This window comes from Macaca fascicularis, chromosome 10 (genome assembly GCF_037993035.2).
Source record: "Macaca fascicularis isolate 582-1 chromosome 10, T2T-MFA8v1.1".
Classification (NCBI taxonomy): Eukaryota; Metazoa; Chordata; class Mammalia; order Primates; family Cercopithecidae; genus Macaca; species Macaca fascicularis.
This window is the reverse complement of record NC_088384.1, coordinates 12,109,814-12,223,930: the sequence shown is the minus strand read 5'-3', so window position 1 is coordinate 12,223,930 and position 114,117 is coordinate 12,109,814. Positions and strand designations below refer to the sequence as shown.

At 54.4% G+C, this 114,117-nt stretch overlaps 5 protein-coding genes across 11 annotated transcripts; 4 read left to right on the top strand and 1 right to left on the bottom strand.

The window, feature by feature from the left end:
• Nucleotides 1-18,639: 18,639 nt before the first annotated feature.
• On the top strand, nucleotides 18,640-64,245 carry MGAT3 (beta-1,4-mannosyl-glycoprotein 4-beta-N-acetylglucosaminyltransferase). 6 transcript variants are annotated; one of them, XM_005567225.4, is made up of 2 exons: nucleotides 18,640-18,783; nucleotides 59,435-64,245. In XM_005567225.4, the coding sequence occupies exons 1-2, from the start codon at nucleotides 18,713-18,715 to the stop codon at nucleotides 61,035-61,037; spliced, it is 1,674 nt and encodes a 557-aa protein (XP_005567282.1). In that variant the 5' UTR covers nucleotides 18,640-18,712; the 3' UTR covers nucleotides 61,038-64,245. The 6 variants fall into 6 exon arrangements, with proteins under 6 accessions (XP_005567282.1, XP_045219530.1, XP_065378171.1 ...); XM_045363595.3 differs by lacking the exon at nucleotides 18,640-18,783 and adding an exon at nucleotides 27,873-28,169; XM_065522099.1 differs by lacking the exon at nucleotides 18,640-18,783 and adding an exon at nucleotides 40,584-40,646.
• A 14,137-nt stretch (nucleotides 64,246-78,382) lies between these two features.
• MIURF (mitochondrial elongation factor 1 upstream open reading frame) lies at nucleotides 78,383-84,575 on the top strand. Its single transcript, XM_045363594.2, has 3 exons — nucleotides 78,383-78,473; nucleotides 80,227-80,558; nucleotides 84,395-84,575. The coding sequence occupies exon 2, from the start codon at nucleotides 80,255-80,257 to the stop codon at nucleotides 80,465-80,467; it is 213 nt and encodes a 70-aa protein (XP_045219529.1). The 5' UTR covers nucleotides 78,383-78,473; nucleotides 80,227-80,254; the 3' UTR covers nucleotides 80,468-80,558; nucleotides 84,395-84,575.
• MIEF1 (mitochondrial elongation factor 1) lies at nucleotides 78,383-94,237 on the top strand. The gene is made up of 6 exons (XM_005567222.4): nucleotides 78,383-78,473; nucleotides 80,227-80,558; nucleotides 87,346-87,496; nucleotides 87,923-88,100; nucleotides 88,306-88,568; nucleotides 89,628-94,237. The coding sequence occupies exons 3-6, from the start codon at nucleotides 87,353-87,355 to the stop codon at nucleotides 90,432-90,434; spliced, it is 1,392 nt and encodes a 463-aa protein (XP_005567279.2). The 5' UTR covers nucleotides 78,383-78,473; nucleotides 80,227-80,558; nucleotides 87,346-87,352; the 3' UTR covers nucleotides 90,435-94,237.
• Nucleotides 94,238-96,656: 2,419 nt separating this feature from the next.
• On the top strand, nucleotides 96,657-98,787 carry ATF4 (activating transcription factor 4). The gene is made up of 3 exons (XM_005567221.4): nucleotides 96,657-96,849; nucleotides 97,454-97,771; nucleotides 97,873-98,787. Exons 2-3 carry the CDS (start codon nucleotides 97,546-97,548, stop codon nucleotides 98,700-98,702), a joined length of 1,056 nt encoding a protein of 351 aa, XP_005567278.1. The 5' UTR covers nucleotides 96,657-96,849; nucleotides 97,454-97,545; the 3' UTR covers nucleotides 98,703-98,787.
• Nucleotides 98,788-105,213: 6,426 nt separating this feature from the next.
• On the bottom strand, nucleotides 105,214-108,893 carry RPS19BP1 (ribosomal protein S19 binding protein 1). Of its 2 annotated transcripts, none has more exons than XR_012418714.1 (4): nucleotides 108,758-108,893; nucleotides 107,462-108,594; nucleotides 105,922-107,376; nucleotides 105,214-105,739 (listed from the first exon to the last, which is right to left on the bottom strand). XR_012418714.1 is itself a non-coding variant. In XM_045363593.3 (4 exons), the coding sequence occupies exons 1-4, from the start codon at nucleotides 108,807-108,809 to the stop codon at nucleotides 105,605-105,607; spliced, it is 414 nt and encodes a 137-aa protein (XP_045219528.2). In that variant the 5' UTR covers nucleotides 108,810-108,893; the 3' UTR covers nucleotides 105,214-105,604. The 2 variants fall into 2 exon arrangements, 1 of the variants encoding a protein (XP_045219528.2); XM_045363593.3 differs by having other exon boundaries at nucleotides 105,922-106,019; nucleotides 108,466-108,594.
• Nucleotides 108,894-114,117: the final 5,224 nt, after the last annotated feature.

Genomic DNA, 114,117 nt, shown 5'->3' with positions numbered 1-114,117 from the left:
CTCTGCAACAGAAACCGAAAGAGTGCATCTGCCTAGGAACAAAGCCACGCTCTGTCTGGTGTGGTCAGAGGGTCCCGGATGTCCCCCCCTCCGCTCTGCTGGGCAGGGACTGTGCCTGCAGAGCTTCCTTCCAGGATCTGTCCTTCTCAGCCTCCCCAGCCGAGCCGCCAGGGGTCCTGAGGACCTCTATGGCCCCTGAACACTCCTGGAGCTGTGGTATCAGCCCTGTCACCCGAGAGAGACATGGTGAATAACGGAGGCACAGACAGGTTCAGGCACAGTCCTGGCCACAAGTGGCCACCATGCAACTCTAGGCCCCAGGCCTCTCCCAGCACCTGCTCTGCCCTAAGTGTGTGGGGCCAGGTGCTGCACTGTTGGCTTTGTGTCCCCTGTCCCCAGCCTTGGTGTTACTTACTGCACTTGAACCTGTCTCCTGGAGGGAAATGAAGGTGAGAGGGACGCTGTTTCAGCCAAGAGGGGAAGCTCGGGAGTGGATTTGAGGACTTAAGGGACCAGGAGTCAAGGTAAGAAAAGTGAACAGCACAGCCAGGCGGAGCTGTGCAGTCCTGGGCGAGAGTCACTATCCGCATCCCCATGTGGCATCTGACACAAGGCGGGCCAACATGGCCCTCTCCAGCCTGTCTGCCTCCCATAGCCTCCATGGGGAAAGGCCTGAGGTAGGATCAGATGGAACCAGAGAAACCCATCCCCCACCCACTGCCCCTACCCACTCGTTCCTTAAAGACATCAGTCTCGGCCAGGTGCCATGGCTCATGCCTGTAATCCCAGCACTTTGGGAGGCTGAGGCAGGCGGATCATGAGGTCAGGAGATCGAGACTATCCTGGCTAACACGGTGAAACTCCGTCTCTACTAAAAATATAAAAAATTAGCCGGGCGTGGTGGCGGGCACCTGTAGTCCCAGCTACTCGGGAGGCTGAGGCAGGAGAATAGCGTAAACCCAGGAGGCGGAGCTCGCGGTGAGCCAAGATAGTGCCACTGCACTCCAGAGCCTGGGCAACAGAGCGAGATTCTGTCTCAAAAAACAAACATCAGTCTCTCCCAAAACCCAGCTAGGTCCCTGGCTCCACGGAGGTCCTAGCCCTCAGAAATCCCATTGTCCCGGGACAGGGGCAGGTGGGCTGGGGGCGCCACAGCACCTGTGAGCCATCTTCACTAGGAGTTATACCGTCCTGGTCTGGTCCTCTCATTCTCTCATGAGCCAGGAGCTGGCGGCAGAGCCAGGAGCAGAGCTTCAGAGCAGGCTCCCCATGATGCCCATGTCAGAGTGTTTCTGCCATTGGCAGTGGGGGCAGCAGGGCCCGTATGGAGTGACTCCAGGCTGCTCAGACATCAAAGAGAAAAGCACCCAATTGTGCTGTTTGTGGGGCTAGTTCCTTCTTGTCCTTCAGGTCTTAGCACAGATGCCCCCTCTGGAGAGAGCCATTCCCTGACCCCTTACCCCGCCACCCACTGCCCGTCTCCCTGTTGTTTCCTCGTAGGACACTCTCTGCCTTTATGCGTGTCTCCTCTCGCCTGCTCCATGGGAATAAGAGCTTTCTCTCTGTTATTCCACTAGGTCCCAGTCAGGCACGCAGCAGCCTCTCTCACAGGCATGGCATGAGTCAGGGAGGAAGGGACGGAGGGAATGGTCGTGTGACCTTGGGCAGTTACTTCGGCTGGTTTTTCATGTACAAAATGAGGCAATGACCCACTTAGACTGCTGAACACATCGAGTGGCCATAGCTGTGAGAAGTGAGACCTGCCCTTGCCCTACTGATGGAGAGTCAGGGACAGGTGACAAGAGCGTTAACTGAGATGTCCACCTGTCTGCTACATGCCTGTGGGCACTCTTGTGCCGTGAGGGCTCGGTCTGGACCCTGGTGGAAGCAGGTACTGAGTCGGCGCTACCTGCAGCCTCATCAGAGCTTAGCTGAGGGCGTGGTTCTGGCCTCTTCACAGTCAAAGCGAAGACAGAGGCTGTGGGCCAAGCTCCTGAAATTTCCGTCGACAAGGGCATCTTTCATGAGTCTCCTTCTGGGCCCCCTGTCTTGGAACCAGACAAGGATGCAGATCTCTGCCAATCCCGATGAGCTCGCCTGAGCACAGGCTGTTCCCACGCAGAGGTGATGTCAGCCCCGAGCAGAGACAGGCACTTGGCATTCCACGAGCCTGGGCGGCCGCGTCAGGGACAGACGCAGTGTCTGACAGCCGGCTTTGAGAAATATTGACACCCGTTCACAGACTCCATTCCTGCCTTCAGAGACCCCCAGAAAGGTGAAAGGACCCCAGGCTGTATGACCAGTCACCTGATCCAGCCCCTTCTTGTCCTGGTTCTCCCATCACAGAGGGGCCAGGGCAGGGCAGGAGTGGGCCTGAGAGCCCATGGCTGGTTTCCACATGCGCCACAATTAAGCTCCTGCACTCGGCATTTCAGCAGAGCCATCTTGTGCTGACACCAGAACCTTCTGTGGGTCCAGCCTCCTACCTCTGGGCACCTGCTGTGTGGGAGTCACTCCCTTCCCCCAGACCTGGATGCGCCTCCAGTCATCCCAGTAGCTCAGGGCCGGCCCCTGGGATGTGTCTAAGAACATGAGTGGACAAAGAGATGGACTGCCCAGAGCAGGGCTTCTGGGACTTCATTGCAGGATATGTCGTCACCCTACAGAAAACTACCCCCGCCCTAGGACGCCGCGAGTTTTGAGGTTTGTAAGAGATTACGTGTCCCATTTATTTTGAACAGGTGAATTTTGCAGTCAAATTCTTGTGTTCCATTTGAGTACAAAAATAGCATTATCTTTTCAAAAGTAACATTTTGAAATTATTCGTTAAGTAAATTGATGCTTCAGGAAGAGCCGTGTCAATCCTGTAGGTTTATAGACCCGTGCTTCACAGGAAACCCCAGCAGGTCCCCGGCTGCGGGACCCGGTGATCCTAACGAAACTCTCCACTGCTCAGGGCCAGGTGCCCTGCTGGGAGCTTGCAAGGCCTTCACTCCCGCAGCCCTCACCCAGCCGCTGAAGGGCAGGTATTTGTGTCTGAAGGTTCGCTGGGTCCTACTGCTGGCACCCATCTTACAGATGTGGAAAAGCAAGCACAGATCAGTTAAGGAGCTTGGGCAGAGTGACTGGGAGGCAGTTTAGCTCCGTATCAGAAAGGCCTTTCTAAGCGTGCGTGCTGTCACATGTGAGCGGCTCCCTGTGGGTGTTGAGGGCACATCACAGGTATGAGTAGCCACCGCACACACTGGGCATCACATGGGCTGGGGAGCCTGCCTCTACAGCCAGTCCTTTGGCCATGAAGAGGGGGTGGCAGTGAAGATACAGAGTCCTTGGCTTCACTGTAGAGTCACAAATCCGGGCTTCCAGAGGGAGGCCAGCCAATCTGGAACCTAAGGAAACCCACATGCTGCTGCAGGGGCTTAATGGTAGGTGGGGCTGACAGCCTCCTCCTGGCCTGCCCCCAAGACCACGTGACCGTCCCTGACCTGGTGCTTCTGTAAGTCCCACCTCCCGGGTGCCCCTGGGCGACCTTGGCCCATAAATCTCTCTTATCCCCATCTCATCCTCAAGTGAAGGTTTACAGCTCAGCTTTAAAAAAAAAAAAAAAACTTACGGGTTCTGGCTGGGCACGGTGGCTCACGCCTGTAATCCCAGCACTTTGGGAGGCCAAGGCAGGTGGACCACCGGAGGTCAGGAGTTCGAGACCAGCCTGGCCAACATGGTAAAATCCCATCTCTACTAAAAATACAAAAAAGTATCCAGGCGTGGTGGTGCATGCCTGTAGTCCCAGCTACTCAGGAGGCTGAGGCAGGAGAATCACTTGCACCCTGGAGGCGGAGTTTGCAGTGAGTGGAGATTGTGCCACTGTACTCCAGCCTGGGCAACAGAGCAAGACTACGAATCAAAAAAAAAAAGAGTTCTGACTATGTTCCAGGCATGTAGCTGACATGTAATCTCATTTAACCTGGCAAAGATTTGGTATCCGTGACCCTATTATAGAGATGAGGAAACCAGGCCTCAGAGAGGTTTAACAAGTTGCCCAAGATCACACAGGAGCAAAGATTTAAACTCTGGACTTTTCTCTTTGTGCCCGGAAGTTTCCTCTTGATTTTCAGAGACGCAGGCCTGAAAACAGATTTGACAGCCATCCCTCTGTGCCAATTAAACCTGCTGGGGAGCCTGACCCCAGGGTAGGAAGGAAACGCTCACACCACAGGACCCTCTGGAAGCTGAGATCATCCTGGGGTTTTGTCACCTGATCTGACTTGTGCACTGGGATCTGCTCATACCAGGCCAGGCCCCACTCCCCCCTGGGACTGGGCAGACCCCCTCCCTCATGCGTCTGTGTCCACCGAGGCTTCCCTCACCTAGAATGGCCCATCCTTCAGGACCCAGCTCACTCGCATCTTCTCTCCGGGAACTCACCCCACAAGGCTGTCCTCTGCTCTGGTGAGTTCAGGGCTCCTGGAACTTGGTCTGCAGTGACCCTGGGGTTCCTGGTTAGGACCCATGTTCTCTAGGTCCTAGCACCCTGCATGGGGCAGTGTTTGTGACATTGGGCCCAGCTATTCTGAGGGAAGGACTCCAACCTTCATCAGGCATGGCCCGAGATGTGGGTGGCCCTGGGCATGGGGCATGGATGCATTGCGACTTTGGTGGGCCTCTTCTGCAAAAAAATTTAAAATTATACTTTATGACTGTTGATAGATAAATATATTAAAATTTCTCTTTAAGTAAAAGTACATTTTCTTCTGTTTTAAAGGTAAAATATGGCTCAAGCCTGTAATCCTAGCACTTTGGGAGGCCGAGACGGGCGGATCACGAGGTCAGGAGATCGAGACCATCCTGGCTAACACGGTGAAACCCCGCCTTTTTTTTTTTTTTTTTTTTTTTTTTTTGAGACGGAGTCTTGCTCTGTGCCCCAGGCTGGAGTGCAGTGGCGCGATCTCAGCTCACTGCAAGCTCCGCCCCCCGGGTTCACGCCATTCTCCTGCCTCAGCCTCCCGAGTAGCTGGGACTACAGGCACCTGCCACCACGCCGGGCTAATTTTTTGTATTTTTTTTAGTAGAGACGGGGTTTCACGGTGTTAGCTGGGTGCGGTGGCTCATGCCTGTAATCCCAGCACTTTGGGAGGCCAAGGCGGGCAGATCACGAGGTCAGGAGATTGAGACCATCCTGGCTAAGATGGTGAAACCCCGTCTCTACTAAACAAAATACAAAAAATTAGCCGGGCGTGGTGGCGGGCGCCTGTGTTCCCAGCTACTCGGGAGGCTGAGGCGGGAGAATGGTGTGAAGCCAGGAGGCGGAGCTTGCAGTGAGCCGAGATCGCGCCACGTCACTCCAGCCTGGGCAACAGAGGGAGACTCCGTCTCAAAAAAAAATAAAATAAAATATTTCCACAGCCCCCTGAAAGGATGGTGGGCCCAAGGGTTCATGCCTGCTGCACCTCATCAGGAGGCTGGCCATGCCTCAGGGGGACCAGTGGGGCCTAAACCAGCCTCTTCAGTGCAGTGACCTGCAGCTAACATCCCCATTCCAGCCTTCCTGAATTTTCAGCCACCCTGGGGCCTCAGACCCAGGAAGAAGATGGGAGAACCGGCGGGGGGAGGTGCTGAGGTGGGAGAATCGCTTGAGCCTGGGAGGCAGAGCTGCAGTGAGCCGAGATCATGCCACTGCACTCCAGCCTGGGTGACAGAGTGAGACCCTGTCTCCAAAAATCCAAGAAGCTTTCAGTAACAGGTGGAAAGAAATCCGGAGATGACAGAGAGGGATGTCCCCTCGTACTCTGCTCCTTTCCTCCAAGCCTTTGCTGTGGCTGCATCGGCTTCCCGGTGCGCCCTCCCTTTACCCCAGCCAGCAACAAAGCCTGCCGGGCACTAGACACCGTGTGTGCAGCCAAGTAGGGGCTGAGGCTGGCAGGGTGGAGAGAGGGGAGGCAGTCAGAAAGTCTCGGTTAAGACTCTGGCCCTGCAGTGGCTGACTTTGGGGAAGATAAAACTATACCTGGAAGTCTGGCCAAAACAGCCAGAATGGGCCCTGAGACCCAGGCCAAGGGGAGACCCCTTCTGTCTGATGAGTTCTGGAACCTTCCCAGAGCAGGTGGGCTCTGCACCGGGCCCTGGAATGCTCCTGAGGGGTCTGCGCTTCCTGGGACTGACTGCCAGGCTCCTCCTGTGCTGGCGGCTTTGCTAAAGATGACGGACTAAACACATTCGTCCACTTTCTACCCCTCCTGAAACCCCCTTAAAACAACAGAGAGGGATTTCTCCCTCCCTCTGCTCCCCCCATCCATCCCTTCCTCCTTCCTTCCCTCCCTCCTCCCTCCTCCCTCTCTTCCCCGTTCCCTCCCTCCCCTCCCTCTTCTCTCCCTCCCTTCCTCCTTCTCTCCCTCCCTTCCTCCTTTCCTCCTTCCCTCCCTACCTCCCCCCAACCCACTCCCTCCTTCCCTCCCTTCTTCCTCCCTCTCTTCTTTCCTCCTTTCCCTCCCTCCTTCCCTTCCTCTCCCTTCCTCCCTCCCTCCCTTCCTTCCTTCCAGGTATAAACCCACAAGGTTGTAGCAATCAGGATAGAGACAACATCCACGCAGGTTTGAAGCTGAAAAGTCCATGTAGAGTGGCAACTGACTTAAGAGACACAGGAGTTACATCCCAGGTGTGTGATGGCAGCTGAGCACCAGTGTGGTTTACCCTGAAGAACCACCGAAAGCTCAGCCTGAGCCAGCAGTCCCAGGTGGGGGCAAAATGAGATGCAGTCAGGTCCCTGGACTCCCACCCAGAATGGGCAGGCAGTCCCCTCCACTCACCAGAGTCCACCCAGGTAGCGGCGCTGCCATGGAAGCAGAGCTGCAGGGTGCTTCTGGGCGCTGGGCCCCCATGTCCCCTGCCCGGCTCCCAGCACACAGCCCGGTCTTCACCCTCCAGGCAGGACACTGAGGCTCCTCGCTGCAGAATCTGACCCACAGCAAAGTCCTGAAAATACTGACATGGGGGGTGCCTAACAAGTACCCCCACCTCCCTTCAGTGAAATCAAGAGTCTCTGTATCTGGAACTTTCTTTTTCTTTTTCTTTTTTTTTTTTTTTGAGATGGGATCTTGCTCTGTCACCCAGGCTGGAGTGTAGTGATTCAATCTCGGCTCACTGCACCCTCCACCTTCCAGGTTCAAGCGATTCTCCTGCCTCAGCCTCCGGAGTAGCTGTGATTACAGCCACCAGCACGCCCAGCTCATTTTTGTATTTTTACTAGAGACAGGGTTTCACTGTGTTGGCCAGACTGGTCTTGAACTCCTGACCTCAATTGATCCACCTGCCTTGGCCTCCCAACCCACCTCAGCCTCCCAAAGTGCTGGGATTACAGGCGTGAGCCACTGTGCCCAGCCGTATCTAGAACTTTTGATAAGCAAAGCGAATGTTAAAAGAAGGAACCAGCCATTACCATATGAGCCAGCAATTCCACACCCAGGAAACAAAAACATACAGAAACAGTATGGAAGTGTTTACGGCAGCGTTACTCATCATAGCCGAACGTCACAAGCCACCTAGATACCCATCCGAAGTTGAGAAGCAGACTGTGCTGCCTCCACGCCACAGAATAGTATTCAGCCATGAAAAGGAATGACACTGACAGGCCACCACGTGGAAGAGCCTCAAAATCACTGTGCTAATGAGAGAAGCTGGTCATAACAGGTCACATGTATGATTCCTCCTGGAGATGCCGGTGACAGGCAAATCCATAGAGACAGAAAGCAGGGCTTGGGGAAAGGGGGAAACTGCAGAGACTGATAACAGAGCCAGCGTGTTTTTCTGGGGTGAGGTGATGGTCAAGGCATTCAGTGCCACTGACCTGCACGTTTTCAAATGGTTAATTGTATGCTCTGTGAATTTCACCCCAGTGAAATTGAGGAACCAGCCCAAGTCTTCCTCTGCTTGGAAGGAAGAACTCTAGGTGACTCCTCTGGACTCAGAAAGCACTTGAATTGGTCCTCTAGGATGAAGAGTCCAGAGAGAGAGTGTGAGCCTCACGTGCCATTGTATTATTTCATTTCATTCCACCTTATGTTATTTTTAAGACTGGGTCTCACTCTGTCACCCAGGCTGGAGTGCAGTGGCGTGATCACGACTCACTGCAGCCTCCACCTCCTGGACTAAAACAATCCTCCCACCACAGCCTCCCAAATAGCTGGGACCACAGGCATACGCCACCACACCCAGCTAAGTTTTTGTATTTTTTAGTACAGTCGGGGTTTTGCCATGTTCCACCTCTGCCTCCCGAAGTGCTGGGATTACAGGCGTGAGCCACCGCTCCTGGCCCATATGCCGTTTAATTAATTAATTTATTTATTTATTTAGAGACAGAATTTCGTTCTTGTTGCCCAGGCTGGAGTGCAATGGCGTGATCTCGGCTCACTGCAACCTCTGCCTCCCACGTTCAAGCGATTCTCCTGCCTCAGCCTCCCTAGTAGCTGGGATTACAGGCGCCTGCCACCACGCCCAGCTAATTTTTTGTATTTTAAGTAGAGACGGGGTTTCACTATGGTGGCCAGGTTGGTCTCCAACTCCTGACCTCAGGCAGTCCACCCACCTCAGCCTCCCAAAGTGCTGGGATTACAGGCATGAGCCACTGTTCCTGGCCCATATGCCATTTTAGATGTTCTAATAATCACATTTGAAAAAGTAAAAAGAGGGGCAGGTGGCTCGCTTGAGTCCAGGAGTTTGAGACCAGCCTGAGCAACATGGTGAAACCTCGTCTCTACTGAAAAATACAAAAAATTAGCCAGAGGTGGTGGCATGCACCTGTGGTCCCAGCTACTGAGGAGGCTGAGGTGGGAGGATCATCTGAGCCTGGGAAGTTGAGCCTGCAGTGGGCCATGATCATGCTGCTGCACTCCAGCCTGAGTGACGGGGGTAAAACCTGAGTGACGGGGGTAAATCCAGGTGTATTTTACCCGTACAGAATAATTCTGTGCAGGCCAGCACGATCGGGCTTCATGGCCACGGCTCGAGGTCACCCCAATGGATGGGTCCAGTTCTAGATTGTTTCAGACTGGAGGCTCTGTATAGTCTGAAGAGGATGAGAATTTTAAATTATAGTGCATTTTGAGTCTATGAATTAAAAACAAATAGGCAGCCGGGCGTGGTGACTGATGACTGATGGAGTGAAACCCCATCTCTACTTAAAATACAAAAAATTAGCTGGGTGTGGTGGCGGGTGCCTGTAATCCCAGCTACCTGGGAGGCTGAGGCAGGAGAATTTGCTTGAACCCGGGAGGCGGAGGTTGCAGTGAGCCGAGGTCATGCCATTGCACTCCAGCCTGAGCAACAAGAGCAAGACTCCATCTCAAAAAACAAACAAACCCAAATAGGCTATAATCATACTCTTAAGGATCATCTGAATAACCACCTTAAAAATTAGTCTTGAGCAGCCGGGCGCAGTGGCTCACGCCTGTAATCTGAGCACTTTGGGAGGCCGAGATGGGCGGATCACAAGGTCAGGAGATCGAGACGATCCTGGCTAACATGGTGAAACTCTGCCTCTACTAAAAATAAAAAAAAAAAATAGCCAGGCGTGGTGGCAGGCACCTATAGTCCCAGCTACTCGAGAGGTTGAGGCAGGAGAATGGTGTGAACCCGGAAGGCGGAGCTTGCAGTGAGCCGAGATTGCACCACTGCACTCCAGCCTGGGCAACATTGCGAGACTCCATCTCAAAAAAAAAAAAAAGTTAATCTTGAGCAACTATAAAAAAGAATGAGATCACGTCATTTGCAGGGACATGGATGGAACTGGAGGCTGTTCTCCTTAGCAAACTAACACAGGAACAGAAAACCAAATACCGCATGTTTTCACTTTTAAGTGGGAGCTAAATGATGAGGACACATGAACACATAGAGGGGAACAACACACACCGGGACCTTTCAGAGGGTGGAGGGTGGGAGGAAGGAGAGGATCAGGAAAAATAACTAATGGGTACTAGGCTTAATACCTGAGTGATGAACTAATATGCACAGTAAACCCCCATGACCCACATTGACCTATGTAACAAACCTGCACATGTACCCATGAACTTAAAAGTTTAAGCTGGGCTCAGTGGCTCACAACTATAATCCCAGCACTTTGGGAGGCTGAGGCGGTTAGATTGCTTGAATCCAGGAGTTTGAGACCAGCTTAGCCCAGATGGCAAAACCCCACCTCAGGCCGGGTACGTGGCTCACGCCTGTAATCCCAGCACTTTGGGAGGCCGAAGTGGGCACATCACAAGGTCAGGAGTTCGAGACCAACCTAGCCAACATAGTGAAACCCCATCTCTATTAAAAATACAGAAATTGGCCGGGCACGGTGGCTCAAGCCTGTAATCCCAGCACTTTGGGAGGCTGAGACGGGCGGATCACGAGGTCAGGAGATCGAGACCATCCTGGCTAACATGGTGAAATCCCGTCTCTACTAAAAAATACAAAAAACTAGCCAGGCGAGGTGGCGGGCGCCTGTAGTCCCAGCTACTCGGGAGGCTGAGGCAGGAGAATGGCGTGAACGCGGGAGGCGGAGCTTGCAGTGAGCCGAGATCCGGCCACTGCACTCCAGCCTGGGAGACAGAGCCGGACTCCGTCTCAAAAAAAAAAAAAAAAAACATAGTCGGGCATGGTGGTGGGTGCCTGTAGACCCAGCTCCTGAGACAGGAGACTCGCTTAAACCTGGGAGGTGGAGGTTGCAGTGAGCACTGCACTCCAGCCTGGGCAACAGAGGGAGACTCTATCTCGAAAGAAAGATTGGGTGTGGTGGCTCATGCCTGTAATCCCAGCACTTTGGGAGGCCGAGGCGGGCAGATCACCTGAGGTCAGGAGTTCGAAACCAGCCTGGTCAACATGGTGAAACACCATCTCTACTAAAGAAAAAAAAAAAAAATTAACCGGGCGTAGGCGTGCGCCTGTAATCCCGGCTACTCGGGAGGCTGAGGCAGAAGAATCGCTTGAATCCGGCAGGCGGAGGTTTCAGTGAGCTGAGATCGTGCCACTGCACTCTGGCCTGGGCGACAGAGCGAGACTGTCTAAAAAAACCCTCAAAAAACCGTCTCTACCAAAAATACAAAAAAATTAGCCGTGTGTGGTGGCACATGCCTATGGTCCTAGCTACTCTGGAGGCTGAGGTGGGAGGATCACTTGAGCCCAGGAGGTGGAGATTTTGGTGAGCCAAGATCATGCCACTGCACTCCAGCCTGCGGGACAGAGCAAGCCCCTGTCTCAAAAAAAAAAAAAAAAAAAAAAAAAAAAAAAAAAAAAAAGGAACATTAGTTCTGAATTAAACATAGAATTACCATAAGACCCAGTAGTTCCAATTCTGGATGTACACCTAAAAGAACTGAAAGCAATGTCTCAGATGCTTGTGTGGCAATGTTCATAGCAACATTATAAAAATCAGCCAAGGCCACCGTGGCTCACGCCTGTAATCCCAGCACTTTGGGAGGCTGAAGCCGGCAGATCGCGAGGTCAGGAGTTCAAGACCAGCCTGACCAACATGGTGAAACCCCGTCTTTCCTAAAAATACAAAAATTAGCCGGGCGTGGTGGCACGCGCCTGTAATCCCAGCTACTCAGGAGGCTGAGGCAGGAGAATCGCTTGAACCCGGGAGGCAGAGGTTGCAGTGAGCCGAGATCGCGCCACTGCGCTCCAGCCTGGGCGACAGAGCAAGACTCCGTCTCAAAATAAAATAAAATAAAATAAATAAACAAAAATAAAAATCAGCCCAAAGGTGGAGGCAACTCATCAATGGATGAGATGTCCATGGATAAACAAAATGCATTCTATCCATACAATGAAATATTATTCAGCCTTAAAAAAAAAAAAAAAGGAAATTCTGACACATGCTACGATGTGGCTGAATCTTAAGCACATTATGCTAAGTGAAATGAGGCAGTCACAAAAGGACAAATACTATATGGTTTCACTCAGATGAGGCACTTAGGGTAGTCAAATTCAGAGACAGAAAGTAGAATGGGATTGCCAGGGGCCGGGGGCAGGGGAATGGGGAGTTAATATTTAATGGGTACAGAGTTTCAGTTTTGCAAGATGAAAATTGTGCTGGGCCGGGCTTGATGGCTCACACCTGTAATCCCAGTGCTTTGGGAGGCTAAGGTGAGTGGATCACCTGAGGTCAGGAGTTCCAGACCAGCCTGGCCAACATGGCAAAACCGTGCCTCTACTAAAAATACAAAAATTAGCCAGGGCCGGGTGCAGTGGCTCACACCTGTAATCCCAGCACTTTGAGAGGCTGAGGTGGGTGGATCACGAGGTCAGGAGATTGAGACCATCCTGGCTAACACAGTGAAACCCCGTCTCTACTAAAAATACAAAAAATTAGCCGGGTGTGGTGGCGGGCGCCTGTAGTCCCAACTACTGGGGAGGCTGGGGCAGGAGAATGGCGTGAACCCAGGAGGTGGAGCTTGCAGTGAGCTCAGATCGTGCCACTGCACTCCAGCCTGGGCAACAGAGCGAGACTCCCTCTCAAAAAAAAAAAGCCGGGCTCGGTGGCTCAAGCCTGTAATCTCAGCACTTTGGGAGGCCGAGGCAGGCAGATCACGAGATCAGGAGATCGAGACCATCCTGGTTAACACGGTGAAACCCCATCTCTACTAAAAATACAAAAAAAAAGTCGGGCGTGGTGGTGGGCGCTTGTAGTCCCAGCTACTCAGGAGGCTGAGGCAGGAGAATGGCGTGAACCCGGGAGGCGGAGGTTGCAGTGAGCCGAGATTGCACCACTGCACTCCAGCCTGGGTGATAGAGCAAGACTCCATCTCAAAAAGAAAAAAAAAAAAATTAGCTGGGCATTGTGGCTTACACCTGTAATCTGAGCTACTTAGGTGGCTGAGGCACGAGAATCACTTGAACACCCGAGGCAGAGGTTGCAGTGAGCCAAGATCATGCCATTGCACTCCACCCTGGGCGACAGAGCAAGACTCTGTCCTAAAAAAAAGAAAGCATTCTGGAGATGGACTTTGGTGATGGTACCACACCAATGTGAATGTACCTAATGCCACCGCACTGTGCACTGAAAAGTGGTTAAAGTGGTAAATTTTGTGTATGTAGATTTTACCACATTTTTCTTTTTTTTTTTTTTTTTTTTTTTTTGAGACGGAGTCTCGCTCTGTCGCCCGGGCTGGAGTGCAGTGGCCGGATCTCAGCTCACTGCAAGTTCCGCCTCCCCAGGTTCCCACCATTCTCCTGCCTCAGCCTCCCGAGTAGCTGGGACTACAGGCGCCCACCACCTCGCCCAGCTAGTTTTTTTTGTATTTTTTAGTAGAGACGGGGTTTCACCGTGTTAGCTAGGATGGTCTCGATCTCCTGACCTCGTGATCCGCCCGTCTTGGCCTCCCAAAGTGCTGGGATTACAGGCTTGAGCCACCGCGCCCGGCCCACATTTTTCTTTTTTAAAGTTTGGCTACTCAGTGAGTGTGGATTTGTGCTGACCGGGGCGTTGAGACTTTATAGTCACTGGAGCTAATGAGAAAGGATGTGGGGAGACTTTGGCCAGGTGCCGTCCAGGCACTGCCTCAGCCAGGCCTCCCAGGCTGGGTAGGCGTGAACAGAGGAGTGTGCAGGGAGGAACAAGGCCTTGCTTGGCCTCCACAATGGTCAAAGACACCTGGCCCCAGAAAATCAGCCCCTCATTGGGCACCTCGACTGCTGACTGCCCTGTCTGTGGTGAGAGCCAGCAAGGTTTCGTCCTGTTATTAATTTGATTTTTTATTGGCTCTATGTTTTTTATATTCATTTTGCAAATCTGCTTTGGTTGTGTTTTGTTTTTGAAACAGAGTCTCACTCTGTTGCCGTGGAAGGAGTGCAGTGGCACGATTAAGGCTTACCGCAACCTCCGTCTCCTAGGTTTAAGCAATTCTTAGGCCCCAGCCTCCTGAGTACCTGCGATGACAGGCGCCCGCCACCAAACCAGGCTAATTTTTGTACTTTTTAGTAGAGACAAAGGTTTCACCATGTTAGCCAGGCTGGTCTGGAACTCCTGGCCTCAAGTTATCCTCCCGCCTTGGCCTCCCAAAGTGCTGGGATCACAGGCATGAGCCACCGTTCCCGGCATTGCTTTGTTTTAAATGTTGGAGGCAAACATAAGCACAAGTGCTTTACACCTAGCTCAGTGTCTGCGCATACTTAAGAAACACTGTAATAAAAATGACTGGCAACAACCCCAGAATCCATGAGAATTTTTTTCTTTCAAAGAGCGTTGGGATTTGAGCCATGCTATGGTTTGGCTTCTGAATCTGTCTCCCTTGAAGCAGGGTCATCTCTGTGTCCCCATGGGGACACAGGGCCAGTCTCAAAATTGTTTCGTGAGCGAGTCATGAAGTGAGTGAATGAATGAATGAAGAGCTAGCAGAAGGAGAAATCACTGGGGGGCAGGGTGCGGAAGCAGCAGGAAAATCAGGGAAGTCTTCCAGGATGAGGCCCAAGCATCCTGGGCCCAGAAGTGGGAGCAAGAGTTTGAGGAATAGCCGGGCGCGGTGGCTCAAGCCTGTAATCCCAGCACTTTGGGAGGCTGAGATGGGCGGATCACGAGGTCAGGAGATCGAGACCATCCTGGCTAACATGGTGAAATCCCGTCTCTACTAAAAAATACAAAAAACTAGCCGGGCGAGGTGGCGGGCGCCTGTAGTCCCAGCTACTCGGGAGGCTGAGGCAGGAGAATGGCGTGAACCCGGGAGGCAGAGCTTGCAGTGAGCTGAGATCCGGCCACTGCACTCCACTGCAACAGAGCGAGACTCCGTCTCAAAAAAAAAAAAGAGTTTGAGGAATAGGAGATGGGGTGGGGATGGACGTATCCCAGGGTGAGGCACCAGTCCCGGCCTGAAGGATGTTGAGGGCCTTTGCCCAGTGATGTCATGCCTGGAACCCAGCCTCTGAGCCCAGCTGTCAGGGTTGGGCAGTCTAGGGGCAGCCTTCCCCATCAGACCCCTGGGAGTCAGCCCCACAACTCCCTCCCCACGCCACATCCCAGACAACACCTGGTCCTGTAGGTCTCATCTCCTCTTTCCAGCCTGCCGTCTCCACCCCAGCCACCGTTACCTCGCCTGTTTCCCAGTGCCTCTGCCAGCTCTCCCCACTGCCAGTCTGGCCCCATCTGATCCATCTCAGACCAGCGACATCCACTCTTTACTCCAGAGAATATGCATCGAGCACTTACTGTGTGCTCAGCTCTGATTGGGAACCAAAGAAAGGCCCTGCCCAGTGGAGAGACAGACAATAAACAAGGAAACCTAAGTGCGTCCTCTGACAGCCAGTAGCAATGCGCGCTAGGGGGAAAACAGGAGGACTCTGGGAAGGGATCCATGGGGCGCTTTCTCTGTGCCTTCAGGGCCACAGCTCCAGCCCCTCTAGCCTTGTCATGCCTGCGGTGAGTTGTGAGTCTGGTCCTAGCCTGGCCAGCCCGGACCAGGCCGCCAGCTCCACGTGGCCATCACATTGCATGGTACCACAGTATGATCTTGGGTGAGTCACTTTCCAGTTCTGAGCCTCAGCCTGTCCACCTGTAGGATGGGCTTGGTGGCAAGAACACTGCAGGAATCAGCAGGGCCCTGAGTCCTCCTAGGAGCTGGAGGGCTGGCCCAGTGACGAAGGAGTGACTGTCATCCCCACCTGATTTAGAAACGGTCCCTCTCCTGCCCGCTGCAGTCAGTGGGGGCTACGTCATGCCCCTCATGAGATGGTGAAAGGCTCAAAAGTGATGTGGTTCATGGTCAGACGTGGCCACGGTAAGTGTCCCCACAGTAGCAGCCCTTGTTAGAATCTCACTGCCCCGTTCCCTGACCAGCCGGGGAGGGTCTGCCTGGATTCAGCCGTGTCTCCAAGCCTCTAATAGTAGTGAAAACGGCTCGTGTTTATCTGACACAGCCCCTGGGCCAGCCTGAGCGCCACTCACAAGGCCCGCTCACCCTGCACCGTCACTCCAGACCATGCTGGTGCTTTTACTGTCCCTCTTTGGGGGGAACCAAATCCAGGAGAGGCAATGTAACTCACCCCGACCTCCAGTGGGAGCAGGCCTGGTACCTGGTCCACCTGCCATGTCACTGTCTCTGCAGTATTGGCTGGGCGTCCCCTCTGGCCTCCCTCCCAGGTCCGGTGCCCGGCAGGGGTGGCTGGAACAGCCGGGGCAGGCGGCCCCTCTCCTCCCTGTGTAGTCCAGGGCCACTCTCCCCTCGGATTTCCCTCCATAGCTACTGACCTCCAAGCTGGAGGAAAAGGAGGTTGCAAGGCCACTTGAGGCCTAGCCTGGACATTTCCTGGTCCCTTCCACCTCATCCTAGTGGCCAAAGCAAGTCCCAGGCCCGCCCAGATTGCAGGGAGGGGAAAATGGTGGACATGCTGCCAGGGCCGGGGAGGGAGGGGACCCTGCAGTCCTCTTGGCAGACACCTCCCACCGAAGGACCCCGAGCCTCAGAGCCGCCCTTATCTGCTGGCAGCCTCTGGTGGGGCAGGGCAGCGGAGTGTATGGTGATCCCCATGCATGCGGAAGAGGCCCAGGAGGCTTGAGGCCCAGCTGGGGGCGACTAGAGGAGGATAAGCTGGCTCTGGACAGGCCCCAGGGGAACCAAAGGCCTTTTCCTCCAGAGGCCCCGGCTCTGTCCCCACCCCTGAGGGTGTTTTCCCAGGAATGAGCCGGGCCTGCTCCTCCTGCAGGTGATAACACTTGGCCCTGCCTGGGGTTTCCGGAAGGCGGAAGGCGGAAGGCGGAGGGTGCCACACAGCAGCTGCTCCCTGGCCCCTCCTGGGCCTCACAGATTCTCAGCAAATATCCCCAGACAACGATGTTCACAGGGGGTAGCAGGGAGGGCGCGGGGTGGAAACCAGGGTGGATCCTTCCCCTCCTCCAACCCCTAGAGGCCACTCCAACCTTTCAGTGGTCTCCCAGCACAGGTGCTGCCACTCATTAGCTGCCTGATCTCGGGAAAGTTAACTTCACTGCTTCGTGCCTCAGTTTCCTTATCTGAAAAATGGGGAGAAAAGAAGGGTAGACATGATTGCTCTGTGCCAGGCCCCGTTCTAAGCACTTTGCATCTAGCAACTCATCCAAGCCTCCCAACGGCCCTGTGAGTCGGGGTCTGTTATTACACTCCTCACTTTACACATGAGGAAATGAAGGCACAGAGAGGGCAAACAACTTGCCTGAGGTCACACAGTGAGTCAGTGAATCTCGGAGTTGGGTCCAGGTAGCCCAAGTCTGTCTTGTTAGCTGCTGGGCCCAACATCACTGGCTGGCGTGACAACGCAGGGTGCTTCCAGCCCGTGGTTAGTGATGTGGGTTTGCCTCTGTAGTTATCATCCCCGTCCTCTTTCCGGAGCCTGAACTGCACCTGCTCCCCCAGTGCCTGTGCTCCGCCTCCTATTCCTTCCCTTTTCTATATCACAGTGTGACTGAGGTTGTTTTAAACCCGGATTTGTTTGAGCCCCTGAGCTTTCTAGGTGCAGTTCATTGTACTTCACAAAGCAGCTGGCAGGAAGTGTGTGTGGTGGCCGGAGTTCTCGCCGCAGATGCAGGCCATGTTAACAGAGTGCAGGGCGGCCAAGGCAGGTGAGAGGCCCTCTGTGTGCATCTATGCAAGTCAGGGCATGTCGGGCGAGGGCAAATGGAGAGTAATATGGATGGAAAGGTCTGGAAACCATGTCATAGGAGGAGGCGCTAAAGAACCTGGGAGGAGGCCAGGCGCGGTGGCTCACACCTGTAATCCCAGCACTTTGGGAGGCCGAGGCTGGCAGATCACGAGGTCAGGAGTTCAAGACCAGCCTGACCAATATGATGAAACCCCATCTCTACTAAAAATACAAAAAAAAAAAATTTAGCCGAGCGTGGAGGCACATGCCTGTAGTCCCAGCTACGTGGGAGGCTGAGGCAGGAGAATTGCTTGAACCCAGGAGGTGGAGATTGCAGTGAGCCGAGATCAAGCCACTGCACTCCAACCTGGGTGACAGAGTGAGACTCCATCTCAAAAAAAAAAAACAAAACACCTGGGAGAAGTAGTGGAGGGACTCTTGCCAAATGCCTGGAAGACCGCCGTGCCAATGAAGAAACTGGCTTGCTCTGCCCAGTTCCAAGCAGTGGGTTCTAGGGTATCTAACAGCCCAAGCGGTCACACAGTAGAGTGAGTGAGAGAGTGAACGCCACGTCACAGGACGTGTGTAAGCAATGGCCTGGGACCGGGGCCACAGGAGATGACCTTGAAGCCCCTCTCCCCGCCCAGGTCACAGGTGTGAGGCCCAGTGGAACCACATTTGGCCAGTTCCCCAGCCTCAGAGCATGCTTGAGCTAAAGATCAGTGGCTAAGCCTCCTGCCGCCAGCTCAGGCCCCCAGGTGGAGACCCTGTGGCCGATCCCAGATTTCCTGAGTGAATTTCTGTCTTCTTCCAGTTCTACCCACTGGCCCAGGTCCAGCTGGACAGCCTGGACCTCTGAACAGGGCTTCCAGCAGCACCCTGGTTTATTTAAGTTTCAGGCCATCAAAAGGACCAGAGGAACTGTTAGCCTCTAGCCGGCCACCTGGGGCCTGTGGTTTTTTGGGTTCCGACAATCAAAAATAGACTGGGTGTTCCCAAGGTCGCCTCCCAGGCCCAGCCCCTGCCCACCTTCCTGTGACTGTGTGGCTGCCGAGTGATGACTCGGCCCAGTGGCCGTGAGGACAGAGGTTGAAATTCCCTGACAGGCCCGGGGACCTGAAGTTGCTGTAGGATGGACAGGCCAAGAGTCAGTGTGGCTGGGCCCATACCTCCACCTCCAAGTTTCAAGGCCTCTTCACCAAGGTAAGTGCTGGGTGTGGATGGGAGGAGGAGGGTGTGCTGGAGTCAGGAGAGGGGCTCTGTGTGGCCCGATACCACCCCTTTCTGGGCCTCGTGGTTCCCAGCCCTGCCCTCCCTTCGGTGACCCTGTGGAATGTTGTCCTGTGAGTTTGTGGGGAGTGCCTGGCAGGGCTTGTGGGTTCAGGGATGCACCCTATGTATGCATGTGGGGCGTGTCTGTGTGAGAGTGCATGCATGTATGTGACACTAGGGTGGGGAGCCTTCCAGTGGGTACACACACAGGCACATGAGGACTTGCTCTGTGTGCACGGAGGGCCTGGGTCTCCATGTGCCAGGCCTGTGCACACAGGTGTGGACATGTCTGCTTCCCTCAAGGGCCCCGAGCAAGGAGAAGCCAGCTGGTGACACTGGTGTGGCTCAGTGTGTTCCCCTGAGGTCTCCAGCCTCCAAACCTCACTCTGCCAGGCCACCCTCCTGGGCCGGCCACAGGGTACAGTGGGTTCATCTGCTCAGCTTCACCAGGTCACTCACTCTGACCCTCAGCATCTGTGGCATTCATGCAGCTTAGAGGCGTCCTTGGCTTGAAATCCTTCTTCACAGTCACCCCCAACACTTTCTGGCTATGCCTAGCCCCTCCCTCAAGTGCACCAGGCACTCCCTTCTGCACCCTCCCTGCCGCCCTCGTGTTCCCCCACCTCAGTCTGGATGCCATTCCATCTTTTTTGTTTTTTTTGAGATGAAGTCTCACTCTGTTGAGCAGACCGGAGTGTAATGATGCGATCTGGGCTCACTGCTACCTCCACCTCCCGGGTTCAAGCGATTCGCCTGCCTCAGCCTCCCAAGTAGCTGGGATTACAGGCGCCCACCACCATGCCCACCTAATTTTTGTATTTTTAGTGGAGATGGGGTTCCTCTCTCTCTGTGGGGTTAGCCACTGTGGGAGACAGGACCCACTGGGCAGGGAGTGGGGAGGGGCCTGGCCCCTCGTGGCTGGAGCACTGGCTCTGGAGTCCCAGACCTGGATCTGAGTCCTGGCTCTGGCACTCAGCCGTTGAGTGTGGTTCACTTCTTGTTGCTGTGCCTCAGTTTCCTCACCTGGGGGCTGCCGTCCCAGTGGAGGCTAGAGGTAGAGCAGCTTCCCGAGTTTTCTTGGACCCCTTGACTCCCTCAAGTAATGGATCCCTGTCTAATCCATTGCTCCTACTTGGCAAGTGTAGAAAGTAAGGCTTGAAGAGAGGAAGGGACTCATTCAAGGCCACACAGGCCTAGAGAGCTAAGCGTGAGGTTTATGGTACGAAAAGCGGTGCACACCGTGGGCCACACCCATCCACACCCCGAGGCAGCCCTGGCCCTCATGGGGCACTTCAGTGCTAATGTTCCCTCGCCTGGAAGGCTGTCACTTCTCTTCCTGGGCTCTCACCAGCCCTCATGCCCCCCCGCCAGTGGTAGACACAGATGGGGCAACCTCCAAAATGCACACGCAGAGGTCTGCAGTTTCCGTCCCTGCAGCAGTACCGGCTGGGCACCTACCGTGTGCCAGGCTGGGCCAGATGCTGGGGAGACAGCAGCAGGACACAGTGAGGAGACAGGCAAAATACACAAGAAATTTAATCAATGGGTCAGTTACCTAGTATGCTGGAAAGGGAAACGTGCTATGGAAGAAAGAAGGGCAAGCAAAGGGACGGGGGGCTGCCCTGAGTTGTGGTGGTCCCAAAGGCCCAGATCAGAGCCCAGTCTGGAAGGAGGAGGAGCTGTGGGTACCTGAGGCTGGAGCATTCAGGCAGAGGGCACCGCAAGCACCAACGAAGCCAGTGTGCCAGTGGACGAGAGTAGAGGGGAGGAGGCCAGGGAGGTACCTGACCGACAGGTCTCTGGCCTCCCTCTGAGTGGAGGCGGCAGCCACCACAGAATCTGCACAGAGCAAGGAGGTGAGCTGACTTTGCCCACCGGTGGGGAGGCGGCTGCAAGAACGCAGGTCAGGCAAGGGCAGTGGAAGGGGGAGGTGGAAGAGGTGCTCCTGGTGCCCACAGCCGTCTCTCCTGCGGGACAGGCCAGGTTTCCCACCCAGGGCCCGCTCCCTTTGAGAATCTGATAATAGCCATGGACGCTCCCCTGAAAACACGAATGTGCACGTGCACTCATACACACACACAGATGGGCAGGGGCACACACCCATGTACACATGCATGCACACACTTCTGCACTTGTATACACGCACCTGTGTTCACACACATGCACACACACTTCCACATGTGTACATGCACCTGTATTCACATGCACGTATGCACTTCCACACGTGTACATGCACGCGTGTTCACACGCATGCACACACTTCCACAGGTGTACACACACCCGTGTTCACATGCATGCACATACTCATACATGCTCACAGTCACACACACCATGCTACTGGGAATTTTAGGAGATTACTGGATCCCTCGACTCCCCCAGGTAATGGATCCCTATCTAATCCATTACCCCTACTTGGCAAGTGTAGAAAGTAAGGCTTGTAGAGAGGAAGAGACTTGTTCAAGGCCACACAAGCCTAGAGGGCTTGACCAGCAAGACTTGGCCCCAACACCCTACCTGGACCAGCAGGGGCCCCTGCCTTAGGGCCCTCTGTTCTCAGCATCAGCCAGGGGCCAGGGGAAACTTCTCTCATTCTAGTTGCCCAAGAGCTCACAGCAAGGCCAGGTGAGGAACCCAGGACAGCAGACAAGAAGTGCTCAGGTCCCAAGAAGGGGAGTGAGAGGAGACTCTGGAGACGTGGCATTTGAGCTGAGCTCTTTGGGCTGGGCTGGGAAGGGCACTCCAGGCAGAGCCCAGTAGCAGCAAAGGCCTTGAGGTGAGAATTCTCCAAATGGAGGCAAGAAGGCCCCCTTCAGGGGCCTTCAAGGGGAGGAGACCCTGGGCTGGGTCTTTTTTTTTTTTTTTTTTTTGAGACGGAGTCTCGCTCTGTCGCCCAGGCTGGAGTGCAGTGGCCGGATCTCAGCTCACTGCAAGCTCCGCCGCCCAAGTTTACGCCATTCTCCTGCCTCAGCCTCCCGAGTAGCTGGGACTACAGGCGCCCGCCACCTCACCCGGCTAGTTTTTTGTATTTTTTAGTAGAGACGGGGTTTCACCGTGTTAGCCAGGATGGTCTTGATCTCCTGACCTCATGATCCGCCCGTCTCGGCCTCCCAAAGTGCTGGGATTACAGGCTTGAGCCACTGCGCCCGGCCAGGCTGGGTCTTTAAGGATGAGTAGGAGTTTTTCCAGAAAGGCTTTTTGGGCAGAACACAGATATGCCAGGTACAGAGATTTTAAAAAGCCAGAGAACTGGTGGGGAAAATTGGCTCACGCCTGTAATCCCAGCACTTTGTGAGGCTGAGGCTGGCAGATCATGAAGTCAAGAGATCAAGACCATCCTGGCCAAGTTGGTGAAACTCTGTCTCTACTAAAAATACAAAAAATTAGCTGGGCGTTGTGGTGCACACCTGTCGTCCCACCTACTTGGGAGGCTGAGTCAGAAGAATCGCTTGAACCCGGGAGGCGGAGGTTGCAGTAAGCCAAGATCGCGACATTGCACCCCAGCCTGGTAACAGAGTGAGACTCTGTCTCAAAAAAAAAAAAAAAGGGCAGAGAAATTGCAAGCATTTCAGAGGACTGCCTGTGGATGGGACAAGCTCAGTAATGAATGAATTAAAGAATGAATGGAGTGCATGTGGGGGAGGGTAGAAAGGGGACAGGTCTGACTTCACCTGGCAAGTGATGGGGAAGGAAGTCATTAACACAAGAACAAGGAGGTTCACACATTAGGAAAGGATAGCTTTATTTCTCATGAAGGGTTGCAGGCTGCAGGGCAGCCACTCTGACAGGCTGGGAAGCATAGCTTCCAGCCAGAAGCCAGGAACACATGCCTCAGGGGAGGCGCAAAGGGAACAGGAATTTATACTGATCAGGGCGGCTGAATAGACATATTTAATAAGCTATAGGAGGAGTCATGAATATTCATGAAAGGAGAAACAGGGACCTGTGCAATTGAGCTTCATGGCCCTTCATGAGTCACATGTGCAAAAAAATGGTGGCGTTAGTGTGATCGCAGGGTGTGTTTCAGCCCTCTGATGTCAAAAGGTGAAGCACAGGACCCTACTGTGTGCCAGGCCTCTGTGAATGCGGGGGGGGAAAAGAGTGACAGGGGCTATGTGGGAGGAAGGAATTGGGGACCGTGTCCCCTTCTGGCCAGCTGTCTTGGAGGGAGGCTCCTGGTGCCACAGGGCCTGAGCTGGGAGGGTAGAGGGTGGAAGGTGGGGCCTGGTGTTCCTGGTTGTGCCCAGGGCTGGCTGTGTGTGACTGAGCAAGTCATTTATGTCTGACAAACAACTTCACTGGGCATCCACTGTAGACTCTGTGGACCGTCTCCGTGGTCGATGGTTTCTTATCAGGAAGGGATGATGGTCGGTTATTGTGTCAAAACTGCAAAAGAGGGATAGCATCGGACAGCTGGTTGGTATCAGCGAAGTCTTTCAAAAGGGCTGGTCTCTGTCTAGTCCTAACCATCAGCAGGCTTTCTTCTCTAAGGAAGGGGTTCACGGGTGGGGGGCTGTATCGAGGAGTGTCTGACCTCCCATTATGTTGTAGCGAAGAACTCAGCTTTCAAGGTTTCTCTGGGGTCCCTTTGGCCAAAGGGGGGCTGTGGGGGGCTTGGGATTTCATTTTAATTTCTCAAAAGACCATTTATCAAATACCTTCAGTGCTGCCCAGCGCCACCTTGTCACACATCCCACCTTCCTCACCCTCCCCACATGCTGTCAGTTGGCCGCCTTTATGCCTACTCTGCAGACCATTGGGCCTAGGCTTTGAGTGTGGAGCCCTGGCGCAGCTCGGAGGGCCCGGACCAGAGCCAGCTCACTCTGCCCACTGCACTGCCGTTCTCCCTGACCACCTGGAGCCTTGGCAGGGGCTTGATGGCTTGGTTCTCTCTTTTTTTCTTTCTTTTCTTTCTTTTTCTTTTTTGATAAAATCTCACTGTGTTGCTCAGGCTGGAGTGCAGTGGTGCGATCCCAGCTCACTGCAACCTCCACCTCCCGAGTTCAAGGGATTCTTGTGCCTTAGCCTTCCCAGTAGCTGGGACTACATGCATGCGCCACCACGCACAGCTAATTTTTGTATTTTAGTAGAGATGAGGTTTCACTATGTTGGCCAGGTTGGTCTCAAACTCCTGGCCTCAAGTGATCCGCCTACCTTGGCCTCTGAAAGTGCTGGGATTACAGGCGTGAGCCACTGCGCCTGGCCTAGGGCTTGGTTTTCATGGCGTGGGTGAGGAGCCGCCTCACCTGGAGACCCAGGGCCAGGAGTGAGATGTCCCAGCCAGGGTGGAATGCGGCTCCCACAGGCCAGGCAGCAGTTGCTGAAAGGGTAACAGAACTAGCAATTGTTCCCAGAGCCAAATAGGCCTGGGTGAAAGGGGACAGCAGGGCTGTAAGGAGACACCGCCTGAGATTGGCTAATCTTGTATCTGCGCTTTTCCCACCTCCAGCTCCCATAGCCTCCTTGTCAGGCAGCTCAAACCCAGAGGAGCGGTGGGGCAGGAGGGCCACCAACCACCCTTCCCCATATCACCATGGAGCTTGGAGCCCCAGCCTCGCCCACATCGACGTGGGGCTTGGAGGCGGCTGGGAGAGGATGGAGAGACCCAGATTCCACTGATGTCAATGCGATGTCAGGGCAGGGATTCGTCCCATTCTGCAGATGAAGAAATTGAGGCTTAGGGATTGAAATGACTGGAACACTTGGCGAGCTGGCATAGAACCCAGGTCTTAGGCACGCTGGGATTCAGCTTCTCCATCTGCTGAGCACCTCCGGGCCTACTGTGTGCCAGGCCTCTGTGAATGTGGGAGGGGAAAAGAGTGACAGGGGCCATGTGGGAGGAAGGAATTGGGGGATGTTTCCCCTTCTGGCCTGCTCTCTCAGAGGGAGGCTTCTGGTGCCACAGGGCCTGAGCTGGGAGGGTGGAGGGTGGGGCCTGGTGTGCCCGGCTGTGGCTGTGCGTGTGACCGAGCAAGTCACTTATCTCTGACGGGCTGGGCGTGGGGAGGATGTACTTGCCACACAGTGCCCAACATACTGAGAGCCGCATTGAGGACATGGAGGTGGACTTTGGTATGAACCCAACAAGGCTGACTCCACTTAGGCCTCCCAAGAAGCTTGGGAATCTGGAAAGGTCAGGAGAACAAAGACCCAAGTTGGGGGAAGATGAAGAGCGAGGGAGTCCCCTGACCCTGGCCAGCTCTGGGCAGGGTAGCTTCCCTGGGGAGTGGGGCATGTCCTTACTTCTCACTCGACCTCAAGGGCAGGGCCTGGGGCTTGGGCAGGTCCTCCTCCCCTTTGCCAGGAGCAATGGAAATGGAGGAATGTGGTATTTTGTGCCTGCATTGGTGCTTGGGGGCCAGTGTCCACAGAACAAGTCCAATGGAGAATCCAGACTTGGAATAGCACTTCTTTCATGGGCTGAGGGATGCCCAGAGTTGCTGCCGAAGGCTAAGGGAGGGAGAGAAAGTTCTGGGGAAGGATAGTGTCTATGAGGTGGTCCCTTCCAGAGGGGCACGAGTCCCAGGCAGGGAGAGCTGTGGCATGGGGAATTGGGAGAGGGGGACACATTTGAGCAGAAATCGAGGGTTCTTTGGGAACTGGAGAAGAAAGGGCAGAGAGTTGAACAGCCAGGCTGAGGAGAAGAGGAGGACATTTTTGCAAGGCAGAATAGACTGGATTTTGGGGGAGTGACAACTACCTTAGGCAGATGTCATGGAGATTATTTTTATTTTTTATTTTTTTTGAGACAGAGTCTCGCTCTGTTGGCCAGGCTGGAGTGCAGTGGCATGATCTCGGCTAACTGCAACCTCTACCTCCTGGGTTCAAGCGATCCTCTTGCCTCAGCCTCCCGAGTAGGTGGGATTACAGGCGTGCACCACCACACCCGGCTAATTTTTGTATTTTTTTTTTTTTTTTTTTTTGAGACGGAGTCTCGCTCTGCTACCCAGGCTGGAGTGGAGTGCAGTGGCCGCATCTCAGCTCACTGCAAGCTCCGCCGCCCAAGTTTACGCCATTCTCCTGCCTCAGCCTCCGGAGTAGGTGGGACTACAGGCACCCGCCACCTCACCTGGCTAGTTTTTTGTATTTTTTAGTAGAGACGGGGTTTCACCGTGTTAGCCAGGATGGTCTTGATCTCCTGACCTCGTGATCCGCCCGTCTCGGCCTCCCAAAGTGCTGGGATTACAGGCTTGAGCCACTGCGCCCGGCCATTTTTGTATTTTTAGTAGAGATGGAGTTTCATCATGTTGTCAGGCTGGTCTTGAACTCCTGACCTCATGATCTGCCAGCCTCGGCCTCCCAAAGTGCTAGGATTACAGGCATGAGCCACCGTGCCCAGCCCATGGAGATGTTATAATGGAATGTGCTTAAAGTGATGGGAACTAGGAATGGATCTTACACTTTCAAATGGTTGGGAAAACATCAAAAAATGTTTCTGGACACGTGAAAATGATATGAAATTCAAATTTTTGTGTCCATAAATAAAGTTTTATTGGAACACAGCCATGTTCATTCTTTTACATATTGTCTATGGTTGATTTTATGCTACTATGGCAGAGTTGAGTAGTTGGGACAGAGACCGTATGGCTGGCAAAGCCTAAAATATTTACAATCAGGCTCTTACAGCAAATGGTTTGCCCACCCTTGGTTAGAGGCAGCCTCCAGGAAGAAGAGAGCAGTGAGGGTGATGTTGAAGAAGGGGGCCAGACTAGGTCACCAGGGGCTCCTTGTGCCCCGCCCAGGCACTGAACTTAAGCTGAGGGCAAGTGGGAGCCATTGAGGGTGCAGGCAGGAGAATGACTTGCTTAGATGAATGTTGGAGTAGGATCACTCTGCTTCCTCAGCAAGGATGGATGAAGCCGTACACGGAGGCACCTGGAGCAGGAAGACCAGCCCTAGGCGGCCCGGATGGCTTAGCAAAGGCCTCTGGGACCACTCTGGGGCACATTCACTGGGATCTAGCATAGACGGCGCCTCCCTGCACCTTCGACGAGGGCGGCGCAGAGAAGTCTGCTGCGTACCCACAATGCCTCGGGCCTCGCACCGCAGGCGGAAGTGGCTGCTCTGCTGGCCCCAGAGCGGAACCACTTGAAAGGCGGGAAACACGTGGGGACGCCTTCGAGCCCTGAGAGGGATGACCCAAGCAAGGCCACGAGGAGCCAAGGCACGACACGGTGGGCCCTCGGAGAACCGCTGGTGGGCAAGTGGCAGGAGAGTAGGCTCAAGAGAGTGGGCAGGGCCGGCCGGGCCTGGGCTGGCCGGGTGAGGGGGGCGGGGGAGCGGAGGCCCTCCCCAGTTATCCCGCCAGTGCTCGGGCGGCTTCGGGCATGTGAGCGATTGAGGGGGTCGGAAGGACACAGGCCGATGTACAGCGGTCACCACACCCCAAGCAGACACACAGACTATGTAGACACCGTAACAGGCCCAGCACCGTGCACACATCACAAGCCCAGGCCTCTGCACACGGTCACAGATGCCTGCCCGAAATCCCTGCCCAGGTTCACACCGGCACAGCCGAACCCACGCACACACCGCAACACGGGTCTGCACGTCCATGCACACAGGCACAAACCCGAGCACACGGAGTCACACCGACCCGGGCACGCTGCGGAACGCACCCGTCCACGCATACACAGAACGGGACTCGCTGCCCCGCACGCACACCAGGCCCGCACCCCGAACTACCCGCGTCCCCCGCACACGCCTCTGCGCAGGCCGCCCCGGGCCGTGGGCCGGCGCACGCACGGTCACAGGAGGGGCGCGCGCACACTCGCACTCACACACACTCGCTCGCACACGCACACACTCGATCCAGCACGCGCGGGCGGCGCGGGGCGGCGGCGGCCGGAGTCTGCGGTGCGAGGCGCCCCCCGCCCGGAGCGGCGGCGGAGCCCGGCTGGCGGGGGAGGGGAGGGGGTTGCGGTGGGGGCGGGGTGGGGGCCGGAGCCGCTTGAGCCGGCGGGAGCGGGCACCCCTGCGCGCCGCGCTCGGTCTCGCCTCCGCGCCCCCCGCGCGCCCGCCGCGGTCCCTCCCCCGCGCCCGTCGGCTCGCCGGGCCCCCGCCGCCGCCCGGGGGTGCAGCCGAGCGGCCGCGCCGGGCCCGCGGGACGGGGTGGAAGTGGGGGTGGGGGGCGGGGATCGGGGCCGGGCCGGGGCCGCGCCGCCCGCGATGCCGGGCGCCCGCCGCAGCCGCCGCCGCCGGAGCCCGGGATGGGGCGAGAGGCTGCGGCGGACGCCAGCATCTCCCCGCCGGGGACCCCGGGGGCCGCGGAGCCGCCGCCGCCGCTGCTGCCGCCGCTGCTGAGACCCAGCGGGCGATGGGTGAGTTGACCCCGGCGTCCTGGGGGGCGCCGCGGCCCCTCTATCCCCGCGCTGCCCGCCCTCCCGCGCCGCGCTTAGCGCCCCCCGCCCGGCTCCGCGGCCCCCTCCCCGAGCGTGACCTTAGGGGGCGGGCGCGGGCGCGCTGGGGCTGGGGGCTCGGGGGCCGCGGTGGGGGCGGGATGCTGGGGAAGCCGCTCGGCGCGGGCCCCCTCCCCCTCCCCGCCGCTCCTCAGAGCTCGCTCTTCCCCGGAGGGCAGAGCCTCGGCGCCCGACCCCCTCCCACGGCCGGGCGGGGGACGTCCCCGAGGCGCGGGGCTCGAGCCCTGCTTTGTGCGCGGCGTCCCCCAGCCTCCGGCGCGGCGCCCCCCAACCTCCGGCGCGGCGCGGGGCTGGGGCGGGAGGCCTCCGCGCCAGCCTTCCCCACCCCCGACCCGGGACTGCGGCGGCGGCGGCCGAGGCCCAGGCGCAGTCGGGGTGCTGGGCGGGTGCGGGGGCTGCGGCCGTAGCTACCCCTGGGGACCAGGCAGAGGCAAGTGTGGAGAGGGCCCCCGGCCTTTTACCGGGGTGGGGGCCCCCGGCTACCTTGCACTGCTCTGCCCAGGGCGGGGGAGGGAACCTGGCTGAGGGAGGGCGCTATAAATATCTGCAAATAGTGAGTTCTGGAACCGGGGGTGGGGAGGGGAGTGCGCCTGGGTGTGTGTATGGGGGGGTGCCCGAGCTGGGGTGCAGCAGGAAGGGATGCCGCACAGCCAGACCTAGTGGTCTGAGGTCGGATGACCCCCAGCCCCGGAAGACGCCCCTGAAGGCTCCTGATGGGGTGTGGACAGACACACTACCCCGGTGGGATTCCTCCCTGGTCCTCCACTTCATTCCTGGGACATACCAGTCCAGATTCGCCTTGATGGGGGAGTTGTGAGCACTGGCATGTCACTTGGGAAGCGTGTCACTGGGATCCAGACATGGAGCCCAGCAGAAGGATGGAGGGGAGAGTCTCCACCCCTAGGAGCTGCAGCTCGGAGGGGATTTTCAGTCTAAGGAGTGCTAAGAGGAGCCGCTCTGGGTCCTAGGAAAGTTTGAAAGAGGGGTGCCAGCCCAAGAGGAAGAGAGAGCTTGCTGGAAGAGAAGATGACAGGAAGCTGCCAGAGTTCTCTGGGTAGAGAAAGGTGGGAAGGGCGTTGTGGGCCGAGGGAATGGCATGAGCAAAGGCTCAGAGGTATGAGTGCCTGGCGTGTGTTGAGAGGTGGCAGTGGGGACAGTCAGGCACTGTGGGTGCCCCCTGGAAGAAGTCAGGTGAAGACGGGGGAGAGGCTGGGCAGGGCGTCCAGGTGGAAGTGAGGTGGGAGGGCACAGCAGGGAGCTGGTACTTGGTCCTGAGGACAGCAGGGGGGATGCCGCTACTCAGACCCCTTCTAAGGGTCTGCCTGGTGCCCTTGGTGTGGTCACGGCTGCTTGAGGCGCACTGGTGATTCTTTTTTCTTTTCTTTCTTTCTTTTTTTTTTTTTTTTTAGGTGGAGTCTCACTCTGTTGCCCAGGCTGGGGTGCAGTGGCGCCATCTCGGCTCACTGCAACCTCCACCTCCTGGGTTCAAGCGATTCTCCTATCTCAGCCTCCTGAGTAGCTGGGACTACAGGTGCCCGACACCACACCCAGCTAATTTTTGTATTTTTAGTAGAGATGGGGTTTCACCAGGTTGGCCAGGCTGATCTCGAACTCCTGACCTCAGGTGATCCACCTATCTCGACCTCCTAAAGTGCTGGGATTACAGGCGTGAGCCACCTCACCCAACCCTGATGATTTCTTTTTCTGTAGTAACTGGACCACCTCAGGAAGTCAACTTTCTGAGCCTCAGTTTCCACATCTGTGAAATGGGGAAGTTTTGTTTTTGTTTTTGTTTTGAGACAGGATCTCACTCTGTCATCCAAGCTGGAGTGCAGTGGTGTGATCATAGCCCACAGTAGCCTCGACCTCCTGGGCTCAAGGGATCCTTCTGCCTCAACCTCCTGGGTAGCTAGAACTACAGGCGTGAGCCAACACACCCAGCTAATTTTTAAAACATTTCTTTTTTTTTTTTTTTTTTTTTTTTTTGAGACGGAGTCTCGCTCTGTCACCCAGGCTGGAGTGCAGTGGCCGGATCTCAGCTCACTGCAAGCTACACCTCCCAGGTTTACGCCATTCTCCTGCCTCAGCCTCCTGAGTAGCTGGGACTACAGGCACCCACCACTGTGCCCGGCTAGTTTTTTTGTATTTTTTTTAGTAGAGACGGGGTTTCACCGTGTTAGCCAGGATGGTCTCGATCTCCTGACCTCATGATCCGCCCGTCTCGGCCTCCCAAAGTGCTGGGATTACAGGCTTGAGCCACCGCGCCCGGCCTAAAACATTTCTTAATAGAGATGAGGTCTTGCTATGTTGGCCAGGCTAGTCTTGAACTCCTGGGCTCAAGTGATCCTCCTGTCTCTGTCTCCCAAAGTGCTCAGATTCCAGGTGTGATCAAATGGGGGAGGATTTGATTGTGGAATGAGTTGCAGAGAGGATTCAATGAGAGGATGCACACAGGGTGCCTGGCACCTGAGCAGCACTCAAGAGATTACTGGCTGCGCTATTATTACCTGGAAAACGAGGCTGCCAATGCCAGCTGGCGGGCCAGGCCAGCTTCACTGGGCAGCGGCCATGAGAATCACGAGAGGCCTGGGCTGGACGTGAACAGCAGAGAGCTGAGGGTGGGGGAACTGTGTGGTCCTCATACAATTCTGGGAAGAGACTAGATAAGCGGTGAGGAGTGGCCAGAGGCAGGGTGGTCTGCAAAGACAGGCCCTCTTTGCCTTGTGGGCACCCACCCGCCCAGCCAAGGCATTTGGCATATCCTGCTGTGCTCCCCAAGAGCCAGAGCCTCTTTGCTCCCCAGAGTGCAGTGATGCAGCCCCTCATCTCAGCCACCCCCAAGCCCTTCATGTCAGGGGGACCAGGTCTTGGAACACGATGTCCTCAGGTAGGGTAATAATTTACTGTGCTGGACAGAGAGGACATAGGCCTTGCCCTGAGGAAATTAGAATCCGTTGGGGAGCAGATACCCCTGGGCAAGATGCTCCGCCTAGCCCTATGCTGGTTGCTTGAGGGCAAGGAAAGAGTCACTGAAAGTAGGGATTCCAGATCTAGTGGCCCGGTTCAAATCCCGGCCCTCCCTATCTCACTGTGTGACTGTGGGCTGGTGACTCTGCATCTCCGTGCCTCAGTTTTCTTGTGTCTAAAATGGTGGTGAGGCCAGGTGGCGTGGCTCATGCCTGTAATCCCAACACTTTGGGAGGCTGAGGTGGATGGATCACCTGAGGTCAGGAGTTCAAGACCAGCCTCGCCAACATGGTGAAACCCCGTCTCTACTAAAAATACAAAAATTAACTGGGCGTGCTGGCGGGCACCTGTAATCCCAGCTACTTGGGAGGCTGAGGCAAGATAATCGCTTGAACCTGGAGGCAGAGGCTGCAGTGAGTTGAGATTGCGCCACTGCACTTCAGCTTGGGCGACAGAGTGAGACTCTATCTCAAAAAAATAAAATAAAATGGGGGTGAGATGCACTGTTACTATTTGAACAGCTTGGCATACTTTCCAGTGGCCATTTACTGCTCCCTTCGAGAATGAGTCTCCCGATTCACCCCTGCCTCCTCAGAGACTAAACTGCCTGCCCTCCAAGATGTGTTGTTTACGTCCCTGATGTCTTCCTTTTCTCACTGAGTCCCCCTGCCCAGGGGCCTGCCTTTCCGGATCCATTGCTCCAACCGGGGGCAATAGTAGGCTGGCAACTGGCTCTCTGGGAAACAAACCCCTGATGAGTTGGCCGATCGCCATGGTGTAAATCCTCCCCATCTGGCTGACTTTAAGCCACCCATGGCCTAACAGGAGTGTCATAATGGGAGCTGGTACGTGCTAGTTTTTGTCCCCAGGCTTTCAGTGGGTGCTTAATAAATGATGGTTGAATGAGGAGGAAAGGATGCAGAGAGTGTTGGTCAGCTAGATTTGGGAGCTGCGGGTGATACTGTAGGTGAGAAGGACTTGCAGGGGGAGGCATGGGAGGCCTGGAGGCTGGAGGTGAGGGGCCAGCCTACACCAGCCCTGGGGTGAGACCTGAGGGAACAGAAAGCTCCTGGTGTCCTCCCCATCCTGAGACCCTCTGCACCCCTGACCCTGATGCACACTTGCTTTAGCCCCTCCTTCCAGGGGCTCCTCTCCACCTTGGCCTGGCCTTGGGGTTCTGCACAAAATGGGCCCCGAGCTTAAGCCAATGAGAGCTCCAAGATGTGGCCCAAGCAGGTCCTAAACCTCATGTTCCATTCCCTTGCTGTGCTGTTCCCTCGACTTGAATTCCTGTTCCATTCACTGTCCCCTGTAACTCTGTCGTCCATCAAAAGCTTCCTCATGACCCCCTTCCTCTGTGACACCAGCCCCACAACCCAAGTCAAACAGACCCTTCTCCCCTTCCACTCTTCCCCCTGACGCTACAGCTCCTCCCATGTACACATTCCTGCCTATAAAAATATCAATAGCCAGGCCGGGCGCGGTGGCTCAAGCCTGTAATCCCAGCACTTTGGGAGGCCAAGACGGGCGGATCACGAGGTCAGGAGATCGAGACCATCCTGGCTAACACGGTGAAACCCCGTCTCTACTAAAAAATACAAAAAACTAGCCGGGCGAGGTAGCGGGCGCCTGTAGTCCCAGCTACTCGGGAGGCTGAGGCAGGAGAATGGCGTAAACCCGGGAGGCGGAGCTTGCAGTGAGCTGAGATTCGGCCACTGCACTCCAGCCTGGACCACAAAGCGAGACTCCGTCTCAAAAAAAGAAAAAAAAAAAAAAAAAAATATCAATAGCCAGCACGTATTGTGTTCCTATGGCAGCCAGTGACAGAGGTTCTGGGATAATCCCCTCTACAGATGGGGAAATTGGGGTGCAGTCTCTTGTTTGCAGTGACCCACTCTTTTTTTTTTTTTTTTTTGAGCAAAGTCTTGCTCTGTGACTAGGCTGGAGTGCAGTGGCGTGATCTCGGCTCACTGCAACCTCTGACTCCCTGATTCAAGCGATTCTCCTCCCTCAGCCTTCCGAGTAGCTGGGATTACAGGCACGCGCCACCATGCCCAGCTAATTTTTGTATTTTTAGTAGAGATGGGGTTTCACCATGTGGGCCAGGATGATCTCGATCTCCTGACCTTGTGATCTGCCTGCCTTGGCCTCCCAAACTGCTGGGATTGCAAGCCTGAGCCACCACGCCCGGCCTACACTGACCCACTCTTTACATCTTAGCTGCAGGGTCTCTGGCTCAGGGAAGTCCACACGCTTCCTGGTGTTCTTGCTGTCAGCTCCCGGAGCACCATGCCCATGTCTTTGGTGTGTTTGTTACGTGTTCCTGATAGACTTCCAGCAACACAGATACTGAGGAGGCCCTCAGTTAAATGTGCAGGTGGATGGATGAATGGATGGATGAATGAATGAATGAATGATTCTCAGCCCAGGTGAGCAGCCTTGCTGTCCTGCTCATTTCTCCTTCTGCATCCCTGATGGAAGGGACTGACCCTCCAGAGAGCAGCCTCACACTACAGAGGGAGGGTACAGGGACCTGCTTGGGAGGCACTATTGCCCCCACCACCAGGAAGGGGACACTGAGGCTTTGGGAAGGGGCGGAGCTGCCCACGGGCTGGAAGCAGGCTGGGAACCCCCTCTCACAGCATGGAGCTGACAAGGGGACCCATGGCTTTGCCCGTAAGTCAGGAAGTTAACCGAGTCTTCACGTTATTTCTCCTTGGGCTGCCTGAAGTGGAATTCCCCCTTTTGGCTCACTTATTTTCATCTTTTCTGTAAAAGTAAAATTGAAACAATGGAAATCATTCACATTCACTAATTACCCTATTGTTTTATGAAGCTTATTTGGCTCGAAACTTTGGTTCTTACCGAAGTGGGAATCCCTTGGGAGGGGTGGGTAAGGGCCAGGCCAGGGAGACAGACCTGTGCACGTACCAGGATCTCTTCAGAGCCTGCCCTCTGGCTGCCCTCTCTGGGCAGGCCAGGAACTTCCCAGAAGGAACAGCCCAGAGACAGGGTTCTAAGTGAGGGAGGCCGGCCCGAGTGGATTCTGGGACTCTGGCTGGCAGGCCTGGTGGTGGATGTCTCCCACGGTTGTCCTCCCCACCTTGGCCTCTGGGTTATCACAATTTGCTGCCCTTTATCAAGCACTTACTATGTGCTGGGCACAGGGCCAACCAACCACTTTCTATGCATTCTCCCAGAGATGTCTCATACCTTGCTGAGAGGCAAGCACTGTTATCATCCCTGTTTGGCACTTTGAGGGTACCCAGAGTCAGGGGCCCACAGCCGGGAAGTGGCAGGGCTGGGATTGTTTCCAGCCTGTAGGACCCTCAGAGAGCAGGCTCCCTGGGTCACCCAGACCTGCTCCTTCTCTCCCGTGGGCTCCCAGCAGGGCCTGCTCCCTGAGGCTTGGAGCCCTGAGACAGCCATCACTTAGTCTCTTGGCCTCCAGGCTTCCCCTTCAAGGCCCTCCTGCCACCGTCCTGAGCCCTGTCTCTGGAAGGCCCGCTCAATGTCACCTGGGCTGCCTGCATAAAGTACCTGTATGCCAGACCCTAGCCAGCCCTGCTGAGTCAGCATCTCACAACGGGAAGGCTGGAAACCCACAGTTTAAAAAATGCTGACTTGGACTCCCAAAGTAATCCCAGTACTTTGGGAGGCCGAGGCAGGAGGATTAATTGAGTCCAGGAGTTCGAGACCAGCCTGGGCAACATAGTGGTACCCTGTCTCTACCAAATAATTTTTAAAAATTTAAAAAAGTTAGCCAGGTGTGGTGGCACACGCCTATAGCCTAGCTACCTGGAAGGTTGAGGGGAAAGATCACTTGAGCCCAGGAGGTCAAGGCTGCAGTTAGCTGAGATCGCACCACTGCACTCCAGCCTAAGCAACAGAGCAAGACCCTATCTCAAAAAAAAAAAAAGAAAAAAAGTGGCCGGGCGCGGTGGCTCAAGCCTGTAATCCCAGCACTTTGGGAGGCCGAGACGGGCGGATCACGAGGTCAGGAGATCGAGACCATCCTGGCTAACACGGTGAAACCCCGTCTCTACTAAAAAATACAAAAAATTAGCCGGGCGCGGTGGTGGGCGCCTGTAGTCCCAGCTACTCAGGAGGCTGAGGCAGGAGAATGGCGTAAACCCGGGAGGCGGAGCTTGCAGTGAGCTGAGATCCGGCCACTGCACTCCAGCCTGGGCGACAGAGCAAGACTCCGTCTCAAAAAAAAATAAATAAATAAATAAAAGAAAAAAAGTAAAAAAGAAAAATTTAAAAATGCTGCCCTGAGGATACAGAGGCCTGTGCACTCCAAAAGCCAGTTCCCAGCTCCCTGGCATCTGTAGTGGCTGCTAGATTTCCCAATCCCCAACCCTTGTAACTCAGATCCTGTGACCCAGGCCCTGCCTGTGTTCGTAGCCTCTGCCCCACCAGCTCTTCATATAATACCACGCTCGCCCCTGCCCCACTGCCCCCGCTGTGCTTGCATCCTAGGACTTGCTGCCTCTGCCTCTTCCTGGAAGCAAGTCCCAGGCAGGCATGATGCCCAGAGCTTGCCTAATGCACTGGGCAAATCTCTCTTGGTGCATCCTCCGCTTGCTACCTGGGGCCTGGCACGTGGTTGTGGCAAATTGTGGTGGGTGAGTGATGGTAGCTGCCACTGGAGAGGGGCACAGGGAGAGCTGCAGGTGACTGGGGATGGGTTGGGCCCCTGGGCTGGCACCAGGCATGCACTAGGGCCTGGCTCTGTGCCTGGCACGTAGAAGGCATTTGATACATATTTTTTTCTTTTTTTTTTTTGAGACAGAGTCTCGCTATGTCGCCCAGGCTGGAGTGCAATGGTGTGATCTCAGCTCAGTGCAACCTCTGCCTCCTGGGTTCAAGCAATTCTCCTGCCTCAGCCTCCCAAGTAGCTGGGACTACAGGCACCGGCCACCACACCCAGCTAATTTTTTTCTTTTTCATATTTTTAGTAGAGATGGGGTTTCACCGTGTTAGCCAGGATGGTCTTGATCTCCTGACCTCATGATCCACGCACCTCGGCCTCCCAAAGTGCTGGGATTATAGGCATGAGCCACTGCACCCAGCCTCTATCAGGCTTTATCTTTCTCCACTCCTGGACCGGAGCTCAGCCCTGAGCCCGGAGCACTTTGCTCTCCCCAGCTCCTGCTCATCTATGCCCGCATCTGACCCGGTTCCTGCTGAGAAATGCTCTGTACTGGGGACAGGGGAAGAGGGTGGCGTGCAGTCCCACGCAAGCCTGTTGTCTCCTCCTTCACACCACACAGGGGACCCTCAGCTCTCAGAGGCACTCTGGGCAAGTTTCCCAGGGCCCCAGACCTTAAGGTTCCCTCTGCAAAAATGGGTGGGTTCAGCTGGCCACGTGGCCTCTCTGGGCTGATCCCTTGGGCTCAGCTGCACCCCTCGGAAGGTTTTCCTTTGGGATATGGGCATAAGTGAAAAGTAGAGCCATACTCTTCAACCCATTGTGGGCATTCAGTGAAACCACGTGTGTAAGATGCTTTGTTAATTGTAGAACGCTGCACAAGCTGATCAGGTCCCTCACCCGTCGGGCAGGCTCTGTACTGCAGACACTAGACACGAACAAACCACTTCCCCTGCTTAGCACTCAATTTCCATATTGTGAAATGAGGATTATTTTGGCACTGTGGCCCATGGTTCCTGAGATTTGAAAATGAAATCATGCAAAAAACTCCAGCACTGGCCGGGCGCGGTGGCTCAAGCCTGTAATCCCAGCACTTTGGGAGGCCGAGACGGGCAGATCACGAGGTCAGGAGATCGAGACCATCCTGGCTAACACGGTGAAACCCCGTCTCTATTAAGAAATACAAAAAACTAGCCGGGCGAGGTGGCGGGCGCCTGTAGTCCCAGCTACTTGGGAGGCTGAGGCAGGAGAATAGCGTGAACCCGGGAGGCGGAGCTTGCAGTGAGCCGAGATCCGGCCACTGCACTCCAGCCTGGGTGACAGAGCGAGACTCCATCTCAAAAAAAAAAAAAAAAAACAAACTCCAGCACTTTGGGAGGCCGAGGTGGGTGGATCACCTGAGGTCAGGAGTTCAAGAGCAGCCTGGTCAACATGGTGAAGCCCCGTCTCTACTAAAAATACAAAAATTAGCCGGGCGTGGTGGCAGGCGCCTGTAATCCCAGCTACTTGGCAGGCCAAGGCAGAAGAATCGCTTGAACCCGGGCAGCAGAAGTTACAGTGAGCCAAAATTATGCCACTGCACTCCAACCTGGGCGACAGAGCGAGGCTCCGTCTTAAAAGAAGAAAAAGAAAGAAAGCCTGATAGAGCAAAATGCGCACTGCCCGAAGGTGACAGGCAACCCATGTTGATGTTGGTTCCAGCAAAAGGTGCATGGGGAAGAGAAAGGCCTGCGAGGAAGGCCCGGCCAGAAGCCAGCCAGGCCCAGGGGTGGCAGGATGGTGGGAACACTGTCCTGCTTCTTCCTCTGTGCTTTCCTGATGTTCTAGAACGAATGAGAAACCTTTAAACCAGAAAAATGCGGTTGTATTCTAACAGTAAGTGGGAAGAAAAGGAGCCCCGGAGACAGCCGGCTCTTGCTTTGTCTGATTCTGAGGCCACCCCTTGCAGGCAGTGACTGGCTGTGGGGTCTCACCGTGGGGTTTGCCTAGCACCAGGCACATCCCCCAGAGCAAGTGAACCTGCAGCAGGAGGCCTGTGTTGTTCTTATTCCTGGAAATTGGGTCATGGGAGCCCAGGCCTGGAGCTCCTGGAATGTAGTGCTCTGAGAATTTTGTCCAAACACCTCTGACCTCCTTCCTCCGGAGCTGGTCCAGCCTCTTTCTTCCCCTGCGTCCCCCATGCTCCAGTCTCTTGGGCAGTTGTTGTGCTCCATATGTGAGCCTCACCTTCCTACTTCCTGGCCTTTGCTGATACTGGTCCCCTGCCCTCCTGAAGAGTCTGTCCCCTCCAGCCCAGCTGCTGCCAGAGCCCCTACTCCTTAGGAAGCCCCTCCTGCCCCTTCTAGACAGAGGTGCCCCCAGGGCAGGAGCCAGGGCTGCTTGTTTCACTTCCATGCTGAAGCCCAGTGGGCGTGGTCATCCCTGTTAGCTGTTGTCATTACAGTCCCAGGCCTCAAAGTGCCTTTCCCACTATCCTCCTACACACAGGTCAAGTTCTGCCTTGCGGTAGCGTTATTTGTCATCACGTCTGAGCCTTGATCCTGGGTGGGGTCAGTTTCTGTTTCTCTCCTGGCTTCTGACTCTGTACACAGTATGCTTTGTACCCAGTACAGAGCACTCATCCGTCCATCCGTTCTTTCAGCAATTACTCCCTAAGTGCCTATTGTGCGCCGGTGACTGAGCTAGGTGGCAGGGGCACAGCTCTGCTGACATCAGGGTGTGACAGCTTGCAGTTTGCGTGCATGTGTTTTGTGCATGCTGCATGTGTTTTGTGCACGCCACATGTATATGCACACAATATGAACATCTGCATCACATATAAACTAGCATCTCTTAGGCTGTGCAGTCCTATAGGTACCTTGGGCATTCCTGGTTAATTCATTCAGCGAGCGTTGACAGAGTGCCCACCAAGCAGGTGCCAGGCCCTGACCTGAAGTCTTTGTCCTTGGGAAGCACCTGTCTTGTGGAGCCATTGCAGTGAGAGCTGGTGCAGAGGGTGAAGGGCAGGGGGTTGGGGCAGCGTCCTGGAGAGATGGGAAAGGGGTGAGGAAGGGCATTTCTGCCAGCTGGGGTATGCTCTGGGATCCGCTCTGCGGCCCTGGGGGCATCCCAGGTCTAGGAAAGCTGGGCCGGACCTTCTCACTTTGGGAGTGCAGGTAGCCCCATCTCTTTGGTTCCACTGCTCTCAAGAGCCCCAAAGGGTGATGAGGCTAAGAAGGTAGGAGTGGGCAGGAGCCCTGCTGCTGGGCACCTCGAAGAGAATACGAAGTACAGTGTCCCAAAGAGGAGACTCATGGACACGGGACCTGTGATGGAGATCCTTCCTTCCCTCCTTCCTTCCTTCCTTCCTTCCTTCCTTCCTCCCTCCCTCCCTCCCTCCCTCCCTTCCTTTTTTTTTTTTTTTTTTTGACGGAGTCTGGACCTGTTGCCCAGGCTACAGTGCAGTGGCAATCTCAGCTCAGTCTCAGAAAGCAAAAAAAAAAAGAAGTAGAACCTCCAGATGCAGACAGAGAACCTGGAATCTGGAACTTAGAGGAAGAAACCTGGAGCAGCAAACCTAGAATGTGGGTCTTCCAGAACATGGAGCTCGGAGGCCACCACCCTCAGTGGTCAGTGGGGAAACTGAGGTCCAGGGCATGGGAGATCGTGAGCCTTGATGAGCAGCAGTGGGCACACCGGCGGCTCTGCTGAGCTGGACTGGGATGAGGACCCCCGCCACAGCCTGCTAGGTTCCTGACCTTGGGCACATCCCCTCTCCAAGCAGAGGTGGAGGGAGAGTAATTGGGAGAGGAAAAGAGACAGGGTGCCTTGTTCCAGCTGAGGGGAGGCTCCTTGGGTACCCAGAGCCCCAGCCAGCTGTGCGCTTGCTCTGTCAGGACCACCCCCAGCAGGAAGCTAACTGTGACGCTCAGGTTCCCAGATCCCAGGGCAACGCTGCCACCCTCCCGCCCAGGAGCTGCAGGCTGCGGGCAGGTGTGGCCTTGTCAGCTCACCAGGTCCCCACGGTGGCAGAGCCACGTTCAAGCCCATTCGCTTGCTCAGCAGCGCACCTGCAGCACCAGGCATGGGGCAGTGAACACACAGCCTTGAGCTGCGGTTCAGACGCTAACCGGGAGGATCCTAACTGCTGAGCTGCTCTTCCTTTCCCACCTTCTTCCCATAACTCCTCCTGGCCATGAAGGCTCTGGTCATTTCCTGTATCTCCCCTCCGCCACCACTACCCCATTGGAAGGGGCCCTCAGGATTCACGTAGCTAAGCTGCCTCATTGAGGTGTGACAAGCCCAAGTTGGCAAAACAGGCAGGACTAGGATCATTGGCCACTTGTGTGAGCCCCAGACAGGCCTGAGAGCCCTGCAGCATTGACTGGAAAGTGTGGGTGTGTGAATTTGGGGTGGTCATTTATTCATTCAACAAACTGAGGGTGAACACCTTTTTTGTGTGGGGCTCAGTGCTTGAGGCTGGGGACCCAGGGGTGTCAGACAGCACTGCCCTTGTGTGGGGCAAGGGGTTCTGGGAAGTAGGCCGGGGTCAGGGAGGCCTGGAGAAGTACAGCTCAGCCAAACCCTCCAGGAACAGGCATGGAGATTGAAGGGTGAGATTACATAGAAACTTGTGTGCCTCCTTGAGGGACTTGGACTTTCTCCTGAGGGCAGACTCCTGCCCACTCCAAGCTGGGGAGGGCAGCGTCACATGTGGCTTTCGCTTGGCTCATCAGGGCCGGGTCGGGGGGCCCGTTGAGGAAGCTGCTGCCATTCCCGTGAGTGGTGGGCTCGGGAATGGGAGATTTGGGAAGTGCAGGCAGTGGGACGGACAAGCCTTGGTGGTGGGTGGAGAGGGGCCCAGAGGGGGAGCATTGAGAACGCCGAAGTTGTCACAGTGTCAGTCCCTTGGTGCCAGGCTTGAGTCACAGGTTACCAGTGCAGGTTGTTGGGACAGCCGTTTGATTTTTACCTTGTTTGTCACAGAGGGTCTCAGGCCAGAAAACCAGGCCTGGTGTGACCCAAAGCCCACGCCCACTGCCCTCCTTGCTGCCCAGCCCAGATCGTTCCCAGCAGGTCTGCACCTCTCTGTCCCTCACTCCAGCTGGCACCGGGCCACCTGAGCATGCAAGCGTGCCCGCCACCTGCTGCCCTGTATACATGGATGGGTACCGGGGGAGCAGCATCCACTCCTGCTGCCTAGGACTCTTGGACGAGACCTTTACCTGCCACCTGGTGCGTGAGGGCCTCTGCCAGCCAACAACCCCTCCACTGGCACCCAGGGTACAACGCCTGGGACAAAGTCCCCAATGCTAGAGAAGGCCCCAGAGAATGCGCAAGGGTGGGGCGCGCCCTTCCCTTCATTTCCCCCCACCCCCCATTCGCTCAGCCCGCCAGCCTGGAGATGGAGCTGAGACTCTGTACTGAAGTGGCCCTTTGTACGCTGTCCCCAGAGGATGACGAGTCTGGGCGGGAGGGGCTGGCACTGCCGGGGCTGCAGGGCAGGGCAGCGCTGATCTCAGCAGGGCAGGGGCTTTCTCTGGGGCCATTGGGCAGGGGAGGAGCGCCTGTCAGGCGTGGGAACTCGCAGGCTGGGCCTGCACCCCCAAACCAGAGAATACTTGTCCCTCCAAGTCTGTTGCTGCTTCTCATCCGGGCTCCTGTGTCTTTGGACTGTTCCATCATCATCCAGCGTCTGTGCAGTGCCTGCTCCTGGGCAGGCTCTGTCCTGCGGGGTGGGGAACAGTGGTGACTGAGGCCTGTGGTGACCCTGCTCTCCTGTGGCCACGCCAGCAGGATGAGGGTGGGGGAGACATAAACAACAAAGCGGGATCACCTCCACAGCGATGAGTGCTGGGGGGCGGTCTGGAGAGAGGGCTTGCGGGCAGGGGCAGCACTTCAGCCGGCTGCTCGGGGCGCCTGTCTGACGCATGGCATCAGAGCATGCAGGGACCTGAGGAAGGGAGTTCCAGGTGGAGGGATCAGCCTGTGCGAGGGCCCTGGAATGGGGCCACACCTGAAGAGTATAGGAGACAGGAAGGTGGGGAGCGTGGCTGGGGCCTGGGGGACAAGGGAGGCAAGGTCAGCAGAGACGCAGGCATCAGATGGCCAGGGTCCATGGAGCACAGAGGAGTTGGGGTTTTAATTCTGAGCGTGACGGGGCCACGGGAGGGCTTGAGCAGGGAGATGTGGCCTGATGGAGAATTTGCGGTGAGGGGCTGCTGCAGAGACAGGAGGGAAGCTAGTGAGAACCTCGGGGCGGCAGGGAGGCAGAGAGAGGTCCATCCTGGGAGCATTTAGGAGAACAGGGCCTGCAGGCCTGGCTGCATCTCTGCCAGGTGAGGCCGCACCCAGCTCAAAGGACTGGCCTGTGTCAAGACTGTTCGGATGTTATCCGTTCTGATCTCCTCGGGGTTGGGATGGCCTCACATTGCTGATAGGGGCACTGAGGCCCAGGGTATTCAGTGACCTGCCCAAGATCATGGAGGAGGGTTTGGAAGGGGCAGGATTTGAATCCAGCCCCTTTTGAGGCTAAACTCCAGAGAGCTATGGCCCTAAAGCAGCCCCCGCCCCACGCTGACTCCTGAGAGATTGGCCGCAGAGGGGACTAGCTCAGGGTCCAGGAGAGCCCTCTCACAGAGGCAGAAACACTCAGCCCGGCCCCTCCTGCCCGGCTTTTCCTGGGCCTCCTTTGTTATCTGGCCATGGCCACCCCTGCTCAGACCAAAGGCTCTGGCTGCCCCTCTGCCTGGGAGGCACCACATCTCTGGGAGTCCTGGGGGTGGGAGTGGGGGCATTCTGACCTTGGAAGCCAGGGCAGGGCAGAGCTGGCCTCTCTCCCTTCTCTTGTCCAGATGGACTGGGGCAGTTGATTCGGGCCTGTAAGGAAGGCTGAGTGGGCTGGGAGGTGGGTAGGGAGCTGAAAGCCCGAAATACGGGGATCTCGAGGATTTATCTTACGGGCCTCAGTGGGTCCTGTAAGCATGGGAACTTTAAATCTTTGTGGAGGGGCTGGCAATACGGGCCTGTTGATGAATTAGAAGAAGCTGTGTTCCTTCCTTCCTCTAACCCAAAGCTTTGTTAATAATTATCTGCCCAATTAATAATTACAGGCTTGAGCAGCCCCTTCCCATGCCCTCGCCCCACTCCAACCTCGTCTCTGTTCTTCCTTCCTTTGCCTTCCCAGCCCCCACTCCTACCCCCGCCCTTCCGGCCATCAGTCCCTGCCAGCCTTCCTCTGCAGAGAGGCCCCTGTGCCCTTCGGAGTCCCCCTGTCCCTGACACTACGCAGGGCATCGGTTCTGTTCTTCCCATGAGGGCCTTTCGGCAGCCCTCCAGGGCAGGCGCCACACAATCTGACAAACGAGGCACGGGGCAGAGGGGCAGAGGGGCGAGGGGCAGAGTCACACAGTACTCATTCACTCATTCTTTCACTGGATGCTATTGCGCTGTTCTCTGCGCATCAGCCACCACTGTGAGCAAGACAAGCAAACAGGAAATTCCTCTCCAGGCTTAGGGGACAGCATGGGGGAACTCCTGAGCAGGCTGGGCTGAGGGCAGCCCCCCAGGGAAGGCAAGGGCTAGGAAGAGGGAGGAGTCCCCGGAGGGCGAGCTCTTGGAGGGTGGGGCTTTGTGTGTAAAGCTCCCCAGCAGCAGGAATGCTCAAAGCTCTGGGCTCAGCCTCCTTCCAGGGTAGGGTGTGATTTCTGTCTTCACCCTCAAGAGGGGTGTTCTCCACACTGGGGAATGAATGCCTTGCTAAGGGCAGACCCTTGGGCTTGGAGCCAGCAGTACAATAGCTGTCTGGCTGTCTCCTCTGGGCAGAATCGAGCCTCTGCCCCCACTCCCAGAGAGGCCCAACTCCCTCCAAAAGGCTGTGGACTCCTGGGCCCCCTTGCAGGGGAGGCAGCCTGGGTTCAGGCTCCCTGGCCCCTGCCCTGTCCCTGCCCGGTACTTTGTCAGAGACTCGGGGTCCTGCATGCCGAGAGTTTATTTCTGAGCTCTTCCAGGCATAGGGTGTTCCTTGGTTCCTATCCTTGTCCCACTGAGAATATCCAGCAGCCCCTCTGGGAGTCGGGGCGCAGTTCTCAGGGACCCTCCCACCCAGAGAGGGAGCAAGGCGAGGCTCACAAGAGATGGACCTACATTTTACTGAACACTTGGTCCTAACAGGCTCTACACCTGTAAAACCACAATGCCCCTACCTCCTCGAGCACCTGGCACCTAGGAGTGGCTCTGGGAGGGTGGGGCCGCCTCTCACTGCTGCCTGGTTACCTGTTTTACAACGGAGGAGACTGAGGCTGGAGAGGTGAGGTGACCTAGCTGGAAAGAGGTGGAGCCACAAAACCAGCCCAGATGGAGGGCGGGGCAGGCATCTGGCGGGACAAGGTCAGTTCCTCCTGCAGTCACCTAACTGACACCTGGGCTCAGCTTCTAGGGAGGAAACTGCTGCCGCAGAGCTAAGGGTGAGTTGGGAGGCAGGCAGAGTTGGGAGCAGGTGGCCGCAGAGGGGACTAGACACTGTGCCTCAAGGCAGGTGCCTGCCGGTAAGGGGAAGGAGGTGGCAATGCCTGGGAGGGCCCCAGGCAGGGGTCAGGCAGCTGCGATGTGGGCTGGAGTCTTGGGGAGTGTGGGCCACAAGGGAGGGTCTGATGCATGTCACTCATAGGGAGTGCCAGGGCTTGTCACTTTGACTCACTGAACTTCGGTTTTCTCCTCTGTGAAATAGCAGTGGGAGGCAGATGTCCACGTGAGGTTAGAGAACAGCTAAGGTACTGAGCACAGCCTGGTCAGAGGGCGGCTCTGGGGAAGGCCTCAGATGTGCTGTCCTTTCATTCCCCCTCTTAGTCCTGTGTGTGCTGCTATCACAGAATACTTGAGACTGGGTAGTTTGTAAACAGCAGAACTTTCTCACGAATCTGGAGGCTGGGAAGTCCAGGGTCGAGGAGCTGCCATATGGCGAGGGCCTTCATGCTGCGTCATCCCATGGCAGAAGGGCAAAAGTATCCACACATGGAGAGGGGCAGGGCTGACCCCATGCAGTTGTCAGGAAAATGATAAGTAACCCACTTCGAGCCCGTGCTGTTATCAGGAACGATAACTAACCCACTCCTACAGTAACAGCACAAGTCCCTCCATGAGGGTGGAGCCCTCATGGCCTAATCACCTCTTAAAGTCCACACCTGTCAACACCGCTGCACTGGGGATTAAATTTCATACACGTGAACGTTGGGGGACACATTTTTCAGACCATAGCACCCCCTACATGATTACAGGCTGGCAAGGGGAAGCTGTGGACACAGGGGCTTGGGGATCCCTGGGTCTGTGGTCAGTCCAGGCTAGCTGGAGGTCAGAATCAGGCAGACAGCAGCAAACAAACTCCCCAAGGAGGTGGTACAGGTGGCATGGGACCCCTCCCTTGCTTGTCTCCAAGTTCTGGGTGATCGGGGCTAGGGGAAAATAATGGGGGTGGGGGGATGGAAGTTAAGGGGAGGAGGGTGGATGGACGAGGAGGGCAGCCTGGATGGAGATGGGCTGGCATGGTGTGGGCAGGGGGCAGACGGATGCGGAGTGCCAGCTCCAGGGTAGATCGGGGCAGGGGTCTGCAGTGCGGGTCAGGAGCCAGGGCCTCCGGAGCCTCCTGGAGTCGGGGCCTTACCTTGGAGGTTTCCTGACTTTTTGGACCTTGAGCCTCCTTTAAGCTGCAGGTGACCCCGACATGGCGCACTGTCCAGGGTGACCCGTTCCTGTTGGAGTTGGGTAGTGGTGGGAAGGGCTGCCCTGGGTCCCTTTGGCCTTTCAAGGAGCTCTGGCCTCTGGGAAACGTAATTCCAGCCTGGCCTTGCAGTGTGCCACGGGGATGCTCACATGGTTTTAGGCTGGTGAGAGGGGCTCAGGAGGTTGGCAGGATGGGCAGATGCAGCTTTCCTGGGCAGCGGATCGGATCATCTGCCAGAGCTGGAGAGCCCTGTGACCTGAAAATGGCAGGCCCATGGGGTCCTGATGGCAGCTGGGGTGAGAGGGGCCCTTGCCTGGGGCAAGGCTGAAGGCAGCAGCCTGGACTTTGCCCCTGAAACTCTGAGAAGCCCTGAGGCCTCAGATGGGTGTGGACCTTGCTGCTGTCACTTGCCAGCTGTGAGTTTGAGGCCCTGTGTGCCTGTGGAGGTGGAATGAAGCGAGGCCAGTAGCGCTACAGTCTTCACATCGCCCCCAACCCTCTCAGCACCGAGCACCTTCCCTGCACACTGGCCCAGCCCCCACGGGCTCCCACTGCCTCCTGGCTCTGCACATAGCAGGTCCGTGGTCATGTGTGGCCCTGCAGAGGGGGCTCTCCTCATGAGGGTGGTCCTCTGCCTGAGAGATAAAGAGCCCTATCCCCGAAATGCTGCCAGCAGTACTCATTCCTTTGGCTAATCCCAAACATTCACTGAATGTTTGCTCTGGGCTCTTCGGGCAGGAGCTACTGCCCACTTCTGGCCTGGCCTGTTCCCCCAGGCCAAGTTTACGCCTCTCCATTCCAGGCTCTGTGTGTAAGAGGCAGTCAGAGCCCTCGGGCCCTCTGAAATGTGCACATGCACCACTAGCCCCGGGTGGGACATCTGCCCTCTGCTCCCTGATGTCCACAAGGTCCCTCTCTGCCTGGACTAGGGGCTGAAGATCCAAGACAGAAAAGCCCCAGCCCAGCGCCCCTGCCTCTCTGGAGTCAGAGAGACCTTGGTTCTGCTTGTGCTGCAGCCCCTACCAATCACCCCCTCCTCAGGGCCTCCGTCTCCTTGCCGGTGGAGTGAGGGATGAATTCACAGCAGGGCTTGCCAAGCTTTTTTTTTTTGAGACGGAGTCTCACGCTGTTGCCCAGGCTGGAGTGCAGTGGCGCGATCTCGGGTCCCTGCAAGCTCCGCCTCCCGGGTTCCTGCCATTCTCCTGCCTCAGCCTCCTGAGTAGCTGGGACTACAGGCGCCCGCCACCGCGCCCGGCTAATTTTTTGTATTTTTAGTAGAGACGGGGTTTCACTGTGGTCTCGATCTCCTGACCTTGTGATCCGCCCGCCTCGGCCTCCCAAAGTGCTGGGATTACAGGCTTGAGCCACCGCGCCCAGCCAGCTTTTTTTTTTTTTTAAACTATAGAAGTTTTCCTTCAAACAGAATCTTGCAAGGAACTCAGTGTCTGAAATTGAAAAGCTGGGAGCGTCTTCTTGATTGTGTTTTTTGGGGCGGGTCCCTGGGCTTTGTTTTTTTCTCCCCCTTCACTCCACGTCTCTCTCTGGTCCCAGGGAACCTGCAGGGGAGTTCCAGGGACCTGGCTGGGAAGCAACTGTCCTCAGTGCCCATAGGACCAGTTCATGGGATGTGTCTGTATATCTGTATATCGGGCCCTGAGGCCCGCCTTTAGCCCACCTCCCCTCCTGAGGTCTCCTTCTGCCAGTCACCTGCTTAGTGCCCCTGCACCCTGGTGTCAGGCAGCCCCCCAGAGCTGCATCCCTCCCTCCTGTAGTTACCCAATGCTCTATGAGCCCCTGTCAGCCGGGACCTCAGCATCGGCTCACCACTGCCCTGCCCCCAGCACTCCCCTTCATCACGGGCATCAGGTTGGGCGCCTCTGGGATGCTCCTTTGCTGCAGCTCTGTGGCCGTCCCCGTGAGGCTCCTCCCTCAGTGTAGCCCCATCGCTCCAGTGGTGCTGGCGCGGTGAACCCGATTGGCTCCCTGCCTCCTGCCTCCCTGTTCAGTCTAAACGGCACAGTCTAGTGTAGGAGCCACTAGAGCATGCAGCTATTCAAATTCAAATTAAATTAAATTAAGCCGGGTATGGTGGTACGAGACTAGTCCCAACTACTCGCGAGGCTGAGATGGGAGGATTGCTTGAGTCCAGGAGTTCACATCCAGCCTGAGTAGCATACGTCTCGTCTCTAAAAAACAAAAACAGAAACATTATGGAAGGAGCCTCTGGGGACGAGGAGCTGTTGTCCTGAGTGGACCAGTGACCAGTGCAGGAGGGGTGGAGTCCTAGCAGGGGTAGAGCCCAGCTTTGGGAACCAGCTTTCGCAGGCACTTGCCGGCTCCTCCGTGGGAAAGTCCTCAGGCAGCCTGTAGGGAGCTGGGATCAGCTGATGGGGATGGGTTTGGAGGGGAGAGAGTGGTGCACAGGGACTGGAGGTGGGGGAGGGGTGGGGTTGCCATGGAAAGGGCTCGTGGGATGGGTCTTGGGCTGAGCCTTTGGCAAGGCCTCCACCCTGGAGCTGAGCCAGCAGAGAGGGGCTGACTCCGTGAGGCCCAGACTTTTGTGGGTATTCTGGTGGCGTGGGCACCCTGTCTTCCCTGAACCCTGCCTGCCTAATCTAAGAACTGCTCCCTTTGTAGCTCTGTCTCTCCTCTCTTGGCCTAGTTTCTTCATCCGTGGGTGGGCACAGCAGAAGCTGTCTGACCTGGCCCATGGTGAACGGGATTTGCCAGGATTTGACTCTGGCCATCCAGGGAAGATGGAGTTTTTGACCAGGCCTGGCCCCTGAAGCAGACTTCTTCCCTCTGAGCGTGCTAGGGAAGCAGAATTTCCCGGGGCTAGGTGTCATGGTCCACTAGGCCCTCCCTCGTCCAGGCCACTTGTGTTGAGCCTGGAGCAGAACCCCCACATCTGTAGTCCTCCTGTCAGCTTGGGGAGTCTCAGTTTCCATCTGTTTCATTCCCATCAGCTGTGTGTGGCTGAGCAAGTCACCTAACCTCGAGGCCTCCATGTCCTCATCTGCAAAATGGAGACACACATAGCTGCATCCCCAGTGTCCACTGGTAGCTGGAATGATATGTTGACTACAGAGTGACCACTTTGTGTAGGCTTCCCTGTGGGTGGGTGTCAGTCAAAGGAGTGAGTCAGATGATGAGAGGGGAGGACAGCAGAGCAGCAGTTGTCTCTCCAGTCTTGCCGGGACTCCAGGATTGGCCATGTTCTGCAGCCACCGCCTCTGTCTGTCTCCCCATGTGGGATCCTGAAACCTCAAGCTGCATTTAGTCTCAGAGTCCAGGGGAGGTGCTCACTGTCTTCTGACCCCTCAGATGCCGACTCCCTCTGCCTTACCCCGGGGAAGGAACCAGTAGCAGAAGCTCCAGGGAAACTGATGAAGGTCAACAGAAGGAGGAATTTCTAGCAGCCCAAAGGGATTGGAATGGGTGGCCCGTGGGAGTGGACATGCAGAGGCACTGGCCTGGGGTGAAGGCTTGGACCAAATTCTTACTCACAGGCCCTCTGGAGCCAGGAGAGGAGTCTGCAGGCCTCGGCTGGGCCACATTCCCCAGATTCTGGCCTTAGGTCCTGAATGCCTGGTGAGTTACTGAGAAAGGCCCCGCAGGCTGAGGGTGCCAGTCAGGATTAAGCAGCCCCCTAATTGGCCCACCTCCCTTTGTACCTTAACAAAGGTGTCTTTGTTACCTTTCTTAAAGGTAATAAAGCCGGTCAGGAGCAAAGCCTGGCACGTTCAGGGGGTCGTCTGCATTTGGTCATCCAGCAGGAAACCCAAATGGAAGGAAAGAAAAAAAAAATGCATTTATAGAACCTCTGCCAATGGCCAGGTTCCATGCAGAATGCTTTGACACCATGGCTCAGCCAGGTCTCCCACAGGACTGCAAAACAGAGGGTGATATCTTCCTTTTACATTGGAGAAGACTGAGGACCAGAGAGGCTAAATAACTTGCCAAAGGGCACACAGCAAGTAAGTCATGGCACTGGGATTCAAACCAAATCCTCCAGACTTACAGTAACAGAGGAGCCGGTGTGTCCTGAGCATCTGTTGTGTGCTTAGGTGTGGTCCCTAGGTTTTTGTGGGGATTAACTCAACTCTCACAACAACCCTGTGAGATAGAAATGGTTATACCTGCATATCATGGAGGGGGAAACTGAGGCAGGGGGAGGCAGAGTGACTTGCCAAGGTCACAAGCAGTGTTTGGATCTGGCCACTGCGGTCACTGGCCTAACCTGTGCCCCAGGAGCTGCTGTATATGGCAGGGATTGCCGCAAAGATGTGCCTCCTACCTTCCTTTTGGAGGTGGCAGAGCCCTCAGGTCGCATGGGGCAGGACCAGGCCAGGTGGAAGCTGGGCACAGGGAGGCGGGCTTCCGCGCGAAGCCCTTTCATGCAGATGAACCAACTCCTGGAGAGGTAGTGTGGGTCCACCCTGAGGTGTACCAGGGCTGGGGGCCATAATGGGCCACTTCCTGCCCAGAATTGGAGACTGGAGGTTGTGCCTGGCAGCCTCCAAAATGCCCCTCATGGACATTCCAGGGATGCCCTGAGTGCCCACTGGGTGTTGGGCCTGCCCACTGCTGGACACGTGACAGCTGGCCCCTTCTCCCAGTTGGAGGAATTGAGTGCCCAGTGACTGTCCCCCAGCTGAAGACACCAGAGATCAGGTGTTGAGGGGAAGGCAGAGAAGGGGCCAGAGGGTGGTGGACAGGGGAAGTGGCTGTTAAGACATAAGCCGTCTGAACCACGGAGGAGGGTGGCAGGGGCAGGGTGAGGCCAGCCAAGGGCACCCTGGGGGCTGAGCTAGGACCCTGGCCAGCGCAGGCAAGCTCAGGACCACGGAGAGCTCCACAGGAGCTGCCCATCACCGAGTGACAGCTGTCAGTGTGAGTCTGCGCCTGGGAGGCTGCTACCTGCCTAACCAGCTCCCACCGTCACAGCCAGGGGCCTCCGGGGAGCACCTCCCTTCTCCCTGGCCAGAAGCCCCTGGCTGGGCTCCACCTGAGTCCTATGAAGTCATGGCTGGGTCATGGAGTTTGGGCTCATCAGCTTCCCTCCCTCACAGCCCGTCAGGCTTCCAAGCAGAGCCAGAGAAAAATGGCACAAGAAGTGGAAGAGGGAGGGAAGGAAGGAAATCTGTCCAGCTCAGACTCTCCGGGCTATGGTCACTGCCTGAGGCGTTCCTGCTGCCATCCTGGGTCAGCCTCGGCCTCCCTCTTCCAGGATCACCTGGCTGCCAGGAAGCACCTGGCCCATGCTCTACCACCTATCCCAACAGACCCAGGCCTGGCCAGAGGTGGTGGCCCACACCTGCAGTCCAACACTGGGGGGCCGAGGTAGGAGCATCACTTGAGCCCATGAGGTCAAGACCAGCCTGGTAATGTAGGGAGACCTCATCTCTACAAAAAAATGTTTAAAAAATCAGCCGAGTGGTGGCGCACACCTGTGGTCCCAGCTACTTAGGAGGCTGAGGTGGGAGGATCACTTGAACCCAGGAGTTTGAGGCTGCAGTGAGCCTTGACCATGCCACTGTACTCCAGCCTGCCTGGGTGACAGAATGAGACAAGACCCTGTCTTAAAAAAAAATTTAAAAGGCGCAGGCCCCTGGAGCTGGGTGCAACTCACAGGGTGTCTGGCAGTGGGATGGGGGTGGAGCCTCAAGCCCCCCTTTTCTTGGAGTCTCAGGAGGCGTGGCTTCCCAGCCCGTGGCCCCTCCTCACAGCAGGTTTAGGTTTTGCTCCCTGGTGCCCTGAGATAGGATACCACCTGCCAAGGCTGAGGCCCTGCCAGGGACTCACGTCCAAGCCTCTACTTCTGGTGTGCCCCCACCCAAAGGCTCACTCTCTCTTCTCTGCCAGGCTGGGGAATAATAATAGGGAGAAGAGTTATCACTTATCTTTGAGTGCTTACTATGTGCTAAGCATCTCATCGATGAGGAAACAGAGGTACAGAAAAGTGGTTAACCTGCACAAGGCCACACAGATAAGAGTGGCAGAGCTGGGATTTGAACTGGGGAGTCCAAGCACATAGAAGTGATGGTGAGGGCATTGTGGAGGCCCAGGGCAGTGCGGGGTGGTCTCATTGAGCACCTGCTGTGTACATTCCCTGCTGCAGGGAGCTTGTGTGCCAGCTGGGAAGACAGACATAGGGGGAAATGAGCCTCGTGTTGACGGGCTGGGGCTGTGGACAGGTCTCTCTGATTCTCACTTGAAATAAGCAGGGCTGAGATAATGATACCCATTTTATAGATGGAGGAGTTGAGGCTGAGAGAGGTCAGGTGATCTGCTCTGTTCATAGTGACTATAGGAACGTCGACGATGCTGAGGAGCAGGGGGGAGGTTGGGAGAGTTCGAGATGGGCTCTGGCTTGGGCAGAGGCAGGTGCTTTGCTTCCAGGGAGGCTGATCTTGGCACAGAGCAGGCATCTAAGAAATACTAGGTGAATTTTAACGAACTGAGTAAGGGCCAGAGTATGGCATCTGCGCTATCAGAGATTAGCCTTGGCAGTGGGAAGGAGCTGGAGAGGGGTTTTGTCCTCAGAGAGCTGCCTGCCTGGGTCACAGAGGGCAATGACCCGGCCCAGGGGAGGCCCCAAGCCCTCACTCGGCTAATCTTATTCTCCAGGCAGGTCCTGACCACAGTGAGCCTCCTGGCTTCCTGAGCTGCTGGAGAACCTCAAGCCATGTACATCCAGGGAAGTGGGCGGGAGCGGAACAGTGGGCTGGACGATGTCCCCCGCACTGCTTTGAGGCCACAGGGGGACCACAGACATAAAGCATCTCCCACCCTGCCCATCTCTCAGGTGAAGCTTCTAGACAGCATGCTGCAGAAAGGACCTGAGGTTTAGATCTAGAGATGAAGGTTAGCCCAGGACCTGCTGCTAGCCACTGTTTGACCTTGGCCATGTCCTTCACGCCCAACCTCACTGTTGGTGTCTGCAGGAGAAGTAGTGGTTAGGGCAAGGCCCTGCAGAGACAGATGCTGGCTGCAAGCCCCAGGTCTGCCGGATAGGGCCGGCCTCCTCCACCCCAGTCAAGGGCTGGTCTGTTTTTCCAGTGCCTGGGGCCACCCAGTGTGCTGCCTTGCTCACATCTAGCTCTTCAGCAGATCCAGCAGCCTCTGAGCACACTCTACACCCTCCACCCTGGTGGAAGCCACCCTGACTCGCCTGGGCAGTTCCCTGTGGCCTCCTGGCTTCCCCTGCCCTGCCCTTGAAGTGCCCATCCATTCTCAGCAGAGCAGCCAAAGTGAGCCATTCACACCAAGGTCAGGCCATGGCCTCCCTTCTCTGAATCCTCCAGTGAAAGCCACATTTCCAACCGTGGCTCCAGGCCCTGTGTGATCTGGGTTCGCTCCCTTCTCCCCATGTCCCCTTGCTTGCTCCGTCCCACCGCCTTGCTGTTCTTCACTCGTGCACACACACTCCTGCCAGGGCACCGGTTGTGTCTTCCACCTGGAACATTCTTCCGTGGCGCCCTCTCCCGCATGGAGTCTCTGCTCATGTCACCTCCTCGGTGAGCCTGCCCTGCCCGCCCCATTCATTGCTGGACATACGACGCACTCGCTCCTGCCCGTTACGCGCTTTGTCTTTCTCCAGAGCACAGCCTCTTTGGGCGCGCAGTTTTCCGACCTGACTCGTGTGTTTGCGGTTTAGGCAGCCTCCCTACACTGCTGGGTGCTGAACAGGCTCCCTGAGGGCAGGGATTTTGGTCCGTCCTGTCTCCCCATGTTCCCAGTGCTCACCGAGGTGCCTGGCACACGGGGCTCTTGCAAAATTGTTGCTGAGTGAATGAGTGACATGGGTTGGGTGAGCACCCTGTGGCATGTTGTATGGATCAGATGCCACAGGGGCTGCACCATCCACTGGGTTGTCTTCACTGGTCATAGGTGGACTCCTCAGGGGCCCTGTCACTCTACTTGGATTGAACTTGGCAGCTGGAAGGGGCTCAGGACAGCTTTAGCCCTGGACACAACCCCGTGATTGACCCTACAGGGTCCAGTATGATCCTTCTATTGTGCAATGCTGTGCAAGTGACATCATCTCCACGGCCTCGGTTTCCTTATAGAAGGGGACCTGTTTCATGTTGGGAGGATTCAGTGCAGTCACGCATAACATGCTTAGGACAGTGTCTGGCATGTGAGCCTCAGTGACAGTTTTATTGTTACACCTGATGGTGTGTCAATGCTTTGTTGTTTTTGCTTTTGAGATAAGAGTCTCACTACCGTGCCCAGGCTGGAGTACAGTATTGCGATCTCAGCTCACTGCAGCCTTGACCTGCAGGGCTCAAGCAGTCTTCCCACCTCAGCTTCCCAAGTAGCTAGAACTACAGGCACGTGCCACCACGCCCTGCTAATTTTTGTTTTGTTTTGTTTTGTATAGACGGGGTTTAGCCATGTTGCCCAGGCTGGTCTTAAACTCCTGGACTCAAGCAATCTGCCCACCTTGGCCTCCCAAAGTGCAGGGATTACAGGGGCATGAGCCACTGTGCCCAGCCTTGATGAAGCTTTGTAATGGAAGCTGAGATGCCACCAACTGGGGCCCAGTTTGGTTCCATGGCTTTAGCCCACAGCTGGGCCACCTGCACTACAGAGGGATCTGGTGGTCTCAGCTGTCATGAGGGAGAGAGGCGCTGGCTTGAGAACCAGAACTATGTTCAAGTCCTGACTCGGCCACCTCCTTAATTGTCCTTTTGGGAAAATCTTGCCATCTTTCTGAGTCTCGTTTTCTCCATCTGTTAAAACAGGGCAGTTTAAATGAAGTACCAGAGTGGTTGAGAGATTTAAATGAGACCCTGAGTGCCAGTGCTTATTTGTTCCATTTTATTTATATGCTGTCTCAATAAAAAAACGAAAAGACAAAAAGGAATTGAGCTGAAAAGGATTGAAACTGTGCGGGCAGCTGCAAGTGAAGGAGTCCAAGAAAATGCTGTCTGTGAGGCACTGTTGACATGCTCGGGGCTAACCACTGTGTGCTTCTGAGGCTGTGTGCTTCTGAGCCTCCTAGCAGCCTGAGTGATGAGGGAAACATGCTCAGATCCTTGATTCTCAGCAGCAAGCCAGACTAAGGCCTTATTAAGGGGCCCTGCCTTGAAGGCTCCAGTGACTCAGAGGGGAGCTCCTAAGCACTGGTGAGTCCGTGCTCAGAAGGGCACAGCTGGCTGCGAGTAACTAGATCCTGAAAGCCAGCCAAGGGGCAGCTGGGTCAATCTGACCTTAGCAGGTCCACGGAAGCCCTTTACGCCAAGCAAGCTGTTGCCTTGCCTCTCTGAGTTCCTCTTACCTTGCTTTGCTAAAGCCTTTGTTCGTGCTGCCAGGGGATTTAGAGTCTGAATGGCAGCCCCAGGCCATGCCCTCCCCATAGCTTACACCAGTTGTGTAACTTGGAATGTCCCCCACAGAGGCAGGTCCCAAGTAGAGAACAATGGCCCACTAAGGCCAGGCACAGTGGCTCACCTGTAATCCCAGCAGGCAGATCACCTGAGGTCAGGAGTTCAAAACCAGCCTAACCAACATGGTGAAACCCCACCTCTACTAAAAATACAAAGTTAGCCAGTGTGGTGGCGCATGTCTGTAATCCCAGCTACTCAGGAGGCTGAGGCAGGAGAATTGCTTGAGGCAGAGGTTGTGGTGAGCCGAGATTGCACCATTGCGCTCCAGCCTGGGCAACAAGAGCAAAACTCCGTCTCAAAAAAAAAAAAAAAAAAAGAAAAATAGCCCACCAGAAGGATCCAGGCTGCCTTTCCAAGTCCTGAAACCCCATGAGTAGTTTGCTCTGGAAGTTTCCGCCATGCTAACCCTGGCTGCAGTATTGCCTTGTGTCTGGTCCTGGTTGCAGCAGGAACTCCTAGCCCCTTTTGCTCACCCTGCTGGTCCAGCCCAACTGGTCTCACTTTGCCAGACAAGGGCTGGAATCCAAAATGGAGAATGAAGTGCAGAAGACCCATTTCAAAATGTTATCAAGGGGCAGCCCCTCCTTCCAAACGCCAGTGGAGAACAGCCCCAGCTCCGCCCTGGGACATCTACCATTTACCAGAGGTCAGGTCCCTATCCCAGATTGTTCTACCTGCCTGCAGTCAGCTGTGCCCACTCCGTGTGGGCAGCTCCAGGGGGCAGGTGTTTACTAGAGGAGGGATATCTGAGCTCGAATGGGGCAAGCACTGCCCTGTCAGGATCAACAGCTTGACTGCTTCTTACCAGCCTTCTCAGGACTTCTCGCCAAGCTGAGGCCATGAGGGGCACCTGGTGCAGAGCCCAGCTGCCTGGTTCACACTCCAGCTCTGTTGTGACTTTGGGCAGGTCCCTGAAGGCCCCTAAGTCCTGGTTTCCTCCTCTATAAAATAAAAGAGTTGGAGGAGATGGTCCTTAAAATTTCCAGATCAATCGTGTTATGATTCTGTGCCTTATGACCATGTGGCTTAGAGAAAATTACATTGGGGGCATCTAGCCTTGAGCATTGAAAGGAACAAGAGCTTATGGAGCACATGCTGCATGCCAGGAACTCTGTGCCCATTTCACAGATGGAGAAACTAAGGTTCAGAATGATGAGGAGTCTTTTTTTTTTTTTTTTTTTTTTGAGACGGAGTCTCGCTCTCTTGCTCTGTCACCCAGGCTGGAGTGCAATGGTGCGATCTCGGTTCACTGCAACCTCCACCTCCTGGGTTCAAGCGATTCTCCTGCCTCAGCTTCCCGAGTAGCTGGGATTACAGGTGCCCACCACCATGCCCGGCTAATTTTTGTATTTTTAGTAGTGACGGTTGGCCTCACCATATTGGCCAGGCTGGTCTCCAACTCCTGACCTCAGGTGATCCACCTGCCTCGGCTTCCCAAAGTGCTGGGATTACAGGTGTGAGCCACCGTGCCTAACCCAAGTGCCTATCTTTCCACCCTACCTTGCTGTCCTCAGAGTTAAAAAGTAGGGAGGCTGGCCACGGTGGTTCATGCCTGTAATCCCGGCACTTTCAAAAGCTGAGGCGGGCAGATCACTTGAGGTCAGGAGTTCAAGACCAGCCTGGCCAATGTGGTGAAACCACATCTCTACTAAAAATATAAAAATTAGCGGGGCATGGTGGTGCATGCCTGTGATTCCAGCTACTTGGGAGGCTGAGGCAAGAGAATTGCTTGAACCTGAGAGGTGGAAGTTGCAGTGAGCCAGGATCTCACCACTGCACTCCAGCCTGGGTGACAGAACGAGACACCATCTCAAAAAAAAAGTGAGGGGGAGAGCATGACCCAGAGAAAGAATCAAAAATAAAGAGAAGCCACAGGTGGGAACATTTTAAGAATATCTAGGTGGGACAGTGCCAGATGCCAAAGGCAAGGTTTCTGTCTCAGCCTTTTCTGTGACTCACTGGGTCCCCCCGGACAGGTCACTGGTCCCACTTGGCCCCACCCGGCATTTTCACTGGTCAAATGAATGTAAACTCCTGGCCTGCCTGCCCACCCGTCTAGACTCAAGGGTGAAATGAGCTGGATGGCTGCAGTCGGAGGTGCTCTGTGGCTGCACGGCTCATTCATAAAACGAGGCATCCAAATCCAGTGTGGGGTTTGGCTAATGGTGACATTCCAATGTCCGTTTCCTAGTTGTGACAAATGTCCCATGGTGGTGTCAGCTGGGAGCAATAGGGTGAAGTGCGTGAGGAAGCCTCTGTGCTGTCGTCTTTGCACCTTTTCTGATAATCTACAAATATTCTAAAATTAAAAGTCTATTTAGGCCAGGCACAGTGGCTCACACCTGTAATCTCAGCACTTTAGGAGGCCGAGATGGGCGGATCACCTGAGGTCAGGAGTTCGAGACCTGCCTAGCCAACATGGCGAAACCCCATCTCTACTAAAAATATAAAAATTAACTCGGTGTGTTGGTGTGTGTCTGTAATCCCAGCTACTTGGGAGGCTGAGGCGGGAGAATTCCTTGATCCTGGTAGGCAGAGGCTGCAGTGAGCAGAGATCGCACCACTGCATTTCAGCCTGGGCGACAGAGCAAGACTCTGTCTTAAAAAAAAAAAAAAAAAAAAAGGCCGGGTGCGGTGGCTCACGCCTGTAATCCCAGCACTTTGGGAGGCCAAGGCGGGTGGATCACGAGGTCAGGAGATCGAGACCACCCTGGCTAACACAGTGAAACCCCATCTCTACTAAAAATACAAAAAATTAGCCAGGCGTAGTGGCGGGCGCCTGTAGTCCCAGCTACTCGGGAGGCTGAGGCAGGAGAATGGCATGAACCCAGGAGGCGGAGCTTGCAGTAAGCCCAGATCACACCACTGCACTGCAGCCTGGGCGACAGCGAGACTCTGTCTCAAAAAAAAAAAAACTTATTTAAATTGGAGAATAAGAATATACAAGCATCTCCATCCCACAACCATAAACGAATTGATAAATCAAACTGTATAAATGTATAGCAAATGATTATATCATGAGTCATGATACAGAGTGATTTATTCACAATAGCCATGTAATATGTGGGATTTAAAAGGAACTGGTACATTTATTTCTACTGATACCAAAATCTTTTAAATCTATCATTGATTGAGGAAAACAGCTTCGTTAGACTTAGTGTCCTGTATGGTAATGTTTGTGAAAAATATTAAACCCAGAATAGAAAAATTGCATAGAAAGCCAGAGATAGACCTCAAAATTTTTTTATTTTTTTAATTTTTTTAGGTGGAGTCTTGCTCTCGTTGCCCAGGCTGGAGTGCAATGGTGCAATATTGGCTTACTGCAACTTCCACCTCCTGAGTTCATGTAATTCTCCTGCCTCAGCCTACCGAATAGCTGGGATTACAGACATGCACCACTACAGCCAACTAATTTTTGTATTTTTAGTAGAGACGGAGTTTCACCATGTTGGCCAGGCTGGTCTCAAACTCCTGACCTTGTGATCCACCGACCTCGGCCTCCCAAAGTGCTGGGATTATAGGCATTAACTACTGCACTGGCCGACCTCAAATTTTTATGCCTGGAGATTAGTAAAGGGCATGGGATAATGAAGGGGAACTTTTATTTTATTTTATTTTATTTTTGAGACGGTGGCTCAGTCTGTTGTCCAGGCTGGGGTGCAGTGGTGCAATCATGGCTCACTGCAGCCTCAACCTCGTCGAAGTCTTAAGTGATCTTCCCACCTCAGCCCCCTGAGTAGCTAGAACCACAGGCACATGGCACCACACCTGGCTAATTTTTAAATTTTCTGTAGAGATGGGGTCTCACTGTGTTGTCCAAGCTGGTCTCAAACTCCTGGGCTCAAGCGATCCTCCTGCCTCAGCCTCGGAAGGTGTTAGGATTACAGGCGTGAGCCACCATGCCTGGCCTAATTTTATTCCTTAAATATGTTAGAATAAGTGTTTTCCCTTGAGAGCTGTGAGTTTTTTCAGTGAAAAAGTATTCAAAAGGTTTGTCAGTATGTCCATAAAAACGAAGATAGGAGAGGAGGGACAGGACCCGGGAGGGCAACCTGCAGCCTGCTCTCGCTGTCCTTTCCTCCGGCAGTGTCTGCACTGCGGGTTGAGCTTTTCCCAGGGCGCATTTTGCTCCTGGAGCCAAGTCTAGCAGAGCAGCCATACAGTCAGGGTGGGGTGGGCCAGGCGGAGGAGCAGGCTGCAAAGGGGACACGGTGGTGGCCTGGGGGTCTCAGGGAAGGGCTGTGGGGGCACAGGGGTGTCCTCAGTGCTAGAGCTTTCAGGGGCCTTGGTACCGCGAGCTGTCTCTTGGGGGCAGAAGGTCACTCCATGCAGGGGCAGCAGGTGCTGGCCACCACATTCTCCAGCAAGGTGACAGCAGAGGCCTCCTAGGGTCCCCTTCCTAGGAAAGGAGCCTGGGCTGCCCTGATGGGTCTGCTGTCTCTCTCTCCCACAGGATGAAAATGAGACGCTACAAGCTCTTTCTCATGTTCTGTATGGCCGGCCTGTGCCTCATCTCCTTCCTGCACTTCTTCAAGACCCTGTCCTATGTCACCTTCCCCCGAGAACTGGCCTCCCTCAGCCCTAACCTGGTGTCCAGCTTCTTCTGGAACAATGCGCCGGTCACGCCCCAGGCCAGCCCCGAGCCAGGAGACCCCGACCTGCTGCGCACCCCGCTCTACTCGCACTCTCCCCTGCTGCAGCCGCTACCGCCCAGCAAGGCGGCGGAGGAGCTCCACCGGGTGGACTTCGTGCTGCCCGAGGACACCACCGAGTATTTCGTGCGCACCAAGGCTGGCGGCGTCTGCTTCAAACCCGGCACCAAGATGCTGGAGAGGCCGCCCCCAGGACGGCCGGAGGAGAAGCCCGAGGGGGCCAACGGCTCCTCGGCCCGGCGCCCACCCCGGTACCTGCTGAGCGCCCGGGAGCGCACGGGCGGCCGGGGCGCGCGGCGCAAGTGGGTGGAGTGCGTGTGCCTGCCCGGCTGGCATGGACCCAGCTGCGGTGTGCCCACCGTGGTGCAGTACTCCAACCTGCCCACCAAGGAGCGGCTGGTGCCCAGGGAGGTGCCGCGCCGCGTCATCAATGCCATCAACGTCAACCACGAGTTCGACCTGCTGGACGTGCGCTTCCACGAGCTGGGTGACGTGGTGGACGCCTTCGTGGTGTGTGAGTCCAACTTCACAGCTTACGGGGAGCCGCGGCCACTCAAGTTCCGGGAGATGCTGACGAACGGCACCTTCGAGTACATCCGCCACAAGGTGCTCTATGTCTTCCTGGACCACTTCCCGCCCGGCGGCCGGCAGGACGGCTGGATCGCCGACGACTACCTGCGCACCTTCCTCACCCAGGACGGCGTCTCGCGGCTGCGCAACCTGCGGCCCGACGACGTCTTCATCATTGACGACGCGGACGAGATCCCGGCCCGGGACGGCGTCCTCTTCCTCAAGCTCTACGACGGCTGGACCGAGCCCTTCGCCTTCCACATGCGCAAGTCACTCTACGGCTTTTTCTGGAAGCAGCCGGGCACCCTGGAGGTGGTGTCGGGCTGCACGGTGGACATGCTGCAGGCAGTGTACGGGCTGGACGGCATCCGCCTGCGCCGCCGCCAGTACTACACCATGCCCAACTTCAGGCAGTACGAGAACCGCACCGGCCACATCCTGGTGCAGTGGTCGCTGGGCAGCCCCCTGCACTTCGCCGGCTGGCACTGCTCCTGGTGCTTCACGCCCGAGGGCATCTACTTCAAGCTCGTGTCCGCCCAGAATGGTGACTTCCCGCGCTGGGGTGACTACGAGGACAAGCGGGACCTGAACTACATCCGCGGCCTGATCCGCACCGGGGGCTGGTTCGACGGCACGCAGCAGGAGTACCCGCCCGCGGACCCCAGCGAGCACATGTATGCGCCCAAGTACCTGCTGAAGAACTACGACCAGTTCCGCTACCTGCTGGACAACCCCTACCAGGAGCCCAGGAGCACGGCGGCGGGAGGGCGGCGCCACAGGGGTCCCGAGGGAAGGCTGCCCGCCCGGGGCAAACTGGATGAGGCTGAAGGCTAGGGCTGCATGATCTGATAGGGCTCGTGGCAGGGCGGGGGTGGCGACGGCCCCTAGCGCTATCTCCCTGCCTCCTGCCAGCTCCGTGGTTCTTGAGAGGACCGGGAGTGGGTGGGGAGTGGGAGTGGGGGTAGGGTTTCCCTACTTCACCCTTGTGAATCAAGGGTCAGGTCTTTGAGCTCAGAAAACATGCCTCCTGTTGGGAGAGGGCGCAGGCCGTGATGGCTGGGTGGCCCTTCTGACTGCCAAGACTGCTGTGGCTGTGGCCAGGAGGTGCCACTGGAGTGTGTGTGGTGGTCCCTGGGTAGCGGGGGACGGCAGGCAGGGCTGGGGAAGACAGCCTGCAGGGTCCCACCAGGCAGCCTCTGGGGCGTGGCCAGACCAGGAAAAAAGCCCACCATTTGGCATCCCTGGGTCTTGGGCTAGGTGTGGGAGACCAGCCTGCCAGGAGGACCCAGGGCTCTGTAAGTAGATGCATTTGGGTCCACGGGGAAGCATGGACGCCTGGGAGGGAAGAGATGAAAAACCACATCCTACCAAGAGGAGGTGCTGAGGGATGCTTTGCAGTGTTGTCAAGTGCTGGGCCAGAGGGAGACAGCACTCCACCGCCTGCCACAAAGGACAGGACCTGGCTGCCCTGAGTCTGTCTCTCTGCTCCCCTCAGGTTGTCGTAAGCCAACACAGGGGCCTGGAGAATCCTGAGGAGCTTTCCTTTGGGTTCCAAACCGGGCCTTGACGTTCCTTCTCCCGTTTTTACATTGCTGTCTTGTGGACTGTGCACTCAGTCCTTGCAAGGCCAGGAGTCCAGTTGTAAGTGGGGCCTTGAGGGGGAATTGGGAAGGAGAAGACCGACATGAGGCCTCTGCACGGATCCGTCTCTCCCTCCCCATCACCCCTTCCTTCTGACACCCAGTCCCACCTGCAGTCACTATTGTGCCCCTCCTTGGGGCAGGCTGGCTGGGGGCCAGGAAGGGGCCATGAGGCTGCCTTGGGCCCAAGAAGGGACAATAAGGCCAGTTGTATGCTTCCTGTTTCTCATAGCTTGCCTTGGTCGAGATGTCTTTGTTGGAATTGAGTCTAAGCTGCTGTGATTAAGAGACCCTGAAATACAGTGGTTTAAGCAAGACAGAAGCTTGTTTCTAATTAGTCTAGATTGAGATGGCCCAGAGCTGGTAGGGCAGCTCTGTGTTTCTTCATACGCACCTTCCAATTTTGGGTACACAGTGGCTGCTCCAGCGCCAACCCTCCTGTGAGCATCCAAGCCTGAGGGAAGCAGAAATAGGCAAGAGGGGCACACCCACTTTTTGCTAAGGGCATGAGCCAGAATTGGCAGGCTCACCTCTGCTGGCCTCTCATTGGCTGGGTCTCAGCCACATGGCCACAAGCAGCTGCAAGGGAACCTGGGAAGTGTAGTCTTCAGTGTGGCCGCCATGTGTCTGGCCTCACCTTGGGAGTTCTCTTATTGATAAAGAAGAAGAGAATGGATATGGGGGACCAGTAGCATCTCTGGGAGAGGGGGAGGGGGCAGCAATAATTCAGTCGTCAGATCCAGCTCTCATTCAGAGTTTCCGGAATAGCTTGTTCCTGTTCCCCTCACTGTGCAGCCCAGGGTGGGGGGCAGTGAGGAGCCTGCAGCTCTGTGGGAAGGGGAAACGCCCCCTCCCCTCGGCCCCTCAAAGGCTACCCAATGATGCTGGTTTGCAGAGCTGGCCTGTGGAATGGCTCATGTTTGTGCGTGTGTGTGTGTATATTTATGGGCATGGGTGCATGCTTGGTGTGTATTTGTACATGTCTGTATTGCTGTGTCCCTGTAAATACATGCTTGTGTGTGGATGGGGGAGGCCAGGCCCAGGTGTCCTTCGTCAGGCCTGTGGCCACACCTCCTGCAGCTCCCCAAAATGACTGAGGCGGAAAGCCCTTGGGGAGCCTAGAAAGCAAAGCTAAAGGGGATGCAGGGTCTGTCCGTCTGTCTGTCTTTCAGTCTGAGGAATGAGAATCCTCCTGACCTGAGGGCTGTGCAGCTGAGAGCCCACTACCTCCCCAGCCCCTCTCAGCCCCAGCCACATGATCCCACCCGTCCCCTCCCCAACCTCCAGTGGGGCCATCTCCGGTTGTCTTATTGTTGGGGGTTTCCTGATGGGCCAGAAGAGGAGGGCATCTCCTTGCCACAGCTCTGTCTGGGTTAAGTGCCCAGTGAGGGCATGGTGTGGGGGGCTGGCCTCAGAGCAGCCACTGGTGGGCAAGCGTGAAGTGGGCTGAGGGGCTCTGAGCCACTTCACTCCCATCTAGGGGACTGCCCCCATGGAACTCCTTTGAAGTCACAGCAGCCTTCCTTTCTGTTTCCTCTTGGGGCCGAGAGGTGGCTCAAGAAGTCAGGGTCCCTGTGCTCTGGGTCAATCCAGGCCAGGCTGCATCCCACAGACAGGGAGTCTCACGGCTCCTGATCATGCCCAGGCTCTAGCCTGGGGCCTCCCTCCTTGGCAGCTTCCTCACCCCACGCCCCTGGCACCCTCAGTTGCTGTGGGGATGCCCCTCCAGGGCACCAGCTCAGGGCTAAGGGAAGGAAGACAGGAGCAGCTCAGAGCTGCCAGGCCCTGCCTTCCTCACAGACCTGGTGGGGCAGGGCCTGTTCACAGCAGCAGGAGTGAAGGCCTGGCCATCGGTGGAGAGGACAGCTGTTAGAGGGGTGGAGGCCAGGGCGCGGGGTTGAAGAGTTTCACATATCATCACAGCATACACTGGGAATCTGGTGGAGGTAGAGGAACCCAGGGCCACTCCCTCAGTACAAAGGGAAACCAAGCTGAATGTGACCACTGCTGCCATGTCCCATGTCCACGCTTCTCCCCGGGAATAACTGGCCCTGAGACCCCTAGACCCAAGGAGGCCTGTCCATGCCAAGCATCCAGGAAGCATGGCCGGCCCTGTCCACCCATGGGTCACGTTGGTTCCCAGGGGCAGCATGGGAGAGCTTTGGGGGCAAGAGGGAGAGTCCGGGTGGGGAGACAGGACTTGCCCAAGCAGAAGGCAGGACCCTGGGAAATGTATAATTTAAGGACATCAATAATAGTATTATTTTTTTTTTTGTAAGGGAAAATCAATATGTACATTCTGAAATCATTTTCTCTGTAAATGGTTGGATTTCATTTCACCCTTAAAGGGATGCTTAAAGGAGAAGATAATATTAATAATAAAAACAGCTACAAAGTCTGAATTGTGTGCGTATGTGGCTGGTTTGTGGGTGCTCTGGGGCAGGGAGGGGTGGGAGGAGGTGTCTCTGGTCTTGCTAAAGACACCCTTGCTTCTGGATCCATGGCGTGCAAGACCTTCCTGAGGACTGGATGGCCAGTGGGGCCATCTTCACTTAGGGACGAAGTGTCCCCCAGCCGCAGGTGGAAGCAGCTGGGAAGTGGAAGATGCTGGGCCGAGGTCTGGCAAAAGGAAGCAGAAGTGGGCCAGGCTCCTAGGACTGGGTGCGCCCACCCTCCTGCAGTGGGCAGGGACCCCTTTGGGGATCTGGATGAAGGCTTTGGTGCCTCTGCAGCGAGGGAGTGGTTCTCCAATTCTGCTCTGGAGCATCAAAATAAGTGCTCCTGCCTCAGCAGTTTTTCCTGTTGAGTTCTAAATGCCTCATCCAAGGTCACAGCCGTGTCGATTCTGGGTCTGGACTCTCAGCACCAGGTCCTCTGGACTCCCAGGAGCAGGTATCTCTGTCCCATGGAGCCGACCTTGGACTTGTGCTTGGACAGCGCCTGGAGCCTTGGGATGTGGGCACTTCCAAGGAGCTTCCTCTGGGCCGGGTGGACACTGGAGTTGTCCTGGGAGTCCCCTGTGTGTGTCCTAAAGAGAATCTGAGGTGGTAGGAACAGACACTTTTTTTTTTTTTTTTTTGAGACGGAGTCTCACTCTGTCGCCCAGGCTGGAGCTCAGTGGCACGATCTCCACTCACTGCAAGCTCCGCCTCCGGGGTTCATGCCATTCTCCTGCCTCAGCCTCCTGTGTAGCTGGCACTACAGGCGCCCGCCACCACGCCCGGCTAATTTTTGTATTTTTAGTAGAGACAGGATTTCACCGTGTTAGCCAGGATGGTCTCGATCTCCTGACCTCGTGATCCGCCTGTCTCGGCCTCCCAAAGTGCTGGGATTACAGGCGTGAGCCACCGCGTCCGGCAACAGACACTTTTTGAGCTCTGCCATGGTCCCCTGTGGGGTGGCTGTGCAACCTCCATGTTAGACAGAGAGGATGGAGGCCCAGAGATGGGAGGAGGCGTGACTGCAGTCCTGGTGGCCAAAGCAAGGGCTCATGTTTTCTGAACACTCGCAAAGTGTCACACATGCGTCAGTCTGACACCTGGGGGCTGGGACTGCCTGGACTTCTGACCACACTCACAAAGCCCATAAAGGTACCTGCTGCAGGTACTTGGAGTGGGGATGGAGTGGGGGCTGAATTCCACAGGCTTGAAGAAGTGGAGAAGATGTAGACACCCTACCTATCCAGAAGAGGGCAGTAGTGACCCACATGCCGTTTAAGATCAAGTTAACAACCCTTAAATCACCTCCTATGGTGAATCATCATCATCATCACCATGATCATTAGTATTTAGAGACATTGATTAAGTGCCTATTTTGTGCCAGTCTGAGCTAAAAGATGTCGCTCCCCATTATACCCATTTTCCACGTCTGTAAAAGGACCCCACAGCACCTGTGAGGTCTGCTGCCAAAAATTAACCACCTGGACCTAATCCCAAGGAAACAGCACACAAACCGGAAGGGAGAGACGATCTGCAACAAACTAGCCTCTCTCATACGCATGCATTTCTTGTAATTCTGTTTCTCTGAGGTGTTTGCAGAAAAGCCCAACCCTGCATCAGTTTCACCAACCACTTTCCAAATTCCTATCCTAGATGGCGAAGAGCTTGTAGAGGCAAAACATCAACAGTGACTCAAATGTTTGCCATGGTGGCCTCTACACGTGGCCTGCTTTTCCCACTCATCCCAGCTGACCAGCGTGTGTGAGCCCGGCTGACAGCAGAAAAACTGCCTAGTCAAGTCCAGCCTAAACACTGATCCAGTCTCATGAGCTCAATTGCTGCAAAGTCTCTGTGGTTTCTTACAAAGCTTCATTGTGGCCATAGATAACTGGTATAGTTTGCTTTCATTTAACGACAACCTAAACCAGTGAGGCAAACTAGATAAACCAACCCAAACCAGTGAGGCAGGCAAGGAACGTATTGGTTCACTAATGGTAAAGTTCAGGGGTAATGTAGGCTTCAGGTACAGTCACATTGTCATCCAGCTCTCTTGTGGCTGAACACAGCTGCACTTCCCGACTTGTGCTATCCCGAGTCTCAGACAGGTTTACCCCTCGTGCCTGCAAGATGGCTGCAGCAGCTCCAGGCTTCACCATCTCAGCTTTAAGCTCAGCACAAAAGAAATAGAGCTCTTCTCTCTCAAAGTCTTGGGCGTGGATCTCACTGACTTGATTTAGGTCACGTGAACATCCCTGAATGCATCAGTGAGACTGGTGGGACTTGGGATGGAATCTGCCAATTCATGTAGATCAATCAAAGCCCTGTGTCTATTGACTGAGGAAAAGGGAAGGTGGTTCTCCAACAGAAATCCGGGGCCCAGATGGTACCTTTGGCACAGCCTCAGCTGCCTCCAACAGGCCTTTCACCAGCCACCAGCTGGTGTCCTCATCTGTAACACGGGACCATCATAGGACAGACCTCCAGGGGTGATTGTGAGGATGCTCAGAGCTTAGAGCAGAGCCTGGAGCATGGTGAGAGCTCCATAAGTGTGAGCAGTCAGCATCGTGGCCCCAACCACACCCTCCATCTCCTTGCATGTGACGCGTGGGTCATGCATCCCTTCCTGGGTCTGCTTCCCTTAGTCTCCGTGACTCATCTGTCTCGTGGCTCTCCTCTTCCTCCTCCATGACATTTCTTCCTGGTTGTCTTCCTGGTTCCTTTTTCCCTGTGCACCCCTTTAATAAGGGGGATCCCAGGGCTTGGTCCTGGATCCACCCTCTGCGTGCAGTTCTCCATGCTTACCAAGGTGGAACTGGCTCCATCTCTCCAGGGAGTCCTCTTTCCTACGGACCCAGCCCATGAAGCCCGCTGCCTGCTGGACGAGGCCCCCAGGTGTCAATGTCACCTCAAATACCATGTGGCCAAAATGGAACTCGGCTTCCCATAAAAATGTGAGCCCATAAATTCCTTTGTTTGGTTGGTTGTTTGTTTGAGATGGAGTCTCGCTCTGTCACCCAGGCTGGAGTGCAGTGGCATGATCTTGGCTCACTGCAACCTGCGCTTCCCAGGTTCAAATGATTCTCTTGCCTCAGTCTCCCAAGTAGCTGGGATTACAGGTGCCTGCTACCAAGCCTGGCTAATTTTTGTATTTTTAGTAAAGATGGTGTTTCGCCATGCTGGCCAGTCTGGTCTTGAACTCCTGACCTCAGATGATCCACCCATCGTGGCCTCCCAAAGTGCTGGGACTACAGATGTGGGCTCATCCCGCCCAGCCAAATTCCTTTTTAAAAAAGACACCACCAGAGGGCAGCAGGTATTCTCTGGCCCAAACTTCCTCCTCTGCAAGGCCTTGCCTACAGGGTAGGTTGCCCCCCAGTTATTGGCCCAACCTGGCCCAGACTTGGCACTGCTGTTGACTGTCACACGGGAGCCCCCACAGTGTAATTAGAACCTCCCACTTGTCCTGCCAGGCTGCCTTCTGAAGACCCAGCATGCCTCACAGCAGGCCCGTTAGAGCACTGGGCCTTCTAGAAGGCCACACGGGACAAGGCCAGGCCCTCATCCACGTGAGTGTCCCCAAAGTATTCAAAGGTAACAACTTAAACCGGGCTCAGTGGATCACGCCTGTAATCCCAGCACTTTGGGAGGTCGAGGTGGGCAGATCACCTAAGGCCAGGAGTTCGAGAATAGCCTGGCCAACGTGGTGAAACCCTGTCTCTACTAAAAATACAAAAATTAGCAGGGTGTGGTGGTGGGTGCCTGTAATCCCAGCTACTCGGGAGGCTGAGGCAGGAAAATTGCTTGAACCTGGGAGGCGGAGGTTGTAGGGAGCCGAGATAGTGCCATTGTACTCCATGTTTTAAAGTAGCTGGGCGTGGTGGCGTGGTGGCTCACAATGTGGTCCCAGCTACTCAGGAGGCTGAGGCAAGAGGATTCCTTGAGTCCGGGAGGTCGAGGTTGCAGTGAGCTGTGATCGCACCACTGCACTCCAGCCTGGCAACAGAGTGAGATCCTGTCTCAAAACACAAGAACGACAACAACAACAACAAAACGAGACACATTTTTCTGCTTTCTAGGAGCTCAAAAGTGTTTGAGAGTAGGCCGGGGATTCCCAGGCTGGGCACTGCCGACACTGCAGGCCAGTTCATTCCTTGCTATGAGGCTGTCCTGTACAGTGTAGGGTTCTGAAGCAGTGTCCCTGGCCTCCAGCCGCTAGATGCCAGTGGAACCCACCCCCGCAAGTGTGACAACCAAAAAAGGTTTACAGACGTTACTAAATATTGCCTGGAGTGCAAACTCACTGGAGGAAGAAGCGCCCGGAGCCTGTACAAGGCAGCACTTTGCATACATTGCCTCATGGAATCCTGTGGGGGTGCTGCCAGCGCTCACTGGAGTGTCAGCTTTTCTCCTGTGGAACTGAGTGATATTCAGAACTGGGCCCTTCCATTTTCCAGCCTGGGAAGATTAAAGGGGGGAATCTCAGGATTTAGGGAGATTAAGGGCATGAATTGCTCAAAGGCATACAGCGCCTAACCAGGATTTAGGACCAGGGACTCCAATACCCTTCTCATTGTGCTGCATTGCCTCCTAGTGGGAGGGCCAGGCATGACTGTGACTGCCATCTCACTTGCTTTTCTTTCTTTCCTTTTTTTTTTTTTTTTCCTTTTTTGAGTCTCACGCTATCACCCAGGCTGGAGTGCAGTGGCACAATCTCGGCTCATTGCAACCTCTGCCTCCCAGGTTCAAGCAATTCTCCTGCCTCAGTCTCCTGAGTAGCTGGAATTACAGGCACCCACCACTACGCCTGGCTAATTTTTGTATTTTTAATAGAGATGGGGTTTCACTATGTTGGCCAGACTGGTCTCGACCTCTTGACCTCAAGCGATACGCCCACTTTGGCCTCCCAAAGTGCTGGGATTACAGACGTGAGCCACCGTGCCCTGCCCTCCCTCCCTTCTTCCCTTCCTTTCTTTCTCCCTTCCTCCCTTCCTTTCTCTCTGCCGTTTTCTGTCTTTTTCTTTCTTCTTAATATTTTGGTCTTCTTGTTTCCATTGGGGTTGGATGGCTTTCTTTCTTTCCTGTCTTTCCTCTTTCTTTCTTCTCACTCCACACCACGCAGGATTTGAGGCATTTTATACAAATAAATAGCACAAAATGGAAAAGCAAATGTATAAAAATTAGAATCGGCCGTGCGTAGTGGCTCATGCCTGTAATACCAACACTTTGGGAGGCCCAGACGGGCGGATCACGAGGTCAAGAGATCGAGACTATCCTGGCCAACATAGCGAAACCCTGTCTCTACTAAAAATACAAAAATTAGCCAGGTGTGGTGGTGCGCACCTGTAGTCCCAACTACTCAGGAGGCTGAGGCAGGAGCGTCGCTTGAACCCGGGAGGTGGAGGTTGCAGTGAGCTGAGATCATGCCACTGTACTTCAGCCTGGGCGATAGAGCGATACTCCGTCTCAAAAAAAAAAAAAAAAAAAAAAAAGAATCATGGAACATTATAAAGATGAAAGAAAACTAAGCCTAGGAAATAAAATGAAGTGGGCAGTGCTAGGGGAACACTTTAGCAAGTACTCAAGGCACTCGAAGGAAAGGGGTGTGTCCTCTTCTCTCCTTTGCAGATCAGGAAATGGAGGTTCCAAAATCAGCACAGGAGGCAGCCGAACTTTGAGGATGGTCACTAACGGAGGGCGCCTCTGGAACATCTGCCTTCCCTCCTCGGCAGGGGTGGGGGTGCCTTCCTCACCTCTGTGTCCCTACCACGCTGCCTGGGGCCCAACAGTATGCACTAAATTCTCGCTGCATTGTGCTGATGTGATGTGCATGTCATAACCCACCTTTCTTTGGGTGACCTGTCCCTCAGGCCCCTAACTTGCATTATCAGTAATAGTAGTACACGCTGCCCCACTGGCTTGTCCCCAAACCATCGTGCCCAAGAACCCCTGCACTCTGGCAGACCCAGGGCAGCCACTCTCATTAGCTAGGGTTCACTTGCCCCCATCTGCCTCACTGAGGAGACAGGGCTTCACGCTTGTGTGTCAGTGGAGGCTTTGCCAGTGGTGTTGTCAATACCTGTAGAAATGAGCGTACATGGTCCAGGCGTGGTTCTGGGTTTCACCTCACTGGTCTGAGAAGAAGAAGCCTCAGGCCGGGTGCCGTGGCTCACGCCTGTAATCCCAGCTCTTACAGGAACTGCTCTGCTATGAGCAAGGTGGGTTCCTCAAAGGTGGTCTTCGTGATCAGACGGCGACAGAAGTTCTAGATCCATGAGAGACAAGTTCTAGACAGCAGCATGCAGTCCAACAACTTGTGCCAGCATCTCCAGGCTCCGGCATCCCACATTTCTGCTCCCGTGGCTGCCAGAGGTGCACAAGCTGGTGGTTTACTTGGACCTCTGCCGCATCTTTCTTTCTTTTCTTTCTTTCCTTTTTTTTTTTTTTGAGACAGAATCTTGCTCTGTCACCCAGGCTGGAGTGCAATGGCACGATCTCGGCTCACTGACACCTCTGCTTCCTGGGTTCAAGCGATTCTCCTGCCTCAACCTCCTGAGTAGCTGGGATTACAGGTGCCTCCCACCACGCCCGGCTAATTTTTGTATTTTTTAGTAGAGACGGGGTTTCTCCATGTTGGTCATGCTGGTCTTGAACTCCTGACCTCGTGATCCACCCGCCTTGGCCTCCCGAAGTGCTGGGATTACAGGCATGAGCAACTGTGCCCGGCCTTTTTTTTTTTTTTTTTTTTTTGAGACAGAGTTTTGCTCCTGTTGCCAAGGCTAGAGTGCAATGGCACGATCTCAGCTCACTGCAGCCTTCGCCTGGGTTCAAACGATTCTTCTGCCTCAGCCTTCCAAGTAGCTGGGATTACAGGCATGTGCCACCACACCTGGCTAATTTTGTATTTTTAGTAGAGATGGGGTTTCGCCATGTTGGCCAGGCTGGTCTCGAACTCATGACCTCAAATGGATCTGCCCTCTTTGACCTCCCAAAGTGCTGGGATTACAGACGTGAGGCACCGTACCCGGCTTCATCTTTCTTCTTTTGCGCTTCAGCTTGTACATTTGCTTCTTCCTCCACTTGGCTCTCATGGCACAGAGGTTTCCAAGAAGATGGTGCCAAGGCCGAGAGACTCTTCCAGTCTTGACCAATGCATTCTTCACGAGGAAAAGGGCTGACACCAGCCCATATGGGCCTTTGTACTCATTGGCAAGGGCATCCCTTCCTTCAGACATCTTACTTCCATTTATTGGGAAATTGCCAACGTGCACTGATTTTTGTTAGAATGATAGGCTGCCTTCTGCCAAAGAAATGTCGTAAGAAACATACAATTCTACAAGGTCTTGATGTGGTGCCTTTGTGCAGTGTTTGACATGAACAACTACACCCAGGAACCCTGCCTTGCCTCACATCCTAGATCTGATTCTATCACTACCCCCAACTTTTTTTGTTTTTTGAGACAGAGTCTTGCTCTGTCGCCCAGGCTGGAGTGCAGTGGTGCGATCTCGGCTCACAGCAACCTCTGCCTCCCAAGTTCAAGCAACTCTCATGACTCAACTCAGCCTCCTGAGTAGCTGGTATTACAGGCACGCACCACCACGCCCAGCTTTTTTTTTTTTTTTTTTGAGACGGAGTCTTGCTCTGTCGCTGAGACTGGAGTGCAGTGGCACGACCTCGGCTCACTGCAAGCTCTGCCTCCCGGGTTCACGTCATTCTCCTGCCTCAGCCTCCCAAGTAGCTGGGACTACAGGTGCCCGCCACCACACCCGGCTCATTTTTTGTATTTTTAAGTAGAGACGGTGTTTCACCATGTTAGCCAGGATGGTCTCGATCTCCTGAACTCGTGATCTGCCCTCCTCAGCCTCCCAAAGTGCTAGGATTTCAGGCGTGAGCCACAGCGTCTGGCCACGCCCAACTAATTTTTGTATTTTTAGTAGAGACAGGGTTTCACCATGTTGGCCAGGCTGGTCTCAAACTCCTGTCCTCAAGTGATCCACCTGCCTCGGCCTCCCAAAGTGCTGGGATTACAGGTGTGAGCCATCGCACCTGGCCACTACACCCCAACTTTAAAATAGTCTATGACTATTTTAAATAGTCACAGCAGTGCCAAGTCAAATTTCTGCTATAGCTTCAGGGAGCCCCTGTTGCCCCATCCTACTACCTTGTCCCATCCCCTTGGACTGCAGTGACATCTAATTTAAAGGCAGCCAATCCACCTGCAAAGGGAGGGTGTTCGGTGAGCAAGCTTACATTCCCTTTGTCCTTTTCAACACCAACTGGCACAATGTGGGCAGTGGAGATTTTACAGATGAATGGGGGACCGGCCCTTCTGCCTGGGGATATCAGGTTCTTGTCTGGTGAATACAGGAATAATGACATCTGATGACAGCAAACCCCATTAAGAGGGAGGAGGCTCTCTCTTGACAGCAATTTCCAGGCTGCTGGCTGGCTGACTTCCCAGAGCCTTCCCGATCTGGTTACAGGAACCAGGAACTCCTGATTCCTCTGTTCCTCCATCAGCCTGGGCTAACCCCTGGGAGGGGGTGGGCAGGAGGGGGTGGGCTGGACTGAGGTTTCTGTCGTATCACCCAGTGACAATTTTCCTTCAATTCCCTCCAAGCATTTACACAGGGTCTCAATTTTATAAGGCATCCTACCTGGCAAAGTAAAGGGAATGAGACTGGTACGACACAGGCTCTGCCCTTTTGCTGGGAAGCCTGGGCTGTCCCTCCCTGCTCCCCCTGCAGCTAAGGGGCACCTGGCTTCTCTCACTGTTCTCTGTCTCCTCTGTGACATCACACCATTGAGGTCTCCTCCTCTCTGCCTTTTTCAATCTCTCTCCCTCTTCTGGCCGCCCCTCCCTGCATCAAGGCTAGAATAAAAAATACCAGCCAACTCTCAAACCAACCCAGACGCAACATATACAATCGGCTTTTGTCCCTGTAGTGGTCCTTTCATCTTCTCTTTCCCTTTCCAGCAAAATCACTGTCTCCATTTTTTCTTTCGTTTTCTTTTCTTTTTTTTTTTTTTTTGGAGACAGACTTCTTACTCTGTTGCCCAGGCTGGAGTGCAGTGGCGTGATCTCGGCTCACTGCAGCCTGCGCCTCTTGAGTTCCAGTGATTATCCTGCCTCAGTCTCATGAGTAACTAGGATTACAGGTGCCTGCTGCCATGTCTGGCTAAGTTTTGTATTTTTAGTAGAGAAGTGGTTTCACCATGTTGGCCAGGCTGGTCTCGAACTCCTGACCTCAGGTGATCCACCCGCCTCAGCCTTCCAAAGTGCTGGGATTACAGGCATGAACCACCATGCCTGGCCCACTGTCTCTTTTTTTTAATTCCCACTCACTCTTCAGGTCCTGGGTTTCTGACCCCTCCTTTTGCTGAACCAGCCAGTCACAGGCCAGCTCCTCCCTGGGGAAGGACAAGGTGGCACTCGCTGTGGCACTGGCTCTATGACCACACCCTCCTTCCCTTTTTATTCTTTTCCTATATATATATATTTTTTTTTTGAAAAATTATTTTGTGGCCGGGCGCTGAGCATTTTATTTCTACATTCCTGCCTCTAGTCCTGGCTTCTACTAGCTGCTCAGTAAATGCTGAGCGACTGACTGCTTGGCTAACGCATTGGACACAACAATGTTGGTTCTTACGAGTCATTTAGCAAAAAAGTTTTGTTGGTTTTTGTTCCGGCATCCCACCTCAGGCACCTGGGCCCAGACCTTTGACCACCAAGGCTCTCCAGGGCCCGGGGGCCCACAGCCTATGACTCCCCTGAGGTCTTGCCCCGGAACTGGAGTCCTGGGTTTCCAAAGTTGGCCGTGTCCAATCTGGGCAACATAGTGAGATCCTGTCTCTATGAAAAATGAAAAATTAGCCAGGCATGGTGGCATGCACCTGTGGTCTCAGCTACTCGGGAGGCTAGGTTGGAGGATCATTTGAGCTCAGGAGTTTAAGGTTATGGGGAGCTATGATCGTACCACTGCACTCCATCCTGGGTGACACAGCAAGACCTTGTCTCAAGACAAAACAAAAACAAAAACAAAAAAACAGTCTGCTATGGGCCAATATTTCCATGTGCCCATCCATGCCTGAGAAAGAACGATGACATTTTACATATTTATTTTTTGAGACAGAGTTTTGCTCTTGTTGCCAGGCTGGAGTGCGGTGGCATGATCTCGGCTCACTGCAACCTCCACCTTCTGGGTTCAAGCAATTCTCCTGCTTCCCGAGTAGCCTCCTAAGCCTCTCAGCCTCCCGAGTAGCTGGGGTTATAGGCACGCGCCACCATGCCCAGCTAATTTTTGTTTTTTTAGTAGAGACGGGATTTCACCATGTTAGCCAGGCTGGTCTCGAACTCCTGACCTCAGGTGATCCTTCCGCCTTGGCCTCCCAAAGTGCTGGGATTACAGGCATGCACTGCCACGCCCAGCTAATTTTTGTATTTTTAATACAGATGGGGTTCCTCCATGTTGGTCAAGCTGGTCTCGAACTCCTGACCTCAGGTGATCCGCCCGCCTCGGCCTCCCAAAGTGGGGGGATTATAGGCGTGAGCCACCGCACCCGGCTTCCAATGACATTTTATAATTAGCCACCCCTCACCTCATGTGTCAGGCCTCACATGCCCTCTCTGATTAATCTTCAACAGCCTGATGAGCTAGTCCTTTCCTCACCATCTCCAAAACACAGGTGGAGGGACCAAGGCTCACGAAGCCCAACGCACTTGCCCTGCACTCACCACCAACCCACAGGCCCCTTTCAAATGAGACAGCCTTGACCACCCTGAACCAGGTGAAATGGTCCATCTCTCCTGTCTTTCCACAAAACATTCATTCATTCAACAAATCCATTCACTACTACATGTGAGTCACTGTTCTGGGTAAATGAGTGCTCCCCTCTCTCCCTCCAGCCATGATCACCATTAAGAGGCCGATGCCATCATCCAGATGTGAGATCCGGGGGGTTACGGTTAAACCTGCAATATCTGGCCGGGCACGGTGGCTCACACCTGTAATCCCAGCACTTTGGGAAGCCAAGGCGGGCAGATGAGGTCAAGAGACCGAGACTACCCTGATCAACATGGTGAAACCCCGTCTCTACTAAAAATACAAAAATCAGCCAGGCATGGTGGTGGGTGCCTGTAGTCCCAGCTACTCAGGAGGCTGAGGCAGGAGAATCACTTGAACCCAGGAGGCAGAGGTTGCAGTGAGCCAAGATCACACCACTGTACTCCAACCTGGTGTCAGAGCGAAACTCCGTCTCAAAACAAACAAACAAGCAAATACACACACACACCCCCAGCAATCTCAATCCAAGAGATCCCGGAATGCCTCTTGCCCTGTGAAACCTGGCAGAGCCCAGAGGTTTGGGTCAGTGCCCCTGCCATGGGTCCCTGGCTTACAAAGGCACCATGGGTACGTACATGCAGGTGCTAAATGCCACCTCACTGCCCATGCTCCATTGCCATGGGAGCACTGGGGGCAGGGAGAGGCCTTGTCAGTCGAAGTAAAGATAAGATCCTAAAGAGCAAGTGGATCTAGGGGGGCTGATCTGAAGGGGAGACCCCTCCAAACGACCTCCCTCTGTCCTCCCTCCGAAAAATAACATTCCATAGAACGAGAAAGTCAGGAGAGATAGGAAGAGGTCACCTGGTATGCCAGGTGGAAATGTCACCAATTTATTTGGGTCACAAAATTCTTTAAAAAGCAAATTAGGGCAGCCTGAAAGAGTGGCAAGAACACACGTTTCAGAGTAAGACAGACTTGGCTTCCACCGAAAGCTTCTTTCCTTCTTTTTTTTTTTTTTTTTTTTGTTGAGACGGAGTCTTGCTCTGCCGCCCAGGCTGGGGTGCAGTGGCTGGATCTCAGCTCACTGCAAGCTCCGCCTCCCAGGTTTACGCCATTCTCCTGCCTCAGCCTCCCGAGTAGCTGGGACTACAGGCGCCCGCCACCTCACCCGGCTACTTTTTTATATTTTTTAGTAGAGACGGGGTTTCACCGTGTTAGCCAGGATGGTCTCGATCTCCTGACCTCGTGATCCGCCCGTCTCGGCCTCCCAAAGTGCTGGGATTACAGGCTTGAGCCACCGCGCCCGGCCGCTTCTTTCCTTCTTAGCTCAGTGTCTTAGAAAAATTACTATGCCTCTCTCCATCTTGGCTTTCTTCTCTTTCTTTTTTGTTTTTGTTTTTTTTTTTTGAGATGGAGTCTTGATCTGTCACCCAGGCTGGAGTACAGTAGTGTGATCTCGGCTCATTGCAACCTCTGCCTCCTGGGCTCAAGCAATTCTCCTGCCTCAGCCTCCTGAGTAACTGGAATTACAGGCTTGAGCCACCACACCCGGCTAATTTTTGTATTTTTAGTAGAGATGGGGGCTTCACCATGTTGGTCAGGTTGGTCTCGAACTCCTGACGTCAAGTGATCCGCTTGCCTCAGCCTCCCAAAGTGCTGGGATTACAGGCATGAGCCACTGTGCCCGGCCCTGCAACAGACTTTTGATTGGTCTCCCTGCCTCAGCCCTGGTTCCATTCCATTACTCTCAAGCCAGACGCATCCTGTTGAAAGGGAAGTCAGATCCCAGCACTTCTTGGCTCCGAACCCTGCTGTGGGTCCTTTGCACCCACCATATCCCTCCCAGTTCTGATAAGGGCCTCTTTCCCAGCTCCCGCTCACCTGGCTGCGAAAGCACTGGCCTTCGTCCTGCTGCTCCTAGACCACATTGAGCTTAAGGGCATACCTGGGGGCAGGCCTGAAATGCTCTTCCCTGCCATGTTCTTCTCCTGGTTCTTGTCCTTTTGATAGCCTGACTATTCTGTAATTGCCCACCCCTCTCCTGGTAGATATTACCTTTTAATCCTCACCACAGCCCCAAGGCTGGGAGAGGTTAGGAAACTTGGCAGAGGGCAGCTGTCCCTAAGTGGTGGAACTGGAACTAGGAGCTAGCAGTGGCCCTGTGGCCCCGGACTCCAAAGCCCCAGGCCTTGGGCTTGGCTGAGCCAGGTACGGAGGGAGGCACTTGGGAGAGGGGACTTCCACAGAGAAACCACCTGGGTCCTCAAATCCAGTGAGAGACAGAGAAGCAAATGGATAAATTACAGTGCCTGGCAAATGGTAGGCGCCAATAAATACGTTTTGTTGTTGAACAGATTATGAGCCTTAAGATGTGCAGACGGCCGGGCGCGGTGGCTCACGCCTGTAATCCCAGCACTTTGGGAGGCCGAGGCGGGCGGATCACGAGGTCAGGAGATTAAGACCACGGTGAAACCCCGTCTCTACTAAAAATACAAAAAATTAGCCGGGCGCGGTGGCGGGCGCCTGTAGTCCCAGCTACTCGGGAGGCTGAGGCAGGAGAATGGCGTGAACCCAGGAGGCGGAGCTTGCAGTGAGCCAGGATCGCGCCACTGCACTCCAGCTTGGGCGACAGAGCGAGACTCCGTCTCAAAAAAAAAAAAAGATGTGCAGACATTTCCGTGGGGCCTAAAGAAGACACATGAGTGTATTAGAGGGAGCGAGGAAGGGGCTGGGAGAGATTTCCCAGTGAAGGGGGACATTTGAGGTACACTTTGAAGGAAGGGTAGGAGTTTGCTAGAAGCCACGCGGCCTGGGGAGTAGGAACAGCATGGAGGAAAGAAGTCGAAAAGAAGTCGATGTGAGAAAATAGGTTTGGAGGAGCTCTAAATATTAGTGTTAGAATTCCCTCAGGTACCCCAGGACCCCAGCCAGAGATCAGCAGACGGTACAGGAGGCTGGCCAGGCACCCCGGACAAGCTAAGGGGCTGCCAGCAGGTGAGGGGCCTAGCGGGTGCGGCAGCCTCGTTGGACAGCGAGGGTACCTCCTGCCCTCTAACCTTCTGCCAGCATCGGGACCACCCCGGTACCCACAGCCGGACCCAGACAGCGGAATCCTCTAGGGACAGGGCGCGAGTGGCCTCTGCAGGCCCGTCCCTTGGTGAGGTCACACACGGAGGCGGGGCTCAGGATTGGGGGGCGGAATCATGCGCAGGGGGCGGGGCCCGAGAGAGAGCTTGGAGGAGACCGGAAGTCCCTCCGCCTCCGCCCGCCCTCGTGCTCCCTTCAGCCCCTTCGTAGCTCAGTGCGCAAGGTCGTGTCCCGGAAGTGAAGGGGCCATGTTGATGGGTGACCCGGGGAGAGGTACCCGGCCGGAGGCGAGTCCTGCGGAGTGGTAGCGCGCGCGGCCTGCGGGTGAGTGAGGGGAGGAATGAGGACCGGCGGCTGCTGGGTGGCCGGGAGGTTGCGGCGCCTCCTCTCAGGCTGCTGCCGGCGCCTCGCATGCGGCCCGGACCCAGGAGACCGGCCTGCAGCCGGTGGTCTCGCCCCATCCCGTCCTGGGCTTTCCCCTGGGAGGCCCCTTGGCGGCCCCGCCCCGCCCCAACCTCGGAGACTTCCCGGGTCCCGGAGCAGGGCTGCCCTGGCCTCTGGGCCTCCGCACCCCGGCCCGGCCCCCAGGGTTGGGGAAGTGCAGACGGGCTGGGGCTCAGCCGCCCACTCTCCTAGCGACCTTGTAGTTACAGCCCTCGCCGTGACAGTCGGCTTTTGCCTCATCAAACACTTCTGTTGATTTTCTACATCGGAAGGCCGAGGGAGCTCTTAAACAGTTGAGGAAAAATGGACAGAGATGGTGGCTTGCTCAGGCTTGCGCAGGAAGTTAGCAAGGCCGGAGGCTAAGGGCTAGCGGACTTTGGGCCCAAAGTCCGATCTTTTTTTCCAGCCAAATACTTCCCCCACTCGGTGTCATTTCTTTATTTCTGAAACGGAGGTGATCATTTTTTCCACATAGGGACGTTGTGAAATTCTCTCCTTCGTTAAACATAATTTTGAGCCCCTTGTATGTGCCAAGCGCTGTGCTAGGAAAGTTCGCGGAGCACCCAGAAGTGCTGTACACATGGTCCGGCTCCAGCAAAGGGTAACTCATTCCAGAGGCAGGCAGAGTTGGGGTCAGGAGTGCAGCCCTCCCCTTGACAGTTGTGGGCCCGCGGGCAAGTTACTTCCCTCTGGGAGATTGTTTCCTCCACTTAAAATGGGGTAATGTTGACCCTAGGGTAGCTGACAGAATGAGTTGTTACGTGAGACATGCTTCAAACATTGTACATTGTGTATAGTGCAATATAGTGCAATAAGCATTTACTGTTACTAAGAACCCTGACCACCTCCTAGATTGTTAGTGTAAATGTGACAATGGGCAACAAAGCACTTTACAGATACGCTTGTGTAAGGGTTTATTGTTACTGAAGGAAGGCAGTGGCAGTTTATACTTAAATGTAATTGTTTATTGAGCATCTACAAACCTGGCTAGGTGGTACTAATAACAGCTGCTGTTGATAGAGTGCTTAGTGTGTGCCAAGTGCTGTTCTAAACATGTTCACATACATTAAATTCATCTAGTGCTTATGCCAACCATATGGGCAAAATAAGATTTTTATCCTCACTTTATAGATGAGGAACTGAGACAGGCACAGAGAGGTTAGGAGACTTGCCCACGGTAGTGCAGCTCGCAAGTGCTGATGCCAGGATTTAAGTATGGCTGAGTGCTTGTCTTCAGCCCTCCTAGATCACCCCCTGTGGTGAAGTTGTATTACCGTTCTTTACATGCACAGTTCTCAAAATATAACCCTATGTGGTAGGTACTATTGCCATAATATCCTAATCTCCATTTTGTAAGTGAGGACGCTGGTGCTCAGTGGGGATTCAGTCCTTTGCCCAAAGTCATATGGCACGTAAGTGGCAGGGCCAGGATTTGAGCCCTGGTGAACCACAACCTGTATGTTTCCAGAATGGGCATCCAGAGGCCGGGGTCTCTAGTCCTAGTCTTGCCATTAAGTCATAAGGTGATCTAGGGGGTCTCTGGAACTTGGATTAAAAATGTCTTATAGTCTCTACAGGTCCTTTTGTTATTAATTCTGATACTAGGCTTGTATGTCTTTCCTTCTGTTTATAGTGTGACACCCAGCCCCTGCCAGTCCCCCATGGCCCGGTGGAGCCGAGCAGCGGTGCTGAGTCTCTATCGGGCTCTGTTGCGCCAGGGCCGACAGCTTCGCTACACTGATCGAGACTTCTACTTTGCCTCCATCCGCCGTGAATTCCGAAAACATCAGAAGCTAGAGGACCCTGAGGCCCGGGAGAGGCAGCTGGAGAAGGGCCTGGTCTTTCTCAACGGCAAATTGGGGAGGATCATTTAGGATCCTCCAAGGGAAAGAGGACAAAGGTGCCTTCTGTAGACACTCCTGCTCTCTCCCATCCCCACCATACAGATGCATTAAGAAGCCTCAGGTATGTAGGCCCTTATTCCTGTAGGTTTCGTTATTTTTTTGTTGCAAGGGACCGAGAAAAGGATCAAAGTCGTCCTTTTAGTCATTAGAAATCAGTGGAGAGCCAGGTGCGCTGGTGTGCATCTATAGTCCCAGCTCTGCAGGAGGCTGAGGCAGGAGGATGGCTTGAGCCCAGGAGGTTGAGGCTGCAGTGAGCTATGATTGCATCACTGCACTCCAGGCTGGGTGACAGAATGGGACCCTATCTCTGGGGGAAAAAAAAAAAAAGGCCGGGCGTGGTGGCTCACGCCTGTAATCCCAGCATTTTGGGAGGCCGAGACGGGCGGATCATGAGGTCAGGAGATCGAGACCATCCTGGCTAACATGGTGAAACCCCGTCTCTACAAAAAATACAAAAAAAAAAATTAGCCAGGCGTAGTAGCGGGCACCTGTAGTCCCAGCTACTCGGGAGGCTGAGGCAGGAGAATGGCGTGAACCCGGGAGGCGGAGCTTGCAGTGAACCCAGATCGCGCCACCGCACTCTAGCCTGGGCAACTGAGCAAGACTCCGTCTTGGAAAAAAAAAAAAAAAAAGAGGACATTTGAGGTCTGCCTCAAATGAGAAATAGAGGCTTATCAGCAGCGGGGCAGGGAAGTGGGAACTGCACAATTTTTTTTTTTTGAAGAGACAAGGTCTCACTCTCGCCCAAGTTGCAGTACGGTGGCATGATCATAGCTCTCGGGAACCTTGAATGCCTGGCCTCAAGCAGTCTTCCCTTTTCAGCCTCCTGAGTAGCTGGGATGCCAGGCATGTACCAATGTGCCCAGCTAATTTTTTATTTTTTATTTTTTTGTAGAGATAGTCTTGCTGTGTTGCCCAGGCTGCTCTCAAACTCTTAGCCTCAAGCGATCCTCCCATCCTTGCCTCCCAAAGCATTGGGATTATAGGGGCAAACAGCTCTGCCTGTCCAGAAACTGCACTTTGTAGTCTGGAAACTTAAGTCTGGTGTGGCCAGAATGGTACCTCTGTAAGGCAGATAGCCAGAGTTGAGGCTGGGCCAGATCTGGAAGGACATTGACTCCAAGTTGAGATGGTAATGTATATCTTATTATGCGGGGACCATCACAGCTCTGTAAGCAGAGGAATGACATAGCCACATTTGTATCGTAGAGGGAGCGTACCAGTGGCAGTGTGAAGAATAAATTGATGAGAGATACTAGAGGTAGTGGATGTAGCTGGATGAGATTGAGGGACCGAGGGGTGGGGGTGGCCGCATATAAACACAGTGTGTATAGCAGTGGGACTTGGTGATCAGTTGGCTGAGGCAGGAGGAGGAGAGAGAAAGATGAAGAGTAACTGGGTAACTGGGTGTAAGGCCTGCCAGCTGGGTGGAGGGTGCTGCTTTTAACTGGAGGAGGGAAAGCTGGAGGAGGAGCCTTATGTAATGGCTTTTGGTTCTTCTCAGCCACTTAGGATTGGTACACCTGCCTTTGGCAGTACGGGGCCGGGGTGGGGTGATGCCCATGGGAGCCTGTCTGCACAGGGAGGGTTGGCTAGCAGATCTGGGAGGGCATTAGGGCGTTCCTTGAAATCTTTGTGTTCCTAATATATTTTGGTTGTGACTTGGGCTACACGCTGCTATCACCACCTCCTCAAAAAAACCAAGAAACAAAATGCTGTAGGGTTAATACTTCATTCCCACAGCAGATACTTAGTATGCATCAAACACTGCACACCCTGGGGATGCAGCAGTGAATGAGCCCAGGTGTCCCCCAGAAGCATATGGTCGGGGGTTAATGGAGTGGAGATGGGAACAAGGTGGGGAGCAAGTACCTAGGACCCCTGTAGATTAGTTCTCCCCACCAGCTTGAGCTCAGGGTTCAAATCTTGGCCATGTAATTTACTGACACAGTGACCTTGGGTCAGTTACAGAAACTACTCAGTTTCTTCATCCTGTAAATTTGGAATAATATTACTGATCTCATGGGATTGTTGTTGTGAGGATTGAGGGAATTAATAATAAGTGTAAAATTCCCAGCACATAATGCACACTCAATATACGTTACCTAGTCTCGTACGTACTCAAGCAAGATAGGTTTATAAAAAGGCCTATGGCTTTTTCAATTAAAATAAGTTGGAACTTTAACAATTCTGTGCTGTCATCCTAGGAAGCCACAAGGCCTCCATTATTCATCATCCTTACTTTATTAGGGTAATGAGCATTTCTGTTCCCATTTTTGTATCTAGGGAGACAGGTTAAATAACTTGCCTGCAGTGTTGGCAGAGCTCAAATTCTCTATCCCTAGTTCTGCCCACCAGGTCTGTGTTCCTTTTTTGTTTTTTATTTTAACCATCTTAACCATTTTAAAGTATACAGTTCAGGAGCAGTAAGTATGTTCACATTGTTGTGTAACAGAGCCCCAGAACTTTTTTCATCTGGCACATCTGAAACTCTATACCCATTAAACAATGGAGTTCCTTCATGACAGTCCTGATTGGAGGTGCAGTTCTTACCTGCTAGTAGGCTGTAAGGTTATGTAGCAGAACCTGAGTGGAGAATGTGTCGTGGAGAAGCAGTTTAAACTGGAACAAGTTGAATTAACTCTTCAAGTAAGGTCCATGTCTGTCTGTTGAGCTTGTGGACGCTTTCTTCTATTCCAGGTCACCAGGTCTGTGATGTCAGTTGGTCCTTGGATGGTGGGTGGGGGGTGTATATTGCACTACAGCAGGAAAAGCCTTTTTTTTTTTTTTTTTTTTTGAAACGGAGTCTTGCTCTGTCGCCCAGGCTGTAGTACAGTGGGTGCAGTGCAGTCTTGGCTCACTGCAACCTCCGCCTTGCAGGTTCAAGTGAGTCTCCTGCCTCAGCCTCCCGAGTAGCTGGGACTACAAGCGCCCGCCACCACACCCAGCTAATGTTTTGTATTTTTAGTAGAGACAGGGTTTCACCTGTTAGCCAGGATGGTCTCGGTCTCCTGACCTTGTGATCCGCCCACCTTGGCCTTCCAAAGTATTGGGATTACAGGTGTGAGGCACTGCGTCCGGCGGAAAAGGCTTTAACAAGCTGGCCCAACTTAATAGTTTTGATCTTAGCTGGTGGCTCACGCCTGTAATCCCAGCACTTTGGGAGGCTGAGGTGGGTGGATCACCTGAGGTCAGGAGTTCGAGACCAGCCTGGCTAACATGGTGAAACCCCCGCTCTACTAAAAATACAAAAAATTAGCAGGGCGTGGTGGCACATGCCTGTAATCCCAGCTACTAGGGAGGCTGAAGCAGGATTACATAGGGAGGCTGAAGCAGGAGAACTGCTTGAACCCAGGAGGCGGAGGTTGCAGTGAGCCGGGATTGCCCCACTACACTCCAGCCTGGGTGACAGAGCGATACTCAGTCTCAAAAAAAAAAAAAAAGAAAGAAAGAAAAAATAGTTTTGATCTAAAAAATAGTGATACTCAAGACGGTATCACTGCGAATTTTAAAGTCCGTTTTAGAGCAGTCTCAAAAGGTGAAATATCACTCAGAGGACAGTCTGGGTTGCTGACTGAATTCTGGAAGCTGACCTTTGTCCTGTGGATGGAAATCTTAAAAGACTAGATGATAACTCATTTGTGGAGCACTTTTACAGTTTATAGACCATCCACTGCAATACAGTTTATACCGTTCACATACAGTATTGCAGTGGGTGGTATTTCCTCACTACAACCCTGTGATTTGGTCCCATGCAGGGACCATTATCCCCTTTTCGTAGCTGAGGTGTTAAGTAACTCATTTGAGGTCACCCAGCTAATAAGTCAGGGCTTAAGGCAAGTTCCGTATCTCAGGATTTCTGACTCTAAAACCCACGCTCTGTTTTGTCATCTGTAGCACCACCTTGCAGTCATCAGAAGGGCGCCAAGGACTAAAATGGTCCAGGGAGGCTGCTTCTGCCCGGAGCGAGGAGGTGCCCTTCTGGCCTTGCTGCATCACACTGAAGGATCATTTAGAGGGCCCTTGTGTCCAGTGGCTCTCCCTATTGTAAATATTTCAGTAAAGAGTTAAAACGAGACATTGTTATGTGTGGGGAAATGTATAATGTTCTGCTTTTTTCCTGATTGGGTTACTCTGCTCTGCTAAGTTTGGTATGGCTCGTCTCTGTCTCAGTGTCTCACTGTCTGGAGGGAGGGTGTCTGGTGCTCTTCCCTGACTCCACCTGTAAATACAAACGTTAACTCTTCTCCCTGGCCTTGCTCTGTACATTTGAGGTAAGAATGTACTTGGTTTGGCCAGATAGTCTCTCATGTCCCTAAACCTGAAGCTTCTGTTGACTGTAAATGGTAGAGAAAAGGAAAGTACCCCCAAGGTGTGAACTCTAGTTAGGGAAAAAATATTTTTGGGCTTGACAGTGACTCTTAGTTAACTCAATTGCTGGAATAATAGAGTCAGAAATATTTCTTTGTTTTTCAGGGAGGTAGAGGCAGGAGCATAATATGCGGAAGCTGGCAATACCCAGTTGTAACATGGTATTAGAAGGAATGTTATTTTACATGGAAGATAATCCCTAGTGATCCTTTTTTTTTTCCTCGAGACAGAGTCCTGCTCTGTCGCCCAGGCTGGAGTGCAATGGCAATTCTCCTGCCTCGGCCACCATGCCTGGCTAATTTTTTGTATTTTTAGTAGAGACGGGGTTTCACTATGTTGGCCAGGCTGGTCTCGAACTTCTGACCTTGTGATCCACCCGCCTTGGCCTCTCAAAGTGCTGGGATTACAGGTGTGAGCCACCGCGCCCAGCGGATCCTGTCTCTTGATGTCCTCCCATTCTGGGACACTAAATGGTATCCGACTTTGGTTTCCCTTATGTCATTCCTGGTGTGAAGGATACAGGATATTATAGAGGAGAGTGGCAGGTATTCCAATCTGAACCACGCTGTCATCCTTGCCCCGGCTCAGGCCCAGGGTTCTAACTCCACGGGAATGGGCTTATCTGGGGACTGCTGCTGCTGCAGTCAGGAAGCCTCCCCTCCAGCCGGGAGCAGCACTGGCCTGAGCACTGCGCTGGAGGCCAGCCTCTTCGCTGTGGTGCCCAAGTACTCCTTTCAGGTGACCACATTTTTAGTTCCTCTTCCAAGTGTAATCGAGCAGATGGGTGTTTTGTTTTCCAGTTAGCAGTCAAGTCTGCAGTGTCCTTTGTGTTTTTATCTCCCAGGATACCAGTCTCACCTAAGCTTTTTTTTTTTTTTTTGAGACAGAGTCTCGTTCTGTCGCCCAGGCTGGAGTGCAGTGGCCGGATCTCAGCTCACTGCAAGCTCCGCCTCCCGGGTTTACGCCATTCTCCTGCCTCAGCCTCCCGAGTAGCTGGGACTACAGGCGCCCGCCACCTCGCCCGGCTAGTTTTTTGTATTTTTTTAGTAGAGACGGGGTTTCACCGTGTTAGCCAGGATGGTCTCGATCTCCTGACCTCGTGATCCGCCCGTCTCGGCCTCCCAAAGTGCTGGGATTACAGGCTTGAGCCACCGCGCCCGGCCTCACCTAAGCTTTTATAGTCCCTGCTGCCCACTTTTCTCAAGAAACAAAGCATTTGTCAAGTAGGAGGGTCCATGGAGGGACCTTTCTCACATATGGATGTGTAGTTCCAGTTCCATGTGCAGGGTGTTTGGTACATGTTGTTTTGTGTTTGGTTTGCAGAAAGTAGATAGAATAAGGGCCGATTTGATTTGGGTAAGGGTGAGCATGGTACAGTAGAAAAAGCATCATACAAGGAGTGGGGAGTCCTGAGTTCTGGAGATGACTGTGTCATTTCGTTTTTGTTTTTGAGGTGGAGTTTCGCTCTTGTTGCCCAGGCTAGAGTGCAATAGTGTTATCTTGGCTCACTGCAAAGGCCTTCCAGGTTCAAGGGATTCTTCTGCCTCGGCCTCCTGAGAAGCTGTGATTACAGGAGTGCGCCATCATATCTGGCTAATTTTGTATTTTTAGTAGTGACGGGGTTTCTCCATGTTGACTAGGCTTGTCTTGAACTGCTGACCTCAGGTGATCTGCTCACTTCGGCCTCCCAAAGTGCTGGGATTACAGGTGTGAGCCACCGTGCCCGGCCCATTTTGTTTTTTGTTTTTATTTTTAAGAGATGGGGACCTGCGTTATCACATTGGGAAGGGGTAGAGAGACCTGCGTTATCACATTGGGAAGGGGTAGAGAGACCTGCGTTATCACATTGTGAAGGGGTAGAGAGACCTGCGTTATCACCCCTGTGAAGGGGTAGAGAGACCTGCATTATCACATTGTGAAGGGGTAGAGAGACCCGCGTTACCACATTGTGAAGGGGTAGAGAGACCCGCGTTATCACATTGGGAAGGGGTAGAGAGACCTGCGTTATCACATTGGGAAGGGGTAGAGAGACCTGCGTTATCACATTGGGAAGGGGTAGAGAGACCTGCGTTATCACATTGGGAAGGGGTAGAGAGACCTGCGTTATCACATTGGGAAGGGGTAGAGAGACCTGCGTTATCACATTGGGAAGGGGTAGAGAGAGGGTTGTTTTGCATGTGGGGTACTTCATTGTAATATAAAAAAGGATTGACACTGAGCTTAATGTTTTCTTAATCTCACTAGCTTGGGGAAGGTTTTCCTACAGTACCCAGGATCCGTCCCTTCTCCTTGCATCCTGATCTATCATGGGACACTGTAGCTCCTTCTAGACCCTAAAGCATACAGTGCTGGAGGCAAGAGGATTTGAGTTGCTGGAACTCACAGAGTACCCTGTACTTGTTGGGGTTTGGGTTGTTGAGGGAGGGAGGTTCTTGGGGTCCCAGTACTTAACGGCCGTGTTCTATCTTCATTCTCAGATGAGCAATGGCAGGCGCTGGTGAGCGCAAAGGCAAGAAGGATGACAATGGCATTGGCACGGCCATTGACTTTGTGCTCTCCAATGCCCGGCTGGTGCTGGGGGTGGGTGGAGCGGCCATGCTGGGCATCGCCACGCTGGCAGTTAAGCGGGTAAGTGCATGCAGCCAGGGTTAGGGGTGGGATGTAGTGGTATGGTCATAACATGTAATATTTTATAGAAAGAAAATGTCGAAGCATTCTAGTAATAGGAGGGAATGATCGCAATGATGTTAAGTGAAAAAAACAGGTTTCAAAAGTACGTATAGAGTGGTCCTCATTACATGCATCTAGAAAGAAACATACCAGATATTACAAACAGATTTCTTTGGGTCATGACATATGGATTATCTATGTCTTATTTAGTCTTCCCTGAGATTTTCTGCATGGAGCAAAGTATTCTATAATCTAGAATAAAAACAAAATTACTAAAAGATAGTAGTTGACCTTACTAGGACAGAGCTTCTGGAGAGGAAGTAAATTGGAAGGAAATAGGGAAAGAGGGCAGGTTTATGTCCTGTGTCCTCTCTGCTATTTCAGATGTACGATCGGGCGATCAGTGCCCCTACCAGCCCCACCCGCCTGAGCCATTCAGGGAAAAGGAGCTGGGAAGAACCAAACTGGATGGGCTCCCCCCGACTGCTGAACAGGGACATGAAGACGGGCCTGAGCCGGTCCCTGCAGACCCTTCCCACAGACTCCTCTGCCTTTGACACAGGTGAGAAGGGCTGCTGCCCCTCCTGGGACCTCTCTGGACTTTCAGTACCACTCCTGCACTCAACAGATGTTTCTTGAGCACATCTGTGCCAGGCACTGTGCCAGCACTTGCCCTCCATGCCAGGCCCTTCTTTCTGGGGCTGAGGCAGCTGTGGACTGAGCAGGCATGGGCAGAGCTCACGTGCCTCTCTCTCTTGCCTTGGCAGATACATTCTGCCCGCCCCGGCCCAAGCCAGTGGCCAGGAAGGGCCAGGTAGACTTGAAGAAGTCACGACTCCGCATGTCCCTGCAGGAGAAACTTCTTACTTACTACCGGAACCGGGCAGCCATCCCTGCTGGAGAGCAGGCTCGGGCCAAGCAAGCTGCTGTGGACATATGTGCCGAGCTCCGGAGCTTCCTGCGGGCCAAGTTGCCTGACATGCCGCTTCGGGACATGTACTTGAGTGGCAGCCTCTATGATGACCTGCAGGTAACAAGGTGGTTCTCATGGTGGGTGGGGTTTGGGTGCTAAGCACAGTAGTGTTGTTGGCACAGATCAGTGTCCAGGCTTGCTAGAAAGACTGAGGTCTTACAGCTTCCGAATCCTGTGTACTGCAGCAGCATTTGGAGAGCCATACTTGTTATTCTTTTTTTGTTTTGTTTTGTTTTGTTTTTGAGACGGAGTCTCGCTCTGTCGCCCAGGCTGGAGTGGTGTAGTGGCGTGATCGCGACTCACTGCAAGCTCCACCTCCCGAGTTCAAGCGATTCTCCTGCCTCAGCCTTCTGAGTAACTGGGATTACAGGTGTGTGCCATCACTCCCGGCTAATTTTTTTTGTATTTTTAGTAGAGACAGGGTTTTGCCATGTTGGCCAGGCTGGTCTCGAACTCCTGACCTCAGGTGATCCACCCACCTTGGTCTCCCAAATTGCTGGGATTACAGGTGTGAGCCACCACACCTGGCATGTTATTCTTTCGAAATTCTTGTGTCTTTAATCCTTTCTCATGTTTTAGTCCTACTTACAACTTTTAAGAAGCTATAAGAGGCTTCCTCCTTCCTATGTTCTTGTATCCATCTCTCCTTTCTAGTTTTCTCAGTCTGTGTAGATTGATATGGTGACATGAAAGAATTCTTTTTTTTTTTTTTTTTTTTTTTGAGATGGAGTCTTGTTCTGTTGCCCAGGCTGGAGTACAGTGGCACAATCTTGGCTCACTGCAACCTCTGCCTCCTGCGTTCAAGCAATTCTCCTGCCTCAGCCTCCCGAGTAGCTGGGACGACAGGCACCCGCCACCATGCCTGGCTAATTTTTTTGTATTTTTAGTAGAAACGGGGTTTCACCATGTTGGCTAGGCTGGTCTTAAACTCCTGACCTCAAGTGAGCTGGCCGCCTCGGCCTCCCACAGTGCCGGGATTACAGGCGTGAGCCACCGCGCCTGGCCTAGAGTTCCCATTCTTGCTGGGGGAATGTAAGATGGTGGGAGCCGTGTTGGAGGAAGCGTGTCATTTGAACAGAGTAAACCCTCCAAACGTTTTAAATTCTGCTCTGACAGGTGGTGGCAGCTGACCACATCCAGCTGATTGTGCCCCTTGTGCTGGAGCAGAACCTGTGGTCGTGTATTCCTGGTGAAGACACCATCATGAATGTTCCTGGCTTCTTCCTGGTTCGTCGTGAGAATCCAGAGTACTTTCCTCGTGGGAGCAGTTACTGGGACCGCTGTGTAGTAGGGGGCTACCTCTCCCCAAAGACAGTCGCAGATACATTTGAGAAGGTGGTGGCTGGCTCCATCAATTGGCCAGCCATAGGGTCCCTCTTGGACTATGTGATCCGCCCGGCGCCACCCCCGGAGGCCCTCACACTGGAGGTACAGTACGAGCGTGACAAACATCTCTTCATTGACTTCCTGCCATCAGTGACCCTCGGTGACACAGTCTTGGTGGCCAAACCACACCGGCTAGCCCAGTATGACAACCTGTGGCGGCTGAGCCTGCGTCCCGCAGAGACGGCACGCCTGCGGGCTCTGGACCAGGCTGACTCGGGCTGCCGATCTCTGTGCCTCAAGATCCTCAAGGCCATATGCAAGTCCACCCCGTCTCTGGGCCACCTCACTGCCAGCCAGCTAACCAATGTCATCCTCCTCTTGGCCCAGGAGGAGGCTGACTGGTCTCCAGATATGCTGGCCGACCGTTTCCTGCAGGCCCTGAGGGGACTTATCAGCTACTTAGAGGCTGGAATCCTGCCCAGTGCTCTAAACCCCAAGGTGAACTTATTTGCAGAGCTCACCCCTGAAGAAATAGACGAATTAGGATACACTCTGTATTGCTCATTGTCCGAGCCAGAGGTGCTGCTGCAGACGTAGGGCAGGTGAAGGCCAAAGCGGGTGTTGGTGGTCAGGCCCTGGATTCTCCGTTAGATACACTTGGCTACGTAGTTGGTGCCTCACAGGGTTCCTGGTGCCTGCTGTCTTGCTGATCATCAACCTGGTCACTTCATGCTGATTAGAATGACATCTCTTCCGTCTCCTATTTTCCTACCCAACTCTTCCTATTTTTGTTACCAATCACTGTGCTCCCTGCTCCCCCTGGCTCCACGCTAATTTTTCTGGAATGAATTGAGAAGGTGGTGTGCTGGCCTGAGCTGATGGACCACTTGTTTTGCATTTCAGCCCATGTTTGCTGCCTCTGTCTGGTCTGCCTTGCCTGTTTGCCTGTTCCTATTCAGTGTCTTTTCTATTTTTTCCTCTCTTGTTCATGCCTTCTGTTTTGCTCTTGTCCCTGGAGCATATCTGCCTAATTAAGATGTTGCCTTTTAGTTGAATGCCACTGAAGAGCTGTGATAGCATGTTTCAAAGCTGAACTCTACAGAGTGAGTGCTGGGACAGTATTTAGGGTTTCTGGGAGTGAGGCTGGTAGAAGAGCTGGCCTTGACCCCGGTTCCTGGAGTAGAGTCTGCCCTCCCCGCCATCTCCTGACCCATTCCTAAATGCTGAGAACGTCTCTCACGGAAACACTGTTAGTGATCCCCACAGGACAAGCTGGATTCTAAGTTATTTGCAGATTGAATTTCTGGGTGGCTATCAGCAGAAGTGCAGAGTAGGGAACCAGAGCTGGTTAAGGGCCTAGTGGAGGGTTTGTGTGCCCAGTGTCTGTTCCTCATCTGTGGCTGCAGGGGTCAGACAGACAAGGATGGGGGCTGCCAGGACACCACCTCCTCATGAATGCTGGTTTTCACCCCTTTTCCTTATTTTATTGCCAATCAGGACAAGGCCTTGAAGGAACGCAGCCTTAGCCATCAGTTGAGGGTGAGGGAGGTAGACAGGCGACTGAATGTCAGTTGGAAAATCTGGTCACTAGTTGGGGTTTGGTGGCCATGTTTTCTCCCCAGGCAGGCCCTGCTTTTCTAGGATGTGGCCTTAGGCAAGAACAGACCCAACAGCCAGCCCTTCATCCTCCAGTGTCTGCCATAGGAACGTGAGAGGGCTGTTTGCTGAGCGCTCAGGGTACGGCCAGAGGGCAAGTGAGCATGCACAGACCTCTTTCCCCTGTCCTGTTTCTCACCCAGCACCTGGGGAGATTGGTGCTACCAAGGAAGAGAGCACACAGATAAGGCAGAGGGGAGGAGATGGGCATTTCTTACGTTCCTCATTGTTTCCTGCTGCTGAGATTGCAGTATTTATTGCAATGTAAATGTATCCTGAAGGTGGGGAGGAATGTTTAATCCACCATGTCCATGTGTCGTCTTGGTTTGTGTTTTTCCCTGTTTGTGGCAAGACTCTGATGATAATTCTGTTTCTCATCTGCCTATTCAGTATTTTGTTTTCCTCCCGTCAAGTTGTCTTATGTTTTCGATGACTACCTCTCCATCAGTGAGGTTCTGGTGAAGCTCTCTGCAGCTGTCTCATTCCTTTCCAATGATAGTAACAGGAAATAACTCTTTAGCATTGATACCTCAGCAGCAATTTAGGGTAGAGATTCCTGCCCCTGTTTTGTCACAGATTAGGAAGTTGACAACTAGGCTTAACCTTGACTATATTTAGAGGTCTTTTTGGCTCTTTTCCCCTTAACAAGGATTTCTTATGGTGGTTTCAATTTCATTTGCATAAAAGTATTAAGAGGGAACAAAAAACGATAAAGCTGAGAATCGTGAGAGAGCTTATCTGTCTGTTGGTAAGACTCAAATGAGAGTTTAAAAAAAAAAAAAATCTGTATGCCTGAGTACCATCCTGGATGAATCTAGAAGGTATGGGGTAGAGCCTAACAGTGAGGGTTCCATTGTACCCATTGGGTTTCCATTACAGGGAAGGGAGAGGAGAGGATTGATAGAGTGTTGCAAAAGTATAGATTATTCTTCATTGAGATAAAGGATTTGGTTTCCCTGCCATGAGTATTAAAAAATTCTAAGTTTTCCCAACCTCGCATCTCTGACCAAATTTCACATAAACCATTGGAAGGAGGCTGGGCATAGTGACTCACGCTTGTAATCCCAGCACTGGGAGGCTAAGGCGGGTGGATCGCTTGAGGTCAGGAGTTTGAGACCAGCCTGGCCGACATGGTGAAACCCCATCTCTACCAAAAAGATAAAAATAAGCTGGGCGTGGTAGCAGGTGCCTGTAATCCCAGGTACTCGGGAGGCTGAGGCAGGAGAATCACTTAAACCCGGAGAGTGGAGGTTGCAGTGAGCTGAGATCACACCACTGCACTCCAGCCTGGGTGACAGAGTGAGACCCTGTTTCAAAAAATTTTAAAAAATAAAAATTGGAAGGAGAGCTTAAAAAAGATAAGATTTTAAGAGTTCCAAGTTATTTTAGTGTAATTGTCACTTGAGAAAGGCAAATGAGTTTATCATTCTTCTTAAAGAGCATCTCTTTTAACTGTTTGACAAAACCATAACTTTGTCATTTTACAAGCAAGAACCTCTTAAGAAGTCCTCAGAACTAGAAGCAGTGTGAACTCTCAGCCTTGGTCCTGGTGGGTTTGCTGACCATGACTGGGCAAGCCATTCTTTTTGCTGCCATCTTCCTCTTCATAAAATGTGGAACATAGGCACTCGCTTTGAGATTTTTAGATAGAAGAAGACATTCTGCACCTGCCCCCTTTTTTAAATCTTTGGGAAAAGATGAGTAATTTTCCCCGCTACTCTGCCTTCCTGTTCAGTAACTCTTACTTTTGCCTGAAGTAATAGCATCTTCTACTTCTCCATCTAGAGATTTTTGTGTGTGTGCCATCAAGGTTAGCAAACCTTATACTTCGCCTAACACTTAAAAAATGCACTCATTATCTTAAACCTAATAAATTCCAGAGTTTATTTTGGTTCTCTTCTGTTGCCCTTCCTAAAAAATGAGTTCAAGATGACAGTATTTTTCTTTACATGCTTGGTTGTGAGTTTTAAAGTTTTATTTAAATATATGTTGAAGCTCCAGTTTAAAGAAAGCATTGCAGAGGCCCACGGTCTCCTGGGTCCCGGCCGGTGGAGGCGCACCTGTCCATATTCCACATTCGCTGACGGTGCTCCCTGCACTCCACTCAAGGTGAGAGTGCAGATAGTCTTGAAGGGGAATCAGCTTCAGGATGGAAGGACCCAGGAGAGGCCCCGAGGGGGGATTCTGTAAATACAGACTACTGCGAGTGTGCAGAGCTCTGTGCCATGGTAGTTCCTTGGGACTCTGACTTGGCTGACAACTTGTGCTGTCAGAGGATTTGTTAGAACTCTGCCCTTTTGTCTGAAGCTCAAGGCCAAGGAGACTTAGCATAGAGCTGACCCCTGCACCAGGCTGGGAGGCTCCAGCCCTTGTAGATGCCACTTACTATAAGTGGCCAGAATACCAGAGATGTGGGTTCCATGGTCAGCTGCACACTAAGTGTTTACCTTTACATTTGGATCACCTTGTAGTCTTTAATTATTGGTCCCTGAGGCCAAGTCCACAGCTTGCCTTCTAGTCACTTGCCTGCCCATCAGTGGTGGTGGATGTGTTAGCTGGTAGATTTGGAATCAGTCACCAGTCTTTCTGTACTGTCTTGGTTAGGTCTGTATAAGTAGAGGCAGCTTAGCCCTGAGACCCAGAGAGCTGCTATCCTTTTTCTCCTTGCGGGAGGAAATAAAACTGGGGAACACAATGTCCTTCCATAGCATAGGAAGAATAAAATAAAAGTCTCCTTTCCACCAGTGTTGACTTGTGTGTGTTGCATGAAACATCTTCCTGTGGGAGTGGTACTGGGTCTCCATTTTCAGCTAGAGTAACCTTTGAAGTGTTTGAGCTAGGTCTCTATAAAAGAATGCATGGGACAGGCTGCCATGAGAGTCATTCTTTCATGACCTTTTCAGTGTCAAAACTGGGGCAGTGTTACTTTAATACTCAACCATTTGCACCATCATCTGTCAGGAGGTACTGTCTATAGCAAAAGGAGAACACGTCCTGTGGGTCCCTAGTTCGTCCTTTGGAAGACATGGCTAATGGCTCAGGGATTCTTACTGCCTCTGCATGGAAAGGCTAGACAACTCCTGTATTTATTATTATTAAGACAGGGTCTTGCCCTGTTGCCCAGGCTGAGTTGCAGTGTTGTGATTACAGCTCACTGCAGCTTGGAATTCCTGGGCTCAAGCAATCCTCCCACCTCTGCCTGAGTAGGTGGGACTACAGGCTGGAGCCACTGCTCCTGGCACCAATTCTGTATATCTCAACACTCATGATTCCCCAAAGAGAAAGAAAAACCATACTTTTATTCCAGCATCCGGTATGCCTTGTGTATACCTGTATACAAGTTTTAAAGTTGTTGGTTTCATCTCATTAAATAATAGTTAAGAGTCCTCTGAGGCAGCAGGAGGATGTGGAGAGTAGCACAGGTCAGGGTCAGGTGACCTGAGTTCTATGAAGGGTAGCAGCAATAGCAACTATTATTGGGTGCTTACATGTACCAGGCGCTATGCTAAGTGCTTTACATGTATGACTTCACTTCATGGGGCAAGGATACTCATCAGTAGTCTCATTTTACAAATGAGGAAACCGAGGCTCAAAGAGGATAAGTCACTTAGCCAAAATGTCCCAGCCAGGATTCTTTTGGGTGAGCTCCCCAAAATCTGTCTTCTAACTCCTACCCTATACTCCCTCCACTGGGAGCTGTGCGACTTTGAGCAAGAAGCTTCATCCCATTGGGCCTCGGTTTACCATTGGAAAGGACTTGTGGGCGAGGTTGAATGAGCGCAGCAGATGGCCTGTGGTTATTTAGAGCAGTGCTTCCCTGGTGGTTTGATACCACAGCGATCATAGAAATACTTGTGTGGCCCGGTGAAATGGAGGCGGAAACAGTTTCTACCTTCACAGGGCCTGACTGGAGGGGGCTGAGGACGATGCGGAGGTTTCCTGTATTAAAACAGACTACCCCCCCTTCCCAACGCACAACCCCGAGCACGTGGCCGTGGGTTCCCAAGCGCCTCTCCTCCCAGGGCCATGGGCATGACCACTGAAAAGCGGGTTAGGCCGGGGAGTTCAGAACCCGGAGTGAATCGAAACTACCCCAGGTAGATGGCAGCGAAGAAAATTCTGTTCTTAGGGGAACGCAATCTTCGGACACCAGAAGTTCCCCTATGATGCTATTCTGTGGCAGCCTCGCACTTGAGCCGGATGAGAATTGTAAAAACCCAGGTTGGGCGACAGGACGGCGCGTCTTCCCGGCTCCTTTCCAGAGTTTAGACGGAGCCATGCAGACTCAGCTGGCCTTTGAGTGTAGGTGGGCAGGCCCGAGGCGCCCTCTCGAGACCCCTTCAACCTCCCGGGGGCAGCAACACCGTGTCGGCTATGAATGGCGTCTCTGGAAAACTCAGGCTTGGAACAGGTAACCCCGCGGTTTCCGCAGGCCAGAAATTAGCCCCCGCAACCGAAGGACGCGCAGGCTGGGAGTGGCGGCGGGGCCGCCAGTGGCGGACCTCCACTGAGGGCGGCGGGACCCGACCGCAGGGGCTGGGCCCTGAGGCCACTATGGGGTGCGCTAGGCTAAGGTCTCCTGGGGGCAGAAGCCAGTGCGATTGTAGCTGGCCAGCAGGCTGGCCGGCCTGAGGCCTGGCAGAGACCCGAGACCCCGACCCTTCCCACGCGGACTCCGTGATCCCTCTCCCAGCAGCCGCCCACCTGGGGCCCTGAGCCAATAAGAGCTCGAGGTATATATGACTCACCGTGCCTGGGCCAATCAACTTGACGCGCGCTTTTCGCCAGCACCTCGCGCGATAACTTGGCGTCCTCGGCCTTCACAATAAAAACTCTCCGCCGGAAAACGACCTCTCCCCGCCCACCGCGCCGACACCGGAAGCGAGGCGTGTCTGCGAGATCACTCCGCGCTCCGGCGGCGAAGGAAAGAACGGACTCTGATCATAGAAGTAAAGTAGTGCACCTCTCTCGTTTCGTGAGGTCATAAGAACAAACACCTTTTCTCGTCACAGCTACGCGCTGGGCATAAACGGTTGGGGCGTCAAAGGGAGGGAAACGAGCGGGCGGGAGGAGATGGTCACGTGGCCGTGGCGGAAGGATGCGTCGGTGCTGCGTCCCCTTAGAGACGAAGTCTATAAAGGGCCGGCGGGCGGCTGTTGCGGCCATTTCTACTTCGTCCGCCCACAAATGTAGTTTGGTTCGCACGTGTGCGCCTTCCCTCCTCCCCGCCCGCAGGGTCCACGGCCACCATGGCGTATTAGGGGCAGCAGTGCCTGCGGCAGCATTGGCCTTTGCAGCGGCGGCAGCAGCACCAGGCTCTGCAGCGGCACCCCCCCCCAGCGGCTTAAGCCATGGCGTGAGTACCAGGGCGGGTCGTCCAGCTGTGCTCCCTGGGCCGGCGCAGGTTTTGGGTTGGTGGGGTGCGGCCTGGGGCCCAGGGCGGTGCCGCCAAGGAGGAAGCGATTTTACGAGCGCCCGGGACGCGTGGTCTTTGCTTGGGTGTCCCCGAGACGCTCGCGTGCCCGGGATCGGGAAGGCGCATTCTGGTGCCAGGACTGCTTCCACAGGGGCCCTGCCGCCCTCGGACCCCGAATCCCCCAAGGGTCCCAGGGGTCTCGGCTTTCCCCCCCCGCGAAACGTGGCAAGAACCAAGATGGCGGCGGCAGGGCGGCGCCGCGGGCGTGAGTCAAGGGCGGGCGGTGGGCGGGGCGCGGCCGCCCTGGCCGTATTTGGACGCGGGGACGGAGCGCCTTCCTCTTGGTGGCCGGTGGAAGAATCGCCTGGTCTCCGTGAGCGTCCATTTTGTGGAACCTGAGCCGCAGCAGGGAGGGGCGGATGCAACTGCCCCGTTGCCGACTCTGTAGATGGCTGGACTAGAGAAGTCCCGCCTCGTAAGTGGAAAGATGAAATTCTCAGACCAGCTAACCTCTAATGGGAGTTGGCTTCTGATTCCCATTCAGGCTTCTCACGGCATTCAGCAGCAGCGTTGCTGTAACCGACAAAGACATCTTCGAATTAAGCACATTCCTCGATTCCAGCAAAGCACCGCAACATGACCGAAATGAGCTTCCTGAGCAGCGAGGTGTTGGTGGGGGACTTGATGTCCCCCTTCGACCAGTCGGGTTTGGGGGCTGAAGAAAGCCTAGGTCTCTTAGATGACTACCTGGAGGTGGCCAAGCACTTCAAACCTCATGGGTTCTCCAGCGACAAGGCTAAGGCGGGCTCCTCCGAATGGCTGGCTGTGGATGGGTTGGTCAGTCCCTCCAACAACGGCAAGGGTGAGTGGGCCACCACCACATCGTCTGGGTGGGATCTAGGGTTAGGGGCCTGTTATCTTTGTATCTGACTCACTTGGCCCTGTCATTCAAATCTTTTGCAGAGGATGCCTTCTCCGGGACAGATTGGATGTTGGAGAAAATGGATTTGAAGGAGTTCGACTTTGATGCCCTGTTGGGTATAGATGACCTGGAAACCATGCCAGATGACCTTTTGACCACGTTGGATGACACGTGTGATCTCTTTGCCCCCCTAGTCCAGGAGACTAACAAGGAGCCCCCCCAGACGGTGAACCCAATTGGCCATCTCCCAGAAAGTTTAACAAAACCCGACCAGGTTGCCCCCTTCACCTTCTTGCAACCTCTTCCCCTTTCCCCAGGGGTCCTGTCCTCCACTCCAGATCATTCCTTTAGTTTAGAGCTGGGCAGTGAAGTGGATATCACTGAAGGAGATAGGAAGCCAGATGCCACTGCTTATGTTGCCATGATCCCTCCGTGCATAAAGGAGGAAGACACCCCCTCAGATAATGATAGTGGCATCTGTATGAGCCCGGAGTCCTATCTGGGCTCTCCTCAGCATAGCCCGTCTACCAGGGGCTCTCCAAATAGGAGCCTCCCATCTCCAGGTGTTCTCTGTGGCTCTGCCCGCCCCAAACCTTACGACCCTCCTGGAGAGAAGATGGTAGAAGCAAAAGTAAAGGGTGAGAAACTGGATAAGAAGCTGAAAAAAATGGAGCAAAACAAGACAGCAGCCACTAGGTACCGCCAGAAGAAGAGGGCGGAGCAGGAGGCCCTCACTGGCGAGTGCAAAGAGCTGGAAAAGAAGAATGAGGCTTTAAAAGAGAGGGCGGATTCCCTGGCCAAGGAGATCCAGTACCTGAAAGATTTGATAGAAGAGGTCCGCAAGGCAAGGGGGAAGAAAAGGGTCCCCTAGTTGAGGGTAGTCAGGAGCGTCAGTGTGCTTGTACATAGAGTCTCTGCTGTTGCTGTGTGTTGGAATAAATTATTTTGTAGGGAAAGTACTTGTGTGGATTCTTTTTCTGGCAAATTAGCCGAGTGAGGCGCCACCCACCCATCCCAAACTGGTCATAACATTCCTTGTGAGATCTGGGGAGGAGGGCAGTCCAGGACTGAAGATGGGTACCCAGAGTGGGAACTGCTCGCCCTGCTAGGTGTAAGCCACGATGCCTGATGACTCATGGGGCCATACAGCCAGATAGTTGGCCAACTGTAGCAAGTTGGGTCCTTTACCCAGAGGTGAGTTCGCTGGTTGTGTAGGGAGGAGGCTGGAGCTCTCTGGGAGGTTGGGAGGGAGGGACAGCCTGGGCCTCCACCTATTTATTCAAGAGGGCTTCATGCCAACAGCTGTCGCCTGAAACCCTGGATAAGCTTGCACAGTCCTTGAGATAAGCACACAAGATTAGTTTTCACTTGTTACCCTGAGTTCTGTAGAAGCGTGTTCCTGAAGAAAGAAATGGCTCCTTTTCGGAATTGATGCTGAAGCAGGACAGGAGCTGAGGGTTGGCCTCCATTTCTCCTTATGGGGTGGAAGGATGACATCCTGCACAGGTTCTGGCTAGAGCTGGGCACAAAGGCGACAGTTCCTGTGAAGGCTGTTGTGCCTGTTGCTACCTAAATAGAAGGCCTGGCATCATGCTAGGATGGATCAGCGCCTAGAAACCACGCCTCCTCACCGCAGCTTCTTCCTGGCGGGGAGACCTCGCCTTTCCAGGCAGGCGATGTCTTTTGTGTTGCGGATGAGTGCTTGAATGCAAGGATCAGCGTATCCTGGGTAGGTCTGTCTTTCCTCTTGTGTCCTTCAGGATCACAGTTTTCCTTCTGTGGAAGGTGGTGTAGACTGGGTGTGCCCGGGGAATGGCTGGGAGGACAGTGAGGGTGAGTGCGCCCAGGCACTGCTGTAACTGAGCACAGTACGTGTGTTCACCCCGTCCCCGAAGCACACCCAGGAGGCAGACGCCACACTCAGGAGGATTTTTTTTTTTTTTTTTTTTTTTTTTTTTTGAGACAGGGTCTCTCCCTGTTGACCAGGCTAGAGTGCAATGGTGCAATCTCGGCTCACCACAACCTCCACCTCCTGGATTCAAACGATTCTCATGCCTCAGCCTCCCGAGTAGCTGGGATTACAGGTGCTCGCCACCATGCCCAGCTAATTTTTGTATTTTTAGTAGAGACGGGGTTTCACCATGTTGGCCAGGCTAGTCTCGAACTCCTGACTTCCTGATCCACCCACCTTGGCCTCCCCAAAGTGCTAGGATTACAAGCATGAGCCACCGCGCCTGGCCTTTTTTTTTTTTTTTTTTTTTTTTTTTTTTTACTTTTTAGAGATTGAGCCTATTCCCCAGGCTGGAGTGCAATGGTGCAATCTTGGCTCACTGCAACCCCTGCCTCCCAGTTTCAAGCGATTCTCCTGCCTCAGCCTCCCGAGTAGCTGGCATTACAGACGACTGCCACCATGCCCAGCTAATTTTTGTATTTTTAGTGGGGATGGGGTTTGTCATGTTGGCCAGGCTGGTCTCGAACTCTTGACCTCAGGTGATCCGCCCGTCTCGGCCTCTTAAAGTGCTGGGATTACAGGTGTGAGCCACCACGCCCAGCTCACCCAGGAGGATTTTGAGCAAAGAGGTAGAGCTGGAATTTGAAGCCAGGACTCGGGCTCCAGTCTGGGCTCTTCATTTTGCCTCTTGAGCTGGAAACAAATGGCCCGTCATGACCTTTCCGGTGCCCAGTATAGACGGTCACCTGAGAGCCAACTGTTGACGGAATGTATGCAACTGCTTGTGGAGAAGTTGCCCGAGGCACCGCTGGAAGTGGGCATCACACATGGGTCTTGGACCTGGTGCTCTTCGAGGTCTTTCCTGCTGAGATTCTAGAATTCTCCAAAGGCCATGGGCCTCCATCCACATCCAGGTACTAAATAGGCGTTAGGGTGCGGCCAACAGCATCAGAGTCATCTAGTGCCAGTGGGGGTCGGCCCTCATTTGGCAGACGAGAAACTGAGGCACCAAGAAGGGCAGTGCAGGCTAGTGGTGTGGACCCAGGATGCTGGGGCTGTGCCCTCTCCAGGCCCTTGCAGCTAAGGCCTCCCACACCCAGAAGGCACCAGCTCAGGTCACAGTGGCTTTGCCCTTCTCCTTGACCTCACCTCCTCCCCTCACTGTGCTCTTGGCCTTTCTCCATCTGTCTGCCAAGCTTGGTCCTGCCTCAGAGCCTCACACTTGCTGTTTTTTTGGTAACTTTTTTCTCCATTGAGTTTATCTGTATACAGATTCACTTTCTGTTCTCCATTCTCTAACTATAAGGTCACTCTGTGGCAGCAGGTGTTTTGCTATCTTATTCATTCCGGTACTTCCAGGACTAGAGCAGTGCCTGGGAAATAGCAAAAATGACTGCGGCGAAAACGTTCAAAGAGCTCTGATGCTCTAGGCGCCTTCCAGTGATGAGCTCAGAGTCCTCCTGAGGCTGTGAGGAGGGTCTTATGACTGCACCCTTCTTATTGATGCAGCTGAGACCCAGACTTAGGCACCTCCTTGGGAAGTCTGGCCTGGGGGTGGACACTGGCCCACGGGCAGTTGGTATACGCAGTGATAATGGCCTGGACAAACCAGCTGGATTTGGCTAGGCAGATGTCTGTTCCGGAGAGCCCAGCGCAATAAGGGGTATGGGAGGAAGGGGCGGAGATGAGGCTGATGTCCAGCCACCACCCTGCATGTGGCAACTTATGGCCCCTGCCAGGCCTTGGCCAGCCCAGCCTAGGTGACCAGGTCAGAGGTGGAGCTGGGCTTTACCCAGTGACCAGGGGCTGGGGGCTGGGGGATAGGAAGGGACCTCACAGGCGAGAGCGGACAACTCTCAGCATTTTCTCCTGCTTTGTGTCTAGGACAAGGCTGTAGGTTGTGGAGAGCAGAGAACGACCTTCTTCTTTTATACAACTAGTCCTGAGTGGGTGCCCGCTCTGCACTACACTGGGTGCTGGCTCCAGCAGTGAGCCAAGTAAACATCCCTGCCCTCATGGAGGTTTGCTTCTGGTAAAGGAGACAGATGGACCCTAAAAAGAAAAAGATGTGACATGTGTCACATTCAGATGTAACACAGCAGCTGGGTCAGGCATGGACATGCTGGGCATGCTCCTTAAGATGGGTGCTCAGGGAGTCACAGGGCTCAGCCCGGCAGGGGACTGGGCTGGGATCAGCAAGGAGAGGCAGCCAAGATGTGGGTGTGAAGAGAGGGGATCCCCCCAAGCAAGAGAAAGGATGGAGGGCCCGTTTCCTGAGATCGGGAAAACCAGGGGAAGAGTATGATTTTATTTCAAAGAGGCCAGGTAGAAATAAAAAGTTCCTGGCTTTGGGAGGCCGAGGCGGGTGGATCACGAGGTCAGGAGTTCAAGACCAGCCTGGCCAATATGGTGAAACCCCATCTCTACTAAAAAATTAGCAGGGTGAGGCTGGGCGTGGGGGCTCATGCCTGTAATCCCAGCACTTTGAGAGGCTGAAGCGGGCGGATCAGGAGGTCAGGAGATCGAGACCATCCTGGCTAACACGGTGAAACCTCATCTCTACTAAAAATACCAAAAATTAGCCGGGCACCTGTAGTCCTAGCTACTTGGGAGGCTGAGGCAGAAGAATGGCATGAACCCGGGAGGCGGAGGATGCAGTGAGCCGAGATCGCGCCACTGCACTCCAGCCTGGGTGGCAGAGCAAGACCCCGTCTCAAAAAAATATAAAATAAAAAATAAAAATTAGCTGGGCGTGGCGGCACATGCCTGTAATCCCAGCTACTTGGGAAGCTGAGGCAGGAGAATGGCTTGAACCGGGGAGGCGGAGGTTGCAGTGAGCAGTGCCAGTGCACGCCAGCGTGGGTGACAAAGTGAGGCTCCATCTCAAAAAAAAAAAGTCCCCTCAGTGACACCCAAGTGCCAACCACCCTTGCCTAGGTGGCCCATGGGGTGGGGTGGGGGCTCTCAGCCTAGTTGGGGGACTGAAGGTGGACACTTAGACCAAGTAGAAAGTGGCAGCTTCAGGAGACAGAGCAGGGCCTCCCAGCTGGGCTTTGAAGGGTGGGGAGAGTTGTGGACAGAGAATGGGAACAACACCCCGTGAAAGTCAGCCAGGCAGGAAAGAACGGGGCACACACCAAGTGCCACAGTCCCACTGCCTGTGGCAGAGGCCTTTGCCCAGGCTAAACTCTGAGCCTGCAGCTGGGCCCCAGCAGAGTCCCATGTTGCAGTCCTGGCCCACTCCTGCCTGGCCCCCTTGGCCAACTCCTCTAGTAGCAAAGAGGGTCAGAGTGTGGGGGCTTCAGCAGCCCATCCCACTGTGGAAGACACAGGAAACCATGGCTGGGGCCCTCCTGTGGGGCATGGGGTAGGTTCCTCAAACTCTGCTTCCCCAAACCACCTGTGACGCAAATGCTTCCGGTGCTTTCACACCCATGCATGCTGTCTAGACTGGGGAAGGCCTCCTGCTTTGTCCTGTCAGCCCTAGGTTGAAGTGACAACTCAGTTTCCTCTTTTTTTGAGACAGGGTCTTGCTCTGTTGCCCAGGCTGAGGTGTAGTAACGCCATCTTGGCTCACTGCAGCCTCCGCCTCTCAGGCTCCAGTAATCCTCCCACCCCAGCCCTCTTCCCCGCAAGCAGCTGGGACCACGAATGCATACCACCATGCCCGGCTAATTATTGTATTTTTTTGTAGAGATGGGTTTTGCCATGTTGGCCAGGCTGGTTTTGAACTCCTGACCTCAGGTGATCCACCTGCCTCAGCCTTCACAAGTGCTGGGATTACATGTGTGAGCCACCGCATCTGGCCTCAGTGTCCTCTTATTTGGGTCCTGTTGGTCACCAGGTCCTGGCCATCACGGTCAGCACCTCCTTGGCCCCCCATGGGGACAACCCTCTCTCCTCCAGTGCTGCCCCAGCCACCCCAGCTCCCTGCTGCCTTCCAGACACCTGCACCAGAACTGCTCAGGGGGACAGTTAAAAGGCAGACTCCTCAGTCCTGTCCTTGACCCACTGGACCAGAGTGCCAGCGGTAAACACAAATGACTGTCACCCAGAGGGGGCATGGACAGGCACCCAATAGTACTACTTGGCATAAGTGTAAGATTTATTGGGAAGCTCACAAGCGGGGAAGCAGCAGGACCCCGGCTCCCATCCTCAGCGGGGGGCAGTGCCTGTCACGCTGCACTTCTGGGCGATTCTCTAACAGTGGGCGTGTCCTTGATAGAAAGGGGCCCCGGGCCTATGGTCAGCCTGTTCTTCCAGGCGCTAGAGGCTGAACTGGCTTCTTGTTAAGCTGCTTAAAAGATTAAGGGCACGAGTCTCCATGGATATCCGAGTTTCTCTGCCCAGTGGGGTCATTACAGTCCAGCAGGCAGGAAGAGGCCCTGGTCTCCAAGGTTTGGGGTCACAGCACACTCCCTCCCCCTCCCCCTGCTGATGGAGGTCACCCGGAGACAGGACCACTGCCAGGAAGATGTGTGGCCACATCATGTCTTTATTTAGGATGGAATACCAGTTAAAGATCAGGAACAGACCACCCACGGCAGTGGGGGAGCAAATGCTCTTACAAATAATGGGCCCCGAGGCAGTGTCATCAGGGAACCCAGGGAGCCAGATCGTCACTCCTAATCAGACCCAGCCTCAGGGGACTATGCCATGCTCTCTACCAGCAGCAATGGGAGTCACCACACCAAAGGAGCCCTTAGGCTGGGGTGGGGAGGGAAGAGTTCAGGAGACAAACGGAGCTGCCAGAAAGCTCCCAGGTCCCTTCCCCTGAGGCTCCCTGATGAATGGACTCCTGCGCTGACTTCTCCCCTCTCCTCCACTGGCCCCACCTCTGGTCTTCACTCACACAGGCATTCAGTACCTGCCTGTCCTTCACCTCCTGATCCCAACCCATGCCTGCTGGAATGGTCCCATCTGCCTCCCCTCACCTCCATTCTTCAGCTCAGGCACACGCCTGAGTGTGAAACCCTTTCTTCAGGTTATCTCCTGAGTCCCTTCTACTGTCCCCTCCCCACTACGACAGGCATTTGACCCCACCTGGCTGCACACCAGAGCCTGAGCGGGAAAGGGAACACACCTGGTGAAACGCTCCGCTCATGGCGGACTCGACGCTCCCTGGGCGTGGGCTGAAGCAGCACCACTCCCACTGCGGGACCTAGCCACCTGCACCAGAACTCCTCCCAGCAGCTATTTTTTGCCTCGAGTCACCTTTTCAGCTGTGGCGGCCACCCCCAGAGGAAGGAGGCTCCCCTGGTGTAGGGCAGCAGAGGTTGGTGTTCTGATGGCGGCCTGCCAGGGCTGGACTGGAGGACTTGTGACCCGGAGCTGAGAAGCACGCTGGGAGATGGGGGAAGGCAGGGTGGCGCTTTGGTGCCACAGGAGATGGGAGACACCCCGTGGGGCAGATCAGCAGCACACACAGCTCTTGGGTTCGCATTTATTACAACTTGGAAGCCCACCCTTCTTCCTACTCCAGGAGGTGTCGTCCCCGAGGGCTCAGGAACCACAGCAAACAGTCCAGAGGCCCCACCTGGGCGAAAGCAAACAAAACAGATAGGTTCCTTTCCGGCAGGTGCAGACGCTCTGCCCAGGCCTGCGGAAGCCACCTCCAGTCTGTGTGTATATCCTCCCAGGACTTCTGGCCCACCAGCTCCATTCCAGCCACCACACGGCTCCAGCTCCACGGCTTCCTCGAGCCAGGCTGGTCCTGCATCGCCATCTGCTGGCCGCGCGGCACGGCCGGGTCCTGGGGCCAGCAGAGGAGTCGGACGGAGGCGGCCGGATTGAAAGCCTCTTCACCGTGCCCTCCAGGGAGCCTAGCTGCCGAAGTATTCCCGCTGGAACTTCTGGAAGTCTTCCTCGGTGAACACGGTGCCCTCGGCCTTCTTCTTCTTCTTGCTCTTGGCCACAGGCCGGTCACAAGCCTTGCGACCGCGGTTCTGGCGCAAAATCTGGGGAGGGTGCGGGACTTCTGCTCATTTCAAGAGCAGAGGAGGCCCGCAAAGGTCACGGGGGAGTTCGGCGCAGGGCAGGGCTGGCCCAGCCTCCCACCCTGTGCTCAGGGCTGAGACCGCCATGGGTCCTAGGGGAACAGCCTCGGCTCTCACCTCCCACGTCCCTTCCCTCGACAAACCTGCTGGCTCACACACTCAGCCACGCTGCTTCTCGTCCTGGTCAGAAACTTCAGGTTTACTCTGAGGTGGTCTCGACACTCTCGCTTCCGGTACTCGTCTGTGGGTGGCAGGCACGGGGCACCATTTCACATTCACTCCCCTTGGAAGCATTCTCGGGCCCTGGCCCATGCCCCTGCCAAAGACCTCATCGTCCCCTTCCCAGATTATTATAGCAGCTGGGCTCTTCTCCATCAAATGCATTCTCCACACAGGTCCTGCTGAAAGCCCCAGGCTCTGGGCCCCCCCATTTTCCAGCAATTATGTCCTGAATACTACTCACCAAGGGAGCACTCTGGAGCTTACGCTTCAGTGAGAGATGAAGGACAAACGACTCAGTATTTTAGAAGTGCATATATTTCATGGAGAAAAACAAAATAGGAAACAGAAAAGGGGAATTCCAAGGGTGGAGGGTGCAATTTTAAATAGGAGGGAATGAGAAGGTCTCACTGAAATGACTTGGAGAGAGCTGTGGATATCCAGGGGGAGAGTATTTGTCTAGGCAGAGGAACACCCAGTGCAAAGGCCCTGAAGCAGAAATGTGTCAAATGTGTTTGTAAAACACAAAACAGCTGGAGTGGCTGGGTGCGGTGGCTCACACCTGTAATCTCAGCACTTTGGGAGGCTGAGGCAGGCAGGTCACCTGAGCTCAGGAGTTTGAGACCAGCTTGGCCAACATGGTGAAACCCCGTCTGTATTAAAAATTAAAAAAAACTAGCTGGGTGTGGTGGTTGGCCTGTAATCCCAGCTACTCGGGAGGCTGAGGCAGGTGCATCGTTTGAACTCGGGAGGCAAGAGGTTGTAGTGAGATGAGACCGCACCACTGCACTCCAGCCTGGGTGACAAAGCAAGACTCTGTCTCAAAAAAAACCAAAAACAACAACAAAAAAACAGCTGGAGTGGGGGGAGTGGGTAGCAGGAAGAGACCAAGTTTGGTGGGGGGGGGGTAGGTCATGTAGGCCTCATCAGGCACCCTAAGACCCCTACCTTTTACTGACTACAATGGGAGCCACCCAGAGGAGAAACAAAGAATGACTTCTGATTTTAGAGGATCACTTTGGTTGCTGTTGAGAACAAGATTACTGGGGGAGGAGGTGTGTGGAAGTCAGGAGACCGGCTAGGCTTCTTCAATAATCCAGGCAAGAGACAAAGAAGCTTGGAGCAAGGTGGAGGCTGCAGAGGTGTTCTTTCCATTGGCTGCGAGGCTTGCCATTCCTCTCGCTCAACATCTATGTGCCAAAACCTGTGCTGGACACCAGGGCTGCGGACAAGCCCAAGGGGGTGTGTGCCTTTAGGAGCTCCCATCTAACAGGGGAGGTGGGTGAGCACCCAGGACAGGACGGTGAGACAAGGGCTGGGACAGATAGGAATGACCTCTGACACTCCACCCTCCTGCTTCGTGGCAAGTATTGCTGGGCCTCAAACCTGTCTCGCTCTCCTGCCTCCAAACTTTGGCTCAAGTTGTATTTCCTCCTTGGAATTCATAATTCTTTTAACAAATACCTTAACATATTTATGCATCAGACTCTAGGGATTCAGACACAGTAGGAGCTTGTCACGTCCTGACACGTCAAAATATCACCATCTTGCCCACACCAGCCCCTCCGAAAGTCTTTGTCTGTTAAGTGACACCACATCCCCCAATAAACTAGGCTCCACCTTCACAGCCAATTCACCACTAAAACCCCTCTAAAGGCTGCAATTCTCTGCTGCCTCCTCTTCAACGTATCTTCCACCTGCAAAATTCTCTTATCTCTGCTGCTATGGCCACTGCCCAGGCCACAGCATGTCCCATTTGAATGGAGTGGGTAACAGCAGCACTCTGGGACACAGTGCCTGGTTTCTACCCGTACCACCTGGGCAGGCGCCTTTTTCTCAATCTGTAAAACGGGGGTGATAGTAGTATCGACCTCAAAGGGCTGATGTAAGGATCAAAGGAGCTGACATTTGCACAGCATTTAGAATCAGCACCTGGCACACAGTGTTAGTGAATGTGTTTAAATGCTCCATCTTTGATCCTTATTCACTAGGTCACCGTTACTAGCCTCTATTTTTTCAAATTCTCAAAGGCAACAACCTCCTTTCTAACTCAGGACCTTTGCACACGCTATTCTTCCTAGAATATTTTCCTACTTTTCACCTAGCTCACTCTTATACCTCCTTCAGCTCTCGGCTGAAATGTCGCTTCCTCAGAGAAGGCTGACTTGGCCCAAGTCCCCATCGGAGTACCGTAATCTTTTAATTCATAGGCTTCAATGCACTTAGCAATGATACACTGGGTTTGATATTCTTTGAGGCTTCTCTCCCCACTAGGGCCGTAGTCCACGAGGGCCAGGACGGTGGCGTGTTCTGTCACCTTCGTATGTCCAGGAGCCCGCTCCGCGCCTGGCACACAGTAGGTCTAGCAATACCGGGACGACGCTTCAGGCCCTGCCTCAAGCGCCACCTCCTCTGGGGCGCAGGTCCCAGCACCGGAGGCAGCGCTTTCAGCCCCTTCCCGAACTTACCCAGTGCCGACTTGGGCACCTTTCCCTTGGCCGAGGTCCGCAGTTTCTGGGCCTGAATTGCCTTCGTCTTCCGGGGCCGTTTCACCGGAGCCCCTCTCGGCTTGGTCTGACCTGGAGGGTCCCGGGGGGCTACAGGGGAAGAGAGAAGAAGGGACCCAGGTCGGAGAGCGCGCAGTGTTCCCGTGCCACTGGGGCTAAGCCCGGCCTGGATTGTTTTCCATCCACGGCTCCCGCCCGCAGCCACTGCCATCCTCCTGCCCGCGTCGGACGTCCCCCGGCCAGCCGTCCTCACCCTCGGACGCCGCCAGCAGCTCCAAGCCCCGCCGCAGCAGGGCCGCGGACATGGCTGCGCTTGGCTCCGCCCACGAGCCTCACACTACTTGCAACCTGGCAGTTCTAGCCGTCTCGGCGGAAATCCGAGCCGGAACAGAGGTTTCCGGAAGGGATGGGCGGAAGTGCCCATCTTTCTTAGGACGCATGCGTTAGAGGTTTATACTCGAGCAGAAGAAGGGGCGGAAACTGGAGGCGGGTTTAAGGCGCAGAAGGACATATTTGTTATTCAATCCCAATCCGCCTGGCGCCTGGCTCTCAGGCCCCTCCTTCCCCGGAAGCCGTCTGCAACCAGCTCCGCCGGGTTGACCAATCCTCTCGGGTCTCGCGGCTCCGTGGCGGGCCAGGCTGGGGACGGGGCGGAGTTTTTTCCGTATACTTCAGCCAGCGCAAGATATCGCACAGGTTGAGTGCAGTATGAAAATCCAGTTGTCTTCCCGTAAGCCAGACATTAAAGACATATTTTTGTTTTGAAAAATACAATTATTTCTCAAAATATGTTGATGTTACAAAGCAATGGGTTTGTTATTTTAAGTGAATTGATGAATATGTAAATTTTTTTCTGTTTTAGTTTCTAGTATGGCAAATATCAATTGCCTACATACAAAAGTTCTTTGGAATCCTGAATTTTAAAAATTTATTTATTTAATTAAATTAATTTTTTTTGAGACGGTATCTCGCTCTGTCGCCCAGGCTGGAGTGCAGTGCCGGCTCACTGCAACTTCCGCCTGCCGGGTTCAAGCGCTTCTTTTGTTTGTTTGTTTGTTTGTTTTTTCAAGCGCTTCTTTTGCCTTAGCCTCCCGAGTAACTGAGATTACAGGCACCCGCCACCACGCCCGGCTAATTTTCTTCTTAAAAAAAAAAAATTTTTAGGCCGGGCGCGGTGGCTCAAGCCTGTAATCCCAGCACTTTGGGAGGCCGAGACGGGCGGATCACGAGGTCAGGAGATCGAGACCATCCTGGTGAACACAGTGAAACCCCGTCTCTACTAAAACTACAAAAAAAAACTAGCCGGGCGAGGTGGCGGGCGCCTGTAGTCCCAGCTACTCGGGAGGCTGAGGCAGGAGAATGGCGTGAACCCGGGAGGTGGAGCTTGCAGTGAGCTGAGATCAGGCCACTGCACTCCAGCCTGGGCGACAGAGCGAGACTCCGTCTCAAAAAAAAAAAAAAAAAAAAATTTTAGTAGAGACGGGGTTTCGCCATGTTGGCCAGGCAGGTCTTGAACTCTTGACCTCAAGTGATCCGCCCACCTCGGCCTCCCAAAGTGCTGGGATTACAGGCGTGAGGGGATTCTGAAGTTTTAAATGTAAGAAGCTTCTTAGACCAAAACGTTTGAGCCCCTCTGGCCTAGAAGTGACACTGCTTACCTAGGGGAGGAGCCCTGGCTTGTTCGCTGCTCCATCTGCAGCTGGCTGTCCAGCACCTGGCATGCAGAAGACACGCAATAAGTGAACGGTGAATCAGAAGGGACCACTGGGTTCACTCAGCCGGCTTCTGAGGGCCTTCTGTGTACCTGACAGCACAGAGTGTGGGACCTGGAGTTGGTCCTCCGGGATAGACCACACCGTCTAAGCCCCATCAGCTAGATAGTAATAATACCAACCAACACAAACTCAAGGGTCAAGGCCCTGTTCTACGTGCTTTGCATTTGTTAACTCGTTTATCCCCCCTACCCTTCCAGGTTGGAATTGTCTTTTGCATTTTACAGACGAGGAAACAAGCACAGAGAGGCCAGGGTCACACGGGTGGAGTCAGAGGTGCGAATCAAGACTGGCAGCCTGGCCGCAGGATTTGTGGGGGCGCTCCTGCCACAGCCACCAGGGAGAGCAGTGCTGTGGTGCTGGGTGGGGCCTGTCAAGCCATGGGGTCAGGTAGGCCCCTGGAGGGTGAGGAGGAGCTGACCATGTATGGGCAGCGGGGATTGTTCCAGGCGGAGACCGCTGTAGTGAGGACCTATCCCCTGTGACACACGAGTGGCCCCTCAGGATGCCATGCTGGGCTGGAGGGTCGCAAAGGCCTCAGACTCCATGATTTTGTCCTAAGGGGAGTGGGGGGCCTGGAGCCCAGTGATTGTTCAGACATACGCCTCCTTCCTGCTTCTAACACAGCCGGATTGTTGTCTTATTATGTGTATCGAGTATTGTCTATTTCCCCACCCATACCCCTCTGTAAGCTCCTCAAGGCAGGGATCTTTGTTTTGTTCATTGTTATATCCCTAGCGCCTGGAACAGTGCTTGGCATACGGTAAGAGTTCCAGAAACGCACGAAATGAGTGGATGAGAGCTGAGTTTGGGGCGCCAGTGAGCCGCTGGGTTGAGAGGCCCAGAAGGTCGTGGGATGTGCAGCGAGTCAGTCTCTCAGGCGGGCAAAGGACCAAGCTTTGTCCTCCTCCCGATCTGGGCTGATCAGCCCACGGTCCCCCGGGTGGAGTTCTGTGTGTGCCAACGTGCTGGGCAGACCCCTGCGGCGCCCGCAGCCCAGCCGGGCACGGGCAGGACTGCAGGCTAGGCGCTGAACCAGCCTCCTGCGGAGGAATCGGCACATCCGCGGGCCCGGGCGCATTTCTGCCACTAGGTGGCGACGCAGGACAGCTTTCTCGCGCGGCGCGACTACAAGGCCTCAGTTGCGGCTACCCAGGCTACGTGGGGGTGGGGGTGGGGGTGTAGGGTGGGGGTGTAGGGTGGGGGTGTAGGGTGGGGGTGGGAGTGTAGGGTGAGGGTGGGGGTGGGGGTGTAGGGTGGGGGTGGGGGTCCGGACGTCCTTCGGCCTTAGCTGGCTCCTTGCAGCCAGCACTGTGTGGCCCCGGCTTCCTGCTGTCCCGCACCCCCTCCCACTCGCAGCCTGGCCTGGAGTGGCTGGGGAAGCTAAGGCAGAGCCACCAGCCTGGGCTGCCCAGGGCGGGAGGCGAGGTCCCTTCTTGAAAACTGCAAGGCCGGGCGCGGTGGCTCAAGCCTGTAATCCCAGCACTTTGGGAGGCCGAGACGGGCAGATCACGAGGTCGGGAGATCGAGACCATCCTGGCTAACATGGTGAAACCCCGTCTCTACTAAAAAATACAAAAAACTAGCCGGGCGAGGTGGCGGGCGCCTGTAGTCCCAGCTACTGGGGAGGCTGAGGCAGGAGAATGGCGTAAACCCGGGAGGCGGAGCTTGCAGTGAGCTGAGATCCGGCCACTGCACTCCAGCCTGGGCGGCAGAGCGAGACTCAGTCTCAAAAAAAAAAAAAAAAAAAAAAAAAAAGAAAACTGTGCAAATGACAGCTGGGGGCTGTGTGACCCCAGCAATCCCTTAACAAAGAGTGCCTCAGTTTCCTCATCGGTTGGATGGGGCTCGGCGGGGCAGCAGCCCCCTTCTAGGAGAGGTGTGAGAACCAGTGGATCCCCTTCTAGGAAACATGTGAGAACCGTGCCGTGTAGGGCAGGCCTGGGTGGGTCTGCGCCCAGGGACTGCGTGCAGAGGGTGCTACAGCGCTGCCATGCTACCAGCTCCCTCTTGGCAAGACGGGATGGGCAGGGGCAGCCACCGTTGGGCCCAAGCAGGTCACGCCACAGCCCGAATTTGGGCACCTGCGACCTGCCAGTCTTGACGTTGGCCCTGATGGGTCAAGCTCAGGGGGACAGCTGCTTCCTGTCTCCCTGTGGGAGGATAGGTCATGAGATCTCCCAGGCTAGTTCCCCACCTGGCATGACCCTGGGTGAGCGGCTTCACTGCTCTGAGCCTGTTTCCACACTGGGTCCCTGCCTGTCCCTGATCCCCCGACTGGGGCCTTTGGCCACACAGAGGAAAATCACTGTAAGGGGCCCTTCGGCCCCCATGCCCTGTCCATGTCTCCTCCCAGGCTCCCTGGAACAGCTTAACTTCCCTGGGCCTGGGAGGCTGAGAGGCAGGTGGGCTTCCTGCAGAGCTGTGCAGCCCTTTAAGAGCAAGAGTCAGGACTCAAGCCCCAGTCTCCAGGTCCTAAGCAAGAGTATGTGTGTGAGCGTGTTCCCTCAGCTTCCAGACCAGTGGCCCCCTGGAGAGGGGACCGTAGGGACTCTGGGAGGTGGGCAGTGCTGGAGAGGGTGTCCTGGTGGTCTGGGGCTGGCACAGATGCCCCACTTTCCACAAGGCTTTGGCTCACACATCTATGTGCCTCTGCCCTCCTCCCCTAGCCCATTTCCTCCTCTGAGGTTTGGGGGCTTTAGAGAGTATTGTCCAGTCCTCCATACAGGACTGAGGCGGGAGGCGCCCGGGGCTCTGGGCTCCTGTGGTCTGAAGGGAGCGCCTGCTCTGGAACCAGGCTGTACATCCTGGCTTTTCCACTCACTAGCTGTGTGACTTTGGGCAAGCCCCACAACCTCTCTGTGCCTCAGTTTCTTCGTTTATGAGTTGATTATGATAATAATCCCTACCTCATAGGGCTGCTGTGAGGATCGAGTGTCGAGCATTTGGAATTCCGTTGGACGCAGAATAAGCAGTCTAATTTTTTTTTTTTTTTTTTTGAGACGGAGTCTGGCTCTGTCGCCCAGGCTGGAGTGCAGTGGCCGGATCTCACCTCACTGCAAGCTCCGCCTCCCGGGTTCACGCCATTCTCCTGCCTCAGCCTCCCGAGTAGCTGGGACTACAGGCGCCCGCCACCTCGCCCGGCTAGTTTTTTGTATCTTTTTAGTAGAGACGGGGTTTCACCGTGTTAGCCAGGATGGTCTCGATCTCCTGACCTCGTGATCCGCCCGTCTCGGCCTCCCAAAGTGCTGGGATTACAGGCTTGAGCCACTGCGCCCGGCCAGCAGTCTAATTTGTAAATCAGTGATTGCTCTGTGGACCGCAGTGTGCCGGTGGGACCTGGGCCCCTGTCTGTGGATGTGACCTGCACTTGTATGTGGCTGCTGGATTTCCATGCTCTTGTGCTCACACACGGGTAGGTTGGAGGCCACAGGGAGTAACACCTGACAGCCTGGAGTCATTGGTCCCCGTTCAGACGCCGCCTTTGCCGCTTAGCAGCCATGTGACCTGGGAGCCTACCTCACCTCTCTGAGCTTCGAGGGGGTGCTTGGGGTCTGTTGGAGGTGCAGTGAGGTGGCATGAAATGTGCTCAGCACCAGGCCTGGCATTTAATAATCTGTGCCGTCAATAAATATCTGCTGATACCACTGATGGAGCAGCCAATAGGAGAAAAACCAGCTAGCATTTGCTGAGCGTAAACCAGAAGCCACTCCACGTGCAGGAGGTGGGCATTTGGGGTGAATAAAGGGCTCCGCTGGGCCTGGTGGTGCCCACATGCTCATGTTACACTGTCAGCAAGTGTGAGTCTCTGTCGTCCAGGGTCTGTAGAGTTCAGGGTGGT

Bases quoted from the DNA above. Each gene is read 5' to 3' on its own strand.
- ATF4 (XM_005567221.4), top strand. From the start codon at position 97,546: ATGACCGAAATGAGCTTCCTGAGCAGCGAGGTGTTGGTGGGGGACTTG. The intron at 97,772-97,872 runs GTGAGTGGGCCA...AATCTTTTGCAG, and splicing joins TCCCTCCAACAACGGCAAGG to AGGATGCCTTCTCCGGGACA.
- MIEF1 (XM_005567222.4), top strand. From the start codon at position 87,353: ATGGCAGGCGCTGGTGAGCGCAAAGGCAAGAAGGATGACAATGGCATT. The intron at 88,101-88,305 runs GTGAGAAGGGCT...TTGCCTTGGCAG, and splicing joins CTCCTCTGCCTTTGACACAG to ATACATTCTGCCCGCCCCGG. The intron at 88,569-89,627 runs GTAACAAGGTGG...CTGCTCTGACAG, and splicing joins GCCTCTATGATGACCTGCAG to GTGGTGGCAGCTGACCACAT.
- RPS19BP1 (XM_045363593.3), bottom strand. From the start codon at position 108,809: ATGTCCGCGGCCCTGCTGCGGCGGGGCTTGGAGCTGCTGGCGGCGTCC. The intron at 106,020-108,465 runs GTAAGTTCGGGA...TGCCACCCACAG, and splicing joins GGTGCCCAAGTCGGCACTGG to ACGAGTACCGGAAGCGAGAG. The intron at 105,740-105,921 runs GTTTGTCGAGGG...CACCCTCCCCAG, and splicing joins CTGAGTGTGTGAGCCAGCAG to ATTTTGCGCCAGAACCGCGG.
- MIURF (XM_045363594.2), top strand. From the start codon at position 80,255: ATGGCCCGGTGGAGCCGAGCAGCGGTGCTGAGTCTCTATCGGGCTCTG.
- MGAT3 (XM_005567225.4), top strand. From the start codon at position 18,713: ATGGACAGGCCAAGAGTCAGTGTGGCTGGGCCCATACCTCCACCTCCA. The intron at 18,784-59,434 runs GTAAGTGCTGGG...TCTCTCCCACAG, and splicing joins TTCAAGGCCTCTTCACCAAG to GATGAAAATGAGACGCTACA.